The sequence below is a fragment of the Nothobranchius furzeri genome, chromosome 13 (genome assembly GCF_043380555.1).
Source record: "Nothobranchius furzeri strain GRZ-AD chromosome 13, NfurGRZ-RIMD1, whole genome shotgun sequence".
Taxonomy (NCBI): domain Eukaryota; kingdom Metazoa; phylum Chordata; class Actinopteri; order Cyprinodontiformes; family Nothobranchiidae; genus Nothobranchius; species Nothobranchius furzeri.
Window position 1 is genome coordinate 30,141,811 of NC_091753.1, and position 144,179 is coordinate 30,285,989.

The window sequence follows — 144,179 nt, forward strand, 5'->3', positions numbered from 1 at the left end:
AAAACATGCCTGTTTGTAGAAAACATGCGTGTGTTCATGCAGGTGGGGTGGTGTGGTGGTGGTGGTGGTGGTGGTGGTGGGGGGGGGGGGGGGTTGGGGGGGGGCGCTCAAAGGGGGCCTCGCCCGGGGAGTAATTCGATGTAGAACCGCCACTGCATGTGGTAAGCGAAGCCTTTTGCCCAATGCCGTTCCCACCTTATTCCAGTGGAACAACTATGGAGAAGCTAAGGGGAAGCGAACCGGAGTTTGGGAACGTCACCCATGGCCGATCCAGAATCACGCGGCACAGCTGGAAGAGGACATTTCCGCTGCGTCAGGGCGTCCCTTGGCTGTTGACTTGGAGCTTCCACAAGAAGCCCCTATTCCTGTACCAGAAGACCACAACTATGCAGCCAGTTCTTTCCTGGTTCTTGACCGAATCAAATATGAAAACATGGTCAAGGAAATTGAGGAGCTCCGCCAGCAAGTGCAGTCCCTGCAGCTGACACAAACTTTTGGCTTGGAGCGATTTTCTTCATCACCAGAGGATATACAATATTACACAAGGTAACTATTTCTTCACATGATCACATCCCTTGTATGCAGCGATGTGAGCTTGATTCCCACCCAGTTGCTACTATAAATGATCGACAGAGGTTTTTCCTATTCATAATGCTAATATAAAACTATAGATACTTCTAGTGCTAATACTAATAAGACTATCCATAATTATTCTCATTTTTCTGTCTGTCTGTCTGTCTGTCTGTCTGTCCGTCCCTCCCCCCTCCCTCCCTGTCCGTTTATCTGTCTGTGTCAGCTGGACTGGGTAGCTTTCAATATTTCACAATTGTTTTTGCTTTTTAACTAATATGCAAACTGAGAATATTATTATTGAACTTTTCATGCAGATTTTCATCCTATGAACACATGATGGCGTTTTGGAATCTTATCCAAGAGGCAACAACTAGGATAGTGAGGGTTACAGCTGTTAAGAGGGATCTTTCCACCAGGACTTCCACTGAGACTCCTTTGACAAGACCTACTGTAAGTATTACAATTATGCACTATTAGTTAAGGTATGTTGCTTGCTACTCACTAAGCATACTTTCTTTCAGAAATTGTTGCCAATTGATGAGCTCTTCTTTTTTCTGAACTACTTGGCAACTGGGTGTACACAGCGAGAACTCAGCCACAGGTTCAACATCCACCGAGCTACTGTCAGTAGAATACTTGTGACATGGGCCAATTTTCTCTACACTCTCCTTGGGTCTGTCTCCATCTGGACATCCTCTGATGCTGTGAAGGTAAACTGTCCAAAGGATTTTGATGGAGTGTATGAAAATACTCAGGTCATCTTTGATTGCACAGAAATTAAGTGTCAAACACCATCATCTCTTTTACTTCAGAGCGAAGTATTTTCTCCCATTGCACCTTCAAAGCACTTATTGGCATGTCTCCTCATGGTGCTCTTACTTTTGTATCTGCACTGTTTGAGGGTTCCATTAGTGATAAAGAACTATTCCATCATAGTGCCATAATCCCCCTTCTAACATCAGAGATGGACCTCATGGTGGACAAAGGATTCCTCATTGATGAGCTGGTGCCTGGGAACGTTCACCGACCAGCTTTCATGTCCAAGCAGGCACCGATGCCTGAGGTTGATGTTCTCAGGACACAATCTATTGCACGCCTTAGAGTCCATGTGGAGAGGCTCATAACAAGAGTCAAAGAAAACAAGCTTTTTGACACGGTCGTCCCTCTTTCCATTTCAGGAAGCATAAATCAAATATTTACAGTGGCGTGTCTCCTCATAAATTGTATGGTCGTCTAGTTAAAAAATGGATATAAAACCAACTTAAAAAGAAGTCCTACACTGAAAAAGGTTCAGTGGACTTATAAAAGCAACCAGTAGCACACCTTTTATAAGTTTTACGTGTACAAAGTAAAAAAAAAAAAAAAGAATTTCTACTCTTTACTTTGAGTGGAAAGAATCCATGTTAAGTATATGCATGTTTTCACTACCAAAACTACAGGGTAATTTGACAGGATCTTTTTTTGGGGGATAATTTTATGGTCCCAGTCCCAAGGATTGCGTCTCCATTAAAACCATCTCCTTAAAGGACTCAGCTGAAAGCAGCGTCACTAATCGCCACTAAAAAGCGCTCAGAGTTCCAGAGATCAGTAGCAGGGGTGGCTGCTTCCACCACAGCAACAGCTGTTGTGTAGTTACAGAAACGGCTGTTGTTTCTGTAACTACACAACAGCTGTTGTTACAGAAACAACACCAGCCAGGAGTGGCTGGTGTTGTTTGAGTTCATTTTAACTTCTTCGTTTCACTTTTTTAAACTGTTTCTCCACCAACTCTTCTTACATTATAAAGCCTCACGTGTGGCGATGTCTGCTGATTTCACTCTGGTGACATTGTTACGTTTGCTTGTGTAACTGCAGATGCAGTTCTTGTAATTTGTATGATTTTCTGCTATGTAGTACTTTTACTTCAGTAGTTTGTGTAGTCTTTGTATTTGTATCTTTGTAATTTGCGTAGTCCACCACCATTCATTTCTAATCTCAATGTATACCTCTGTAAGTTTGCAGGGTATTTTGTTTTGTGAAATGGGTATGTAGCAGTAGTTTCCTTTGATTTTTGATAATCATAAATGTATAAACAAGAAGTACAGAATGGTGTACAACTGGAAAATGAATTATAAATAAAGTGAATGAATGTTTTCAAAAAGTCCACACTTTATTACCATTGATTAGAGGTGGGAAAAATGATCAATTCTAAGATGCATCGCGATTCAGCCGTGCATGATTCCGCATCGATGCAGCAACATGACATAATGAGATTCTCTCCCTCCCTATGTCTATGTCGGAGGTCGGCAACCCGTGGCTCTGGAGCTCTCTGTGCTTGTAAAATAATGAATGGATATTTAAATAAAATGGTTTATATTTTACTGCATTAATTTTACATCTATAAGCCAATTCTAAATGTAAATATTGTCTGCGTAAACCTTAACAGTTCCAACCCGGTCTTACTGTGAGACCGGGTTGATGCGTCACGCTTGTGCGTAATCATATGCGCTTTCTGAGCTGACGAGGATGTGAGATTCTGGAATTCTCCTCAGCTCCTGGATCTGTCGCCACATTGGAGACAGGAACAAGCGCTATTCAGCTAATCAGGGAGCATTTTCTAAGTGACAAGTCTCGCTTCAGTCGGAGGAATCTTCCTGCATGCGCCCTGGTTCTGCGACGTGCTCCAAGCCCCTCTCCACATCTTCAGCTCACTGTGCGCCTTATGTAGTACACGCTGACAGCGAGTTGCGCTGAGCTCAGTGTCCAGCTCAGATGGGAATCATTTCTTGAGTGATTTAGCTACATCTGCGCGAAACGAATAAAGTGTCAGTTCGTCTGCTTGCGTCGGGGTAATTCTTTCTATTCTTTCTCCGTCAAAATAAACGGTCAAATACGGGAACTATCCGGTCAACACAACACAAGCCCTGCTTTTGACTGTTCTGTTTTCTTGTGAAAATTGTTGCAAAGAGATAAAATTTAACTTGATTAACACCAGAGCCAGGCGCACTGCGCCGTTATCTCCGTCACTGTAAATGAGGGAAAAACAAATTGATCGGATCCTTTTCTGACCTTCTCCACCAACAAAGTTTAATTACAACAATCAAACGTGACAGAGCCTGGATTTGTATTCTGAACAGTCTAAACATGTTTTAAAAAGAAACGTATGACAAAAGTGGCATCTGCTCAGTAAAACCACCAACAGGGTGACAAATATCAAATAAAATAATAAAAATCAAATCAAATATCTGGACACTCTCTCCAGTCCGGAGGTCGACGCTCTCTCCAGTCCAGAGGTCGACGCTCTCTCGGTCGACGCTCTTTCCAGTCCAGAGGTCGACGCTCTCTCCAGTCTAGAGGTCGACGCTCTCTCGGTCGACGCTCTTTCCAGTCCAGAGGTCGACGCTCTTTCCAGTCCAGAGGTCGACGCTCCCTCGTGTCCAGAGGTCGACGACTCCTCCAGTCCAACGTCTCTGCCGTCTCCAGTCCCGTGGTCGACGCCGTCTCCAGTCCAGAGGCCGCCGCCTCCAGCCCAGAGGCCGCCGACGCCGCCTCCAGTCCAGAAGTTGACGACGGCGCTTCCAGTCCTGTGGTCGACGCCTCTTCCAGTCCTGTGGTCGACACCTCTTCCAGTCCTGTGGTCAACTTCTCTTCCAGTCCTGTGGTCGACGCCTACTCGTGTTCTGAAGTCGACGCCTCACCCCCTCCAGAGGTCAACGCCTCATCCACTCCAGAGGTCGACGCTCTCTCCAGTCCAGAGGTCGATATTCTCTCCAGTCCAGAGGTCGACACTCTCTCCAGTCCGGAGGTTGACGCTCTCTCCAGTCCGGAGGTCGACGCTCTCTCCAGTCCGGAGGTCGACGCTCTCTCGGTCAACGCTCTTTCCAGTCCAGAGGTCGACGCTCTTTCCAGTCCAGAGGTCGACACTCCCTCGTGTCCAGAGGTCGACGACCCCTCGAGTCCAGTGTCTCTGCCGTCTCCAGTCCTGTGGTCGATGCAGTCTCCAGTCCAGAGGCCGCCGCCACCGCCTCCAGCCCAGAGGCCGCCAACGCCGCCTCCAGTCCAGAAGTCGACGACGGCGCCTCCAGTCCAGAAGTCAAGGACATCTCCTCCGGCGTCTCTGCCTCCGGTCACCGCCAGTCCTGCCCTCATCAGGCGCGGAACCCCAAAAGTCCACCCTCGTATCCTTCTCTTTCCCAGATGCAGGCCTCCTAGAGCTCGTCGTCGCCTCCTCCTCTGCCCCACATGCAGGCCCCCAAGAGCCCATCATCACTGTCTCCTCCTCTGTCCCAGACGCAGGTCTCCTAGAGCTCGTCGTCGCCTCCTCCTCTGCCCCAGACGCAGGCCCCCAAGAGCCCGTCGTCACCGCCTCCTCCTCTGCCACAGACGCAGGCCCCTAGAGCCCGTCGTCACCGCCTCCTCCTCTGTCACAGACGCAGGCCCCCAAGAGCCCATCGTCACCATCTCCTCCTCTGTCCCAGACGCAGGTCTCCTAGAGCTCGTCGTCGCCTCCTCCTCTGCCCCAGACGCAGGCCCCCAAGAGCCCGTCGTCACCGCCTCCTCCTCTGCCACAGACGCAGGCCCCCAAGAGCCCGTCGTCACCGCCTCCTCCTCTGCCACAGACGCAGGCCCCCAAGAGCCCGTCGTCACCACATCCTCTGCCACAGAAGCAGGCCCCCAAGAGCCCGTCGTCACCGCCTCCTCTGCCACAGAAGCAGGCCCCCAAGAGCCCGTCGTCGCCTCTTCTGCCCCAGGCGCAGGCCCCCGGACTCTACTGGTCCCTGCCTCCCCTTCATCGGGCCCTCGGTCCCTCTCGGCCCTCCATCCGGGTCCCCCTCCTCCCGCCCTGCTCTATGTTCCTGTGGGCGTCTGGAATCCGCCCTTTGAGGGAGTAGGGGTGGGGTGGGGGTGGGTCACACCCTGTCCTGTCTGCCCTTATGGTTTAGTCTTGTGTCTCTGTTAATTTCTCCCACCTGCCTCTCGTTTTCCAATCACCCAAGTTCCCAACCCTCTTGTATTTAAACCCCTTCAGTTCTTTGTCTCGTGTTGGATCATTGTTTCTGTGTCAGTGTGTTTAGTATTAAAGCCTTTAAACCGTTCCTGCTTGTCTGCCTGCCTGCCTTTGCACCCGCGTGTGGATCCTGCCTCAGCTTCACTCAGCGGCACGCGTCTGACACATTCAATTTTAAATGACCACCATGTTTAGCTGAAGAGCTAAACATGGTAAACAGGCTCTTGTCATTCAAGAGCCTGTGGATTGGTTTTGTACACTGTGTGGAGAATCAAATATATTCCAAACATTTGTCAATGTAGACATCAAAGTAAAAACTATACTTTCATTTTGATTGTATTAGTGATACTGACATCTCTGTAGATCCTCTGGATGAACATGTCATCTTGTGTTGAGACCACAAAGTCACACGAGTTCATCCCTGTTATTAGCGGTTGACCCTGCACCTGCCAGTAATAGGAATGAGTTTGTTTCAGCTGTACTGTGCCACTGATTGCCTTGAGATAAGGACAGTCCACATAACTATGTACATTTGGACACTTGATCTCAACCAGCCCAAACTGCGGCAGCACCCCAAAAAATAGGCTGCTGGTCAGAATTCAGCTTTGGTCAGAAATCAGAATTTTTTGGGGGTCAGTGAATGTTTTATTGCCAAACAGCAATAAAACAACAGCTTATTATAATTTATCTCTTTTTTTTTGCAGTCCTAAAATGCACCGTCGATAAGTGGGGATTCATGTTAATGGTAAATGGCCTGTATTTGATTTAGCAATTTCTACAGTCCTGGACACCCCCCCCAGGCACTTTATTTTTGTAGACTGCAGTATCCTGCCTTTCGAGAGCTTTGGTTTCATTTTAGTTTTACTTGTATTTTCAGGCTGTTTCTGTAAAAATCCCTCTGATGTTATTAGCTGAGACTTGATGTTCTGGAGCTGAACTATTGAGGAGCTATGCACTACCGAAGTCTCACCTCTGGGGAATTAGATTTCAGTTCTGCTGACGTTTTCAAAGAAAATACAGATGAAAGGACTTGACACGGCTTTCCCCCAATTCAATACCTCCATGGTATTCTTTGATATAAAATGATTTTTGGGTTGTATGCCTTTTTCTCAGAAATGTGCAGGACCTCAGTCTGAGGTAAGCTCTATGTGTTATGGTTTGTGCTGTTGGCTTATATTGTTGTGTTTCTGTAACACAACTTGGACCTTTAGAGGGTCATTTTATCAGCAGTGTGCACCTTGAGAGCAAATTTATAAAGGTTACGTTTCCTTTGGGATTTGTTCACATTTTATGTCAGCCGTTATCTTTCTTGTAATCCCCCCCCCCCCCCCCCCCCCCCACACACACACACACACACACACGTAATACTGGAGGTAGGGTGCTCAGTTTGAAGAGCAATGAAATGAAAACTAGTCAAATAAAAAAAAAGGTCAAAAAGTGTCCATTAGGAGGCGCTGTTCCCCTGCAAATCAACTCTTCTTCCTGCTTCAGATGTTCCCTTCTGTCTGTAATTGAATTCATTTAGCCGTCTTCGGTGATTGATGGTGGTAATGAATTCACACACACACACACACACACACACACACACACACACACACACACACACACACACACACACACACACACACACACACACACACACACACACACACACACACACACACACACACAGAGTTTGGATGAATTTTAATGTACCTCCAGCATGGCACATCCCAAGCTCATCCGTAATCTTTCCTTCATTTCACAAACTCAACGCTGTCACTTTAAAATGTGCACAGGCACACACACACACACACACACACACACACACACACACACACACACACACACACACACTTACACACACACACACACACACACACACACACACACACACACACACACACACTCCTTTGGTCGTCTGTGCGTTTTACACATTTGTGATGATAACTTTGGTTTTTAACACACACCACTATTGGTAATTGCTTTGCTCCGGCGTCCTGTGGAGCCATTTGCATGTGTGTTGACGTGCTGATCACTGAGCAGTTTGAGATGTGTGTTTTTCCCTTTTTCCTCTCAGTGTTTTTCAGAGTTCATGACTGACACATGGGGGCCCGAGTTCCAGGAACTGAAAGGGGGTCTGATCTCTGGAAAACATCCTTGGCACAATACAAGATAAGATCAATGACAGAATAGACTTCGTAGACATCACAGAGGAAGACAAGTGTATGTGAAATAAATATATAAGGTTAAATTTTCTGTTAATTATTGTGATAAAAAAATTATTGTGATAAAAAAAGGGACAATAATTATTTTCAACTGGTTTCAATGGAAGACCCAGACTAAACATAAACTGTCAGTCTGTTATTGAGTACCTTTATCTTTGCGGTCCAATATTCAGGATCCACGCTTTAGGATTAACATGCCTGTTGTAGAAGCAGTCCCCCTTTCATCTGCAGCTGCTGTAAAGCGTGTGTGGTGTTTACTTCCAGAAACGGCTGATATTTCAACTACATTCTTCATTCTGCTCTCAAACTGTAGTGTGTGCTGCGGACTGAGACAAAACCCACAAACCGTTCACTGATGTGGATTGCAGTCATGAGTTTGGAAAGTTTACTTGCTAAGTTGCAAACATCAAACCATGTTCTGCTGGTTAGACCATTAGTAAACGATATCCAAGACTCCAAATCTCTGCGGACACACAACTACCTTACATCTGCTTTTCATTCCCTTTTCACAGCAAAAATAAAATGGTGATCTTGAATACATGTAAATGTGCCTGCTATACTGGGAGAAACACTAAAACACATTTTGACAAGGATGATTAAACTTCTGGTTGAAAACTGGATCTTGACTACATTGTGGGATAGATTTGGGATAATATCGTATTTAAGATATTTGCTACTTGAACAAAGCTGATTTAAACTGATAGCTGATTAACTGGCTTCAGCAGAACTTGATACCATGCCAGTAAAGTGAAGCAAACATTTGAATAAAGAGTGTTCAAAAGAGAAAGCCACCAAAACACGTCAACATGGAAAACCTGCGGGTAGAACAGTAAGAGCTCGGGATTTGGAAACTTTGTGTTTTATTGAGCAGCAGCACCAGATAAATGAACTAATAAAGCAAAAATAAAATATTTACTGTTTTACATCCTGACACAGTTAAGGACAGTCAAGCCAGTTTGAGACCTGAGGTTTTGTGCAAATGTATGCATACATAAAATGATCTATGCCAGATTGTGCTGCTGATGTATGAATCGTATTAAAGACGTGAGGGAACGTCTTGGTATTGGAGAAAAAAGCAGAGGAAGAGTTACTTGTACAGTAGTGTGGCTGCAGCAGCATTGTCTTTACACTGAGAAAGATTGAAGAAATGCTAAACATATAGAAAAATACTATTTAAACATATATGCAGCCAGATAAGAACTGGGTGAATCAACAAAAGTCAACACTTATGAAAATATCAAAGATGTATTTTTAGTTTATAATCAGGGAATCGCCTCATTTGTTTACATTGATGGGGTGGGACTTGAAATTTGTTCTGCAACCAGCCACTAGGGGGTGCTGGTTCTGGCTTCAACTTCCAGGCTCCAGTAGGACTGCTTGCAAAAATATAATCAATAGTTCAAAGAGAATACTGAAATCCTTTGACTACTTGAAGGCAAAACAGACACCTCCATAAACCTAGGAACAAAGTGATAAATGCACATATTTCCAAGAAGAAAGGGGGATTTTTCACCTGTTTGCTTCAATATTTATTATTCGTTATCAAACTGAATACTTTTAGAGAGTCATAACTTAAGGTACTTAACCATCAAAGGGCTTAGAAACATAATCAATTCAGCCGTGATGCTAGAAAATTAAAGTTTTGCTTGTGGGTAGATGTGAGGGGAGGAAAACGTTGAAGGTGAAAGCATCTTTGTGAGAAATGGGAAGGAAAGCCTGATCAAAGTTTCAGGGTATCAGCGGTTGATAAAAAGAAAATGAATTCAGAGATACAGTTTTTCTTTTTTTATTAAGCATATATTTATTTGTGTCTTTGTGAGAGAAAATGCCAGTGTCACCAAGGAGCTGTTAGGCACGGTTGATGCTGTCTTCAGGAAACACCAATATCACAGACGGGTAAGTAGACACATTAGGATGGGGGGAAAAAAACAAAAACATTCCCAAGCACAAAAACAGCTTCTGTGAAATAAGTGGAGCTGAAAGGCTGTCTGTAATGTTTGGTTAGGAACTTCAACAGGAGAAAAGAGTTGGTGAAACACTCTTAAGACCAACTTCAAAGATGAAAAGTATAACACTGATTTTTTTTGGTTTATTCTCTGTTTTTTCCTCTATTCTGTTATCCCTTTTTTTCCTGCTCAATCACTTGTTCAACCTCATTTTCCCCACACGCTCACATCCCATCAGTACGTTTCTTGATTATGTGCTCATCGCCGATCCACACGTAGGGTTTTTTTTTATTTATTTTTTGTCCAAACTATGTAAATGGAGGTTGTTTGATCACAGTCCTGCTTCCATCAAATCCATCGCTGCTGGATAATTCCCCTGACCCATTTCCGGTGGATTTGTGCTGGCTCATCTCCTCTGAAGCCTGACATTCTCCATTCCAGACAGATCAAAGTGTTTCCTGGATCAATCCTAATATTGTTACCATGGCTTCTTTGCCATGTGACTGGCAGTTGGCGTCCTTGTGTCTCTGTCACGGTTGTTTCCGGCTGCAGGAATGGTGATTGTCAGCTGCCTCTGAAATCAACATGGACCTGCAGGCCTTTGATGCAATACACGACAAAATAAATAAATAAATAAAAAATTCTCTATGATTGCAACATCTGCAAAGTATTCAGAGACTTTTGTCTCTTATGTGGTAAAGACTTATGTGCTAATAGTGACAATGACATGATATAAAACACATTTATTGTCATAAGTTTGTTTTAAGGTTTGAATAATGAATTTAGTTCCACAAACAGATAATTTTAAGTTCACTTATTTGAACACACCAAGTGTTTCATTAACCCTTTGATGCATGAGTTACGAAATCTTCCACCATGATTTTTTAACAATTTTTTTCATTCATCTTTAGGTGTGAAACAAATTTCAACAAATATTTTTTGTAAAATTTTATAATTTACAAATAATGTATTACATGTCCACCTCAGTGGACAGCGTGCATTCTGAACATGAAATATGTTGGCTTGACTTACTGAAGTCCAAATGGAGGGGCTCAAATGCAATAAAGTCTTCAACAGCTGTGCTTAATAGCAAAAACAAATAACTATTTTGAGTACCTGTCCACTGTAGTGACCAGTGACAGCTGGAGAAAAATATTTTTGGTGGGGCTGTGCTATTTTTTATTTTTAAACAAACTTGTGCTTTCTGAGCTTTGTGCACAACTTCACTATTTCCTGAATTAAGCACAGCTCTTTTATTTCCTGTCTTACATCATTGAGATTAACATGACCATAAATGGTAAATAGGCAATGCAAGAGGCAAGTAACAAAAACATTTTGTTTAATTTCAACATTTGAGTGAACACGAAAAATTATGAGCAGGTCACTGTTACAGTAATGGTAGTAAACATCACTTAGACAAAATGCCAGAAATTTACACTGTTAAATATTTCTGGAGTGTTGTGCCAAGGTCAACTTTATACAAAGATCAAGTGGATGCATTTGTGTGTGTGATACCTCATTTGTACAGAAATTTTGCCCTTCTGTCCTTCTGAGTGGCAAAGCTCTCTATTAGCTTTTTATTGAAGTCAGGAATGTTTGTGACAAGCTTTTTTTTCCCCATGGAGAGCATGGCAAGAGCATTCAGCCCATCCTGTGTCATGGTGTTCCTCAAGGAAAGTCTTAATCCTCTTTAAAGTAGAAAAGCACCTTTCTGATTCGGCTGTGGTCATGGGTGTGGTGACAAGAATCTTCTTTTGTATGGCTCAGGATGGTGTGAAAAACCTGTCATATGATAAATAAAAAACAACAGATAAGTACATAGGAAACACATTCATAGGAAATAATGTCATCAGTATCCTCTTACAAATGTCATATTTCCCAGTTTTGGGACAATAAAACATTTCTGATTCTCAATCAGATGTTTTTACATTTGAGGTAAAAACATCTAATTGAGAATCAGAAATGTTTAATTGTCCCAAAAAGCTGGGAAATTTGTTTGCTGCAGCAGAAGTGTAACAAGTAAAATGGAATCAGATTGATGTATGTACAAATTTACATGAAATACACATTTACGTGATTAAATATGTATAATAAGTATGTGTGTTGAAATTAGTTTTTACAGTTATTGCACATTAAACATGTTATTAAACAAATGTCCCGGTTTGTGGGACAACCAAGGATTTCTGATTCTGATTGTCTTGTTCACAGAAATGTAATGTACAGCTTACCTCTGCACCCAGCTGCTGTTGTTCCCTGCATGGCTACGTTAGCTCTGCTGCCTAGCATGGCTAGCTTCACCGTGTTGTTGTCCATGTGTGCCCGGGATGACTCGTGTTTCTTCACCTTCTCAGAAAAATGTTTCATGTCTGTAACTCCTGACTCATCCATGCCTTATCTGTCCCAGCCGTTTTGAATAACAAACACGGAAAGCAAAATAACGCATTAGCGTGATTGCATCCAGCTAGCCAAGCCTTCCTGGTGTACCAATTTCGGGAGAAGCCTAGTGTGTACAGTTTACCTCTCTCCTTCTCCTGCTGGCTTATACGTCGGGCTGATCTGGTCCAAGCTCTTTGACATTAAGTTTTTCCACCATAGTTCTCCTCTCGAACGGATACTGGAGAAGAGACCGAACTGAATTCAGTGGCCGCTGAGATCCGGTATCCATGCTGGTTGTAGTCACTGGCGGCGTCCATGTTACATCTGCGTCACGACCAAAAACGACTCTGCCGAGTTCTACCGAACACCAACGAATCCTTTGGCGGTAGCTCCTTCGCCCATCATGCTACTGAAACGTTCTGAAACAACGTTGACGCTGATTGGATACATTCCCATTCCTACCCTTTGATATTCTTGTCAGCAATTGGACAGCTGGTCTCGTCCTGTTTGGGCGATTGAAAAACAGCACACAGCCTCCACCGCTCGGCAGAGACCGGCAGAGACCAATATAGATATATATATATATATATATGATTTATTTTTGTTACAAAACACACAATTACCTTAGAATATGTGATTATTGTTAATTTTATTTGTTTTTTTAAATAAAAATTAAAAACACGGAAAAACTGGGAGGGCGGCGCCCTATCGCCCTCTACTGGCCAGCCGCCACTGGTAGTGACCATTATGCATCAAAGGGTTAATGGTGATTTCTACCGTTAGCTCAGCTGCTGCTGCCGGGTCAAACCGCTGTGTAACAGTTTTGGTGTTAGACTTTCGTACAATCTTAAATAAAGACAGATTGACTTGTTGTTCTACTTTGTCACTCTATTCATGAAATCTAGACAAGCAATAAGATCGTGCTTTGCATTTCAACTCAGCTCCTTCTTTACCAATGGTAAAGGCAAAACTTCCAATTTACTAGTCCGTCTATCTTCCAATCATCACCTGTGGCTACAAGATCTGGCTCATGGTCAATAGAACAAGATCTCAGATACAAATGGCTGAAATGAACTTCTTCCACACAACGTTTAAACTCAACTTTAGAGATGATGTGAGTTGGACTGCCATCCAGAGGGAGCTAAATGGTAAATCACGTGTATTTGTATAGCACCTTCTTAGGGTTCTACTAACCCCAAGGCGCTTCACAACACAGGGAAAATGCAATGGCTTGCTCCTCTTATCCATTTCTTCCCTGTTCAAAATCAGCTCTGTCAAGACTTTGCTAAGATATCTACGTATCGCAACCATAGGCAATAGGGGTGTATATTGGTGAAATGATGGCGATACGATGCGTATCACGATACAGGGCAGATGATACAATAAATCACAATATATTACAATACATTCAGTCAGATGATATTAGCGATTTTTAGACTGCATTTATTGTATGAAAATTCAATGAACAGTCCAAACTGATACTTACATGTTTAACACAAGGTAACTGAACCATAACAGAGGGATTTACATTTCAATGGTGGAAACAAAACCCAGTGTACACTGCTGTCAACAAGCGGTCGGCGTCTGAATTTCACCAAAAGAAAAGAAAATACACAAATGTTTGTAATGTAAATTTTTCCAAAAATTAGAAACACAGCTTTTGAATCACAATATATTATAGGAGGGGAAAAAAATCACGATATATTGCCATATCGATATTTTCTTACATCCCTAATAGGCAGTGAGGGATTTCACTGATCAGCACCAAAAGGTAACATTATAACATGTTTCATTCTGTCAAAGCTGGTGCTCTGTAGGAGAAGACAAAATGGTGTAAATTATGGCATTTATATTTTTTGTTTTTGTGAAGCGCCTCTCTTTTTTTGCATTTAAACATTTGCCCTGATTTAAAGATTTTTTAAAAACCTTCTACGAGGTTTTCAGACATCAAAGAGTCCAGTTTAAAGCAGGGCATCATGCAGTGATTTGTATGTTTTTAATCATAAACTCATGCCGCTGTCCAAAACACTAGTAGGAATGAAGTTACAAACAGAAATGGTTTGGAAAGGGAAAATACTAAAAACATATTGGCTGAAAGTATTTTTGACGGGCTTTGATGAGTTGAGTCTGAAATGAACTTTCATCTACGTTCAAAGGAGTTTGAAGTAAAACTAAACTTATATAGTCTTTGGATCTTTTTGATAATCTCTGTTTGTGTTTAATTTGCCTTTCTTCCTATGACTTTTTAAAAGATGCAAATAAAAGTAAGGAGACTCAGAAGGGTCACAGAGAGGGAACATTTTTTTTCCATCATACATTAAAGAGTTCTGAAAAGGATTTTCAAAAGTGGGTCTCCCTTCAGATTTCGCATTGTGGAATGAAAGTGCTTCATTTTCGCTCAGCTGCCCTTGCATTCTCTTTTCTTCGATTTCACCTCTCTTTCCGTCTAGCGCTAAAATCCGCACCATTTTTCTTTTTCCCACCATTCCAGCAACTTCATTCTTCTCCCTGTATAATAGTGGATTCTCCATGGTGGATTTGCGCTGGGCTATTTCGGGGTTCTGCACTGGCTCCTGCATGCACTGCTGTAATCCAATTGTGACAGTGTTAATTTTTAAAGCTTTATTATTGAAAATACTGAGACCTAATTTTCTCATCCTGTCACTGTTGACGGCCGCCATAATCGTCTAATTCAAGTTATTCCAGACCATTAAGTCACACACACGGATTGGTCAGGGCTACCAAGGCTGGAGTGTAGAAGTGAGCATCCACCTCGGACGTAGAGTTCTGTGCTGGCACTCTCTTTGTCTGATTTTAACAGGAACTCTGGTATTTCTCCAAATGCGTGAAGACGTTTTTATGAGTGAACGCAGAAACCGCTGCTGTTTTGTGCTGTTGCCCCAGCTACTGCGTGTGTGAAGGTTGTGTTGCACAGTAATTGTACTTTATAGAGATTATGTTCTTTTCTGAGACAAATCTGTGAATAGAAATGCAAACGCACAACAAGCACCAGCGCCTGGACTCACAAACACAACTCTTATGGTTTGTTTGGTTGCCAGGAAACTTAGCTTGAGCCTTTTAACGTGAGTTTTAATAAAGAAGTGTGTGTGTGTCCCATAGCCCTGTCTGGTTTACTTGACGAGGGCAGTTACTTAACTCTGGAAAGCTGGGGCTGTTATCGGTGATTGCCTCTCAGTCGTTGACAAAGGCCGGATGAATTTTTAAGCAGCAAGGCTGAGACAGGTCAAACTGAGACAAACAGTTAGCTTGAAAAACATTTGTGTTTTGAATCACCCAAACACAAAGAAGCAGGATACCATTTTGGTGAGTTTGGTTTAATTTCGTCACGCTCAAGCCTGTTTTAAACTCTGTTCTTTGTGCTTTATGAGTGAAAACCTCAGGTCTAAGATGATTCACTAGACCTAAAGTGATTATGCAGGAATCAGAGAGACAGCCCTGGTAAGTTCTTTTATTCTAAATCAAAATCTCAGGCCATCTGAAAAGCAAATGTTTCATGTTTTTAGTTAGTTTTTGAGAGATTTGTGCACGCTGTCGCTCCAGCGTTGTGGAGATGAGCAATATCACCCCTGGTCTATTACTGAGGCACTTAAAACTTATTTGTTTAATGTTGTTTGCCTTTTAATTTTTGGTTTCCATGAACAAAGTTTGGTTTGCTTCCAAAGTGATACCTCACAAGAATATCATTCAGTGCTTGAACTGGAACTTCAGTCTTTATATGACTGAGCTGGTAAATTGGAAAATTCAGATTTTCAAGAAAATAGAACCGACTCGTTTTTAGACATTTTATTTTTAGTAAAAAAAGAAAAACGAAATCTGCAAAAACAGCACAACTTATAAAAAGGTAATATTGTTGAATATGATTTAAAATTTTAGTTGTTTTGAGTAAAAACAAAAGTTCCTCGGCTAGATTCCTTATATTCTTTTCCTTCAATTTTTTTGCACCGTATTTTAATTTAATCTATAGTTTATTTTCACAATTTCAGAGTCTGTTTTGTGATTTTTTAGAGACAAAAATGACAAAAAGTGTACCAATCATGTGCTAATCAATTCATGCGGCCCTAAGATTTCGCCAACTCTTCTTATTCCTGCAAACTTTGCACTTCTTGTACAATTTATACACCGAAAAATCTGCCTTTATTTGTCTTCTTTAACCCAGTTTGTGTCTAAGTCTCATCACATACAATTTTTTGTAAACTTCTTTAGAGTGCAGACAGAAGGAGCTTCCCTAATATCCAAAACGCTCCCATAATTAGGCTTTTTGTTTCAAAACTGAAAATCGATGGCTTTTCATAACTTTGCTAAAATATCTAAAACTCATACATGTCGATATACATGACGACCAGACATTCATGTCACTTGTGCTTCATGTATTTTCCCCAGATTTTCTACATTTTAAGACATGAGCTTCAAGGATAAACTATTACGTTACAGCCAGATACCATAACAACATAATAACCAATACTTTCTACGTCACCCTTCATACACTCATGGCAAATTTTTATAACAATGGTGAGAAATAAATATCTTGAACACATCTCACCTTCACTCAAACTCAATTCTGGGTGGATATTGAGTTTCAGATGTTTATTGTGAACCATGGACGTAGTCCTGAGAGGAGACAGGGGAGACATGTCCCCCCCCCCCACTTGTTCCAAAGGCAATTTTTGTCTCCTGCACATTTTACCATCCAAAAACAATACTACGCTATATTAAATAGATATGGGTTGAGCGCTAGGACCAAGCAGAAAACAACCCCTTGTGTTGAAGCCTGTTTCTCGTCCATAAGCTCATCTATTGGCTCTGCTGATACTTGCTAGCATGTGAATGACTGTACCTGCCACCTGTGGACTTGACAGTTTTGCATTCCTGACATTGCATAAAAGCGCCTCTAGGCTGTAGTTTTATACATATTTTTTGTAAAATGTCAGTAAAGACACCCCCCCCCCCTTCATGCCGGTGTTGCCCCCCACACTCTTTAAGTCAAAACCACGTCCGTGTTCTGAACTGAACTGTGTCTCACAGTCACATCCAAACCGTCAATCAGCAGGAAAACAAATACAAAAGTCAGGATGCACATGCACTTGAGGAAAAGTCACTCCTCTCATAGAGAACACATGAGCTAATGGCACGTTGACTGTTCTGCCTGTTTATTACAGTTACAGACCGTTTACAGGGATGAAAACAAATGGTAGCTAAAATAAAGCGTCACTTTGAGATCACACAGCACAATAATAGCTCCAGCAAAGCACTGAATTGTAGCGTCAGTTTGGCCCCTCATCCAATCAATTTGTCACATAAATGTTTGATCACGCTGAACAGAAAACGGAGTGCCTGCTGTTCTCCACTGCCCCCTTTAAGTGTCTCGCTGAAAAGAAAACGCGTCCTCTCACACCTCTCAGACTTCAGATGTGCTTCTAATTGCAGTGCAGGCTAATTGAACAAATCCTACTTTCATCCTGAAGTGTTTTTTTCTCCATCATCTATCTGGTTTCTTTTTTTCTCTTGACAATGGCTGACATATCAGAGTTTTGACATGCCTTGGCACCCTGCTGGGTGTTCCTGAGGCCTATACACCCGTCACCGAAAACCATTGAGCCGGGTGAAAATGAAGGACCTTTGCTCGCTGTTCGACGCGGGCCTGTTTGGATTTAGTAAAAAGAACCACCAACAAAAAGCGGTCCGCTGCTGGGATCCAGCATGACCATTATGACAAGACGCCCCGCTGTAAAAGAGATTCTGAAGGTTACTAAAGGATTACTCAAGCTGGGGACATCCGGTTTTTGTCGTGTAGCACACAGAAATGTGGTGGGATTTATTATCTGAGCGAGCCTTCTGCACAAAAAGCACACGGGCTTAAACGTCTCCCATGTCTGACCTTGTGTCTGCTGATTGATTGGCAGGTCTGAGCTGTAACCATGGAAACGAGGATGGAGGTAGCACCGCTGGAAAGCGGGATGAACACTGAGGATTATCAAAAATTAAGGAGCCTTTTCATTGTGAGTAGTATTATTAGTCAGTGGATTCACCAGCTAATTTGATTTCAAAGAGAAAACTGAATTTAAACGTGTTGCCCTGGACATCTGAGGCCCTGTGAGAAATTCTGCAGGGACGAGATAACAATCTGCAGCAAGCTGTGGAGAATTTCACAACCCAGTTCATTGTCCATGCAGGACTCCTCTGGTGCGTCTCGCTGCTTGTCCAGAACCAAATTCATCGATCTGGCTTGCGCAGCAGTCGGCCGTGGGTCCAGGGTGGAATTCGGTCTGATGTTCGACGGAACGGTTGTCGCTCAGAATCCTCCCGGCCACCTCCCGTGCAGCAACCACAAGAAGGAGGAAGGGAGTGTGAACTGGAGAGAGCTGTGCTCCTTTCTCCTCCTGGAGCTTTCTGATAAAACGAAGAAGCACAGATTCATCTCTGCGCCTCGCTGGAAACCGCCGCGCACCTTAACGTGTCCTCATCGGGACGCCGTTCAAAGGGTGAATGCTCCTTTCAGAGACCCATTAGGAGAAGAGTTTGTTACTGTGCTCTGAACATACTGACCACATTAAATATTTAATCCAATGTGACATGTCATCCCAAAACACCAAGGGGAGATTTTAAAACTCTGCTGACTTGGAGGGAAAGCCGCATTATTAAACATAGCGCTGGGAAATGTTGAAAAGTATTAGGTTCTGGCTCATCAAAATGGTCCACCTCTTTGGAGATAAATGGCTGAGGACTGCTGTAACATCTATCAATTAATATGCAAATGCAGCAGCCGAAATAAAGCTCCTACCGCTGTGGATGGAGCGAAGGCTCGCCATTTTAATCTTTCTATCCTGAGAATGTCAGAATGTTGTGTCAGTTGTTTTCCACGGCTGGAGGCTTTTGACCTCTTAAGTCTGCAGACTGTCTTAACACTATCACTTAAGAAAAATACATTAGACTCCATGATTTTATTACAAATATTCTCCGGAAATAATTTAGATTGGCAGCTTATTTAGATTAGTACTCATTAGTGTGTCTTACCTTGTTGTTTCAGTTCTGTAGGTGAAAATGTCTGGTTCTGGGTTCATGATACTCTCCCAGCCCGACGCAACAGGAACAAGGATGAGCCGGGTCTTTACCTCAGGACTTGGTAACGACTGGAAGAGGATGATATTGTGAAAATGTCTTCATCTACTTTTAAAATTTGTTTCCCCCCCAACGACTGAGATTTTTTCTTTATAACTTTAGCACAGTTTTTACTCTATCTTGCTATTTTATGTGGTTTTGGTACAAAAGAGGATCATTGATTCCTAAAATGACATTGAAGTCAGTGACACGTTCACAAGCGCAGTAAGGAAACTTAGCAATGAATGCTATTTAAATTGTCTCAATTTGCATTTTGTTACAAGCAAACCTGCTGGAAAGACACAATTCTCTCCGATATTTTTAGCTGGATCGATAAAATGGCCCCAATGATAATGTTAATAGGCAAAACTAACAGTAGTAAAGCTTTTAGGTCAATAAATAACCCCTCTGTGATATTCCCTCTTCCCGTTCTACTTTGTTGGTGTTGTTGCACGTTTTCCTAACACTTTTAGCTACACTGCAAACACTGATTTTCAAGAAAGTAAAAAACTAAAGCAAACAAACTTGTTTTTAGATATTTTATCCTTTTTGGTGTATAAATAAAAAAGTTTAAAATCTTATTTTTTACCATTTATATAAAAACGTTCTTATCTGCAAAAGTAGCGTTACTCTGCCAATGTGGTGAGCAAAAGTGCATTAGCTGAAACTCTTAAAACTAGCCCCAAAAAAGGTTAGATTCATTTGCTATTTTAAAGGTTCTATAAAGCAAATTTAGCTCACAACATTGTCAGATTTTTTTTACTCAAAACCAGAAACTTTTGATCACATTTAGGAATACTTATCTTTTTCAAGTAACGCTATTTTTCTTGATAACTGTTTTTATTTTGGACAAAAAAAGGATGAAATGTCCAGTAATGAGGCTTTTAAAAAACTTTCTTAGAAGTGTTTTTACAGTGTATCTGGTTAGCATCAACGTCTTGCATCAAAAGGCCCTCGGTTTGCACGGTGGCGCAGCTGTTACCACTCTTGCCTCGCAGCAAGAAGGTTGCAGGTTAAAAACTCAGCTGCAGCCTTTCTGCGTGGAGTTGCATGCTTTCCCTATGCATGAGTGGGTTTCCTCTCTGGAACTCTGGTTTCCCCCACAGATCACAACATGGTCTATACGTTAACAATTGTACATTGCTTTGGAAATAAATAAACAAATGCTGCCAAATAAATAAACATAAACATGGGTTTGAATCCTAACTTGGGCCTGAGTGCCCCTATGCACGCATGCTATGTAAGCTGGTGACAATGAATATGTCCTCAGTGTCCAGTTTTTACTTCAACTCTGACTCAGTGACAGCTGGGCGTAAGCACCAGCTCCACTGTGATACTGAATAATGGATGAGTGTTTATTTCCCTTGTACTGGATTAAAAATCACCTTTTAAAGCAACAAATCTTTAATTAAATATTCACCAAACTGCAGAGCTGTTGGCCAAATCCACTTTAAAACCCTACATCTGTCTGGTCAACCAATGGGTAGAGCATATCTTAGTCCCTACATCTTATTGCAGTACTAAATGAACATAACAAGAAACAAAAAACTAAACCCCCCAAAAAAATTCAAAATAATATGGAGATGTTTGATGAAAAGGAAAAACATAATAACACTGCATTATCACTGCCTTAATATTTTTAGAATTATATTTTCATTATTAATTTACATCAAACTAAAGCCCTTGTTGCGCCAAATCAAAAATGCAAAAGGAGGACATTTTCATTGCATTTTTCTTGGTGAGGAAGTTAAAGGGTTAAGTAGCTCAAGACACTTCTCTGTCTTAAAGCAGATCAAATCACTTTGAAGAGACATCTGGGATGCTTTTGGGATTACAATAAGCAAATGACAAACTCAAAAATTATCTTGATTTGATAAATGGAGAAAAAAAGTGTATCCCACACTCTACCTGCTCTGTTTTCATGGGAAATTAGAATAAATGCATGACAAGACAAGCTAATAGACCTTTCAGACGAGTGAGGAAAAAGACAAAAAGTGCAGCTTAAGAACTCTGCTCTGAGCAGTGGTAACACACCTTACCTCATTAGACTCACTGTCTCTTATCCATGAGATGAAGTTCATTGTAGCCTTTTATTTAGCAGATTTGCTCTCGCAGTTCATCCTATAAAATTCAGCAATTCGTTAATTCTGCATTGTTTTATTGGCTACGATGTAGAATGTGGACCACTCCGTTTTATTTTTCTGCACTGGGTAAAAGGAATATTTAGAGGGGAGATCATGTTTAATGGGTTTATTCTAGACCAGTTTTATCACTGTTGAGTAGCCGGCAAGAGGAGGAGTACACAATATACTAAATATTTAAAATTCTATTCTAAAAAGCCTCATTGTAACTAATTAACTTCACACTCTAGTGTAAAAGATGCATTGGTTTATTAGAGCTGTTGTGCCGGCTGCTGCGTAGTCGGTGTGAATTAGGAATAATGTCATTTGGTCTGGTTCATTTGTTTTTCTGTCCTGCTTAAGTGCCGTTTTGCTCTGATCTCTGCAGGTGTTGTACATTCAGAATTCTGCTCAGTATCTGAGTGTGAGTAAAGGAGGATTGGTGGTGCTGCGAGACAGAGGGGACATGTCCATTGTCCGCACGCATCGCCTGCAGAACAAAACTGTCTCACCCAAAGTCCTCTGGGTCACAGATGTGGTGTATCTACAAAACACGCAAAAGGTTTTCTGATTTGTCATTTCTGTACAACTGCATATGATGGCCCACCTTTAATGAGTTATCAGGACAAGTATCAGATCTAATTATCAAGGAGTTTATACAACTTGCTAGTTATTAAACAGATTTCTGAAAGAAATGCTGAATACGTTTACTAAGTTTTTTCTTAATTAAGCTTTCTTCAGTTTGGAACATAATTAACATTTTATCCAATTCCAAAACAAAGTGCTGTTTTTTACTCTTAGTTTCTTGTGAACTTCTTTATTTCAGATAGCCGTGTCTTTTACTTGTAGAGAGGTGTGTTTTTACGACATACTGCCGAAACAGGACTTCAACTGCAAATATAAACTTAAGGTAACATCATGGCTGCCTTTCAATACTTGTAAAAAGATACTTGGTCATACTCAAATGCATTTCTGTGTAGAAAGGTATAACTAAATTCCCATTGTAGTTACCTTCCTGAATGGGTTTACATATGAAATGACTGATAGAACAAATACTAGCCTGAATACAACCAAGGCCAAAGCGGATTACTGCTGTTTTAAATCAGCATTCAAAGCTGTTCACTCCATCCATCCATCCATCCATCCATCCATCCATCCATCCATCCATCCATCCATGATAAATGATAAATGACCCGCACTTGTATAGCACCTCTCAGAGTAAGGACTCCAAAGCGCTTTACACTACAGTGTATCATTCATCCATTCACACACAATCACACACTGATGGTGATGAACTACAATGTAGCCACAGCTGCCCTGGGGCACACTGACAGAGGCGAGGCTGCCGAGCACAGGCGCCACAGATCCCTCCGACCACCACCAGCAGGCAAGGTGGGTTAAGTGTCTTGCCCAAGGATACAACAGCAGAATTCTCTGTCCGGAGCCAGGATCGAACCTGCAACCTTCCGATTACTGGACAACCCGCTCAACCTGTTGAGCTACTGCTGACCCCATCCATCCATCCATTCATTCTCTTTCTCTTATCCGTAGCTGGGTCGCAAGGGGCAACGGCCTAAGTCGAAAAGTCCTGACTTTCCTATACCCAGCCACTTGGGCCAGCTCTTCCTGGGGAACCCCAAGGCATTTCCTGGCCAGGCGAGCGACATAGTTCCTCCATCGTGTCCTGAATCTCCCTTTAGGTTTCCTCCTGGTTGGACGTGCCCAGAAAACCTCACCAATGAGGCGTCCCGGAGGCATCCTGACTAAATGCCAAAGCTACCTCAACTGGCTCCTCTTGATGTGGAGGAGCAGCAGATCTTCTCCAAGCCCCTCCTGGATAACCAAGCTTCTCACCCTATCTCTAAGGGAGAGCCCAAACACCCTGCGGAGAAAACCTGCAATCTCGTTCTTTCCGTCACTACCCAAAGCTCATGACCATAGGTGAGGGTAGGAACGTAGATCGACTGGTAAATTGAGGCGTCACATATATTTTTTACTAGTTAAGCAAAAGGAAATGTGCAGCTTTCTTTATTTTTTAAACTTGCCAGAGACTTTACATTGATACCATGTTTGATTTCCTGCGTGGTCCGGTCTGAACTGCTTGGAAGCGTAATGAGCAAAAAATAGACCTAAAGTGCAAATTTAGTTGAGTTCCACAACACTCAAATTTTGGAACAGTTCCAACACTGCTGTAAACAAACCTGTTGACTGTGATGGTGGCTAGCTGCGTAGTGTGCCATGCAAACATCACGGGATGGATACGCATCCGGTGGAAAGCCGGGATCACATGTAGAATGCTGTGGTTATCTTATATATAAAGTCACCCACTAAATGGAGGATATCTGGTGCATCCAAGGATCAAATCCACCAGAAAATTCAGCTGCAATAACAATGTAATGCAACACTGATATCCACTGAGGTTTTCAACGTTGAAAGTGTTTTGAGTAGGTAGAAATCCATCCCTGCTGTCAGATGTAAACATCTGAAACTTTGCCCTCACTTCTTTAGGGTCTGAGGTTTGTCCCATGGTGTCTGGACTACTGGGTGGATCCAACTAATCCTGACCAGGCCATTCTCACCATAGGAGACATTGGAGGACAGGTATAGACGTACAGAGAGAAAAGGCGATAAGGAGCTCTGTCACAACCACCATTTTCCTGCCTTATCTGAGCGTGTTCACAGATCCATGACTAAACTAAGGATTTCTGTGTTTTCCCAGGTCAGTGCTTTAAATTTTACTTCTGCTCAGATCTCCTTGTTTGAGAGACACTATGTGAGGACAGCGTCTGGCTCAGAAGATATCGTCCTGTGGGATGAACTGGTCAAAGGAAAACACTACTGCTGTTATGTCACAACGCACCAGGCACACACGCCTGACTGGGTCAGAAAAGGTAGACATACGAGTACATCGATGTAAACAGCTACAAACATCTTGTTTTAGTTTGTCTTTGATAATAAACACAGTTCAGATTTTTGAAGTGAGCTTTTTAAAATGGTTATGAACAATTATCATATAACCAGTTGCAGCTCTGAAGAGCTAACGGGCTAATCGTAGAAACGGTGGACTACTGTCATCCTAAAACAACTCTAACCCCATTATCATCATAGCACATAATAAAAGATATAACTTTATACACGTTGCACAGCTGTACATTTCATTTTACATAGCTTCTTTGCAAAAAAAAAAAACCCTTCTGTAGCTGAAATGAGCTGTGGAGCTACTTAGCTGTCTAACCACTGTTATTTGTCTGATTTTCATAATATTTCTGCTAGAAAAAAACACAACTAAAATTTGTGCCTTTATTTAGTTTATCTATGAACAGCGCCAAACAGAAATTAGTTAAAGATACACACCTAACCGTAACAGGTAAGCTATGAAGTATTAATCTATTTTTAACAGAAATCCAATTTCAAATGATTAAAATTATTTCTTTGACATTTTATCATTTAAATCTTTGTCAATTTGCATTTTATTTGTATTTGTACATTTGTAGTAGATGGGATTCCTTATTGTAATGTCCACAAATGGTCAGTTTCCACCTACAGATGACCTACAGGTCATCGGTCATCTACAGACGTGATTCAATCCTATGAGGTGGATTTTATATTCTAGCTGCCAACAAGCCACACGATCCTGAACTGCTTGTTGACATCCTGGAAACATAACACTGACATCCTGTTCTTTCCAAGGTCGCTCACAGAGCAGCCTTTTATCTAAACTCCTCGCTTCAAAGATGAAAGAAGATAGATTTTTAAAATTAGATATGAACTTCTGAAATTTACAAGCTAGATAATCATTAAATAAATGTTTGTTTATTGCTGTGTATAATAATTATAAAATAATGAAATGTTTCATTAATCAGTGCTCAATGATTGTTTTAGCATGTTTACCTGATAAGGTCATAACATTTGCACTCACACAAGTACAAGTAAGGTAAAGTTAAGTCCATGACACATAATTAACCTTTTAGCCAGATCAGAGCCTCCGGATCAAAGAAGGCGTGTTTCTGAGATTCTTGGTAACATCCAAACTTGTCAACTTTTGGTAGGCTACACAATCAGAACATCATAACATTAAAACCAGATCACGCTGGTGATTCTTGAGTTCTAGAGAAGCTTCAGGCCAGGCCACCTGAAGCAAAAACCTCTTTATCCCACCAAAGCTTTTGACACTTCGTCAAAAACCTTTTTCGCACCTGTGAAGCTGATACAACAAAAATAGTTCCTGCAGAATAAGCTGATTTGTTCAACTCCTTAAGAGTTATTCCTGAGATGCAAACTAGTTCCAACTGTTGTTACCTGGAGATGACTCTGGACTGACCTGGTCGCACTGTAAGTTAGTCTACAGATTTCGGTACCGGGGTCTCCAACCCCCCCCCCCCCCCCCATCTCGGATCCAAAAGGGCGTCTACACTTGGGTACGTAGAACACAGTGAGATTGTGTCTGGATGTGGTTTTTGATAATAATCAACCTCATATCTTTGTTTTCCTTTTGTTTATTTCATTCAAAATAAAAACAAATAAAACATATAAACAATAAGAAATACATAACAAAAAATCAAATTTGAACAAAAAGGAGCAGAATGAAGAAAAACATCTTATAATTTCTGCCCCCTTTTCCAGTAGAAATAATCAATTTATTTATAATTACCATTCGTCAGACACACATACAGATTCATTTAAATTCCGGTGTGATCATGATCATTGATTTAATTTACATATTCATAATTATTTACTACACCCAATTTGGTAAATTTTTTGAATATATTAAATGACAGAGTTTTTTTTAAATTTCCCTTTTAAGGTTATTCCATAATTTAACACCATTTACAGATATATTCCATTCCTTAAGTTTAGTTCTAAATCTGGGGTTTTGTAAACACATCAGTTTCTTTCAGCATGTAATTACTACTTCTCTTTTCAAATATCCCCTGAATATTTGTTGGCAGAGTACCTAAATTGGCTTTATACATGGTTTGTATGATTTTCCAGTCTTTTAGATCATGAAATTTCAGTAATTTGTATTTAATAAACAACGGGTTCGATGGATCTCTACAGCCACCATAACTGATGATTCTCAAAGCTCTTTTCTGTCAAATAAATAAGGGTTGTGTATAGTTTTTGTATGTTGCTCCCCAGATTTCTACACAATAAGTCAAGTAGGGAACAATCAGTGAATTGTTCAATGCCAACAAACCAGAATCAGTCAGTAAAAACTTGACTGTATGTAATACTCCTAAGGATTTGGCAATTTTACCTTTTATGTAACTAATATAGGATTTCCATGACAAGTCTTCATCAATAAGAATTCTAAGAAATTTAGTTTCTTTTACTCTTTGACTTGCAATCCCATCTATTTCCAATGACACAAACAAACACATAACAAACCAAATTTTTTTACATCCAGAACTTCTGGAAGTTCTGACCAACATCGTATTCACACATAGGTTCTAGACATCACCTTTAGTTCCATCCACTCACAGTAAACAATAGTTTAACCAATTTGTCAAGTTTTAATCGTTTGTAAAATAAATTCTTACTTTTTTAAACCTGACTGTTTCCTGAATCAAAACTGAGTGTGTACAATCCCCTAATGAATAAAGAATCCTATAATCTTCTGATTAAACACAATAAAGACCAGGCAAGGTGATATTCTATATTTATATAGTAAGTAGAGTTAATATATATAATGAGCTAAAGTACCCAGTTTATGCAACCCTACATTATGAACACAACAGTTTATCTGTGAAGTTATTAGAATTTGTTGTTGGCTAACAGCGGTTTTTCATTCTTGTTGTAATTGACATCAGAGTTGGACAAGATTAATTTTTAAATCCCGTTAAAACTTGTAAAAAACTTCACTGGAGGATGTGGAATTATTGGCTGCCCAGTTAGTATGTGAACATGTCTCATTACGGGCATTTTAATGGTTTGTTTTAAAACTAGTTAAGATTGAATTGAACAAATATTCTTTTGTCATGCCATAAACCAATCATAGTGATTTAAACATAAAATCATACACAGGAACATTATGAAATAACATATCAATTTCAAAATTGATTTTTCAAGTCTCCTAGTTAGACGCTTCAGGTCTGTGCAGAGAACAATAAGCTGCAATCTTTCATTATGTCCAAATCCAAAAGTCAGCTAATAATGCGTACCTGTGATCCACAAAAAGCTCTCTAAAATATCTAGTCATTTGTGTTTTCACTCTGCATCTCATCATCTCCACCACAACAGCTACAGCCCACCCATATACAGTAGCTGCTGAAGGGTTGGTTAATAATAATGGCTGGCTGAATTTGTAAAAGTTCAGTCATAAAGACGCCTATTATATCATATTTTTATAGAAAACTACAACAAGCCCTGTAATCCATATGGCCATCTGTATTTACACTGACATGCATTATGCTTCCTGCAGTACCTCTCCTAACCAGAGGCCATGCTAAAAACAGCTGCAGGAATAGCAACAGAAGAAGAGTTTACGGGAACAGCCGCTTTTCAATAGACACACCGTAGCAGCAATTTAGGATAAGAATGCCGTGGTAGCATGGTGATGCAGGAATGTTGCATCATTTGAGCCTGAGTGAAGATCACACCTTCGACCAACAAAGGGTGATATCATGATCACTTGTCGGGTGTCTGCCGAGAGTCGACCCGCAACAATATTTAAAATGCAAATAAACACAGAGTCAGTTTTACTTTTAAAAACAGTATCCGTTGAGACCAAGCCCCCACAATGCGGCTCAGAAATTGGTCTCAACCCGGAAGTACCAAAAATTGCAGTTCCACCCTCATCCGCTGGGGGCTGGTGCCAGAAGCGAGCAAATCCTCATTGACTCCAATGTTAAAAATACCAATTTCACAGCAGAAATAAACACGTTTACAGTCTGGTACCAAAACATGTTTTTTGGTTAAATTATCTAGTTTACACTCATGACAACTCTGAGCGCTGCCCGGGCTGATGGCTGGGTCTCCCGGCAGCTCGGCGCATCTCTGTCTGATCATGGCTCCTGTCTGCTGCGCGGGCTGATGGCTTGTGAAGCTCTGGGATGGAAACCTTTCCACCCGGTTCTCCCCAGCGGCAGCTCTGCGCATCTCAGATCGCAGCGGCGCTTATCTGCTGTGCGGCTGCCGGCTTGTGGAGCTTTCGGGAGACCTCTGTGTTCCACCCGGTTTTACCCAGCGGTCAGCCCGGCGTATCTCTGACTCAGAAGCTCTGGTGTTGTGCACAGTTAACTCCGGTTGTAGCTAGGTTGTTACCTCCATTAGCTTAGCTCCTACCTCCGCATTAGCTTTGGGTTAGCTTCAGGTTAGCTCGTAGCTAGTTCGACCGGGTGTCGTCAGTCGATCCCAGCCTTACAGCCCCACCCTCAGCTCCACCTCTCTTCCCTTTTATGGAATTGTCTGGGCTTGTCAGAACCTGTGACATGGTCAAAATGGCGGTGGTGGCCACCTCCCATTTTAGTACAAAAACTTATTATTGGAGCCTATGGAAACCCATTGTCCATATATGTATGCCGATGGTTGAGACGGCAAACTTGAGTGATGCTGGGATCCGGGAGGCATTATAGCTGAAGAACAGATCATTTATGGGGACTGTGCAATGGCAACTCCAAGAGGTGGCCAGGGGTGGCCATGGCCACTTCTAGAAAATTGCTGGCCCTCCAGGGAAAAGCCAGTGTTAACAAATCATATTAATAGTCAGTCAAATCATATATTGATCTTATTTATTTAATACATAATTGTAAAACTAAATAAAAATATTACAATTAATGAGTAAAGAAATATTCAGAATAAAAAAACATGTTTCTGCTGCTCACCATTTTAAAAACATTTTTATCTCCATAGCTTTTTTAACACAGCAACAGGTGAATTAACCTAAAAAACTACATTTTTAAATTAAATAATGGATAACAGTTTAAATAACTGAAATGTATATTTCTGAAATGATTGTGTTTGTAAAATTCAAGTTAAATGTTTTGGATACCTACTGTTATTTTAATAAAAATGAATAAAGGTGCAATGCAGTACATCGCCACAGGCTAAATTCTCCCAGCGTTACCACAAGGACCAATTTGGTGTGCCACCCCAAAAGTTTCTTTGGCCCCATCTGGCCACCCCTAACAAAATTTTCTGGAGGCGCCCCTGGGACTGTGAAAGACAGCCACCTTTTTGAGCGACCTATGAAAAACGTATGGAGCAGGACTTCGGTCAGTATCAAAACATGCCCATGGCAGCAGCTGACACCCCCTTTATACCGCCAATGCAATATCTATTATGAGAAACACATGGTTGCACCACAATACCGCCACATGCTGCCCAGTTACGAATGACCAAAGGTTCCCAGATGCAGCCTTAGCTTTGCTGCAAAGTGGTGCCATTGTTTTTTTAAACAGGCCATTCATGCACATATGTAACATAACTTATTTGGTGATTAAAGTGATTTTCTAAGTAGTACTGTTGTTGTTTGGATACATTTGTACTGTATTATCACCCAGCCTTAATCTGCATTCAAAAAATAATTCAGACCAACAGAAACTCTAATAAGAAATGGCTGAGATGACTGATAACCTGCAGTCTGGGTGTCAGAGAGGCTGAGCACACACCCACACATGTCTCACCTTGACACTTGGCATATGAGCCACCTTATGCAACGCCATGTAAAAACGCCCGGGTGGGTCCCAGTCACTTACTGTATGCACACTCCGTCACTCACTCCACTTCACAGCCGGATTTCTTCCACTGTTGATGAAACGTCACAGGCGTGAGGTCTGGCCCACTGTGATTCTCCTCTTCAGCTCGGTGCGTGCAACAAAGAGGATGCTTAGTTTTATCTCAATTGCATCATCTGAACCAAGCTTCTCTGAAGAGTAATTGGGCTGTTTGATAATGATTCAGCAGAGACTGCGCTTTGAGACCGGCTTGGCTGAAAAAGGAGGCGCTTAATGAAGGAAAAACAAGAATGATGTGCTCACACTGTAAACAGAACTCAGCAAATTAGGAAACAATTGAATTAAAGGAAAGAAGGAAACAGAGGAGACAAAACAAAATGTTTGCATGTGAAACGGTGAGTGTATGTTAGCGGTTCGTGTGTGGGGAAAGGTTTTGTAATGTGGGTACAAAAACGGAGGAAGTCTGTGAGAGTGCATATGTGTGTTTGCATACCTCAGGGGTGCTGGTGGTATTCTTTTGAAGTTTCCTAGCCTTCAGAATGAGTGGGCTGTGTACCATTAGACATGGCTGGTTATCCAGACTTTCAAACCTTGGGGCTTGAGGGCCACCAGAGAGGCGGGGGATGGGGATGGGGTGGTGGACGAGGTGGGGAGGCTGGTGGAACACGAAGGGGAAAATGAGAGGAAGTTAGCTGGAATGTGGAAGGACACGAGGCTGCAAGGACAAGGAAGGAAAGGTGGAAGGAGTTTATTTACTAAACATGAAAACCAGCACTAAGGATGGACATGTAGGTTACTCAGCAGAACCAGAGGCTTTCTTTCATGTGGAAATCCCATGCCAATTCCATTTCAACCTTTAACTTCCTGATAAATGTGGGAGATTTACTGCCGCACCAGCGAAAGCAGGCAGATGTTTCGTATTTGTGTCTGCATCACAGATTGATATGTGCGTGTGTCGCTGTAGGAGAGAAAGTCTCATCGCTGACTGTCTGAAAACCCACTGATCTTCTGATTTATAGAGAAGAAAAGAAGTGATGTATGAAGTGCAATCAGACATAATTATTTGCCCCAGCTATTCGGTGAATCTTTGACCTTAGACTGTCACATGCCATCTCACACCGAGCCCATATTTGTGCAGCCTCTGAAAGCTAAGCGGCTTCTAATAAAGACACGTGGCATCCAATTTAACTCTTCTCATTCGGCGTGTTAATTGAGATAGATGGGGATGCGAGATCTATTACATTTTTTGCAATACCAGTAAGCAAATGAAATCAGCCTAATTCCATGCTGTGCCGAGTACCTGTGAATTGGTTGGTTTACCCTACAGCAGCTCTGTGGTCATTGCACATTTAGAGCAACCATTTCAGAAAAAGGCTACATGTCCTTCTTTCGTTTTGATGCATCAGCAATGAGAGGGGTCTAATTTGAAGAAATGAAAGAAAATGAACATTGTGGCATCGTCAGAGCATGCAATGGGGCAGATAATAATTGAGTCATTCTGCCAATGATTTTTGCGTTTTTTTTTCTTCACTTCTTCTAAAAGAAGTCAAGTATGTATGAAAACGCTGCCATAATTAAACCAAAGGTTGGTTTTTAAAAAGTGTTGGAGGATTTTCAAAACAAGAAATATACAAAAGTTTTAGTCCCACGTTGTGGTGTGTGCATCAACATGGCAAAACTACACACCACACATGAACCAGTTTCACTCATGAACATTTCAGGGTTAGAGGGGAGATCTTGCAAAACTCCTCAAGATCAAATGTGACTTTGATGTAAAGAAACAACAGAAAAGAACAAAACCAAATGTAGAAGATAATCATAATAGCATTCACCTTACAGACGCTGAGAAGAATGAAGTGATTGATGTTGCAAAATACTGTGAAAACAAAAGATCTACTAATAATGAGGATCTGGACATGATCATGGTAAAAACTATGATTGAAACTGTTATTGAACATCTGCAATTTGTGATTTTCATTGGGAGTATTCCCTGATGCAATGAAAATATACTGGACAATTCATTTCCATAGGCTCCAATAATAAGTTTTTGTACTAAAATGGGAGGTGGCCACCACCGCCATTTTGACCGTGACACAGGTTCCGTCAAGCCCAGACAATTCCACAAATGGGAAGAGAGGGGAGCTGAGGGTGGGGCTGTAAGGCTGGGATCAACTGACGACACCCAGTCGAACTAGCTACAAGCTAATCTGAAGCTAACCCAATGCTAACACGGATGGGAGCTAAGCTAACGGAAGTATCAACCTAGCTACAATTGGAGTTAACTGTGCACAACACCAGAGCTTCTGAGTCACAGATACGCCGGGCTGACCGCTGGGTAAAACCGGGTGGAACACAGAGGTCTCCCAAGAGCTTCATAAGCCGGCAGCTGAGCAGCAGACAAGCGCCACTTGTTTTCACTTCACTTCACTGCTCTGTAGTGACTTTTTATGCCTGTCATCAACTAGTCGCTGTCACGTGATAATTACTGACAAGATGCAGTCCTCGGAAAAGACAGCAGGTGATGAGCCCCTGCGCGTCGGGAGGCGGAGGCGACGCGCTGTACCAGAGCGTCGGTACTGACACCCGCCGTAAAACGGACATTTAACCAAATTGAGACCTTTCCCCTCTTGCAATTTAACATTCCCCTCACCCCCATCCTAACCTTAATCAGCTTGCGCATGCAAAGCTCTGATCGTTGACGCGCTCCAGACATCTGCGTCCTGAGCACAGCCACAGTAACATTATCAAATCAGGTGTCACCACCTCAAAAACAAATTTAACACACGATTGTTCATGTCGGCTCATTTCCTTTTATGTTTTCTGTCTTTTTTTCTTTTATTTGTACCTGGTGCGTTTTGCAGTTGTGGAGCGGGGTGCATCACCTGTTTTGTCCTCCGGTGACGCACCTCACTGATGCGGCCGGCGTGCAGCGCACTCTCCGCTGTTTTTGCAGTCGGTGAATCTTTTAGAACTGCAGTTCATAGGTAACTCATAAGGTGAATATACATGAAGCCAGGTAGCAGTTTTTCTTTAGGACTGAGAGGAGATGCAGGAAGATAATAAACAGACAGGACAGAAAAATAGTCAGATAAAAACAAAGTTTTTGTACCTGGTGGTTGCAACAAACAGACACCATTGAAGGTAATCAGAAGTGAGGAACAGAAAATGAAATAATTATTTTAATGTTTAGAGCAGCAGGAACTCTGAGAGACTGCAGGCGCATCAGTGAGTTTGCGGCTGCTGCGCAGGGGGAGGGGGGAGACGGCTGAAGCAGGATGCAGAAACTACCGTTGTTAGAAGAGATGTTTAAGGTAGAAAATGTGGGCGCAATTTTAATTGTCAAAAACTCCAGCGAACCAACCTAATTACCGGTTATTTTCTATTTTCATCGACATAAAAAAGCTTTCAATGTTATTGACCATTCTAGGTTACTACAAAAATTGCATCGCAATGGAATCAGAAGTGTGGCGCTTCAATGGATGAGGAGTTACTTAGAAAATAGAAAACCGTTAGTTCAGATAGATAACATTAAATCACAATTGTGGGACATTAGTCACGGTGTCCCTCAGGGGTCAGCTCTCGGCCGAAAACTTTTTTTATTGTACAGTATATAAATAATCTCACGAATGTATCTCTGTAACTTGGGGGCTTATTATTTGCGGATGATACAACTTTGTTTCACTCAGGGTTTAAAATTGATAATAAATGGGCAAGTTAATGAAAATCACAATCTGGTTTGTTATAAATAGGTTGTCACTCAATCTTAAGAAGACAAATTTTTGCTGTTTGATGACAGCGGTACCAATGCATTGTTGAAAATGGATGGTATGGAGCTAAGGTGGGTAAAGAAATCAAATTTTGGCAGTTATGTTTGATGAAAGTTTTTCATGGAAAGCACATATTATACACATTAAGGGTAAAATTGCCAGGGCCATAGTAATGTGCTTAAATTTTACAATTTGGTGGAGTTTAAAATGTTGCAAACAATGTATACAGCTTGTAAAAATATCTTGCCCATAAATGTTCAGTCATTGTTTGTAGGAAGAGAAAGCAGCTTTGACCTAAAAGGAGCATATGTTTAAAAAAATAAATAAAAATTAGAACCAAAGTCAAGGAGTTTAGCATTGGTGTCCAAGAAGTAAAATAATGGAACAATTTCAGCAAGGAAACCAAAGCCTCTAAGTCACTTAGTATATTCAAAAGTATATTCAAGATGTATTAAATTAAAAGTTTATCATAATTATAGCAATACATTTTAAGGGAAATTTGAGATTTATTCTTTTTTTAACATGACATTAGCTTGTTACATTAGCTTGTTAAAGAGAGAAAATAAAGTTGATAGGTTGATAAAATGTATTCATGATGTTGTTTTATGGTTGATTTGGCTGATGTTTATTTAAAGTTCTTTGTTAATAATTAATCTGATGATATTTTTGCTTTTGTAAAAAAAAGGGGCAGAGCTTCATAAGATGCCTTCTGTCTTTTTGTTTTCCCTTGCTCCACTATGCATGCTAATGTCACCTTGCTTTCTTATTGGCTACACATCACCTTCAAGAGCCAGAACGCTCGTTTGCCTTCGACATCGGAAAAGACGATCCAACATGTTAAAGGAGCAATAGCAATAGCAATTGCCCAGGGCAGCAATAGGCTCAACAGGTTGAGCGGGTAGTCCAGTAATCGGAAGGTTGCAGGTTCGATCCCAGCTCCGGACAGAGAATTCTGCTGTTGTGTCCTTGGGCAAGACACTTAACCCATCTTGCCTGCTGATGGTGGTCGGAGGGACCGGTGGCGCCTGTGCTTGGCAGCCTTGCCTCTGTCAGTGCGCCCCAGAGCAGCTGTGGCTACATCGTAGCTCATCCCCACCAGTGTGTGAACGTGTGTGTGAATGGATGAATGATACACTGTAGTGTAAAGTGCTTTGGAGTCCTTACTCACTTGTGAGGTGCCCAGGAAGCATCTGGACCAGTTGCCTGAGCCACCTCAACAGACTCCTCTCAATGTGGAGGAGCAGCGGGTCTACTTCGAGCCCCTCTCGGTAGACCGAACTTCTCATCCTATGTCTAAGGAAGAGCCCAATTTAAATATCAGACAAATATTGGGTAAATATGAAATAAAGTGCTCAAATTATGATTTCATTTATTTACAAGAAAAAGCTGTCCAAATAAAATCCAACATGGCCCCATGTGAAAAAGTAAATGTCCTCTAAACCTACTGTAACATGCTTGGCAGTAACAGCAACAATCAAGTGTTTGTGAGAACTATGAACTTTACACACCCAAACTCTTTGGGATCATCAATCAATGTTTGGTAAATTTGAGAAAGGCCTTTTATTTTAATTTACTATTTTTTTTGTCTCATAGTGGAAGTATCTAACAGATAACATTTTTGTGGTTCTGACTTACAGTTTTGCTCTTCAGCTGTATTAGAATTAGTCTAATTTGTGACTGTTCCTGGTCTCCTACAGTGCGTTACCTGGGCTCTGTGCAAGCCTTCCTATCATGTAGCCTGACACCACAATGCAGCATGGCAATAGGCTGGAGGGAAAATGGCAGCAGGACTCTGAGAGTTACTTCCTTTGCCACTAAAAGCGGTGTTTGGGATGTGGATTACCACTTTGGACTCGGTCTGATAGGTAGGACAATATTTATATTCTAAGGCTATATGTCCTGTTTCTTGATAGATATGACACAAAGATGGGAGAAAAATAATTTTCCATCAGTCTCACCGACAAATCACAAACCTTTGATAAGAAAATCATGGTTTTCAAAAGATGTATCCTCAGTATCCTCAATAACGAGTGCTCTGTATGAATGTTTTCTAAATAATAAATGGGCTGCATAAGTGCCTGATTGAAAAAGTCCAAATATACCAGTTACTGTCAAATTATAATTTCTCCATCCTGTCTTAGCTGACTGAGCCCTGAGCTCCACTGTTCATCAGATCATCCAGGTTTTAGATATTAACGTTAAGAACTGTGATTTTTATGGACTCACTTAAAATAATCATGACTGCATATTTATTTTAGCTATGCTGGTTTACTGATGCATTTGAATACCAATAAAAAAATCTGAATTTCAACCGTCCAATAGAAAAAAAAAAGACTGTCAGAAAATCTAGTTAAGTAACAGAATGTTTTCTTAGGGGCATTTTTAGAGTTTGTAGCAAAGCAAAAAGTCAAGGAAATAAAAATATTTGATTTCTAACTAATTAAACTTACTTAAAGAAGAAGTTGTTAAAGATTTTTAAAAATATATAAAAATGTCAGTTTGAAGTTTGCATGCATGTTTTTTTTCTCCAAACACTCGCAGACCTGGTAATTTTTGTGTGTGTGACTCTTTTCTGGTCCTGTGATTTATTGGAGACCTGTGCAGGGAGCACTCTGCCTTGGATAAGCACCAGCGCCCCCTTGACCCTGACCAGGTTAAAGCAGTAACAGAAAATGAATGAATGATTGTTCTGTTTGGTCCATTATGCTGTCGTGTCTTGCACCTTAGGGCCACTGCGGTCCTCAATCAATCACAATTAAACCCACAAAACTGTCAAATGCCTCATCAAACACTGAATAATTGGAAACACAGTTGTGCGTGAGCTACAAGATTTTTGGGAGAAAGTAATGACGACTAATGTGAGACATTATTTCTGCTTCTAGCCTCAGCAGGTGTGGATCATCAGGTCTTGCTCTGGAACCCTTGTGTGACATCCAAGCCAGTCTTTGCTCTCTTTGGACACTCAGGCCCTGTCATTACAGTTACGTTTATCCAAACCAAGCCGCAAGTGTTCAGCTACTCCAAAGACAAGGTGGGAGTGTGTCAGTGCCTGCCAGTGGTGCCCCCAGAAAGCTTTCATGGGGAGGGGGGGGGGGGGGAGTGAAAATTTTAGGGTAGCACACCAAATTGGTCTCTGTTTGGTAAACAGCCTGCATTTGTATAGCGCCTTCCTAGGATTCTACAACCCCCAAGACCCAACAGCCCAACCCCCTAACAGTAGCATTCTTTGGTCGGAGCCGGGATCAAACCTGCAACTTTCTTATTACTGGGCAACCCGCTCCACCTCCTGTGCTACTGTTGTCCCTGTAGCTATGCATTGCATCACCCCATTAGGGTAAAATTCCTGGGAGCACAATTTTTTAACAAGTACTTTGTCAGAATGTTTAACCTCCAGCAAAATGACAAAGCACATCAGACTTCCTTTCATCACTGGCAACGAGCAAAGAGGTAAATGTGTAAAACAACAACGTTTATGAATAGTGAAAGTTTTGTAACCGCTTGTTACAAGTCAGCAAATGTATTTTGTAGAAGAAAACATCACGTCTAATATGGCGTCGCCCACAGACTTAGACCTGCGCCAATGTATTGTAGACCCGATTTTTGAGGTCAGATTTTTTGAAGCCGCCAACATTTTTCAATGACTGGGGATTTAAATAATTTTCAATAACATTTTGGTAGATATTTTCAGATATTAAAACCAAAACTACTCATTGTCACTTTAAATAAATAATTTATTAAATTTGATGAAAATAAATGTTGGCTGCTGCCCCCATGGCCCATATATTTTTTTGTTTAACATGTATGTCTTCACTAAAAATACATAATTGTGGTTTATTAACTCATTCGCTGCCAGTCGTTTCCTGATCGGTAAAGCCCTTTGCTGCCAGCGTTTCTCACCGTTTCTCACCATTTTTACTGTTTTTTTAAGAGTCACAGTACATTGCGCGCTAGGATGATGTCGACGCCAAAACTACCAAAACAACCAAAACAACCAAAACAAAAGGTAGACTCCCCTCTTACATCAGGAAGAATCTGCACGTTTTGAGCTTTATCTGTTGTTTCATAATCTGTTGTTGAAATGTGATCGGCAGAAGCTTTTCCGGTTCGTCCCTCACTTTTTTTACAGCAGTGGTCCAAAACGATCTCCTAACACATGGATTTTCTGCTTCCTGATCATGTGACGTGTGACATACATGGATGAAGATCGGCTTTAGAGCTGAGATGTTTGTTCTCACGGTGCGGGGGCTCTTCCGATGCCCACACAATAAAAAAATGCAAATGACTACTTTAGTCGTCATTGGCAGTGAATGAGTTAATGGAGGTGGTCTTCCATAGGGGGACAATTGGGGTGGCCAACAATTTTTCAGGGCTGGCCCTGGCCCCCCCTGGCTACCCCTTGCGGGCACCACTGGCATCTGTGTGTGCAGTCTTCTGATGAAATAAACTAAAATGTCTAGGATTAATTTGAAATTCTTGTAGTAATTAACTTAAATGAAGGAGGTTATGGTTTCCACTATTTTTATATCAAAATACCACGTTTCCTTTGAGCGCAATCCTCATACTGATGCAGAGAGGATATTGTTGCCGAGCTTCCTTTTGCAGCATTCTGCATGTTTGCCCCGTCTTTGGTTTTTTCCAAAGAGAATAAATATTTTAGAGGTGATTTATGCTCCATCTGCCCTATGCTCAGACAACATCTGCCAAATCAACAACCTCCAAATGTTTTACCTCGGTTTCTCTGGAGGGCTTCCCGAAACAGAAACAGTCATCTGATTTCATACCTTCTAGAAATATGGCAGAGTTTCTCTGACTCGACTATTCCTGGAATCACAGAGACTGACTAATGATGCAGAAATAGAAATAGTCATGGTGCCTTTATAGTGCGGCTGCTCTAAAACCTAACAAAGTCAGCTATTCTATCACAAGTCCAGGTGTTGAGTCTCTGGGACGTGTCCAGCCTGCAGTGTGTTCAACGTATGACAGGCATTTTCCCGAAGACACGGGAGGATACACACGTGAATCTGCTCTTCCAAGAGGAGCATCAGCGACTTCTGCTTACATTTGACAGCCAGCTTCTCCTGCTGGAGACTGTGAAGGGAGAGGGGAGGACCAGCAGCCATAAATACCCCGTCACCTGTGTGTTGTACAACAGTCTGCTCAAGCAGGTGTGGATAGTGTAGAAAATGATACAGATTTGAGAAAAACTTTAAGAAAGTGTCAAAAATACAAAAATGTGGGAACAATAAAGCAGCAAATTATCGATGTTTGACATCCAGTCTCTTCCACTTCTCTCCCTGCAGGTAGTCAGCAGTGACTCTGGCTCCACTGTAATCAGCTGGGTTTCTGACACGGGCCAAATGGTCAAACGGTTCGACCATTGCCATGGCAACACAGCAATCTCCACCATGGACCTGGATGCTACACAGACTCGGCTGTTTACTGCAGGTGCTGATGGACAGGTCAAAGTGAGTGAACTCACACAGACTAATAGTCAAGCGATCTAAACCAGCCGTAGCATTGCAGGTCGGTGTAGCCACGCTCCATTGTAGCCTCAGCAGGTTCTACCATCGACACAAACAATTATGGGTTGGGCCGATCACAGCGTCTGTAGAGGGACCGTGGGCGGAAATAACACCAGAGATCCAACAGAAAAATGGTGCTCGACTGACACGGCTTTGGCATTAACTTCTGACTATGCTGTCTTAGACAATTCTTTGAGTCAAAAGCAGATAGAGGTACTTGAGTTCCGTATATAAAAATGGACAAGTTTATTCTCCTTCTTCTTTGATGGTGTATAGTGGACTGCCTTATTGACTGATTTCCATTTTGATAGATAAATAAGATAATGATAAAAGATGATAAACATAGGTTAAATTACAAAAATATGTTGGTGTCAAAATAGACATTGCAGCCAAGCGAAAGCGTTTAGTCTCAGCCAACAGCACCAATGGTTCAAGACTTTTGCACCCTTAATTTTCATTTTTAAATGCGAAGTTAAACTTGTTCCAGTCATGGATGATGACATATTTTCAAATCTGGCTTTGGATTTCAAAGCACAAATCAAAACTATTCCTTTCATCCACTGGACCTCTTCCATATTGCAGCTTTCCAGTGGTCTACAAATAAATGTTACTTCATCTTACTTTTTTACATTTTTACTTTTTGGGACACTCGCTATTTAATTAATGTGCAAACAACACTGATCTGAGATCTAATCCAAGAAGCAAAATAAAACAATTGCAAACAAGATCATCTTCTTGTTTTCCTTTTGGTTTCAAAACCAACCTATTTTAACACAAGATGTTCTGAGACATGCTGCAGAGACATTGTCACCACATAATGACTCCAGACCTAAAAAACAAAGAGAATAATTATGCATTTTGCAATTAATCAATATAATCAACCACATCAGCTCTGACCCCACGAGCTCTCGTGTGAGGGTGCAGCCATGAGTGCTCCTGCGCATGAGTGAGCAGAGGCAGGAATACTCACACCGCCATTTGAAACAACTCCACATGTCATCTTCAGCAGAAGAAGCTGCCCCCCCCCCCCTCCCCTTTGGGCCAATTAGCAATAAAAAGCATCATCCAATTTTCATTAACTCTGAACCCATGGTGCAGCAGTTAATACCATTCAGAATTTGAAATTTTGACCTTTTAATTACAGTGTTCCCATTGAGCCAATCAGTGTTTCTTTGTTAAATGCCATAAACACTGGCACAATCTGCGTCATCATGCAAAGTTGTTGTGAGACAATGAGAGATATAGCAACTGAGCCGTCTCAGTGGATGCATGCACCGTGGAATCGTAGCACCAAGCTCACTTGTTTCATTTTAATCTGCCATCTAATCATGCAAACGTGTTTTTTAAGATAGAACTGATGCCGTAAATGAGTCAAATCGTTAGGTTATGCATATAACCACTGAAGGAGAGGAACGAGGTACATTGAAGGTGTTATGGGAAATCATGCCCTCGAGTGGCCTGGCTGAAGAAAACATCTAATCATGTCTGTAAAGGCAAATGAGGATGGCATCAGGTTGTGGTCCCACCCACCACTTATAATGCCTAGTGTCGCCCTCATTTTACAGTTCGATAGCTGCTCTTCACCGAGCTAGGCTGCAAAGGGGGCAGCCATACGTTTGACCTCGTTCCTCTCCAGGGAACAGTGGTTATTTACATAACCTAATGTTCCCTTTCATTCGATTCACGGTGCAATGAAGGTTCTATGGGACCTATATATATATATAAACCCTTCTCCTGTCTCCGATCCATATGTTTTTATTTATTTATTGTCTCTCTTTTTTAAACATCATGTAGGTGTGAGGCCTTAATCCAACTGGAAAATTTCAGGGGCCAGCCGAGCCACTAGACGAAAACTTGCCTCTCTCCTCGAAATATCCGGCGTTTTAAAACTTTTTCAACTTGGAAGAATCTCTCGGTCGAAAGGTTTACTTTCTGCAACTCGGCTTCATAAAATGACCCTTCAATTTTTTCCCCATCAAAATCTTTGAGTTTATAAACCGGTGGCGATCGATGAAGACACTCATCCACTGTGAACAGCTCGTGTGTGAAACTCTGCTCATAATTTTTATCAAAAACACAACGTCTCACAACGTCACCCCTTTTAAATTTCATTTTCTTTGCAGGCTTCAGTGAGGTGGCTCCGTAAAGGTTGCGAAACACCTGTCTTTGATTTTCCATGTTTACTTCAGAGGGGGCCATTTTGATAGAAGAGTGGTAGCTATGGTTACAAGATTGTACTAAATCTCGAATCACATCTATGTAGCAATGGGTGTTTTTGGCAATATCTCTACATTCTATCCTGTTAAATCTCTCCACAACGCTGGCCTTTACGCTGCTGACTGTGGCAAAGTGCACAATTTCGTGTTTCTTCATGAGGGCTTCAAATTTCTTATTAAAAAATTCTTTACCAGCATCCGTCTGCAGTTTTTTAAGGATACCACTGCCTTTCAAAACTGAATCAAAAGCTTCTGTAACATCTTTCCCTGATTTGTTTTTCAGGGCTCATACATAGGCTTTCTTTGAAAATGCATCTATGACGGTTAATAGGTAATTAAAACCGTCGTTTCATTTTGACAAGGCCTGCATGTCGCATAAGTCAGCTTGAAACTGCTTTAGTGACCCTGAGACAAAACTTTACTTCTCGGAAAATGAACTCTCACAGGTTTGTGGAGTGTGTAAGCATCTTGTTCTGAGAGAAAATCACAAGCCTTATCCGATGAAACTTTCTCTCCAATCTCTTGTTGTAAACCAGTTCTAAACCTTTCCACACCTCCGTAACTACCCTGATGTTTTGGTGAAAAATAAACCTTTTTCATTGCCTCCTCCATCTCTGATGGATGCTTGAAAAAAATGATACATGTTCATATTCTCATTATATCTTTTTTATTTCATAAATTGTACACAATAAAGCTAGTCAGATATAAGGAATGAAATCTAATTGTACTGCAAAAAACAATCTAGTCAAATATAACAAATATAAAATCTAATCGTACTGCAGAAAACAGCCGCCAAATATAATGATTATAATAATAAAGAAAAAACAAGTTGCAGAAGAGATAGGTACCCCCCACAGTTCACTCCTCCACCACCACAGCCAGTGCATCCAGGTCAGCTTTGGTCAGGCGATCGTACACCGGAAAAATGTCTTTGTGAATGGGCATCACAGCCCTGGAGCCATGCAGCTGCATCACAGCCATGATGAACAGGATCTCAGCGTCCAGCTGGAAGCCATGCAGACTGAGAAAACTTTGAAGAGCCTGAATCAGCTTAGGTGTTCAAACCCTGCGAACGATGTCCATAAAGTGAAAATCGTAAAATAATTCATTTTCAGCTACGTAAAGACATTCATGTTGCCGCTGACTGGGGTGATCAATCTTGCATTCGTGGCAGATTGTAGGTAGGAGAGCTTTGATTGCCATGCTGACCAAGTCAAGAAGCCCCATCTTCACTCGGTCCACCTTTGTCTTCTGAAAACACCCAGTCAGACAGACGCTGAGGATCCTCACCGGTGCTCTGGATGTCGATGGTCTGCTGCTGTTGCACACCGTCCTCCTCCCGAGCAGGTTGAGGCAAAACCGGCGGCGGGTCAGGGACTGATGTCACTGAAGGATGCGCAATATCAGGACTCGCCGGAGTCTCATCGATCCAGGGTCTGAATGGTACGTTAGCAGAGACGGTCTCCGGAACCTCCATGATTGTTGGGAGTCGTGGGTAGTTATCCTCCGGAAAGCATGGTGGTGGTGGCGATGACGTGGGCCGCGGACTGCCATTGCATCTCGGTGGTGATGAAGCTGCTAACACCCAGCTCGGTTGGGGAGAAAAGCTGTCCGGTGTCCATAGTTCATCAAGGGTTGAAACCCATCATGCTGATGCGTTAGATCGTCTGGGATGAAATGGTTTCTAACTGAAAGCTCTTTATAACTAGTGCTGGGTGGGGGGGCGTGGTTTGATGATGTGACCGCCACCCCTTCTCCTCCTCTTGAGGCGGGGCTTAGAATTCCAGCTTTTTTCGCAGCGTCAGAATGTCTTTCCAGCAGCGGCTGGTACGAAAAAGTGAAGTGATACGATCCCCCACTTCTTCTATTTTCTCACACCAGGCCCCAAAAGGTACAACCTGTAAAAGGCGGTAAATACCGCATTCAGCATGCACATTTTCCAGCACTAAAAAGAGCTCAAATCCTCTCTCACGGACCGAGGCCTTGAACATCCACTGCCCATACGCATCCTCCAGCCCCTACCATGAAGCGCTGAAAGCTATCACTGCTTTCTGGATTTCATCCAACAATGGAAGAGCTTGCAGCTTGCTGCGTTTTACAGCCGGACGAGGTCTCTCACGATCATCTTTGTACACCCTGCGTGGAACTGCGAGGTTAAGCACTGCTCAGTCGTTGTTGGAGAGATCCGCTGAATGCGCTAAATATGGCTTGAGAGGTTCGTCCTCAGCCGCATCATGGATTAGACACAGCTCCTTAGTGTCATAGCTGAACCGGTACCCAAAACTACCGGTATAGCCGTAAGGTTCCAGCGGCCATATTTGCTCCAAGGACTCTTTACCGCCAAAAGGAGGAAGCTGCACTCTACACATGTAGAATGTAGATTTGCGGGGAGCACCCCCCCCCCCCCCCCCCCCCCTGCACGCAGCTGATGGATCACTATGGATTTTTCACAGAGCAAGGTCTGTGATAGCGGCGATGGTGTGTCCACGCTCTCCTCTTTCACCTCCTTCTCCTCCTCTTGGGTAGAAGTTGAAGCATCATTTGTAGACACTTTATCCATCCCCTCTTGGCTCTCCTCTTTCACCTAATGGGTAGAAGTTGCAACATTGGCTGTAGGCACTTGCTTCACCATTTTCTTAGAGGTATTTCTTCGGCCTTTCACCATTCTGATACGATCTCAGTCTGTCTACTGAAATGGATCTGAGCTTTTAAAAAGGCAAGCAGCGTTGGAGGGAGGGATGTGGGGTCTCACGTATGAAAGGGAGGGGCTGTGAGGCTAACACAAACCAGTCGTCGATTCGTTTCTTGACATATGGGTTGCAGATTGAATACATCAAAGCAAATCATCATTATGCATTTTCACTATAGGGGACTTCATGCGTCATTACACAACAGTCATCAATTCATTTCTTGACATATAGGGTAATCAAAGACCATATCACAAAAGGGGACTACTAACAATACACCTATCAAGTTTGATTTATGGTGAGGCAGGGGGAAAGGGCATAAGGGTCAAAGAACAATAGACCTGTCAAAAACCTTGACAAAAGGTGGTTCCTTATACTCTCTCTGGCATCATGGATGCCACCGGAGAAGAGTTGTTGTTCTACAGCAGAATGGGAAAAACAGCTTTTCTTGCTTCCACAGAGGCCGATTGCAGACAGGAGTTCATTTGAAAATTGAGATGTTGTCCACCAGCGGAGCAGGCTGATGGAGCTTTATGAGGCAAGTTGAGAAGCATTGTTGAAACACATTGCACCCCCACATGTTCAAGTGCAAAAATAAGTCTTTATTACATTTTTGTGCAAGTTTATGGAGACAGTGCAACTCTCGCCCACTGGAGGTGGTAAACAAAGTCTCTTTGGACTGGGGGGTAGAACCATAGCTAAACCGGGCTGTTTCAACCATTGAGAACCAAGCTTTGGTAGTCCAACAAGGTGTAAAACCTGAACAAGACTGGTCCTGAGATCAGGACGACTGAGGCATCTTCTTACAGCTCACAGAGCATTTTTTCGAGCCCCCAGGAGGGCCTTTACCCCATGCGGATTGTTGAGGAGGGAAAGACAGGGTCCGAGCTGGATCCAAGCCCATTGCTGCTGCTGGCGAGGCTGTTCTCTGAGGTGGAAGAGAGGAGATTCTGTCAGACCCAGGCACTGTGTGCCTCCCCTCTTGCTTGGGGATGATGGAGCATAGTGCTTCAGTCTGTTTCTGCTGGGCCACGAACTTTGTCTTAAAGGGGCGTTATGGAAGTTTGACAGCCAAAACATGTATAGAAATAATACATTTGTTCTTAATACATTCTCCTGCAATGCCCTGGTCCTGTAGAATGAGCCCTGGCATTTTTTCTGTGATTGCCTGTTTTTCTGTAAAATCACAGAAAAAGAGAGCTGCTCGGGTCGAGCAGGCTGCTTCATGCGCGTTCATGCTCAGGCATAGCCCTCCGAACCGTTCTTTGAACGTTGTTTCAGCTGTCATCAAGAATATAAACGTTACAGATACAGGAGACATCACTGGTGGTTTAGCTTGTCTAGTAAGACTTCAGGAATCATGCTGAAGACCTGGGTTCGATTCTGTATGTGAACATAATTGTTTTAGAGTTTCATTTTTACATTAATGATATATATTTTTACAGTAAGATGCCCAAATTTTATATGAGACTCGCCAAACGGCATTTAATTCACAGGTAAAAAATATGTGGGTTCAACTTTCATTTTGGAACAATTTTACAAGCAAGGGAAGGGAATTATCTGAGCATGCAGGAGGACTGACCCATCATAAACCTTTGTCGGCTGTGCTGAAGAGAAAGGTACAGAACCAAATTATTTAATTAATTAGCTGCGCGTTCTCCTGTCCTCTGTCCTCCAGGCCACACACACACACACACACACACACACACACACACACACACACACACACACACACACACACACACACACACACACACACACACACACACACACACACACACACACACACACACACACACACAAGGGACTGTCTCAGCTGTTATTTTTGTTAAGGAGTGTGCACATACAGCATGCGCGCCTCGTGCACAAGACTCCTATTGAAGCTGCCGTTATGCTTTTGGCCTGAGAGGGAAATCGCGAGCATAAAAATTCAAAACTCCGTAAAGTCCCTTTAATAGCAGCTGTAACGTCACCAAATGGACTGATTTTGAGATCCCACAGTTCATATGCACGGCCAGAGCAAATAACCCTGGCTACACACGTTCTGCTGTATTTTACCCTGACAGGAGATGGAATGTCTGCATGCAGGCTCTTTAATCAGATGACTTCATCAGCTGAACTGAAGATTCATCAGATAATGAAAGATGACAGTAGCATTCTTTTCCCCAAGGTTCTGCACAGAGCTCTGTTAGATAAACTTTTATTCCCAGAAGAAAAGAAGATTTCATAACTAAAGTAACCATTTTATAATTCAAAATAATCATTGAAGAAAAGAAGATCATATAACTAAGGCCTTTTAATTAATAATCACTAAATATTGCCATGTATAATTATAAATGATGAAATGTTTCATTAATCTTTTTCAATGATACTAAGTATGTTTACTTTAATTGTAAAATAAATTATTATTTGTTTGCAAACCTGAATGGTTCTTGAATCCTAAACGAAATGATGACAGTCCCTGAATAAACAAAGAGTCTTAGAATCTTCTGCCTAATCATCTTAAAGACCAAGCAGGTGATATTCTATAATTAATAGTGATAGGTAATTTTTCATTCATCCCATATTACCTTAAAGGATGACACACACACAGAGAGAGAAGATTATTATTATCCGTAATGTCCATGAATCGTCATCGGAAGAGCTGGGCGGAAACCCAGCCCCCACTCTGCTCCAGCCTTCAGCTCACCAGCTCTGCCTACCTGCATTCTCCACCAAAATGTTAGGTAATTGAACGTGGGAAATATTTAATCTCCATAACCCTGGAACCTGAAATAAACACTCTTGACAACAAGGATGACATTTTACCCTGAGTCCCCAAAATAAAGGAGAGTTAACGCAGGGAAAAACCTCCTCCGAGGCTTTTCCCACGTCACTCCCAATGTGTTCTCAGTTTGCCAGGGGTTTTATTTAGCAAAGGATGGAGAAGGCGGGGCCTTCTCAGGTTACAGAGGTACAGAGGTTTGGTTGGAATCAACATCCTTACAGAGGTTTGGTTGGAATCAACATCCTTGACTGCAAACGAGCTTCTCTGCTCAACCTTTCATGAACAGCCACAGTTGGCAAACACAGAGATTCATGAAGTGTTAATAACACAAATTGGGCATCTTTTAGGCCTCAAAAAGGTACAATTATAAAAATACCCCACAAATAGGTTATCACAGCTATGGGTCACAAGTAATGACAATAAAAATAAATACAGTGATCCCTCGTTTATCGCGGTAGATGCGTTCCAGACCTGGCCGTGATAGGTGAAAATCCGCGAAGTAGGGACACCATATTTACAGTATTTATTTAACAGGTACGTATTCAGTATTCAGACTTTTAAAACCCTCCCTTTACATAGAAAACATTTTTACTTGTTTTTTTTATAGTTTTATTACAAAAAGTGCATTTTATGATGAAATTGATGAAGAAAAACAGGAATTTCTTGATATTTTGCATAGAAAAATACCGCGAATCTGTGAAAAATACCGCTAATCGGCGAATTTCCCTTGAATACAGCTCCAAAGAAAAAATCTGCGAAGTTGTGAATCCGTGATAAACAAACCGCGAAGTAGCGAGGGATCACTGTAGCTCTGAAGCAATTTATTTAATCCAGTTTACCCTCTTATTGACTTCATTACACTGCAAAATCCAGAAGGGGCACAAGAAACAAACTCAAAAACTTCAGGAGCACAGGGGGCAACAACCAACGCCGATGAACGACAATGAACCAACAACCACAGAAGACAAGCCCGGGGCCTAAATACACAGAGGGCAGTGAATCAGGGAAACAGGATCCAGGTATGAGGGGAGTGTGGGCTGACAGGAGGCAGGAGGGACTATGTGGGGCAGAAACACAATATTTTAAATGAGATACTAACTTAATCTAAACATACAGAAGACTAAAAATAAGTGAACTAATAAACCTAAAACTAGAGGCACTAGATCTTTAACTGGGGAAACTAAATGAACAAGAACCAAAGAAGAGGGAATCTAATACTGGGGAGACAATCAATAAATGAGATGGAACAATTAAATATGAAGTTGTAGTAACTGGGGGAACATGGGGGAAACCTGTAAGGGGCTGGGGACCTCAGGGGCACAGAACATGACAGCGATTGGTAGTTTTGAAGCATGGGGGAAGAGCTGAAGACGCGGGCGGAAAAGGCCTAAGCGCGGTAAATCTTCTCAAGTTGAGGAGCTGAGAAGCGGCATGGCTTGGAGGGTAGATTAGTTTGTCCACTTATTCCATTATTGCAAGTTGGGGCCAGATTAGCTACAAGAGAGGGTTCCATCGGAGGGAGGTTAACCAATCCTGCCTTCTCGACACCATCAAGGTCCGAGAACTGACCGTAACCCAGGACCGTGGTACAGGTGGATGGTGGCTTAGCCCAGCATGCCGTGAGCTCAGCCACAAAATCCAGGTACAGCGGCAGAAGGTTCCTAACCTCTTCTGGTTCCGAGGGGAGGTAAAACCCGGTAAAATAGGACCTCTTTTGTGCAGGTGGAGGAGCGGGTCAGTCTACTTCAAGCCTCCTTGTAGAAACTTCACATGGCATTCGAGCGTGGAACTAGCGACAAAACTCGCACGCCTCTGTGTCCACAAGAGCTCTCCTGGCATGGATAATTCCTAAACAAACCGGGCATGCCTCGTGTAGGTCCTTCTTGTGAAGAGAAAATCCACAGCCCTGAGGACAGGGACATGAAGCGTGTGTCTGTGAAGTGGCGTCTAACACGGTGCTCATGGCGAGACACACAGCGGAGCAGCACACCTGACAGCAAGAAGGCAAAGAAGCTGAAGAACCATGAAAGATGGCGCTCGGTGGGCAAAAACACTAGCCAGAAGGCAGTAGTTAGCAGAGGTGTGACCAAGTCACTGCTTAGTAAGTCACAAGTCTTTTCAGTCAAGTTTTGAGTCAAGTCCAAGCCAAAGACAACCAAGTCCAAGTCGAGTCCAAAGTCAATGTTGTGGAAGTCCAAGTCTGTAACTTTGAATTTTGAAGTCATATTCAAGTCATCTGTCAAACTTCAATTTAATGACAATGATAATAGATAATTTCCACAATTAAAGCTTCTTAAAGCTTCATTTGTTTGCTCAAACAAGCAGAAAGTGCAACCAAAATTGATTATAAACAAAGTGCTGCTGCATTTAGTAGTACAAGATCACACCCAGAATGATTTAGGACTGTTGTCCACGTCGTGCCACTTTTGTGCTAAAATGTCAAATATGCTTAAGTCATCATCAATTCAACAGATGTAAGTCGATTCAAGTTGCAAGTCATTGGCGTTCAAGTCTGAGTCAAGTCATAAGTCTTTATAGATTTTATCAAGTGAAGTCAGAAGTCATTAATATAATGACTCAAGTCTGACTCGAGTCCAAGTCATGTGACTCGAGTCCACACCTCTGGTAGTTAGTCAAGCCAGTGAGCGGTTTAGCTATTTTTCAACAGCGCAGCTAGTTTTAGGCATGATGAAGAGGGTAAGAACTGTCAAATGAGGCAATATAAGTGGTAGGCGGGGCCACCACCACCTGGTGTCATGCTCATCTGCCTTTTCAGGTGTGATTAGATGTCTCTTCAGCCAGGCCACCGAAAAGGTGGTCTTCAGCCAGGCCACCATCGTACAGAGTGAATCGACTGAAAGGGAACAGACTTTAATAGGTTGAAAACACATTGGGACCCCACTGAAGAAGCTGGTAGATGAGGAAAAGCTGCACGTCCCTGCTAGGACTGCTGCACTTATGACCCAGATAAGAAGAAACATCAAATGAGTTAATAGAATAAATGGCTGTTGGTCATCAGTGTGTGTGTTGTTCAGGTGTGGGACTTCAACGGTCACTGCCTTCTCAGGATGAATGCTGGAATGGGTGGAGCTGCATCCATCTCACAGGTCCTGTTGCTGAGGAGTAGAGTACTGGTGATGGGCTGGAAAAGGTATGAGCTGGGAATTTCAGTTGCTCATTAATGTTATAGAGAACACTGAAATGTTACATATGCAGAAATTTGCCTAAATTTTATGCATGAAAATTTCGGTTTATCTCAATGTTTGATGTTGTTTAGGATCCAATTTAAACTAATTCTTTGGTAAGTTTGTGGGTAAAATGAGATGCTTTTTAAAAATCAAAGGTTGTCCTCACATAGATAGAAATGGAGAAGTGTGTGTGTGTGTGTGTGTGTGTGTGTGTGTGTGCTTCTGTCTGTCCTTTCCTGCTGTGTCTGCCTGCCAACAACTCAGAGCCAACCAGACATCTGGACCCTAACAAGTCAGAACGCTCCGGGGCGCTCACATTCGCTTTACCGTCACCACCTCAGATTTGTGCAAATGTGTGTGCATCTCCTTTGTGTAACCACATCACATCTGCTCTTCATTATCATCATCATTTCACACAGTGAACCGAGCTCAGCGGCATGCTGTCATCAAGTTATACAACTTCCCCTCTCTCTCTCTCTCTCTCTCTCTCTCTCTCACGCACACACACACACACACACACACACACACACACACACACACACACACACACACACACACACACACACACACACACACACACACACACACACACACACACACACACACACACACACACACCTTCCTCAATCCTTAACTGTTTCTAACTGTAACCCAGGTTTAACGTTTTTTTTTATTGTAGTTCAAAGGAAGGCCCGATTTAGGTCCCTACCTCATGAGTAACACACACACACACACACACACACACACACACACACACACACACACACACACACACACACACACACACACACACACACACACACACACACACAGATGACATTGGGTACAAAAAACCAAGGCGACAGAACAGCAGCAGTAAAAGGAAGTAGTGTCATCATGACTTTCATCACTCACATCATCTACTGCTTTTTCACATAAACACATCTCTCAGTTTAAGACACACGGCCATGTGTCACACGGCAGCTGACTCAAAGTCCCGTTTTCCTTAGCTGTCCAAGCAATCTCACACAGGTTGAAATATCCACATCCCGCTGACGGACGGCTGGAAGCCACGCAGCACATCATTGTTTGATTTTGTGTATTTACACAACAGCCAAATGCAAAAGTGCTGTGATGACAAAAAGAAAACATTTGCATTTGTGCTGAAATCTGTCCTGAGATGGCGAACATTAAAAGTTTTGCATATTCATTTTTTTCCTGTTGAATAAAGGATCGTGAGTTTGTTACTGGCCATCATGACTGTTCTAGATTTCAGTACAAAAGGACCTATGATGGTTCTAACTTGGACTGATTCAACAAAGAAATGTAACTTCTGTCCATCAAATTTACTCCAAATGAAACACAATGCAAACCTTGTATGTACTGCTGCTGTTGCCGTACTTTTCCTCCTTCCTCTTCACATTTCCTTTAGTTACTGCTGCAAATAACGCACAGCAAGGCAGCTTTATTTTTATAGCACATGTCACACACAGAGGCACTTCAATGTTCTTTCCATTAGCAAGAATATCAGCACAGCATGGCAGCACAACTAAAATACACACAATTAATTTCAGATTTAAGAATAAAAAAAAGATAAAGTGAGAGGGGGAGCAGTTACAGTGCAGAAGGTGCCACATAAGAAACAGTTATTCAAAGGATGATGAATAAATTTAACAGTTGAGCTGGGGCACATTTGAGGTCATCAGGAAGCTGATTCCATCTGTGCAGCATCGTAGCTAGAAGCAGCTTCACCCTGTTTTGTTCTGACTCGGAGTTCTACCAGCTGATTGTTCCCAAAGGATCTCAGAACCCTGCTGGGTATGGAGGTCCAACGCGTATTTTGGCCCCAGGTCAATGAGTGATTTATAAACTAGTGGAAGCACTTTGAAATCAATTATCTTGTTTACTGGTAACTTGTAAGTAGAAAAGGTACCCCTAAGCCTACAACTGCACTTCCATCTTGACTTTTTACCAACGCTACAGCAGTTTGTTCATCTGTGTTCAGCTTAATGCTGCTACAGCTGTTGCTGCTGACATTCAGGAGTGCAGTACTAACACAGAAATTATTGCAAAAGCAGGGTTATGTGTAAAGTCTGTAAACAATTATTGCTTCAAATTTTGTAGTCAGCTTTCTGAATTATCTCAGTTTGGAGAATCAGACTAGATCTGGGCCAGAGCCTGAAATACGATTTTCCCCATACATTTAGACAATACAAAGCAGAGCAAATAATCTGTACATATTAAAGGGAACATACTATGAATTTTTTATAGTTATAATAGTTCTATGATCAAAACAAAACATGTTTATGGAATTATTTGCACTAAATCCCTTTCATATAGGGCAATATCTGCAGCTTGACATTTTCAGTGCCTTCCAGAATGAGCCATTTCAGGAAAACAAGCTGGCTCTGGCGATGCCCACCTATCATCTGCTCAGGCTGCTATAAGCGAAGAAGCTCGGATTTCTGTGAGGGTCTTGGAGCAAATTTATGTGGGATCTTTATTCATGTTGATTAATTTTGAACACTACTTTAGTATACGGTACTCCCAGATTCCCTGTTCAGTTCATGAATTTGACACAGTGATGGACGGTAGGACCTCCTGTTTCTGTGTTTGTCTCTTTAGTACTTTAACAGCTTTCCACCTACTGCCCAGCTCAGAGTCTGATGTTGAACTCACTGAGTGGAAGGGAGGCGTCCAACATGGTGGCAATGTCCTCTGTGCTGCATTCCAGCCTCCACAAACACTGGTCACAGGTATGTGTGCACACACCGTCGACTAACACTTCTTTAATTAACAAAAAAAAAGAAGAAAAAAAGTTTTTCATCACCTGAATTATTAACTGTCTTCTCACTGGACCTGCACAGAGTTCCTTTGTCCTATCTGTGCACGCCTGCAGGGTAGCGGACTCTTGTCCTCACAGCTCAGAAAAAGAATGAGCAGAGCTCTAGTGAAGGAGGAGGTATAGTAAAACAGACGTAAACAAAGTCCAGAGAACAGGACAAGTTCACTAATGTGTGCACTTGTGATCCTTCACCTAAAGTAATGCTGGAACAATTATGTACAGTAAAAACATAAATACAGGGAAAAAAAGGTAGAAAATATTAGAAAATTCCAATCACAGGGATATCAATCAGGACTTGGATTCAATAACATTAAAAAGGAAAGATTTACATATTTTACAGCAAGAAGAGGCTTAAAACCACAGCAGCACTTATTAAAATATAGAAATGCCTCAAAATTATCTCTTCTCTTCAAATAACTCAATTTCTTCTACTTTTGTGAACTCTTGCAAACTTTTAGGCTTATTTCAATGTTTTTTTTTTTGCCTAATTCTGATGCTTTTTGTATAGGTTTATCAGCTCTCTGACACATTTGTTCCTTTTTCTATATAAGGACCGTCAGTCACCCATCACCGGAAAGCAAATGTTTAGCATATTTTTAAATGAAATCAGGTTCCTCAGTAAATAGGTCTAGAGTTGGCAGCCAAAATGCCCTGAAATGCCAACAAACCCCCTCAGCACTTATTGCTTATAGTGATGGAAATTACGGCTCTTTTTAGAGAGCCGGTTCTTTTGGCTCAGCTCACCAAAAAGAGCCGTCTCTTTCGGCTCCCAAGTGGCTCCTCAGATTTTCTGTTGCATAGAGTACAATTATAACCAAAATAATGCAAAACTATATGTAAAATGATTTACTAATGTAAAAAAATGCAAATATTTGTCATTTCTATGGATTTAATAACTGAACACTTTAAGAAATCTCCACTTTCTGACTGCTGGGGCTCATTTTCTCACCGTCGTCGTCGCACTCTCCTCTCTCTCGCCTTTTTCCTCCTCCTCATTTCCTCTCGTCTCCCTCCACCTGCATGTGCTCTGCTGTGTCTGAGTCTGATCCTCCCTCTTTCCCGCCCCTACTGCTCTGTGTGTGGACAGTCTGGACACGCAGTTACACATGTTGACCAATCGCCTGTAGCTTTCACCAAAGAAAGAGGGGAGGGGGGAGGGGAGGGGACGGCTCCCAATGACGAGCCGGCTCCCGTCGTTCACTTCAAAGAGCCGGCTCTTAGAGCCGGTTCGTTCGCGACCGACACATCACTAATTGCTTACTTAGGATTTTCTGCCTGGAGGATGCAACAGGCAACCCTCCGGTCTCTGGCCCACTGTCATCACCATCAAACTCTTCACAGCCTACACCAAATTTACCTCAGCATGCTCTTTGGTTTCTAAGGCTGTTTCTTTCTTCTTGGGCTCTCATTTTATTCTGTTTTATCACCTCCTCACTATTTTCTGTAACTTTTTGTCTTTTTTGCTTCTAAAACATTTTTAAAGGGAATGAAGTCTTAATTTTTGCTGTGCAATTTGTGTCCTCCAGTAAAGATGTATTCTGTGGTTTACAAAACAGACCAGTTTGTGCTGGTCGAAAGCTAAACTTTGATCAGCTACAGAGATAAGTGATGTGGGACGAAGGTGGAAAGCAGATGAGATGAGAGGTGATTTAGAAGAAAATGGACAACTGGAACATAGATGCAGTTCAAAACAGATTCAGAACTATATTATTTTCTGCTTGCTCAACTTCACGCTCTACTTTCTCCTGTTATTTTAGCCTTTGTCTTCCTAGTTCAGGCTGCTGAATTGATTTTCGTCGATGCACACATGCCCCCCTCACTACGCCCTCTAAGATGTTATTCAAGGGATGTCTATTAGCGCTGTTTTACTGGAAATGGATGAGAATATGTTCAGTTTGGATGCTGATTCTGTTTTATATCTGCTGTGGGGATTAACCATGACTATGACGCAGATGCAGATGATTCAACTTGCAAAAGTCTAATTGCCGCTTGTAAAAATGTGGCAGGATCAAAAACAAAATGAATAACAGAACACAGATGGCGGCCAGGAGCAAAAGTAGAAAAATATTTAAACATTTTCTTTTCTCCTGACTTCTCTATTTTACTACCAGCTGATGCAGGCAGACAGATTGCAGAGAGTGGCAAGAGTTTCTAGTGGGTATTAACAAATGATGAAAAAATCCAGCAAATGTTATAAAGAAGCAGATCTGCACACATCATGTACACAGATGCCCTGTGGATTGTTGCTGCCTACTGGAGCTGCCGTAATGGCCGGCCGCCATCTTTGATGGGTCTTTATTCACCCCTAATTTATTTATTTCTACTGAGGAAGGTGCTTATCCAACTAAAAAACACATTTTATCATGCTGTTTTGCAAAATCAGACTTATAGTATGGTATTAAAGTTAAAATAGAAATATAATTGCATAAAATAAACAAAAAAATAAAATTAAATGTAAAATCCAAACATGTAGGCTAGAAAATTCCAAGAAAAGTCCCAATTGATATGTTTTCAATAGTATGCCGGTTGTTGCAACTGCATGCTGTCGAAAATGGGCATCGTTGCTCACCCTGCATTGACTCCACTTGGGTTTGGAAATCGAGGAGACCCACCCAACATGGCGACAACGTAGTTGCACTTTCCAGCACCCAATGTGGCATCTACATATTCATGGATCTGCATCCCACATGCCGACCTTTTATCTGTTAGCTACGTACAAGCAAAACAAGATGCACTGAGGATCTCTGAAAATCACAGAAACACTTGGATTAGAAAAGCTCAACAGATCTACGTCACACTAAAAATTAGCATTCGGGAATTCACCCATCTTGGCTCTTGACCAGGGAAGGCTGTTGTTGATTTAGCGTCCAGCAGAGAGCAGAGCATGTCTTGGCTATTAGAAGCTAGCCGTTAGCATTAGCAACTCCACAACATGGCAGAACTCCTCCAGGCTTGAGTTTTTTGTGGAGGTAAAACATCAACATTGCCAGGCAAAAGGAGCCAGTGGTAGACGTGTGTTGCTTTTAACCAGTGATGGGAATAACAGCATTTAAGACAGCAAGGTTACTAAAGCTGTTACTGATAAGAAAGTGTGTGCCTTACAGTAATTTGGCAGCACGGTGTGTTGAAGCTGTCAGCTGATCAGGAGCTAAAGGAGCAGATTTTTACATCCAAGCACATCGCAGCCAGTGAGGAATGAGGAAGATGTGATCAAGCTGCAGACTCGAAGACCCACAGATTTGCTGCTGCAGGCGTGAATCTGCTCGGCGGTCTGTGGGTCTGCAGCTCTACCCTTCTTGGCGCGACCAGTGGCGGTTCTACATCGAATTACTCCCCGGGCGAGGCCCCCTTTGAGCGCCCCCCCCCCCCCCAACTGCCCCCCCCCCACCACCACCACCACACCACCCCACCTGCATGAACACACGCATGTTTTCTACAAACAGGCATGTTTTATTAGAACGACTATTGAACATTCATTTTTCTAAGTTGCACATATTTACATTAATTACTATGAAGTTGTCAGAATGTAAAGCACTATACATTATATACTGTATCAAAATATATAGAATCAATTATACAAAAACAAACAATAACTAAATATTAAGAATATATGAACATAATAGATAATAAATATTCTAAATAGCAAAAATATTTCACACATAACAAACTAAAGATAATCACTACAGCACTGCACTTAGAACAGAAAACACAAACTAAAATTAAAACCTAACCTTGATGCAAAGTCATCAATAATGTCATCATATGAAATCTGCTCCCCTACTGAGTGATTGGTACTAATCAGAGCCAGGTTAGTGAGCCGCCCCTGAAACATAGTTGACCTCAGGTATGACTTGATCAAGTTTTGAAAAGCTCCTCTCAGCTTGAGCCACAGTGACTGGCAGAGCAGTCCAAAAGTTGGGGTAGATCTCCAAAAGATCTCATGATCCATAATATTTTACAATTGCCTCTGAAATTGTAATTTAAACTGACATAAAAAACTGTAGACTACCAAAAATGCCAACTTTTACAGAGCAAATCATGTAAAAAATAATCAGTGCAGCCATCTGCAATAAATAAACAGGATAGTTAGTGGTGACTGGGGTGTTTTCTTCTGCTTGTAGAGTTGTTTTATTTATTATTATGTGAACATGATCAACATGTGTTTGTTGTTGTTCAGGCAGGCCACAGGCTGCAGCGAGCATTTAACAAATCCTAGTTTGAATCAGTAAAAAACGATTCAAGGACTTTTTTCAAACCATTTGAATATTCGTTTAAATATTTCAGCCCTATTAGCTCTGTTAGCAATTAGTTGACCGCATTTAACCGTTAAAATCCCAGTTAACTGGTTCAAAAAATTGAAAACATGCATCATGAGAGCTACATACCTTTATCTTTCTGCTCTTTTTTCTTTTTTTCCCCCTGAATCGGGCACCTGTTGGTTTTAGCTTTTTTATGTTCATCTCTTCTGTTTGGCTCTTAACTCAATAAGTTTCCTTTAGTCAGGACTAAACAATTTGACCTTGATAGGGGGGTGACCACAAAATCGTTTTGTTTTTCCTTTTTTTATTCGGCCATTTCACACAATTCAGAGAAACCTGAAAGAATGATAGGCCTGTGTTTATGATATTATGAATGAAATATGGAAGAACGTTAAGATGTGATTGACTTTAGCCATGTTAATACAGTTGATTCAGCCCCTGCACGCTCATTTCATTTGGGAAAGACGCAGAGGTGAATTCCCCCGCCGCACCCCTCCCCTTCCTGTTCTTCATATACACACGGTGCACGTGAACGTTCTCAGTCAGCAGGAGCGCCTGCAGCTGCAGGGGGCGCCAACTTGCTGTTTCCAATCCAGACACTGTCATATGACAGATAATAGAAAACCTCGGTGCGGCGCAGATTTCCTTTTTTTTTTTTACTCCGCGCTTGTGCGCCCCTTTTGTGTCATGAAAAAATGCCGCCCCGGGCAACTGCCCTGTCTGCCCGTGCCTAAAACCGCTACTGGGCGCGACTTTCAGCCGCCAGACGTCAGTTCATTAATTTCTCGTTACGATCTCCCTACTTCATCCAACTGGAACCTGTTCCTGACCGTGTCCTTAGTCCTGCTGTAACACTGACTGTAGGAGTTTTAAGAACTGTCTTTTCCACCCAGCGTCAGCACTTCTGTGTTCGTGTCAGACCCAAGTTAGTAAATTTATGTCCTCGATCAGATTTGTCTGTTATAGTGTCATTTATGAGTGTTTTTATTTATAGATAGGCTGTTATAGATTATGAGCAACAGAAATTCTAATTAAAACGCCCAATTGAGTGCAACTAGAACAATTAGAATACTGTGTAAATTTTTGCAATTATACATTTTAGTTGATTGAGGTCTTGTTACCTATCACACAGTGACATTTGAATTGTTTAGATTAGTGTTTCCTGTTTGTAGTTTTTCCTGTTAAATGCCCTTTTATTTCACATTTTCAATCTTATAATAAACTATTTGACGTACATTTTATTATGTTTAAGTGCATTTAGTCATTCATATTTTAGTATTGTAGCCATTTATAGTGAAATAAGTGAGTTCAATACAAAGAGGATTCCATTTTTCTTACATATTTTTATGAAAAAGTAATGAAATAGTTATTTTTCTTGGTAATTAGTTACTTTAATGATCTTATAACTCAGTAACTAGCTGAGTTACTTTTTGACAAAGTAATTAGTAACTATTTACTTTTTTAAAGTACTGTTCCCAACACTGTTATAAACTAATTTGCCTTGGTTTTCCTTTTATTTATTCATTTTTCTATGCTTCCAAACAGCAGATTAAACGGTATTTAAACATGGCACCATAATGTTCTGCATTTTTCACATCAAACCTAGTGTGGAACCAAGTCATACCGCCAACCAGGTGCATTGCAAGCTTTCAAAAGTGTGGGGCATGTTGTCTGAGCCTAAAATAATTTCATGTTATTCATCTTAGTTTAATTTCCATAATAGCTGAGCAGGTGCGGATTTTAGACGTGTCACGCATGTCTCCGTTTTAAACTGTTCAGAATACAAATCCAGGCTTTGCCTTGTTAGATTGGTGTAACTAAGTTTGTACTGAATGAAACTTTGCATTAAACCGTGGTGAAAAAGTAAGAAAAGGATCCGATTAAACCCCCCCCCCCCCCCCCCCCCTTTACAGTCAGTACAGCGCAGTGCGCATGGCTCTGGGGTTAATCAAATTTAGTTGTTTCTCTTTGCAACAATCTTCACAACAAGGCAAAACTGTCAAATGGCAGGTTACAGATATTTCCATTGGACTGTTTATTTTGACGAAGAAACTCAAGGATGTTGGTTGTTTTGAAACAGTGGCGTGTCCAGGTCTTTTAAAATGGGGTGGCCCAGGTGAGGCACAACTTTGTGCATGGGTGGCACCAATGGTTATGCTATTTTTTGTTTTACCCCCAAGCCTTTTGTGGACAATGAAAAGCCTATTTAAAGGTAAATTAATGTGGTGGCACCTGGGGTGGCCAATCAGATTCCAAGGGTGGCATGTGCTACCCCAGGCCACTCCCTGGACACGCCCCTGTTTTGAAAGAATTACCCCGACGCACACGATGCGCACACAGATGAGCTGACATTTTAATCGTTACGCACATTGCAGAGGGAACTAAATCAACCCAGAAAAGATCCCCATCAGAACATCAGAGCATACTGGACACTGTGCTCAGCACAGCTCACAGCGCACACGGTGGACAGTGAGCTGAAGATCTCGAGGGGTTCGTAACGCAGAGCAGAACCACAGTGATGCGGTAAGATTTCCTCCCACTGAAACGGTCTGGAAACCCTGTCTCTCTGAGGGATGTGCTGCCTGGAAAAATTTTCTCCGATTATGAAACGCATCCAGTCTGAGGCAGAATAGCCTTTTCAGCCCAGAAAGCACCTGTAGAGACATTTGATCACACACAAAGTTTATGTGGAGCAGAAGCGGTCGGGCCACGGCAGGTGAAATGTTCCTAACCTACATGAAGTGAAATTGTTTAATTGTAGCATTAATATGTTACTGGACACGCTGGTAGGCTGCACAGTGGTTAGAGCTGTTGCCTTGCAGCGAGAAGGTCCTGGGTTTGCTTCTCGGCCTGGGATCTTTCTGCATGCAGTTTGCGTGTTCTCCCTGTGCATGCGTGGGTTCTCTCCGGGTACTCCGGCTTCCTCCCACAGTCCAAAAACATGACTGTTAGGTTAATTGGTCTGTCTAAATTGTCCTTAGGTGTGTGTGTGTGTGTGTGTGTGTGTGTGTGTGTGTGTGTGTTTGTTTGTCCTGTGTGTCTCTGTGTTGCCCTGCGATGGACTGGCTCTCTGTCCAGGGTGTACCCCGCCTGAGTGCTCATTGACTGCTGGAGATGGGCACCAATTAAAATAATGCTGATAGCGTGGACTAGAAGACAGGTGATGGTTTACGTATTTAAATGATGATCAGGCTGCTGTAAAATGTAATCTCCATCCACATCCAGACAGAATTATCCTCTATTCTTTCTCTATTTGCTCTGCTCTTGTCTGGGCTGACGTAGCTGACAGTGTGCGCGGCGCGCCTAGCCGCTGTGACGCACATTTCACGCATTTGGAGAGGTAGGCTGGATGCTTTGCTTTTTACTAAGATGGATTTTTTACTTATTTTTTTAAATGACGGAGATTTTGCCCCATGAATAACCGTGAAAAATACCGGCGTGCATGTACCCTTATGAATGAGTCCTACGTGGAGAGGTTCATATTAGAAGTGCAGGTAATGCATGGTGACGGTCCATTTAACGCACGGGTGTAGACTAAATATTAATGAAAAATGAATGAAAATTAAATTGTGAGTTTTTACTTTACATTTTAGAAATAAAAATGACGGGGAAAACATTTATGACATCTTTTTAAACTAATTTGTCTAGCACAACCTGCCTGCTTCACTTAAGTCACTGCTTATCAAGGCCCGTCCAAAATTACCGTGGCCCACCCAAAAATGAAAACCTGGCGCCGCGCCTGTTATAAACCTCTGAAAATTGTTGTTCTTCACTTTATCAAACTCAGCCTTTGTACAGCTAATGTCAAGATGTAAAATTATGAATTCAGTCGAGCTCTTCCCTCCCTCCCTCCCTCCCTCCCTTTCCTGTTCCTCCTTGAAACCCGACAGCCGATGTCGGGTTTAAAGGCCATCTTTCATTTTAAACACATGTTGAAGTGCTTGTATAGTAATATGCCTAAACTTTATATTTTCATTGAATAAAAGGAAGATATTTGAAAATAAAACGAGTTATTAGTGATCCAACTCTGCTTACCTAGATAATCCGGTTTAAAATGGCGCCTCTAGCGGGAAACCGGAAGTGATGCACACGGAAGAAAACATTTCCGATCTACTAAGCAATGGATTCACAGCAGCAGGACGAGGCATCAGAATTTGAACACGAATTTACAGTTATTTATAATACTGAAAGTGCACAGCCTTATGGTTTTGAGCCAGCAGCATGAGGGAATGAGGTAATTTAAATGGCGAAAGAAGAGCTATAGAAACGTGGGAACTTCAAAATGCACACAGACTTGGAAATGCTAACTGGTAAGAGCATGTTTTATTTTTAAAGACATTTCGACAGAAAATGTCCTCTGACAGATTACATCAAATACCTAGCCACATAGCTTCAAAAAATACTAAACTCAAATTAAAAATGGTTAATTTATACAAAGTTTGGGTCCAAGTTCTTCATAGCCCTAGCACCCCTTTGTTAAATTAGCGTTGTTTCATTAGCTGTTATTACATTAGCCTAGCCTGGTAAACCATCCATGTGAAAATATCCTTGATTCAGCAAAAAAGATCTAGGCTGATGACATAATTCATAATTACTCCACAAACCTTTTCATATTGTTTGGGATTCTGGTTGTACAAATGAAACGTTGCAGATCTAATGTCCCAAAAAGTCTCCACCAACTGTGACCTATTGTAGCTTTACTTAATTTAACATTTTAACAATAAGTAACTTATTGTGCTGCATGAATGACAGTAATTGGCCATAATGTAATGTTCTGTGGGATAAAGTTTTCTGTCAAGATTCAGTCATGATCATTCTTATTTCATTTGCTTATGTTTTTTTTTTTTTTTTTTTACTGCATACTAGGTGTCTGTGTGGGCAGTGTGGGCCAATGGACAGCATTATTCACAACTTGTGTTGTCAGGAACTGGAACCATTCAGGGAGCTCTTGTTGATTCTGGACCCACCAGTACCACATCTCCTCTGTGTAACCGGCCATCCTGGATTTGAGGGCGGCTGCTTGAATCCTTTTGTATTGATGCTAGCTTATCAAACATTTAAGGAGCAACATGGACCCCTACATCTGCAGTTCAATGAGTAAGAATATATTGATCCACTAATGTCATAAGTATTAAGTTTAGCAACGGTGCATCACTGTCATCATCCATATTTGACAAAATGCTACTGAAAATAGTCATTAAAAATTTCCTGCTAAAAACAAAAGACAAATCTGTAACATTGCTGACAATTCCACTTCTTCATTTTGCAGACAGTATCATTAAGTTGCTTATAGACGGATGATCCGATGGACACATGGCATCATTGGGCGACACATCCGCAAACCTCTGCCATCTTGTGTGGTGAACGCCATCAGAGCAGCCTTCCCAGATTAAGCTGGACACTACAAAGGCTTCCAGTGGCCTAGTCTGGACTAGTATGGCTCAGAAACGATTACTTTGTACATAATCCAACAGGAACATGTTAGTATTTGCTGCTTGTAATCCACTGACTTGAAACAAACATTAAATGATGTCATTCCTGATCTTGGTCATTGCAAAACATCTTCTGACTGACAAAGTTTTACAAATTGTAAAGTTTTTTTACAACCCCACTCACAGTCTAGCTGTTTGTGTGTAAGTACAACAAAGTGAAATGAGAAAAAAGGTAGGTTAATATATAGTGAAAAAAAACAGTGTGAGTAAAATAATGAGGTCTTTAGTGATGGTATGAATGTTTTATTTTACAAAAGGTTTACATATACAAGTTTATACAAAATGTTAAAACAACTCCTTGTTAAATGAGGGAGTGTAAACACACTAACCTAAATTTAAATATGAAAACTTAAAGCAAAAAAAAAAAAAAAATATTGGCCAACAGCTCAATAAATATAAACAAACTAAACTACAAATGACAAAGATCTACAATCTAGATCAATTACTAAATTTAAAACAGTCACAGCTAAGGAGATCACCAGATTCGGTCTGTGTCTCCCTGAATTGTTCTGCTTAATTACGCCTGAGGTGAAGGCTGATTGCTGATCGTAGCACTGCTGCTGCTAGGTGTGGCTCTTATGGCAAGCAAAATGAGCATTTATTCTGATATCAGGATATCAGCCAGAATTGTCATGAACATGTAAGCCATTTCTGTCCACTAGTTAACTAGTTAGACATGTTTGTGTCAACTAGTTAAATATCGAGGGTGAAAATGTGCCCACTAGTTAACTAGTGACAGCAGAAATGCGCACTAGTTAACTAGTGAACACATTTAGGCTTCAGTAGTTAACTAGTTGACACAAAAACTGCTCACTAGTTAACTAGTAAAAGCAGAAATGCATACCAGTCAGCTACTTGAAGGTATTTGTCTCACTAGTTAACTAGTGACGGTCAAAATGTGCACACTAGTTAACTTGTGGTAGACATAAATGCGCACTAGTTAACTAGTGAACATATTTTGGCTTCACTAGTTAACTAGTTGACACATAAATGGCTCACTAGTTAACTAGTAAAGACCAAAATGCATACCAGTCAGCTAGTTGAAGGTTTTTGTGTCTCACTAGTTAACTAGTGATGGCCAAAATGTGCACACTAGTTAACTTGTGGTAGACATAAATGTGCACTAGTTAACTAGTGAACACATTTTGGCTTCACTAGTTAACTAGTTGTCACATAAATGGCTCACTAGTTAACTAGTAAAGGCCAAAGTGCATACCAGTCAGCTAGTTGAAGGTTTTTTGTGTCTCACTAGTTAACTATTGATGGCCAAAATGTGCACACTAGTTAACTAGTGAAGGCTTAACTCCTAACTAGTTAACTAGTTGGAGTAGGTCAGTGCCACTAGTTAACTAGTGAACCATTAATGGCTCACTAGCTAGCTAGTTGATGGCAGCAGGCTCACTAGTTACCTAGTTGATGCATCCATTGTCCAAACTAGTTAACTAGTGAGGACATAAATGTATACTAGTAAACTAGTTCAAGTCTACATTCACACTAGCTAGCTAGTTGCGCAGAATTCTAATTAGGAGGCGGAGAATTTCTCAAATTAAGACTCTCTATTGGCTCCCTGTGTCAAAATAAAATATGACAACCAATCACAGTGCGGAATTTCGTAAAATCCCACCCCAAACATTTGCATGCGGCACACAAGTTAACATGCTTGCCAGAGGAACCTCAGCTAGTGAACTAGTAGTGGCTTCAGTGTGACACTTACATGTAAACTTGTGAAGGCAGAACTGCTCACTAGTTAACTAGAGAGGGTACAAATGTCCACTAGTTAACTAGTGAGGTGCAAAATAAGTGTCACTAGTTCACTAGTGGGCCCCAAATCGCCCACAAGTTAACTAGTAAGGTGCGGATATGCTCACTAGTTAACTAGTGAGGTGCAGATTTGCTCACTAGTTAACTAGTGCGCCCTAAAGCGCCCACTAGTTAACTAGTAAGGTGCAAAAAAGCATCACTAGTTAACTAGTAAGGTGCAGATATGCTCACTAGTTAACTAGTGGGCCCCAAAATGTCAACAAGTTAACTAGTAGGGTGCGGATTTGCTCACTAGTTAACTAGTGAGACACAGATATGCTCACTAGTTAACTAGTGATGTGCGGATTTGCTCAATAGTTAACTAGTGAGGTGCAGATTTGCTCACTAGTTAACTAGTGTGCCCTAAAGCACCCACTAGTTAACTAGTAAGGTGCAAAAAAGCATCACTAGTTAACTTGTAAAGTGCAGATATGCTCACTAGTTAACTAGTGGGCCCCAAAACGCCAACTAGTTAACTAGTAGGGTGCGGATTTGCTCACTAGTTAACTAGTGAGGCACAGATATGCTCACTAGTTAACTAGTGAAGTGCGGATTTGCTTACTAGCTAACTAGTGATGCGCGGATTTGCTCACTAGTTAACTAGTGAAGTGCGGATTTGCTCACTAGTTAACTAGTGAGGTGCGGATTTGCTCACTAGTTAACTAGTGAGGTGCGGATTTGCTCACTAGTTAACTAGTGAGGTGCGGATTTGCTCACTAGTTAACTAGTGAGGTGCAGATATGCTCACTAGTTAACTAGTGAGGTGCAGATATGCTCACTAGTTAACTAGTGCGCACAAGACGCACACTAGTTGCTGTTTTTTGAGCAATCTAGTTTACTTGTTATGTAAAAATGTGTTCTTACTAGTTAACTAGTGACAAATTTACCTTCACTAGTTAACTAGTTGACATATTTGGCCTTTCTAGTTCACTTGTAATGGGACAGGAAGCACTCACTAGTTAACTAGTGAGCATATCTGCATTATAATTTTTTCTCACTAGCTTATAGAGGGCAAACTGAGCCTTACATGTTAAGTAGTGAACACAAAACACTGTCACTAGTTAACTAGCTGCAGAAAAATGCCCCTAAAACTAGTAAATTTGTGGAATTTGAATAAATACACACTTGGCTGGCATTCTGTGTAACATGTTAACTAGTTCGACCGCTGTACAGCTCACTAGTTAGCTAGTGAGCAAATCCGGCCTTTACATGCAAATGAAGAAATGCAGAACAGCAATGTGATTGGTCCATTTAGGACTGAGAAACAGAGAAAGTATGGCGGACTCTGTTCAGGCTGTTCTAAGAGAAAATTTGATAAACTAAGATCGTTTGAGCACATAAATATGTTTTGACGATATTTGTAGCGAGAAAGTTGTGGTGTATTGCTGTAATCTTTGTTCAGTTAACGTGTGCAGTCTTTAGTTTTCAGTTATTAGTCTGAAAAAGCCTGGAGGCGGAAGGCAGCGGCAGACAGCATGTCTGTTTCTGTTGACAGGAAAGTGCAGAAACTCCGCAGAAATCTCCGTCAGATATATTGTTTCACATTTGTACGGAAGCGACAAGTTTATAATAATAAAAAAGGCTCGATTTTACATACGTTGCTGTAAAGCCTGCCAGCACTCATATATTTTCATAGTGTTTTAAAGTTATAAATTTGCGAACAGATTTAGAACCTGGTGCTGGTGGTCTAGTGACTAACGCGTTTGCCTTCAATGGTGAAGGTCGCGGGTTCGATCCTGGTTCATACACTTTAGTTTTGTACATTATTTCACTTCTTTTCTTTTGCATAATTTTTGTATTTATGTCAACAAGAAACAAAATACGTAACGGATTAGTGGGCAGAGTTACACACACACACACACACACACACACACACACACAAAACATGTAAACAAGTATTTTATGAGTATGAATCTGATTATTGCCGACAGTCGATATTTAAGCATGTGTGTCCCCCTTCCTCAATCCATCCTCGCAAAATAAAATCATCGGCACAGCACAGCAGGCTTTCTCTTGATCCAGAACTAGCACTTCGAAATTGATCATGTCCGCGGCCATCTGCTGCACAATCAGCTGCTCGCATCGCGGGAAACATTGAAAACAGCTTCATGAACTGAGACACAACAGGGTTAACATCGACAAAAAAAAAAATCCACAAATAAATCTAAATAATTAATGCCATTTCCGTCTTTTTCGTTGAAATATACAAATAGCAGATCATAAATCTAGAGCAGAAAAAGCTGCTGCAGGAAGCAGGGTCTGTAGTTATTCATGCACCAATTCATCAATGCGATTATTGATCAAGATCAGGTAAACTGATATTAATGTTGCAACATTTCATTTGATCATCTGAATGATACCATACAACTGAATGACCTGTTGAGTCTCTGCATATTCAGGTATTTACTACGGAAAACAAACAACAGCAGGCAGCAGCAGGACTCCCCATGTTATTTCTCGGGTCGCTGGCCCGCGGTCGTCGGGGCCGCTGCGGTCAGCTCTTAGCCGGGAAGCCCTCGTTCGGCTGCGTGGGCTGCTTCACCGTGGACCAGCTCCCAGCAGCCGCTGGTTGGGAGAAACGCTCTGGCTGCAGCTCCGATCAGACCCTACCAACACCTCGCCACAGACAGCACCGCATTAAAAGCCCACAATTACGACCCGCTCCCCAAAGTTACAGTTCTCAAGCACTGATGAACACATACATAACCCACAACAGCTATGAAATGTGTGTTATTTACGGCAAAAAGGAGATATTTTTCAAGCCGACGTGCCAATGTTAACCGCAGTTGGCTTGGAAATGTGCTGATTTTATTATTTTTGTCAATTAAAATCCCCCTTGTTTGCTCTTACATTTTACGAAAACGCAATATTAATTAAAGCACGCTTTAGTGATCAGCATGTAAAGCAAAGAAGAAATGTGAACATTTCAACCCATTTCGAACTAACCAGTAATATGATTTCTTAACACGGTGCAGCGGCAGCATTTAAAAACCAAAATATAGTTTTTACTCTCCAAAAAAAGGAGAAGACAGTCACGGTGCAGCAACCCATTTTAGTCCATTAATCTCCACAATAAATATCCAGACAGATAATTTCTAAGGCCTCGCTGTAAACTCCAATGTCACCCAGGACCAGTCTTAAAGAGACAACGCGCTTAAAGGGAAAGTGTGTAGATTTCTGGCAATAGGGGGTAGTAAATACCAAAGTCACTGCAAACAAGCTGTATTTTTTGTTCAAGTGAGGACCTTACTAACTAATGCTCATAAAGCCAACAAAACTCTCTGGACTCTAGCTGTAACTCTCAAATTAGGATATGAGATTAATGACTCAGGTTCACGCTCCAATACATTAATTGTTTGAGAAATGCATCTTTTTATGTTGAGTGCCATCCGCCAAATAACACACAAGAAAAGGAAGAAGAAGAGTGTTGTTGCACAGTTTTCAAAGGAGTCAAAAACCACCAGCAAAACCATAAATACAGCTAAATAAACATAGAATCCAACATGGCGTCCTCCAGAGAGTCGGACCCTCGCCTGTGTATTTTATTACTATGAAGGGTACATGAACTGATTAGGAACACAATGTCATAGGGTCAAAGGTCAAGGTTGTGTGAGGTCATATATATATCAAAAATTGCCTGAACGGGTTGAATGATTTTGACCAAATCAGAGGTGATAGCTCCCTATCAAAGGTAGATAAACTGATCAGGTCACAACCTAATAGGGTCAAAGGTAAAGGTCGTGTGAGGCCGTATATATGAAAAATTGGTTTTTGTGTGCAATATCTTCTGAACAGGTTGAAATACTTTGACCAAATCGCAGGTGAGAACTCCCTATCTAAGGTAAATAAACTCATGAGGTACAAAACCTCATAGGGTCAAAGGTCAAGGTTGTGTGAGGCCGTATATATGAAAATTTGGCTTTTGTGTGCAATATCTCCTGAACGGGTTGAAGGATTTTGACAAAATCAGAGGTCATAACTCCCTATCAAAGGTAAATAAACTCATCACATACACAAGTTCATAGGGTCAGAGGTCAGTGTCATGAGAGGTAATATATATGACCAGTCAGGCATATCCCGCGACGCTCTGCATCGATTTGCAGGGCTTTCTTGTTTCTACAGAGTTTATGTAGGGTGCTGCTGGTTTGGGGTGTTATGTCAGCAGGCAGAGTTTAGGAGTCTGACAGCTGTGGGGAAGAAACTGTTTCGGGACCTGGTAGTCTTAGTCCATAGGCTCCTGTAGCGCTTCCCAGAGGGCAGGAGGGTGAAGAGTCCATTCAATGGGTGACTGGAGTCTGATGGTTTTCCCTGCCCTTTTCAGACACCAAGAGAAAAGGAGAGTAACTTTATTTTGTTTGTGTGATTTTATTTTGTTGTGTGACTACTGGTTAAAGTTCCCTGTTCAATTCATTGCTGTTCCCTGTTAAATTTAAAAAAGAAAAAAGTCTAAAGTTTTGTTTTGACTGGAGAGAACTAAAAAAGGTTACACTGTCTTCTGGTACTAGCTCAAAATAACAAGTGGTGATCGCTGCAGAACCACAAAGGCGGAGCTGCACCAGAAGGTGGAGCTGCACCAGAGTCAGCCCCACCCATTCCAGAATCAGCCCCGCCCATTCCATTAGAGTCAGTCTAATTCCTTCCAGTTGTCAGACTTGATAGCATTCTGGAACCAAAGAGGGTGTTGTAGCTAAAAAATGCGAGATTGAGGACGGAGTTGAGAAGTTAATTGAACAGTTTTTGTAAAGGTTCCATATAATTAAAAATCTAACTTTTGGAACTTTTAATCATGTTATATTGTCATTTCCTCATAAGAAACACGCCAAAGCCATTTTTAGCCTCATTCATGCATTTTCCTCCCATCTCAGCTTCAATTTGGTCTCCTCCCCCGAAGCGGGTCTGGTCTTGGTTCTCAAATCTGGATATTCTGTGAATTTTCTGACAAATTATTTCTGAAATGACTTCTACTGAGACACCGCCAATAAACCATACATCCCATCTCAGAGACACACTGGGCAGCACAATTACATGTAACGCCACTTGATTTATAACAGATGTGGTGGTGTAGTGGTTATGGAGTCAGGTTGACATGCTGTTTCGCCTCCCAGTAGTGTAAGTTTTAGGTAGTTTACAACCTCTTTTCTTCATTTCTAGCTACACTTGCCAGTACTATGTTTACAACAATTTACTGGTATACCGTTTAACATATAATGTGTTTATTTATTTATTTATTCGTTTATTTAGCCAGTGTGAGTCCATTTGTGAGCAGAGTTTCAACTAAAATGCTGTTTAGGAACGACCAAATTCAAAGAACTTTTAGCGACATAAATATTTTGCTGAAAATAAACATTACAACTAAAATATGAACAAATTGAATGTGGCTAAATAGACTGTTGATGACCCCACCGAGAATCGAACCAGCATCAGCTGAGGGGAAAGCAAAAACCAACTCAGACGATTTTACCACTAGACTACCAGAGGCCATTCAATAAACTGAAGTGCTGTTAGACACCAGTTTTATTAGACCAGCTGTAGGCAGATATTCGCTAAAAGAAACCTTTTCATTTCGAGATATATTCAGTCTTTGTCATGTAGCAAGTTATATTTATCTTGTTTAATTGGAGCATAGAACATAGCATTAACGACTGTAAACTAGTAACAGCCGTAATTCATGTGGGTCAGGTCAATTTGCGATAAAGTTGAAAACAAAAACGGAAGTCAGTGGGCTAGGCTGAGTTTGCGTGAATGGGCGGGTTGCAGCTCCGCCTTTGTGGTTTTGCAGCAAGCACCCTCTCCAAAATAACCACAGTTTTTTCCCTCAGTGTCATTTGATCTATTTCTTGGGAAGATGGATGGATGGATGGAGATAGCCTTTTTCAATACCAAACTTTCATTACCAAACAAAAATGAACTACAATAAAATTACTGGCACACTAAATTCCAATGGGACTTGAACTCGCCAACTGATCTCCCTTACACGACACCAAACGAGGTGCTTTACTTGATTTGGGAGGGGGGAATAAAAGCAGTAAAACAATAAAACTTTGAACATTACAACACAAAGAGAAAATAAATAATGTTACAGCAATTGCGGAATGCCATCTGCGGGATTCGAACCCGCCGCAACGACCAACCAGTAGGTGTCAAACCATGACTAATGAGTGCAAGCCTTGGCGCTCAGGGACACCCATCAGTATGTGATTGAGAGGCCACAGCACATACGTTTTAGACTGGGTGGGATTCTTATACCCAACAGGAGTCTTCTGCCCGCCTTCTCATTAGAATATGCATAATTTGTGTTTCAGGCACTAGTTAACTAGTGAGCTGCTGCACTGCCACACATGTAAACTGGTGAAATTTCAATTGTTCCACTAGTTAACTAGTGGACAAAAATGGTCAGCTTGTATGTGTTTTTAGATGTAACTAGTTAACTAGTGAGCAAATCCGCACCTCACTAGTTAACTAGTGAGGTGCAGATATGCTCACTAGTTAACTAGTGAGGTACTAGTGAGGTGCAGATATGCTCACTAGTTAACTAGTGAGCATATCTGCACCTCACTAGTTAACTAGTGAGCAAATCCGCACCTCACTAGTTAACTAGTGAGCAAATCTGCACCTCACTAGTTAACTAGTGAGCAAATCCGCACCTCACTAGTTAACTAGTGAGCAAATCCGCACCTCACTAGTTAACTAGTGAGCAAATCCGCACCTCACTAGTTAACTAGTAAGCAAATCCGCACGTCACTAGTTAACTAGTGAGCATATCTGCGCCTCACTAGTTAACTAGTGAGCAAATCCGCACCCTACTAGTTAACTAGTTGGCGTTTTGGGGCCCACTAGTTAACTAGTGAGCATATCTGCACCTTACTAGTTAACTAGTGATGCTTTTTTGCACCTTACTAGTTAACTAGTGGGTGCTTAAGGGTGCACTAGTTAACTAGTGAGCAAATCTGCACCTCACTAGTTAACTAGTGAGCATATCCGCACCTTACTAGTTAACTAGTGGGCGTTTTGGGGCCCACTAGTGAACTAGTGACACTTATTTTGCACCTCACTAGTTAACTAGTGGACATTTGTACCCTCTCTAGTTAACTAGTGAGCAGTTCCGCCTTCACAAGTTTACATGTAAGTGTCACACTGAAGCCACTACTAGTTTACTAGCTGAGGTTCCTCTGGCCAGCATGTTAACTTGTGTGCCGCATGCAAATGTTTGGGGTGGTATTTTGCAAAATTCCACACTGTGATTGGTTGTCATATTTTATTTTAACATAGTGAGCCAATAGAAAGCCTCAATTTGAGAAATTCTCTGCCTCCTAATTAGAATTCTGTGCAACTAGCTAGCTAGTGTGAATGTAGGCTTGAACTAGTTTACTAGTATACATTTATGTCCTCACTAGTTAACTAGTTTGGACGATGGATGCATCAACTAGTTAACTAGTGAGCCTGCTACAATCAACTAGCTAGCTAGTGAGTCATTAATGGTTCACTAGTTAACTAGTGGCACTGCCCTACTCCAACTACTTAACTAGTTAGGAGTTTTGCCTTCACTAGTGAACATGTGGACACTTTGAACTGTCACTAGATAACTAGTGAGACACAAAAACCTTCAACTAGCTGACTGGTATGCATTTTAGCCCTTACTAGTTAACTAGTGAGCCATTTTTGTGTCACCTAGTTAACTAGGAAGCCAAAATGTGTTCACTTGTCAACTAGTGGGCATTTCTTCTGTCACTAGTTAACTGGTGTGCACATTTTGGCCATCACTAGTTAACTAGTGAGACACAAAAACCTTAAACTAGCTGACTGGTATGTATTTTGGCCTTTACTAGTTAACTAGTGAGCCATTTTGTGTCACCTAGTTAACTAGTGAAGCCAAAATGTGTTCACTAGTTAACTAGTGAACATTTCCGTCTCCCACTAGTTAACTGGTGGGCTCATTTTGACCCTGACTAGTTAACTAGTGAGACACAAATACCTTCAACTAGCTGACTGGTATGCATTTTGGCCTTTACTAGTTAACTAATGAGCCATTTTTGTGTCAACTAGTTAACTAGTGAAGGTCAAAATGTGTTCACTAGTTAACTAGCGTGTACAGTTTGACCCTCACTAGTTAACTAGTTGACCTGTTGACAAGATATCAGAATTAATGCACAAGCGGCTGGCCAAATTGGGCAAAGTTAACAAGTGGGATTTTTACATTCAGTAGTCAGCTAGTACGAGTTTTTGTACCTTACTAGTTGACTAGTAAAAACTAAATGTGTTTTAACTAGTTAACTAGTGGACATTGATCTGTCCACTAGTTAACTAGTGAACACACTGAGCAATACTAGTTAACTAGTAAGATATGAAACATTTTAACTAGTTAACTAGAGAGAATTTAGGCCTTACTAGTTAACTAGTTGACATTTAGGCTGTCACTATTTAACTAGTTGACACAAACATGTCTAACTAGTTAACTAGTGGACAGAAATGGCTTACATGTTCATGACAATTCTGGCTGATATCCTGATATCAGAATAAATGCTCATTTGGCTTGCCATAGGCTCTCGCTCTGGTGATGAACTGGCTGGGAGGAGGAGTGGCAGAACTGGGGCTGAATGGCAGGGAAACGGGAGATAACAGCAGCAGCATGACGCCCGGAGGGCTGGAGCAAACTTACAGAGACCGTAACAAGTTCTAAAAATACATTTGGAAATTTTACTTGACTCTGCAAATTATCCCCCACCCAAAAAACTTAGGTAAATACATTGAATTTAAAATCTGCCTGTTTTGAAAACCTTGACTTCCTGATGTACTGCCCAAAAGCCTTGTGCTTTTCTACTCTGTCACACAGAGCTGCCAGGGGTCCAGGATCTGCAGCCCTCATGGTAGTTAGTTACTGAGGAGCTCAGTAGCTGAGGGTTCTGGTTGTAGGTCTCCTGCACCCTGCTGAGTAGTGCTGTGGCATACTCTGTAATCAAAATAATTTAAGAATCAGTTATATTTAAACTGAATATTTACTAAACAAAAAATAAAACATTTACCAGAAGTCTGTTTATCTTTGACTGTCTGCACAGACCATCCACCTTTTTTAAAGTGTGGATAGCGCACTGCATATCTGTCTACATGAGCCTTGGTTCTGGCAATGTCTCTGTTGCCATTGCTGTTATAATGAAGAGCAGCCAGCAGCAATCTGAAATAGAGAAACAGGAGAAAAAAAACATGGTCACAAGTCCACACACACACACACACACACGCTCAATAACACTTGCTTAGTGTACATGCCCAGGTACGAGAACCCTGTATGCTTCGGAGCAAAATTCAGGATCAGGGAGTGGAAAGATTCGAGTGAATATGTCTGACGCTGTGGTGACAGCTGTCTGACATCTTTCACAAACAACAGCTGGCATGCTACTTGTTTCAATTTAACTGCTGCACTTGATTCTGCTGGTCACTGAAATAAGTCACACATAATTATATAACTTCTCCTAGGGTGTGTCCATCAGTTACCTGGAATTAGCCATTGTTTGTTCCGGTCCTGTCCTAACAGTGGAGGGTGGGTGGTTCAGATTCGTCAAATGGATCGTAGCTCTCATCCTGGTCATCTAGGGGCTCATGTGACAATACTGGTGTTGATAAAGGTGTTGAGTGCCACAACACATCACTCTCCTCATACTGGGTCCCCATGTCCCTGGTGGATGGATGTAGGTCAACCTGTGTTTCTGAGAATAGACATTTTTTAATGTAATGATTTTGTGTTAGCCATCACAACGTAGTTTGTGAATCGTCGTCGTCTTCCTCCGCTTATCCGGGTCCGGGTCGCGGGGGCAGCATTCCAACTAGGGAGCTCCAGACCGTCCTCTCCCCAGCCACCTCCACCAGCTCCTCCGGCAGGACCCAAAGGTGTTCCCGGACCAGATTGGAGATGTAACCTCTCCAACATGTCCTGGGTCGACCCGGGGGCCTCGTGCCAGCAGGGCACGCCCAAAACACCTCCCCAGGGAGGCGTCCAGGAGGCATCCTGACCAGATGCCCAAACCACCTCAACTGACTCTTTTCAATCCGGAGGAGCAGTGGTTCTACTCCAAGTCCCTCCCGAATGTCCGAGCTCCTCACCCTATCTCTAAGGCTGAGCCTGGCCACCCTACGGAGGAAACTCATTTTGGCCGCTTGTATCCGCGATCTTGTTCTTTCGGTCATTACCCAAAGCTCATGACCATAGGTGAGGATTGGGATGTAGATCGACCGGTAAATCGAGAGCCCGGCTTTCTGGCTCAGCTCCCTCTTCACCATGACAGATCGGCTCAGCGTCCTCATCACTGCAGACGCTGAACCAATCCGCCTGCCGATCTCCCAGTCCCTCCTACCCTCACTCGTGAACAAGACCCTGAGATACTTAAACTCCTCCACTTGAGGTAGGACCTCTCCCCCGACCCGGAGTTGGCAAGCCACCCTTTTCCGGTCGAGAACCATGGTCTCAGATTTGGAGGTGCTGATCCTCATCCCATCTGCTCCACACTTGGCCGCGAACCTACCCAGCAAGACCTGGATAAAGCTAGGAGGACCACATCATCCACAAAAAGCAGAGACGAGATTCTCCTGCCACCAAACTCGACACATTCCACACCACGGCTGCTCCTAGAAATTCTGTCCATAAAGGTAATGAACAGAACCGGTGACAAAGGGCAGCCCTGGCGGAGTCCAACCCTCACCAGAAACAGGTCCGACTTACTACCGGCTATGCGGACCAAACTCACGCTCCTCTGGTAAAGGGACTGAATGGCCCTTAACAGAAAGCCACCAACCCCATACTCCTGAAGCATCCCCCACAGGGTGCCCCTGAAGGCACGGTAATAAGCCTTCTCCAAATCCACAAAACACATGTGGATTGGTTGGGCAAACTCCCATGCCCCCTCCATCACCCTTGCAAGGGTATAGAGCTGGTCCACAGTTCCACTGTCATGACTCCCATCCTTCACCCTCCTCTGCCTCCTCATTTACTCTTCATTCAGCTCACCTGGTCCCCTCACTAAGCTCCAGCCAAGCCCTGTTTTCCCTAGCAACCTCAGTCAGCATCACAATCAACTTCATTCATCTCACCTGTTCCTGTAATCAGCCTTCATCCACTTCACCTGCTCCTGACTCCTCAGCTCATTACTCACACCTGTTTCCCCTGCTACAAAAGAACCAGCCATCCAGTCATTCACTGCCAGATTATTGAACGTTATTGCTAGTAAATCTTCCAGCCATTCTCCCTGCCTGTTTTCTGCCTCCTGACCCCTGTCTTGCACGCTGCCTGCCATTTCAACCTTCGCCTGTCCTCGACTGTCTCCTGCCTCGCCCTCCTGGTAACTCTGCTGCAAATAAAGACTTTTTTAAAATCTTTTTTTTACTGTGTTTGGCGTCATTACGGGTCTTCTGAGTTCTGTTTTTGACATCCATGGCCAGGACGAAAACCACATTGCTCCTCCTCAATCTGAGATTCAACTATCGATTGGACCCTCCTCTCCAGTACCTTGGAGTAGACCTTTCCAGGGAGGCTGAGGAGTGTAATCCCCCTATAGTTGGAACACACCCTCAGGTCACCCTTCTTAAAGATGGTGCCACTCCACAGGAACTGCCCCCGATGACCACGCAATGTTGCAGAGACGTGTCAACCATGACAGCCCTACAACATCAATAGCCTTGAGATACCCAGGACGAATCTCATCCGCCCCCGGGGCTCCGCCGCTGTGTAGTTGTTTGACTACATCAGCAACTTCTGCCCCTGAGATTGGACAGTCCATCCCCAGGCCTCCCAGCTCTGGTTCCTCCTCGGAATGCACGTAGGTGGGATTGAGGAGCTCCTCAAAGTATTCCTTCCACCGTCCGACTATAGCCTCAGTTGACATCAGCAGCTCCCCATCCCCACTGTAAACAGTGTGAGCGAGTCACTGCCTTCCTCTCCTGAGGCGCTGGACAGTTTGCCAGAACCTCTTTGGAGCAGATCAATAGTCTTTCTCCATGGCCTCACCAAACTCCTCCCACGCCCGAGATTTTGCCTCGGCAACTGCCACTGCTGCACCCCACTTGGCTATCCGGTACCTGTCTGCTGCCTCCGGAGACCCACAGACCAGCCACGCCCTGTAGGCCTCCTTCTTCAGCCTGACGGCTCCCCGAACCTCTGGTGTCCACCAGCGGGTACGGGGGTTGCCACCACGACTGGCACCAGCCATCTTGCGATTACAGCTAGCAACAGCCGCCTCAACAATCGCAGAGTAGAACAAGGCCCACTCTGAGTCAATGTCCCCCACTGCTCTCGGGATGCGGTCAAAGCTCTGCCGGAGGTGGGAGTTGAAGACCGTCTTGACAGGTTCTTCTGCCAGGCGTTCCCAGCAGACCCTCACTATACGTTTGGGTCTGCCAGGTCTACGCGGCATCATCCCCTGCCATCTGATCCAACTCACCACCAGGTGGTGATCAGTTGACAGCTCGGCTCCTCTCTTCACTCGGGTGTCCAAAACATACGGCCGCAGGTCAGATGATACGACTACAAAGTCTATCATCGACCTGCGACCTAGTTTGTGAATCAATAAACAGTTTTATGGAAATCTTGGAAATTTTACTTTAAATTGTGAAGACATTTTGTGCTCTGCATGTTATAGTTTACCTGTAGAACGATAAGGAATGAGCTGTCTGAATCCACACTGTGTTGCACGATTCACTGTGGTAGAGTGTTTCTGACCAGACATGCAGTCATCCATCATGTCACATTGTGTCACAGGAGATGCAGCTGCTTCAGGAGTTTGTTCTGTTGTTTCGACTTGTGACAGATCAGCTATCATCTGCAAAGCAAGCATACAAGTATGTACTTGAATTTAAAGATCAACATTTAGGGCAAAAAAAAAAACATTACAGAACTACTCATCATAAAAGATGAATGTAGAGACATAAAATGTTGTTTAATGCATACAAAATCACAAATGCTTGATTTGGGTCAGAACCTCTCATAATTTTAGGAGTCAGCAGATTGCCATGGGGATGTCAGCCCTGATAAATAGCCCGGCATGAATCTCAAAATAACACCTGGAAACTACACTAAAGTAGGAGAGATATTTGAGTGTTTTCTAAAAAACAAAAACGTACACAAACATTAGCCGAGCCCCTCAAGTGAGCTTAGCTGTACAAAATCACGTTATGAACTGGTGAAGCAGCTGGTTGAAACCAGAGGCAAGCAAGGGTTGTTCGTGGTGCTCAAATGATTATTTTAACCAGAATCACCATGCCAGTTATTTTTCTGCTCACCGTGATTATAGAGAAACTTTATTTGTTACGTAACGACGAGGTGTGGTCAGCTTATCTCTCACTTAACTGGGCAATTATAGCCTAACACGGCTAAATTTAGACATTATTTGTATTTGTACAGTGGTGTGAAAAACTCTTTGCCCCTTCCTGATTTTTTATTCTTTTGCATGTTTGTCACACAAAATGCTTCTGATCATCAAACACATTTAACCATTAGTCAAAGATAACACAAGTAAACACAAAATGCAGTTTTGAAATGATGGTTTTTATTATTTAGGGTCAGAACAAAATCCAAACCTACATTTTAACTAAACTAGTTTACTTGGTTTTACCTCAGCAACTAAAAATGACCGATTTGTTGTTGTCCTCTCGTTTGCCTCTGCATTTACCTCTGGGCACGTCACGTGTCACGTGACTCTAACACCGCACGTTTTTTGGGGGCACTTGCTCTCATCCCTTAATTTAGTATTTTAAACATCTGCTAGTTGTATGGAAACCTGGGAGTATAACCAAAGTGGCTTTTTACATTAGATTATGCTTTTTTTTTGCCATTTTAAAGAACATGAAAGATGGCCTTTTAAGGAGAAACAGGACAGGGAGGGGAAGAAGGAGATGAGGCAAACAAAGTGAGTGCGACGTAGAGAAACCAGACTGGTGTGGAGGTGAGCAAAATGGCTGGAAAAGTGTGGGTGTTGAACTATCTCAATAAGAAAAGTGTGGGTAGTGAACCCCCCCCCCACATCCCCCGCGGGTGCGACGCCCATGCCGCCAACTGAATACAGTAGTGGCACTGTGCCCACCAGTGATAAAAGTCAATTTAAAGTTTTGTTTTGACTCTTACACACTCAGGAGGACACACTCTCTCTCTCTGTCGTGTTGTGTGTGTGTGTGTGTGTTTGTTAGTATATATTTGTTTGTGTTTTCAGTTGCAGCTGGAACATTTGGTTTATTTGGGACTGAGCCTTCTCATTCATATTCAAAGTCTTTGGAAGGTTCTGCTTGACTTCTTTCTCTGTCTCTCTCTTTCTCTTTCTCTTTCTCTTTCTCTCTCTCTCTCTCTCTCTCTCTCTCTCTCTCACACACACACACACACACACACACACACACACACGCACACACACACACATGCGCGCGTGCAGCAGCGGGAGGATCTTGTACACAGGGGTACTGTGTACTTCCTGGAGTCACAACTCTACTTTTTCTCTCCTCTGACTTTCGTCAGATCCTTTAATCCTGCGTGGCTGAGTAACTTCCGAGCAGCCAAACACCAAACTCGTCTGAACTTTGATGACCAAAGTGTTTCAGGAATGGAATTGCTGGGGCAGAAATCAGAATACTTAGACAACAACGGTTTCTCTGTGTGAGCAGTGGATGCGTGGATGGAATGTTTTTAAACAGCATTTCCACATATATGAATGGAATGGTTGGGTTATTGTTTTAGCATCACTAGTTGGTGCTGCATTCAAATCTGAAAAAGAAAATCTGATTATTTTACTTGATATGATGTCAGTTCATATCTGTAGCCCCCTTGGCTATGGTAACCCCAACTGACTCAACAGATCTGGACTGTTGGTGTTTATTTTGGGAGCCCAGAGGAGCTCAGAACCCTTTAGGGGATCCATGCTCCCCTGGCTCCCCTCTAATCTGAACCCTGGTTCTTGTGAAATAGGGGCCAGGTGAAAAAAACAACACATTCAATTAAGTTCTGTGCATAAATCTTTTTTTGTTTTTGGGCAAACTGCTATTTTTGAAGGGGGATATTGAAGCAGCACACATTCTTTAGACTGCAAGCACTCTTTCTTTTTATGGAAATTTAAAAAGCAACAGAAATGAAAATGGAAATTAAACTATGATTTTAGTGTAGTATATATATAAGAAACATTTAAAGCCAAATTTTACATTTACTACATAAAACGTCTTGCAAGTATTGTTTTTATTTTAGAATCGAGTCTCTTGAAGTAAAAAACCAGCTCTGTCACAACCTGTCCTGTCTCCCCACCCTGTTCAGTCCTGTGTCTTTTAATTGCTCCTACCTGCCTCCCAATCACTTTAGATCCCAGCTCCTTGTGTATCTAAACCCTTCCAGAACTGTGTTCCTTGTCCGTTCATTGTTTCCATGTCCTGTGTGTTCCTTATTAAAAACAGCTTAAATGTCTGCCTGTCTGCCTGCCTGTGTTATGTAGCTACGCTTCTCTAAATCTGGTGTAGCGTTATTTAGTTTTATAGCAAAAATGTCTTTCTCTACAAAATAACATAATTCTAGCTCACCTCCTTTCTTGACTAATTGATTTTTGGGGCCAATGATTATTGTCTTTCAGCTCCAATCAACCATGTGCCAACAAAACCTCCCAAACATACGGAGTGTTTAATTTGCGATAAACTTTGCGTTTAGTGTCAGATGTGAAATTAGCCTGCAGCAGACCTCCTCTCGTCAGCTCATGGTAATATTCATTCATTATAAAGTCCCAGATTGGTTCAGTCACATCACATGAATGACATTTTTTTTTTAGATTTTACAGTGTATTCAATAGATCTGCAAATCTTTTTAGAACGAGGTCAGGAGGATTTGTAGCTCATATTCTACAAAAATAGAAAAAAAAAGCCAACTAGTGTTTTTAATGTGTTCCTGTTCTATCCACATTTACCTCTGCAGGGTTATTTTGCCAAACATCCATAGATCATTGCTTTAATCCTTTTCTACAGGAACATTTTTATTGTTTCTGATCCCAGAACCATTATCAGCCAATAAAAAGACACTCTTATTTCTTTTTCTTCTTAACTGCTGCACATTTTCAGCTTTACAATCTATAAAACTGCAGTTGTGTTCATTGTGTTGTTTTTATGAAGGCACCGCACAAGATGCAATTTCTGCAAAATAAGCACTGGAATTTGTGCATAATGCACATTTTTACATTTTCAGAATAACTGAGATGTTTAAAAGTGATGTAGCTCTTTGTTGATGCGCTCATGCTTTTGTGTACACTGAGGCAAAAAAAACTGCAGGTTTTAAAAAGAGTTCAAGAATCCAAAATAATTTTAACCCTCTCAGGCTCAAAATAAGTTTTGATAAAAGGATGAACAACTAAATCCTTCAGGACTACATCTGAGTTAAAAAATGCTCATGAAATACGTATGTGGAGTAACCAGGTAGTTAGGTTTTAACGTAGCAAATCCACCTTCAGAGGGTTAATGTGCCAAATTGCCCTTATGCCCTTTAATTTAATGCATTTGTGTTGTTTTTGTGGCAGTTCTGCATGTGTGTCATCAAATCTGCCGGGGCTGGGCACATCAAGATGCTTTTGCAAGTCAATGAGGGAAATTAAGCCAAATGTGTCTTAAAGCTTAACCTTCTGTGGAAGATGCAGAATCTCTCCATCCCTCTGTCCATCCTCACAGTCACAAACAACATGATAAAAGTCACCTGAAATACAGACGCTAGCCCTGGGCTGCATAAATAATGCAGGGCGACCCACACTCTGATAAACTTTACACACACACACACACACACACACACACACACACACACACACACACACACACACACACACACACACACACACACACACACACACACACACACCTGTCAGAGACATCTGATGAGCTGCCTCCTTCACAAACACACTCCTGTGTACAGATTCTTACAGATTACTTAAGGAGAGTAAATTTGGTGCTTTTCCGTGTTTTGTGGTCGCACCTTCATCCTGCTTGTCGTTTTTCATGTAGGAAGTTTCAATGGAGACATCGTTGTGTGGAACAGCAGCACAGAAAAAGCTTTGCGGAAACTACAGCAACAAGGTGAAAATCATAACTATAAAGTGTCACTCATGCATGCAAAAATATTCAGTCCTCTGCAGTCACTTGGGTTAAATTCACTCTCCTCCATCTTGACAGAAAGATGGAGTCTGCCTCATTCTGCAGCATTTAATCAGTCTCCTGTCATTTTTTCTTTGACTTTATCTCCCAAACTTTTACTCAACTCACACATGGGGAACCACTGCTGGACTTTTTACCGGATCAGAGAACTCCACTTCCATCACCAGATTGGCTTTCCTACCACGACGAACTTTGGATAAAGGTAAATTAATAAAATCTGGAGACATTATAAATTCAATCTCTTGGACACTTGAAATGAAAAACACATTCGAGCCATCTACTATTATCATGTTGGATGGCAATTTCTTGACCCATGACATGCAGAATCAATTGCAGAAACAGGCAAGTGTAAAAAAAAGGTCTTTATTTTAAATGAGGAACTAAAGGAGTAATGGGAACAGAAGACGCTTGCACAGGTAGCAGGATTCCAGAGCGAGTTTCTAAGGAGGGAGACAGAGTGAGTATCAGGTGGAATAATTTGGAGATTTTGTAACAGGGGGGAGCTGTATTTTTGAATTGAATTGAATTACCATTTTCTGGTAGTGGTAATGGACACGGGGAGGGCTTTGGTCAGCTCCGGGTGAGCTGAGGAGATCCAGAAGGCGCAGAAACTGTTTAATCCAGAGATTATGTAGGAGCGGAGGCTGAAGAGGGCAGGTGAGTGGCTGAGGGCGAGCGGCCAGGAGAGGAGGCAGTGTGATCAGGAGTGCAGGAGTCCGAGCTGGTATGGAGATGATGGAGTGTGGAGCATAACCTGGAGGAGAGCAGGAAAGAGTTGTCGGGACTTGCCAGGAGGCAAGTTATCTGGCAAACTACACGAGATCTAGCAAAGAACACAGGATTGAGACAGGTTAGAGGCTAGACCTACCCAAACGGAGTAATCAACCAGCATGGTGTCTTATTCTTCTTCTGTTGTTTAATTGGCGGGTGGCAACCAACTTTCAGGTGCATTTCCGCCACCTACTGAATGGGAGTGTGAGTCGAAGAGGGGAGTATCCTACTTAAAAAAAAAACAACTAAATTCTATCAAGTAATCCACTGTCCCTTAAAAAGTCTATGATTAACTTATACACCACTAGTCCCCCATTTAACAGAATACTCAGCTCAAATTCCTTATATCCTTTAACTTTTAATTTTTCAACCAACAATTTCCTATTACCCACATATTTCCTACAAGTACATAATACATGTTCTACTGTTTCCCTATCAAGTCCACAGTCACACATACCGGTATTATGCCGTCCAAGAATAAAAAGTGTACTGTTCAAAGCTGTATGTCCCAGTCTCATCCTTGTTATCACTGCCTGATTTCTGTTACTCATTTGAATGATTTCCATTCTTCCAACCTTTCCCTTTAATTTGTATAAATGTCTTCCTTTCACGTCCCTTATCCATTGTTCTTGCCATCCATCCAGAATCTGCTGTCTAATAACTGATTTCACCTCTGCAACACTGAATGGAACCTCCATCACAGTATCCAGTTTTGTTGCCTGCTTTGCATAATAATTAGCTATTTCATTACCCTCTACTCCACTGTGAGCTGGAACCCACATAAATCTAACCCAGGGGTCGGCAACCCAAAATGTTGAAAGAGCCATATTGGACCAAAAAAAAAAAAAAAAAAAACAACAAAGAAAAAACAACCAAATATGTCTGGAGCCGCAAAAAATTAAAAGCCTTATATAAGCCTTATAATGAAGGTAACACATGCTGTATGTATCTATATTAGCCTACTATCAAAATGACTAAGTTGGCTACAAATACATAATGAGCCTTCATGATTAAATGTTTATTTTTCCTGTAGCGCATCCTGTAGCGAATGACGCACCACGTGACTACTCTGTTGTACGATGCCGCCTCAAGTTTAACTTCATTACAATATTAATGAATCATGTTTCATTGCTTTGATGAAATGAAAGAAATGCAATAAAGAAATCCGATTTTTGATGTCATTTTTATTTTTGGATTCGAAAAAACAACAAAATGGAACGTGCATAACGTGCCCCTCATCGGGGCAACAAACATTGCAATAAAACGCAGCCTGCATTTATAAAAATGACTCCTTCATGTAGTCACCATCTGTGAATGGTTTTCCATGCTTTATTATCTCCCGGGTTGCAACAAAACTTGCAGCAGTAGTGGAGTTTGGAGATGCAATCCACTTCTTAAATCTATTTTTGCGCTCCTGTAATTTCTCCAGAAGTAATGCAATCACACTTTTTCTCTCACTCCCAACTGGATACTCGGCTGCAAATGTACAGTGGGGCAAGAAAGTATTTAGTCAGCCACCGATTGTGCAAGTTCTCCCACTTAAAATGATGAAAGAGGTCAGTAATTTACATCATAGGTACACTTCAACTGTGAGAGACAGAATGTGAAAAAAAATCCATGAATTCACATGGCAGGATTTTTAAAGAATTTATTTGTAAATCAGGGTGGAAAATAAGTATTTGGTCAATAACAAAAATTCAACTCAATACTTTGTAACATAACCTTTGTTGGCATTAACAGAGGTCAAACGATTACTATAGGTCTTTACCAGGTTTGCACACACAGTAGCTGGTATTTTGGCCCATTCCTCCATGCAGATCTTCTCGAGAGCAGTGATGTTTTGGGGCTGTCACCGAGCAACACGGACTTTCAACTCCCTCCACAGATTTTCTATGGGGTTGAGGTCTGGAGACTGGCTAGGCCACTCCAGGACTTTCAAATGCTTCTGTAGCGTTGTGGTTTTATGCTCTTTTATGAAAGAGGAACCATGCTACGTATTAATTCGGAATATTAATTTTTAATAAATCAATAACCAAATTTTATATTGTTAAGAAGACTCAAAGGTTGTTTTCATCGATAAACTGCCGATAATATCTGAGTGTCTGTGTTTCAGTTCAATGAGGAAACCAGTTTGACGATTAAAAGTTTTAATTCTTCAAATTAAACTAATGATTTTGAAAATTGACACACAGGAAATAACAATCACATTGGCAACTTCGTGGGATAATCTTTAACAGTTGATATGCTGTTCTTGCTCAAATAGACCTTCTGGTGAATTTATGAAGATTGAGAAGGTTGTGAGTTGTGAGAGTGATATGATGTGAGATGGATGCGTGTGTGCATCTGATTTTGCTTCAGGAAGAAACAGGTCTGAGTGAAAAGTGATGGTTTGAATAAACGTAGGTTTAGTTGGAAAAAATGCATCCAAACGCTAAACACCGTGTGCTGTCTCACCGAACTCTTGTGGACCCTCTTTCGGATCCGGGCCGTGGAGGATGTTGTGGTTCATCCAGATGACACTCAACGGCTGACAGGGAAGACGTAGGTGTCGAACGGAACCGGTCCAGAGTTGCCCTCGGTACACGTTGATGGTAAAGCGTTTTGTCGACGCGCTTTCTTAAGTTAATTCACTCAGAAATCAAAAGACTCAGTAATGAGTCTGCGTTAGAAGTCGCGATTCAGCTATTCTACCTGGCGTGGCAGAAACAGCGGGGGGGGGGGGGGGGGGGGATTGAGCCCATGGGCTCCGTTCCCCGTTAGCGGTTGTTCACACGTCCTCTCTCTTTCGTTGTCAAGCACGAACTGCTATCATAAAAACTGAAACTTACCAAAAGCCTTTCTCTTCTCAAAGCAAACATGTGCGTCATCAAATGTGTCTGGAGTTTACTGTGGGAAGATGTGTGTGGGTGTGTGTGAAGGTCAGTACCAAACATTCTCAACATTATCTACTTAAGTGTGGATTCATTAATCCATTATAATTACCCCAAAGCATAAGAACCATTCATTTGATTAAACACATTTATAATGAGCAAATTGATAATGGTTACTTTAACATTAAAATCAAGAAAAAGAAGTTTAAACTTCATGTTTTGATTTGTTATGACTACTTGTCCATGAGAACTCCTTCTTCTGGTACCGCAGGTGGCAGATGTTATGGTTTCCTCCCAGACTCGCTGGCGTTCAGGTCTTAATCTGTGGGTGAAGGTTCTCAATGACCCAGCTTTGACCTCGCTGCGTCCAGCACCACCATTGTGACAGAAAACCCATATTTCCTCACGTTACACTTCTTACGGAGCCACTCCTTTGTTGCCCGGGTGGTGTGTTTGGGATCATTGTTGTGTTGGAAGACCCAGCCACGTTTCATCTTCAAAACTCTCACTGATGGAAGGAGGTTTTGGCTCAAAATCTCACGATACATGGCCCCATTCATTCTGTCCTTAACACGGATCAGTCGTCCTGTCCCCTTAGCAGAAAAACAGCCCCAAAGCATGATGTTCCCACCACCATGCTTCACAGTAGGTATGGTGTTCTTGGGATGCAACTCGGTATTCTTCTTCCTCCAAACACGACAAGTTGAGTTTATACCAAAAAGTTCTACTTTGGTTTCATTTGACCACATGACATTCTCCCAATCCTCTGCTGTATCATCCATGTGCTCTCTGGCAAACTTCAGACGGGCCTGGACATGCACTGGCTTCAGCAGCGGAACACGTCTGGCACTGCAGGATTTGATTCCCTGCCCTCGTAGTGTGTTACTGATGGTGACCTTTGTTACTGTGGTCCCAACTCTCTGCAGGTCATTCACCAGGTCCCCCCGTGTGGTTCTGGGATTCTTGCTCACCGTTCTCATGATCATTTTGACCCCACGGGATGAGATCTTGCGTGGAGCCCCAGATCGAGGGAGATTATCAGTGGTCTTGTATGTCTTCCATTATCTGATAATTGCTCCCACAGTAGATTTTTTCACACCAAGCTGCTTGCCTATTGTAGATTCACTCTTCCCAATCTGGTGCAGGTCTACAATTCTTTTCCTGGTGTCCTTCGAAAGCTCTTTGGTCTTGGCCATAGTGGAGTTTAAAGTCTGACTGTTTCAGGCTGTGGACAGGTGTCTTTTATACAGATAATGAGTTCAAACAGGTGCCATTAATACAGGTAATGAGTGGAGGACAGAAAAGCTTCTTAAAGAAGACGTTACAGGTCTGTGAGAGCCAGAGATTTTTCTTGTTTGAAGTGACCAAATACTTATTTTCCACCCTGATTTACAAATAAATTCTTTAAAAATCCTGCCATGTAAATTCATGGATTTTTTTTCACATTCTGTCTCTCACAGTTGAAGTGTACCTATGATGTAAATTACTGACCTCTGTCATCATTTTAAGTGGGAGAACTTGCACAATCGGTGGCTGACTAAATACTTTTTTGCCCCACTGTAGCATGCCTTCCCTGGAAATGTCTTTCCACATTACTCTTTTTGTTATTTGACAACTTCTCGTTACAGAGCAAACATTCAGGCAATCCTTCCGCATTGGCAATGAATGCAAATGATTCGGTCCAAGAAATGTTGAATCCTCTGTTCTCCTCAGTTATTTTTCTCTTTTTCCCTTTGGGATCCATGGCCCATCACACAGCCGCCGATTTGTTTACAACAGCCACCTGCCTGGCACCCCGCCCGGCTGATAGAAACGTGTGTCGCAGGCTATGACGCAAATCTTCGTTGACAGAAATGTTGAAATTTAATATTTTTTTACACATTTTTACAGCACTGAAAAACATTAAGAATGTTTGTGTCATGTTTGTCCTCCTACAGAAACTATATTAAAACAAAAAATGTATTTCCTTCCGCCATCTTTTTCCATTTTCAAACATTTTTGAAAAAGCTCCAGGGAGCCACTAGAGAGCGCTAAAGAGCCGCATGTGGCTCTAGAGCCACGGATTGCCGACCCCCAATCTAACCTCTGAATTAGTCTTCATCAACCTAAACAAGCACTCAAATATCTCATACAAAATATCTGACCTCTTATCAGCTGACATTTCTTTACTTGACAGCAATACAGACATGGAGTCCGAGCAAATAATACTTTTCCTAACACCATTTTGTTCTATCCTTTGTAAACTAAATGAAATGGCTAACATTTCGACTGTATATACTGACAGATCATTAGATGTTCGACTTTTATGATATTTACTAAATTTCGGAATCCAGAAAGAAAATCCTGTTAAATTTCCTAACTCTCTCGACCCGTCAGTATATATAGGGACGAATGATTGATGAGTGTCATTTAGTCTTTCTTCCACAACATTATCCCAGTTTCCCACACCTTTCCGTATTTTAATTACATTGTGAATATGAAAATCTATCATCACTTTTGGAAATAACCAAAATGGAGTAGGCGAATATAAAAATTTCTTAAGAGCAACCATATGATTTAATTTAAAGGCTTCTGCCAATCTATATGACTTCCAAACCAAACTCTCATACTGTCCATTGAAACATTTCCCTCCTACTGTCATCTCTCCCTTAACCATAGGCACATCCTCTGTACTACCTTGTACACTAGCCCAATAATTTAATTTCAGTAACTTGAATCTAAGAGTCAATGGCATCTCTCCCATTTCCACTTGAAAGGACACTATCGGTGTTGTTTTCATTGCTCCACAACAAATTCTCAAAGCCTGACTTTGAATCACTTCAATCTTCTTCAGTAATGTTTTACTTGCGGAACTATATACAATGCTACCATAATCAATAACCGATCTGATCATTGCTATATATACCCGTTTTAAAGCCTTGGTACTAGCCCCTCAATCATTACCCCTTAAACACCTCATAATATTTATTACCTTTTTACATCTTTCAACTATGTTATTAATATTCTCCTTTCAAATCTACCTTTCATCAAATATTACACCCAAATATCTAAAACAATGAACTTGCTCCAAAGGTTCCCTATATAGTTTAAGCTCAATCTTAACATTTCTTTTCTTTGTAAAGACCATACTTTTTGTTTTGTCCACCAAAAACTTAAATCCCCATTCAAAAAAGCAATCCTCCACTTTAGTTATTGCTTCCTGAATTTTCTTCTGCAAGTATTGAATGTTCCTTCCCCTTTTCCATAATATTCCATCATCTGCAAACAATGCTTTCCCAGCATCATATCCTATCTCTTGAAACGCATCATTGATCATAATAGAAAATAGAACATGACTGATCACACTTCCCTGTGGCGTCCCATTGTCAGCTCTATAACCCTCTGACAATCTATCACCTATTTTTATCTGAATGCATCTATTAAACAAAAAGTCCTTAATCCAATCATATGTTCTTCCCTCGATCCCCAACCAACTTAATCAGCAAGCCGTCCTTCCACACCATGTCATACGCTTTCTCAATATCAAAATAAACTAGAACTAAACTCTCTTTATTGTTTTGTGCTTTCCTAATGTCATTTTCCAAACTCACATGGCGTCCATCGTTCTTCTACCGGTCCTAAACCCATTTTGATATTTCATTAACAAATTCCTACTTTCTAAATAATAATTTAACCTATCCGTAATCATTCTTTCCAGTACTTTACCTATATGAGACGTTAAAGCTATCGGCCTAGAGTTCTCCAGAATACTCGGATCTTTCCCAGGTTTAATTATCGGAATTATCACTGCCTCTTTGCAATTTTTTGGTAATGTTCCTTTTCCCCAGACTTTATTATATAACTCCAACAGTCTTCCCATCATCTTATCCCCTAAATGTTTAAGCATCTCATAATTAATATCATCCTTACCAAATGACGTCACTTTAGTTCTCCCCATCGCTCGCTCTAGTTCAGAAACTGTAAATGGAGCGTCAATTGCCGTCAGTCTCCTCCCACCATCATCCTCAACAATATTGGTCCTTCTGGTTTCTCCTCTTCTCCATCTATCTTCCGACAAATTATCATCACTATTAATTTTTAGAAAAGTTTTTGCCAACATTTCAGCTTTTTCTTTATTGCTAATAGCAACCTCTTCACCTACCTTGAGAACTGGGTATCTAAACTCTCTATAAACCCCCTTCATTTTCCTTATCATACCCCAAACGTCACTTACAGACTTAGTTCTTCCTATTTTATCACAAAACCCTCTCCAGTTTTCCCTCTTAGCTCTCTTAACCACTCTTCTTGCTTCAGCCTGTAATCTTTTATATTTCAACAAACTGTCAAAATTATGAGACTTTCTCAAAACTTTCATACTTTTATTCCTCTCCTTAATTGCCTTTTCACATTGTTCATTCCACCATGGAACATTCTTCTTCTTCATGGTCCCTTTACTTTTAGGAATAGTAACGTCCGCCGCTTCAGTTATCACTCTCCTAAAAATCTGTTCCACCATGTCTATATCCTCTTCCATATCAATCCTTCCATTCTCTTCTTCACACATAAGTCTAAATGTATCCCAATCAGCTATTTTAAATACCCAACAGCCAACACTTTTGTCCAGATAAACTGCCTTACTCCTATAGTTTTGTAAAATTATATAATGATTACTCCCCAGAATACGTTCCCGAACTTCCCAATTAGAGTTTCCCGCTAATGCATTCAACACTATTGTTAGATCTATAGCCGAGGTTTTATCCGTAGTCACGTTCATCCTTGTCCCACTACCATCATTTATACAGACTAAATTCATATCATCCATGAACTCTTCAATGACTTCCCTATTCTGATCCTCCTTAATTCGTCCCCACAAAGAACTATGAGAATTAAAATTCCCACACATTACCACCTGATCATAATTCCCTTCCAGAATTAATTTAAGCTTATTAATATCCAATTTTTTGCATGGATTATAATAATTGACTATAAACAAATTCTTATCATTGACATGCAATTCTATCCCTATATATTCTTCATCAGTTCCTATTTTAATTAGTCTATAATTCAGATTAACATGAATAAAAGTAGCACAACCTCCTCCAATTCCATCTTCCCTATCTCATCTAATGATTGTGTATGGATATAATTTAAATTCTAAGTTTTTATTCAACCAAGTTTCTTGAACACAAATAATATCCGGTTTCTCCAACAATTCATCAATATATCTTTAAATTCTTGTCCATTAGCAATCAAACTCCTAGCATTCCATTGTAAAATCCCAACCATTCACAACCCCAATCCCTCTTGACTGGAACTCGCACTAAGGTTGTTCCTGACCTCCTCCCAAGACAACTCAGTAACGTCCAGATGATGAACAGCTGCTTTCACAATGATTTGTATCCTTTCCGTTTTTGATTTTGTTTCCATTGTTGCATTGAATACTCCTGCAATGAGAGTCATTAATTTCTTAACATCTATCCACACTTTCCCCACCTGTCCAGACCCGTGAGCTGAATCTTGTGGCATCGTGTCATTTATTCTCACTGGAGCCTCTCCCACCAGTTTAATTGCTTCTGCATAAGAAACTTTACTTTGAACTCTTGTACGTTGTACCCGAGTTTCCCTCCTCATCACCAGGCAACCCGCATAAGCCGCACAATGTTCCCCCCTGCAGTTACAACACTTTGGTTTTGTTCTATTTCTGCATTCCTCAAAGTCATGTTCATCTCCACATCTTGGGCATCCCTTTACACACATTTGCCGTATTTCCAAATCTTTGACAGTTGAAGCATCTAATCGGTTTCGGAATGTACTCCCTCACTGTGTATGACATGCAGCCTAAAAACACTCTATGTGGTAGAATGTCACCCTGAAATTCAATCAGCACAGAATCCTTTTCTTTCTTTGATCCATCTCGAAATTCTGTAAATCTCTTAGCAGCTTTCACTTTTGCTCCTTTTAAATTGGCTTTTATTTCCCCAACTGAAACATCCACCAGTATTCCCCAAATCACCCCTCTAGGCCCCATTCCACTCATCCCCACCTTACTCACACTGATTACTTTGTTTTCCCACCTCTCTTATTTTACAGGCCTTCTCTCTCTGATCTTCAGTTTTACAAGCAATCAGCAAATTTCCATCTCTCAAAACTTTAGCCAGTTTTATGTCTCCAACTTGATTTTTTAAGATAGACGTTAGCTTAGCTGGGTTCACCATGTTCACTCCATTTCCCTCACCGAACCTCAATATGATTTTGAACCCTCCTCCTTCTTCATCAGCACTTTCACTCGACACAACCCTTCTTTAATTCCTAGTACTATCATCAGCAGAGTTGTAACTCCTCTTTCCCTTCATCGACTCCCGCCTAAAACTCAACTCTAAATTGCTGTCTTCACTCTCACAGTCCCCCATGTCTCCCCACTCCTTCTCATTCACCAAACAGCCGCGCCTACCCGCCATTGATTTCCGTTCGACCAAGTTCCACCCGGCCGGCGGGAACGTTTCACTGCCACCTCCCGGCACCAACCAGCATGGTGTAGTGTCACACTGCTCCTTAATCCCCTGGGCCTTGATGACAGGATCAGCTGCAGCTGGTAGCTCTCAGACACACCCACCAGCAGACAAGGCTCAGAGAAAACAGGATTACAGGCAGGCAGCTCACCACGGACCATGACAACTATGGACTTTGTAAGTAGCAAGTGAAGTGTATCAGTATTTTATATCTACTAACAACTACAAATACACAATTTGCTCCAAACCAAGAGGGTCATGATCTAAAGGGTTTACTTTTCATGTGCAGTGGGAAACCAAGAAAAAAAACAATCAAAAAATTTAACTAATACAATTAATTTATTAAGCTTGAAAGAATATGAACCATTACTTAATGATGCTTTATCCCAAAAATACTAAAATATACTAAATCTTCTTCCATAGTGTTGATATTTTATGCTCTATTATACAAATAATAAGCATTAATAGCATGTTCTGTGATTTACTAAAATTAAATGCCATCAGTGCATTTCTCTGTTATATTTGTAGGCAAATTAGGCTTGCTTTTAGCACCCCCTAGTGTCCATTTGTAGAACTAAAAGCAAAACCTATCTTCTGACTGTGCATTTGTCTTTTAAACGCCTTAATCTAACAGCTGAAACATCTCCCCAGCCGTCCTTAGCGTCTATAGGAGTGATTGATCACGAAAGTAAACATATCGGCTGTTTTCATGATCTAACAAATGAAGGAAATATGCTGGAAGCAGACTGCAGCACCATGTATCAGCTAATTTATTTCTAAGTCCAGTAGATCTGACCGGTACTCTGAAGTTGCAAGTGGAATATTCTAGCCACTGATTCCCGTGTCGCTGGGTTCCGGGCTCGGCTGGTTTGGGGGTGGGAGGCTGCGGGCGGGCCTGTGGGCTTGCCGTTGATATCTCCCGGGACCCTGCCGGCTGCTGGTTGTGACCCCCCGGGGCGATCCTCTGCGCCTCTTGAGAGGGGGCAGGGGCTTTTTTGGTTACAGTCTCCCTGGGGTCCCTGCACTCTGGGACAGCTCCTGGATCTCTGGGTCTTGGAGGTCCCTCCATCTCCTACACACATTTGAGGGGCCGATCTGTGGCCCTTCACACTCTTTATTGGACGCTCCTATAGAGAAACCTTACATGTACAAGTGCAGGTACGCACACAGGTCCTCTCATACGTATGGAATTGGGCATTTTCAACATGTCTTAAGGCTGTGGTTGGCACTTGATGCACTGTGATTTATTATCGTGTGATTGTTCACCAAAACAATGTTGATTTTATATTTCCTCATCAGGTTGACGCAGTGATAGCTTGCTCTTGTTGTATTGTTGTGTGTCCCCTGCTTTTGGTTTGTTTTTCTCTTTCTGCAGGTCCAGAAGCAGGCTCTTGTTCATCAATGATTGTTTATTTTTGTGGATCCCCCCTTCCTTTTGTCTCTTCCTTTCTCTTTCACCTCTGTCTCCATGTCTGGTCAAAATTATAAAGCATTCAAAAAACAATAACAATAAAGTTTTAAGTGTCAGACAGTGACATTAAAGCAGAAGCTTTGATGCTCCTCCTGAGAGTAAATCTGTAAGGCTTGTCACCAGCATTCAGACATCAATTCTGTTTGCTTTACAGCCAGACAGAACACGAAAAAAAACAACAAAAAAAACAAAGAATATTCTGGCCACGGGGCAATAGGGGCTGGGTTGCCTTTCATTAACCATATAAAGGGTCATTTTAGCACATACTGGCTCTTGAAAATAATTTAAAAATATGGCAAAGTTGCAAAATATCCCTTTAACTCACACTGACTGGTTGTAACTCAGTAGGAAACAATAAGTGATTGGAATTATAACTCTTTGAAGGGAGCTGTTCATCTGAGAGCCGTTTACCTCAAAGACTGTCTATTTTGAATGAAGTATAGTGATCTCCTTGCATTGCAGGAGGAGAGTGACCTGTCCCGCCAATGTCCGTTGGGGGTGGGGGTAGAGGACAGACAGACAAGATGAACAGTTCTCCACAAGGACTCGGCACTCATAGTTTTTGTAAGAGTTGCTGATGCAGAACGAAAGGAAAAGAAAATAGGTGGTGTCAATTCTGCTTTAAAATACTAAATACTAAGTTACTAAACTACCGGCACAGAAAAATGACACAAAAATACCCCCATGCTGTAATTCATGGGGCATCATTAAAAAAATGACATTTTACATCACACAGCTGCTCTCCCTGTCAACATATATTTTAAATTACAACGTACTGCAAAAGAACTAAACGTTAAATGTCCGTGGATGCTTTTGGTGCTGATCAGTGACATCATTAACAAAGGAGTCGCGACATGCTGACATCCTGAAAGGGCTGAATTTGTATGGAGACAGAACAGCTGAGAGTGCCAAGCCATCTTTTCTCCCGGTCAATTTTCCTCTCCCAGAAATGACCCAGAACTACTCTAGTTGAAATAAACAAACAAACAAACAAACAAACAAACAAACAAACAAACAAAATCAATGCAAACATAAATGCAGCTTCACACAAGTTAAAAGGCTAAACACAAATGAGGTTTTAAAAATGTTTCTTTTAAAATCGGAATTTGTTGATAATACAAATGCATTGTGACATTCATTCCAGCAGCACCTGCTTTAAGTCACCATAACCACCCGTCTTGAATTTAAAGTAGAGATCACTTTTGAACTGAGTTCCAAGAATGCCTCTAACTCCATCAGCGCCCTTTTGAACCCCCAAAAATTGATTATTCAGGGTTGCGAATGACCACAGTCACCAATTCTTGTCATGTGTCTTTGCCCATGTATGTCTGATCTCTGAATTGTGTGTACTGAAACTCTAATTTCCCTCTGGGATTAATAAAGTATCTTTGAATTGAATTGAATTGAAAATCCTGTTCATTTTCTGCACAAGTGCTAAATATTTCTGGATTTTCTCTAGTTGGTGCAGATTTGGTGTCCTGTGGTGGTTTGGGTTTGGTCCATTTCTGGAACATCCATCATGGTCAACTGGTGGGACAGTTCTCAGCTCACAACAAGGATTTGGGATCTATTGTCATGGCCGTCAGCCCCTGTGGGAAATATTTAGTCACAGCTGATAATGAAGGAACAATCAAGACTTGGGACATTGAGGTAAGTTGTTTTCTTTTTTTCACCACCCCCTCCAAAGAAAAGGCATCTCTCTTTCTGCCACAGAATTGGTGTGAGAGAAGCAACAGAGATAGTGTTGGGATGAGTTCGGTGAGCCAGAGGGGATGACAGATCAAGATGAGTACTGTAAGAAACAGCGAGGGAAACAAGGGAATCGGATCGGGTGTGTTGTTCAAACTATCAGTCACTCCCAAGACTCGGCAGCCTGCTAAAGCACACTTAAGACAGATAATTATTTAGAAAATGTCTGATTTATTCAGAAACAAGCAATCCCCTCATCCTGTTTTTCACCTCCAAATGTTAGACCTTTGGAAATTAAAGACATTCATTTCATTACATTAGCAGACACTTGTTTGGAAAATGAAAATCTCTTGAAAGTTTCTGATTTTCCAGCTTGGATTCCAAAGACTGTGGTTGTGTCATTGGTGTGAACCAGAGCTGCATCACTGTCATGCTCCTAATCGCTGAAAAAGAACATCCTCTCAGGCATTATTGCCACAATATTCATAATTCAGCCCTGTGTCACTCTTTGTAAGTGGGGATGAATTCAGATGGTTATGTTTCATTTGGCTTCCAGTTTAATTTATGGAGATTTATATATGTATGTGATGGAGTTGAAGAAGTTGGAAAAAGTCAGTAGTCTGGGAGAAATCCTGTCCTGTGGCTGTCTGGAGCCTGCTTTTGAATTAGGTGGATGACTGGATGGGTTTCGATGGGCTTCACAATTTAGGGCAAAGGTTTCCCCTAAAACAATATTTTCCTCTTAGATTCAAACAGGTGGGAGTGAGTGCATCAGTGGGACTAGACATATCTATAATTTCTGTAGTATCTCGGGTGCTTTTCAAGATCATAAAAGCTTCAAAAGTAGATATGGAAGGAAAAAAAGTCTAACAATGCTGCTCAAATAATGTGCATAATTTGTCAACAGGAGATAAATACTGCTAAATCAAAGCTCCATAAGGGAAATCGGACAACAGAATTATCTAAGGAAAATAAAACTGAGTACGTTAAATTGAACAACAGATTCTTCTAAGGAAAATAAAACTCATCAGTCACACAGAGACAGTGAATGATCAAAAATAAAACAACTGATGGTGTTCTTAGATAGACACAACCCTAAAGGTGTTTGAAAAGATGATAATCGCTTCAGGAAGGGGAAAGACGTTCTAAACAAAAGAAGTAATTCATAATTTACAAAGGTGTACTTTGTATAAAATGGAAACAAAGAAATGAACGAGAAAGAACCCTAATTAGTTTAAAGGTCAGTCAGAGGAGTATAACTAAGTGTGATTATGCACGACTAAAGCATTTATGTTCACAAAACAACAAGAAATAAACAAAAATAAAAGACTGACAAACGTAAAAACTACTAGATGCATATGTAATCAGGTGATTCTCAAAACAATGTGACCATCAAGGAACATCTGTCAGGTCATCATACTACTGATCAAATCTAAGGGTCATTTAGGGCAAGGGCCATCTTATAATACTTGTCTAGCAATAACAAAACAATGATGAAGTCAAGGGCGACAGCTGCTTTCTCTATGTTGAATTAAGAATGTAATATAAAGGTAGGAGCTGATCTGCTCAAAAGTAGAGGCAAAATAAAGATTTACCAAAAATAACAGAAAATATTCACTAACCTACACAGAATGAGTTCAATAATTAATTACATAAGCAGTTAATTTAGAAACGACATAGATTGGCTAACACAAGGTAGAGGTATGTACATAATTTGTCCTCTAATTTCCCTCTGGGATTAATAAAGTTTGATTGATTGATTGATAACTTCTATACTCTTCATATTTAGTACAGAACTAGATTCTGATCATAAATCAATGCTACTGAAGTCATGGACATTAAATCAAGGTTTAGGTAACTTCAGTCATAAACAGGGAAATTTCTTTAGGAGATTATTTGTCAGGAAGGTCTCAAGGTTATAAATGGGCTTGACTCATGGTTCGAGTGTTCGTCTTGGCCCTCAAGATGTCTAATGTCATAAAATAATGTAAAAAAAGGAAAACCCTATGGTAACTCAAAAATCCGTCCATCTACAATAGATTGTGAAGATATTGGGTAATCTCTAATGGTAGTGATATAGTGACTGTACTTAAGAATCTGCTCGAGGGAGCGAACCAAGTCATTCATAGATGATAATTTAAGAGGGCACAATCAGTACTCATGAAAGCCTAGGACATCACACATTATCCCTTATGTCCTAATGATAAGGTAAGTCAGAATAAAAAAATAAAAAACATTTATCACCACTCCTAAATTTGACATTTCAATACTGGTCACTTAATCTTCTGTCAGGGGTCACACTCTGCTTAACGTTGTCTTGTTTCTTCTCACAATCAAGTTTTTTTTATTGGTATTTAACAGACGCACAATCATCAGATAGTTAGCAGATGGTCAAGAGGAATCTTGAGGAAGCTAATTATTTTACTTGAAGAAGGACGCCTGATCCCTCCTGTCTGAATAGGTCAGCGGGGCTCAGCAATCTCCTTTGTTTGGGTTTGGGTAAGGAAGCAGTGGGATTTTCATTTTCAGGGCATGCGGCCCTGAGAAGTGGCATAATTACACTCAGTCACGTTAAAAGATAAAAAAAACAATTAAATTTACTACGAAACAGCCAAATCACTCAGTAAGCTAAATGACATCTCTCAGCTAAATCCTATTTATAAATAAATTTAGATTTGTAACGAAGATTTTTAAACTTTATCATGTTTTATGAAATCCAAGTTATGAAATGTAGGCAACATCATACTGCCTGTCCTACAATGAATGAAATGTGGTTAAGTACAAAATTTACCATTTGTTGTGTTCAGCAATAAATCTTTTCATTAATTGGTTTAAATTTGACCAGTATTGAGGGTTGAAACTACATCTTGGGGTTGTATGAACTAGTCGACTAGTCGACTTCACTGCTCTGTAGTGACTTTTTATGCCTTTCAGCGACTAGTCGCTGTCACGTGATAATGAGCGACAAGATGCAGTCCTTGGAAAAGACAGCAGGTGACGAGCCCCTGCGCATCGGGAGGCGATGCGCTGTGCCAGAGCATCGGTACTGACACCCACCATAAAACGAACATTTAACCAAATTGTGACCTTTTCCCTCTTGCAATTTAACCTTCCCCTCACCCCCATCCTAACCTTAACCAGCTTGCGCATGCAAAGCTCTGATCGTTGACGCGCTCCAGACATCTGCGTCCTGAGCACGGCCACAGTAACATCAAATTAGTTGTCGCCACCTCAAAAACAAATTTAACGCGATCTTTCATGTCGACTCATTTCCTTTTATGTTTTCTGTCTTTTATTTGTGCCTGATGCGTTTCGCTGCTGTGGAGCGGGGCGCATCACCTGATTTGTCCTCCAATAACTTCACCTCACTGATGCGGTCGGCGAGCAGTGCGCACTCCGCTGTTTTTGCTGTCGGTAGATCAATTAGAACTGCAGTTCAAAGGTAACTCATAAGGTGAATATACATGAAGCCAGGTAGCAGTTTTTCTTTAGGATTGAGAGGAGATGCAGGAAGATAATAAACAGACAGGACAGAAAAATAGTCAAATAAAAACAAGCTAGTTTTTGCACCTGGTGGTTGCAACAAACAGACACCACTGAAGGTAATCAGAAGTGAGGAACAGAAAATGAAATAATTATTTTAATGTTTAGACCAGCAGGAACTCTGAGAGGCTGCAGGCGCACTGTGCATGGGGAGGGGGGAGAGAGCTGAAGTGGAGCAGTATGGATGCAGAAACTACCGCTGTTAAAAGAGATGTGTTTAACTTTGAAAATGTGGGCGCAATTTTAATTGTCAAAAACCCCAGCGAACAGCCCCCCCCCCCGGCCGCTTCAGGTGTATGGCGTCATCAACGACTAGTCAAAGTCCACTCGATTTTCATAGCTTGACAGTCGACTTTAAAAAAAATTCAGTTGTTCAGCCCCTAATTTCTACTAATTCAAAAGTGCACAAGGTTGAACCGCCGAGTCAACATTAGCCTAATCTCAGCTGGTCCCAAAACATGGGCAAATGTTTACATTCCAGAGAGGACGGGTGAACACAATCAACCGTTCAGTAGCTTCATACTAAATTTCAAGGTGTGCAAACCCCATTTTTAAATTAAAACAGCAACTTATTTATGTTTGCACATTTTCTTCCAGCAATTTCCCAAAACCTTTCTGTTTTCTGCTTCAGCTTCTTGGCTGATAGAATATCGTCTTACTTGAGACCAAGGTCTGTTATAATATGTTTGTTTTCTGATACGACCTTGCTGTTTAACCCAGACACAGATGAATGTGAAATTCTGTGTCAAAGCATTTAAAAGTTCCCAGGCTGTGAATACATGAAAAATTAACCCAGTTTAAACTATTTAAAGGTAAATTCCCTACAGCAGCTTTAATCTGCCATCTCATTAAATTCTGTTCCAGACAGATTCTACTTCCAGACGGTTTCTCCCCTCGTTCTGATCACAAAGCCCACTAATCGAAGATCTGAACAAGTTCCTGCATTGGACAGACGCCAGGAGATTCAGATAATGACAACCGATTTTTTTAGAGTGTTCAAAATGCAGTTTTGAATTCAACAGGTACTGCACACCAGATTATATTCACCCGGGTGCGATTGTCATCCGCTGAACTCCCTTGTCTTGGTTTTAAGCATCAGAAACAAAGATAAAAAAAAATGGAAAATAAACAAGAAAATAAGGAGATAAAATGCAATTTGACAATAGTCACTAGTTTTGTAATGTCGTAGTTTTGTTGGTCTGTAATTACTGTTAAATCACACAGTCAATTTCCCAGGCCAAGGGTTGCAACTAAAAACCTACATACTTAGCTATTAATTGGGCTCCCTTTGTATTACCATTTACTGATAAACACTCAATTTCTCGAACCGGGGGGTTTCATTAAAACCCTTCACTTCCATCCACTAAAGTGACACAGTTTATAGTTCAATTTATATTAATCACCAGAATACCAGGAACTAAATATTTGGTTTGTGCTTAACCTTTTGATACATGAATTCTGAAATCTGGAACCATGATTATTTAATAATGTCTTTCATTTATCTTTGGGTGTGAATGAAACAAATTTCAACAAATATTGTTTGTAACGTTTAATAACTTGCAATTAATTTTACTACATGTCCACCTCTATGGACAGTGTGAATTCTGAACATGGAATATGTTGACTGGACTTACTGAAGTCCACACGGAGGGTCTCAATGCAATAAAGTACTCAACAGCTGTGCTTAATAGCAAAAACAAATAAGTAAATCACAATTTTGAGAACCTGTTCAAATTATATTTTTCATCTTTATTTCCTAGTTATAACCATCAGGCCACAATTGACCTTGGTGGCTTAGACTAAGAGAACAGCTGCGGTTTATTTTGATTTCTTAGGCAAGCTTTGCCTCCTCTCTGTTTCACATTTTCAACCCTTTTTCTCACCACCGCTCTGTGCTTCCTCGTAAGCATAATACATTTGTGACATGTCGGCGGTTATCAAAATCACGTTTTCCATCACCCTCTGACAATTTTCAGACCAGTTCCACATTTCCTGGATCTACATGTCATCCATATTCACTCAAAAATGAAAAAAGGTATTTTGTGTGTTCTTATTTACCCCATACATAGACACCACACAGTCTCTTCTTCGGCATGAGATCAGATTTAGGCTCACGAATCTGCCCTCCAACTGTGTCTCTAAACACAGCGGGGCTCGCTTATCAGCCAATCAGTTTAAAAGTCTGACCACCAACTTGAAACGTGTGCAAATAATTTGCCATATCCTTCTTTCTACACAAATAAGCAAGTCCAGACACTCTCATCAATTTGAACAACACTTAAAGCAGACAACATCTAAGACAACAAACAACAACACAGATAACTGTAGAGTTGCGTTTCTATTCAAGGCAAAAACGCCCAAAGGCCAGGCCAAAACAGAGTTGCATTTATATTTCCGGTCAAACGCTCAAAAACAAATTTAACCTCTTAGTTACCGCACCGGTCCATTCATTTAACGTTCATTTCACATCTATAACTTCATCACACCAGAGTTACGTTTATATTTCGGCAAAAACACTCAAAAGCCCAAGCCAACACAGCATCTCCGGAATCTGTTTATCTTTCTCTCTGCTCTCACCAAAACAGCATTCCAGGAATCTGCTTTGCGTTTATATTTTATGGCTAAAACGCTCAAAAACCCAATTTAACCTCTGGTCACCTAGGATTTTCTCTCGGTACCACAAAACAAAGCGACAAACAACAAACAACAAGCTTGTCTCACCGAATCTCTCCACTCGGACTTGAGTAGTTCGTGGATCCGCATCCCTCCTAACGACGTCAAGACCCTCACACTAACCCCCAGTGAAAGCACAGCGCCGGAGAAGATCTAGGTTGTCGACAGTTTCCAGCGTCAGCTCCTGGCGCTGTGAGGTGATGGGACCTCGACTTTCGAAGGACCAAATAATGTAATGGATTTTATCAATATGTTTATCACTAACCCATTTCCTGTAGTGAAGAGAGAAGGAGACAATGAACAACAAGTCAAACAGTTATAACTGTGGCAAGATGCTCTAAGCATAATGCACTGAACATCCAGTCACAGAGTTTATTTATAGAGAGAGAGAGATTGTGTGTGTATGTGGGAAGTCAAGAATGTGTGTGTGTGTGTGTTTGTGTGTGTGTGTGTGTGTGTGTGTGTGTGTGTGTGTGTGTGTGTGTGTGTGTGTGTGTGTGTGGCTTGTGTGGATTTGTCTGAATGAGTGAGCATGCAGAGAGGCATAGAGCAATACATTTACATTCAGTTGATTGAGTCCATGATCAAGAATTAATAAACATAAGTTTTTCCATAACATAGATAAATTCATAAAAATAAAGATTAGAAGATTAAAACAGTTTAAAAAATAACAGGAAAATAAAACACTTTAGGAACAATGAAGCAAGTTAACAAAATTACAACCAACAGCAATGTAAACTGACAAGATCAGTCAAGCATACAGGCAACAACACCAGTGATTCCAAAGATTAGAATAGAATCGAGTCATGCTTCGTGTCGTTGTGCACAAGATAGAGATAATACCATTTCCAGAGACCATCAGCCTACACATACATCTGTACATTAGATAGTGAAGGGTAGTGGTACAGGTGGGAATACCAGCGTACATGAATAACTGGCTGGCACTGCTTCAGCGAGGTACTCAGCAGCAGCCTCAACCCATCATTGTATGCCACCTGAAGTTTGTAGAGACTTCTTCTCATGTAGTTCCTCCACAGATATGCAGTGTACATAGGCGTGCAAAATGCTTTGAAAAGTGTCAGCTTGACAGAAATGGGACATCTAGAAAATTTCCGAATGAGCAAATTAGCTTGTGTATACTGCAAGCAGGATTGTATAAATGTCTCAATCATTCGACAGGTCAGCAGAGATGTAGTGTCCCAAATATTTAACTTCATCCCGGACCTGAATAATAGTGTCAGATAAGTAGAAATCTGGGAAAATTAGTTTATCATCCTCTTTAGTCCTCACAATCATGATGGTACTTTTCATTGCATTGTATTTTATGTCAAAGTCCTGACCATATTGCGAGCAAATCCTTAACAATAGTTGCAGACCAGCACTTCATGGACAAAAGATTACCAGATCATCTGCTTACATCAAAGGATTCAATTCAATTTGATTCAATTCAATTCAATTTTATTTATATAGCACCAAATCATGACAAGAGTCATCTCAAGGTAGCCTAGTGAACTAGACCAAATTCTTGCTTTGCAAAGAATGGTCTAGGCATGCTCCATTGGAACCTCAGCAGCTCCTACCAGGACTCTGGCTAGCCAATCACAGCTCTCTAGAGGGGTTTCAAACACATAAAGAGCTGTGATTGGTCCATAATGGTGGGCCAATCTTAGTGCTCTATCTGCTTAGTGAACAAATCACAGAGCTTTATCTGCTTTGTGGGCCAATCAGGGCACTCTATATGCCTGGTGGGTGGGATGATGCAACAGAGTGAAACAAGAGTATGTCACATTCATTGTCCAGTGGAATGCGGAGATCATTTGAAAGACAACGGTAGAACCCGCCCCACAACCGAGAGCCGTCAATGGAGCGTGGCCAGACTAAATAATACATTTATTTAGTCTGGCTTGCCAGGCTAATCTCAAGGCACTTCACGTAATAAACATTCCATTTCAGGTGAGTTCATTAAGCCAATCAGAAAAAAATGTTTCCTATATAAGGAACCCAGCAAATTGCATCAAGTCACAGACTACTGTCAGTGACTTTACAGCAATCCTCATATTAAGCAAGCATATAGTGACAGTGGAGAGGAAAACTCCCTTTTAACAGGAAGAAACCTCCAGAGGATCCTGGCTCAGTATAAGCAGCCATCCTCCACGACTCACTGGGGATCGAGAAGACAGAACACACACACACACATGCACGCACGCACGCACACATGCACACACACACACACACACACACACACACACACACACACACACACACACACACACACACACACACACCAAGCAATGTGTCTATGGTTACATTGTGATTGCTTAGTAAATATTCTATTTGGCGAGGGATAAACTTTATTGTATTTATCCTAGTGAATCTATTGTTAAATGGGTAAACTAGCAGTAGCACATCCAACGTCAAGGAAAGCAAAAAGTTATTATCAGGAGAGGAAGAAAGTTTAAGTGGTTAGCAGCAGTGTGCTAGACGATGGCCCCCTCCATGAGGCCACCACAGCTCAGCAGAACATCACTGTAGCTTCTTCTGGGGAGAAAAACACTTAGAGAAAAAACAAAGTTAACAGCTGAAATAGCAGAAAATAATACAGTTAAAGAGCAGACTGTAGAAGAAAGTAGTAGAGTGTGAAAAGTGTTCAGTGTATCCTCCAGCAGTCTAAGCCTATAGCAGCATAACTACAGAGATAACTCTGGATAACCTAGCCTTTTTAGATGGAGGCATGTTGGAGGCAGGGCAAGGGAGAGCCGTTTTTAACGACTGTACACTCCACCTCCCTCTACTCCCCCACTTGTCCAGATCTAGGCTAACATCAGATTTTAACCATAGGCCCTATCAAATAAAAAGTTTTAAAGCCTATTCTTAAAAGTAGACAAGGTGTCTGCCTCACGGACTAAAGCTGGGAGCTGGTTCCACAGGAAAGGAGCCTGATTACTAAAAGATCTGCCTCCCATCCTAATTTTAGATATTCTGGGAACCACCAGTAAACCTGCAGTCTGAGAGCGAAGTGCTCGGTTAGGAACGTATGGAACAATCAGATCACTGATGTATGATGGAGCTTGATTATTAAGAGCTTTATATGTGAGAAGAAGGATCTTAAAATCTATTCTGAATTTAACAGGTAGCCAATGTAGGGAAGCTAAGACAGGAGAGATGTGATCTCTCTTTTTAATTCTCATCAGAACTCTAGCTGCAGCATTTTGGACAAGCTGAAGACTTTTAACTACATTCCATGGACTTCCTAGGAGTAATGAATTACAGTAATCCAGACTGGATGTAATAAATGCATGAACTAGTTTTTCAGCATCACTCCTTGAAAGGATGCTTCTAATCTTAGCAATATTCCGAAGGTGGAAAAAGGAAATCCTACAACCCTGATTAACCTTGGATTTGAATGACATGTCCTGGTCAAAAATAACACCTAGGTTCCCAACTTTGTTCTCTGAGACTAATTTAATGCCATTCAGGTCAGGTGATTGACTAAGCAATTTCCTTTTCTGGATCTCTGGTCCAAAGATGAGAACTTCCGTCTTGTCTTGATTTAAAAGCAAAAAGTTTAGAGTCATCCAATTTTTTATGTCCTCAAAACAAACCTGTAATCTACCTAACCAATTAGGTTCATCAGGGTTAATGGATAAATATAACTGAGTATCATCAGCACAACAGTGAAAGTTTATCCCATGCTGTCTAATGATTTTACCAATTGGGAGCATATATATAGTAAAAAGAATTGTTCCAAGCACTGAACCCTGTGGTACTCCACAAGTAACCCTGGAGTATGAAGAAGATTTGTCATGTACATTTACAAAATGAAATCTGTCAGACAGGTAGGATTTAAACCAGCCTAGCGCTGTTCCTTTGATCCCTACAACATGTTCAAATCTTTCTAAAATAACATTGTGATCAACTGTGTCAAAGGCAGCACTGAGATCTAACAAGACTAGAACAGACACAAGATTCTTATCTGAGGCCATGAGAATGTCATTTGTAACTCTCACTAATGCAGTTTCAGTGCTGTGATACTCTCTAAAACCAGACTGAAATTCCTCAAACAGATCATTAGTGTTTAAATGCTCACATACTTGGATGGCCACTATTTTCTCCAGGACTTTGGATAAAAATGGAAGGTTAGATATTGGTTTATAATTCATTGGGTCATCTGGATCCAGAGAAGGCTTCTTAAGTGAAGGTTTGATTACAGCAACCTTAAAATTCTGTGGTACATATCCATTTACTAAGGATAGATTGATTATATCTAGAATGGGGGCAATAACCAAAGGAAATGCATCTTTAAATAATTTGGTTGGGATTGGATCTAAAATGCAAGTGGAAGGTTTAGATGAAGCTAATATTTTTGATAACTCTGAAAGCTCAACTGGATCAAAATGGTTCAAACACAGATGAGGTTCTACAGTTACCTCTGAGGCTGCCTCACTTACTGAGGAAGAAGAAATCGCATTAGGGAGGATGCTTAAGATTTTGTTTCTAATAGAATTATTTTTACTTGTAAAAAATCCCATGAAGTCATTGCTGCTGAGGGCTAAGGGAATAGATGGCTCAGAGCTATGATTCTGTGTAAGTTTGGCAACTGTACTGAAAAGAAATTTAGGATTATTCTTATTCTCCTCAATTAACCCTGAGAAATAAGCAGTTCTAGTTTGTCAAAGCTTATTTTTATTAAGCACAAGACTATTTTTCCAGGATAGCTAGGCCTCCTTCTGGTGCGTAGAGCGCCATGTTCTCTCCAATCTTCTAGTTTTGTTTTAAAGCTCGTAAATGAGGATTAAACCAGGGAGCCAAATTCCTGTCCCTAATAACCTTTTTTAAAGGGGCAACACCATCTAATGTCACATGTAAATAGGAAGTAACATTATGAACTAAGGCATCAATTTGTGAGGGGCTAGAAATGAAAATATTGCCCTCTGCTACATTCCTCTGAGATGCAGAGGACAGTAAAGATGGAACAGTTGATTTAAAAGATGCAACAGCGTTGTCAGATAGAGACAGACTATGGTGAAATTTACTTTCATGTCTCGAGAACTCAGTTATAAAAAACTCAAAGGTTATCAGAAAGTGGTCCGAGAGGATTGGATTATGTGGTTTGTTATTTCCTCACACTCTATGCCATAAGTCAGCACAAGGTCCAATGTATGATGGCAGGAGTGGTTGGAGCTATGTATTCTTTGAGGAAAACCAACTGAGTCTAGGATATTACTAAAGGCTACATTGAGGCTATCATTTTCAATGTCCACATGAATGTTAAAATCCCCCACTATAATGACCTTATCAGTATTTAGCACCAAATCAGACAAAAAATCAGAGATCTGATCCAAAAACTCTGAGTAAGGGCCTGGTGGACGAAATAAAACTACAAACAAGAGTGGTTTTACAGTTTTGCAATCTGGATTAGGAAAACTAAGAATAAGATATTCGAACGAACTGTAGCTAGTAATTGGTAAGGGATCGATTAATAAGTCAGAATGAAAAGTGGTTGATACTCCTCCTCCTCGCCCTGTACTTCAAGCAATATGATGATTTAAATAATTAAAAGGAGTCGACTCGTTTAAACTAACATAGTCCTCTTGCTGCAGCCAGGATTCTGTGAGGGAGAGCAAAGAGATCTGATTATCACAAATCAAGTCATTAACTAACAAAGTCTTAGAAAAAATAGATCTAATGTTCAATAACCCACATTTAATTTTTTTAATTTTCTGCTCAGTTGAATTTGTTCTAACATTTATGAGATTTCCATGATTTGCTTTATTAAGCCTGATATTTAATCAGTGTGATTTTGGCCGTGGGCAGGACACTTTCTCTATGGGGAAGTGGGTGGGTAACAGTACTGAAGCTGCGGGGGGGTGGGGGTGGGGGGTGGGGGGGTGGGGGGGGCGTCTCTTCGCATCAGACCAGGTTTTCCCCCAAAAGATTTCCAATTGTCAATGTAGCCCACGTTGTTTTCAGGACACCACCTAGACAGCCAGCGGTTGAAGGACAGCATGTGGCTAAACATGTCGTCACTGGTCCGATCAGGCAGGGGGCCAGAGAAAATTATGGAGTCTGACATTGTTTTGGCAAACTTACACACAGAAGCAACATTAATTTTAGTGACCTCCGATTGGCGTAACCAGGTGTTGTTTCCGCCAGCGTGAATAACAGTCTTACTGTATTTACGCTTATCCTTAGTCAGCAGTTTCAGATAAGATTTACTGTCGCCCGCTCTGGCCCCAGGTAAACATTTAACTATGGTTGCTGGAGTCTCTAATGCCACGTTTCTGACTATGGAGCTGCCAATGATCAGAGTCGGCTTGTCAGTGGGTGCGTCACTGAGCGGGAAAAATCTGTTAGAAACGTGGACGGGTTGGTGGTGGCCCACGGGCTGAGTTCTATGCTTCCTGCGTACCGTCACCCAGCCGGCCTGAGGTCCCGGCTGCTCGGATTCTGCTGGAGGGTTGCTACGGGGTGGTTCTGAGCTAGTTAGCCCCGCACTAGCTAAGTAGCTACGGCTGTTTACGGGCTTTTCAACAGCGCGGAGACGGGCCTCCAATTCCGACACCCTCGCCTCCAAATCTACAAAAATGCTACATTTGTTACACGTACCATTATCACTAAAGGAGGCAGAGGAGTAACTAAACATCTGAACAAGAGATAGGAGATGGAGAAGCAGAGACAGAAGTAGCCATAGCCGTGCTGAGGCTACGCTAACTGGATGAGCAAACTGTTCAACACCAAATAAACTGCGTGCAAACTCAAACGGTTCCCTAAAAGCTAAGTGGAACAACAGAGATTGTGTGTTTTAGTGTGCTTATGTGCTACAATAACTCAGAGATATCCTACTACAGAGAAATTAAATCAGTTTTAGCAAGCCACAAACACCAAACAGCTACACATAGTGCAACACTGAAAACAGGAAACAGGAAACGCCTTACCGCCAGGGAGAGCATCCAAGACAACATTCCCAACCTGGCAGCCAGTCCTGCATTCACTCAGCATCCTAGACAGGTCATCCATGCACACATTAAAAAGATAAGGAGACAGATGACTGCCTTGCCGTACACCATTACGAACAGTAAAAGGAAGGGACACTGAATTCCCCCATTTGACAACCATGGACTGGTGGCTGTACCAATATACTAAAATCTTCACCAGATATTTAAGTACAGTCCTGTCAAGCAGTTTTAAAAACATCTTTTCGTGATTAACGCGATCAAGTGCTTTAGAAGCATCAATGAAACATGTAAATATGGTCATGTTGTGCCTGCTATACAGATCCAGAATTTCCTTTAAGGCAAAAATACACATGTCTGTACCCAGATTTGATTTAAATCCAAATTGGTGATCCGATGTAAAAACAAACTCTTCAAGTCTCGTCGAAATAGCCCTCTCCCGGACCTTAGACAGAGTACTGGCCAAAGCAATGGGTCGGTAGTTATCTTTACTGTTTATTCTGCCAGTTTTATTCTTTATAATAGGTACCAAGACGACTGACAGCAAAGACTGTGGTAAAATACCGTGAATTAAAAACCCTGTAAAACAAATGGCCAACAGCGGGTAAAGTTTCCTGCTCGCAAACTTTAAATGCTCTGCTGATATCCTATCATGCCCCCATGACTTATTATCCTTCAGCTTCATCACAATGTTCTTCTTGTACTGAAATAGATACATCCCTGTTGTCTCTACCTTGTCAATTTCAGGCGGATTACTCTTGACACAAATAAACAAATCATAAAAATGCTTATGCCATAACTGACTAATTTCCTCAGATCCAAAAGCCCCATCAACATTTGATGGTAGGGGTGTCCTACAAGTATTTATCCTTCTAATTTCTCTCCAAAATTCTGTAGGACTGTGGTTGTTTAGTTTGTTTGCTAATGAAGAATTTCTAAGCATATCATCATTCCTATCGATGTAACACAGGGCATGTTTCACCTTTGCATTAGTGTATCTTTTACATTCAAAGACTGGGCCCCTTTTTGTTTTCCCTGAGTCAGCCCACTGTCTATATGCCCTTCTGGCTTCTGCATAAAGCACTTCTACATGATCAGTCCAACCAGGCTTAGCTTAATGCTTACTATTTTTATGAAGTGGCCTACTCGAGGTAACAAGAGATTCTACAATTGCCTCATAGAAGAGGAGGCACAGCTCTCTACCATGCTGCACATTCCCACAGTTTTGTTTTGATTATTCTCATTCACAATGTGTTGTATCTGAAGGAGGGCGTGGCTTTCTGAGGGATGTTGTTAAATACTCAGAAACGTGTCAAATTTTGATTTGCCAAGCTTGGCCAAAACTCACAACATTGCAGGTTAATAAAACAATAATTACTTCCCGAGTAATTCAGCTTCCAGCTGACTCCCGATTCGGCCAAATCGGGAAAGAAGCCTCTTTTGAAACAAACTCCATTGACCTCCAGTCAAAACCCTTTTTATGACGCTGCAAGTGATTACAGACACAACAGCTCTTTTCAGAGCTACTTCAACTCTCATACTTCCACCTAGGACGCAAACAAGCATTCCAGCTCCTGTTGTGACTTGGAGACATCTCAAGACTGGACGGGTCGTATTGGAGTTAATCTACGGCTTCGGATACCTTGAGGTCACCTGACTTCTGACAGCCCTGGATCTGCACTGGGGGTCTCTACAAGGGTAGTAGACACAACAGATTGCGTCTGATGAGGTTTTTTTTTATCAATAACCAACTCTCTAGTTTATAACAAACAACAAATTGTTCATGGCCCCTGAACAACCAAAGAACCCTAGAATCTTCTGATTAAACATTCAAAGATCAATCAGGTTGATATTTCATATTTATATGGAATCATCACATCTTATTAGTCATGATAAAAAAAATGTATTCCACTACAGTAGTTCTAGAAACACAGGGTTTTTTATGTTGTTTTCAGTGATTGAAGGTTACAATAATAACTTAGGGCCGTTGTGTGTTTATGTGTAATCGTGTTATTATTTTTCTTCTTTTTCTGTAAGTGCTGCTATCACAGGTGAATTTCCTCACTGTGGGATCAATAAAATCTATTCTATTCTATTCTATTTCTAGTAGTTCAGTCTTGAATGAGACTCAAGACAATTTACTTAAGAAATAACTCTTCACCTTCCTAGATGTCTTAGGTTATACCAAATCAAATTTGTTGCAGTTCTCTTTTCCAATCACTATCAAAATAAATGATGTTGCTAATAATATAAATTCAAAGCATATTTTCATTGTTATTTATAAATATTAATAATAAAAATTGTCCTCGACAGTACCTGAGAAATGCCTTTTCCCTCTCTTTTAGTTTTACTGTCTGAAGCCAGACCAGGAATGTAATGAAGATCTTCCTAAACTTCTGCACAGTTTCTGCCCCCACTTTGATCACGTGACTCATTTAGAGATATGTAAACATGGCGACAAGCTGCTCCTCCTCTCATCGTCTTCAGACTGCAACGTGGCACTGAGCTACCTATCTGGGGAGACCGTTGGTTTGTTCGGACAGGTAAACAAACACTCAGCACATTTAAATCAAACCCTAAATTATGACACATCTTTAAGTCAGTTTATCTCATTTGGCTATATTATTGTTCTCAGCACCGCACTAGTAGCAGCTTTGGATCCTCCTAGTCCAGTTGTGCAGGCTAGTTCAAATAAAGCCCAATCTCTGTTTCTGCAGCATGCTGGTGTGTGGTACCATCCACGCTGAGGAAATGTGTGTGAAATTTATTGTCATGCCACGATTAGGCGTTTGTGTCAAAGGAGGGACTTTATGAAGTTAGCCCGGGGCATCAGCTGCTCAGTGTTGCCTTATTTCAGCTTGCCTCAGGCCCACACACACAGTGAAACAAATTAACTCAGATAAACTCTCCCCATTCAAAAGAAAAAAGCAGAAATGGGCATCTACACATAGAGCACAAGTAAAATTTAACATGACAGAAGAATATCTGAATATATGTTGCTGGTATGCTGAATATTTAATGCCATATTTATCCTCTTCATTCTTCACATTATTTCTGTCTATGCCATTGAGATAATTCACTTACTGTCTATTGTTTACTGAGAGAGGAGCTCTGCTAATGAGAGTTTACATCCATATTCAACATCTCAGGTTTATCAACGGGCGCACAGTTAATTATGAATATGTTTTGTAGCAGAGACAATAGTACAGACAGAGACAGTAATTCATATTAAAGAGATTTCCACTATAATTGAATTTGTCTGTTAATTCTAATTAAAGCTGCAAGGGCAAATTTGAAAAATAAATTAGCTTGAAACATTGTTTATGCCTCTTAACAATCTATAGTGTAGCTATAAATATATTGTGGAAATTTTAAAAAGTGGTTCTCTCGCGTTTGTCTTAAATCTTCTGACAATAACACATTTTGGACCAAAAGCAACTATTAAACCATCCTCTTAGGTGTGTTCTTGCTGTGTCTTTCTAAATCCATGCTTTCATTCTTTTAAAACACAGAAACAGTTTTGTTTACCTGTTTGTAGCTACAGTTTCACCGACGGCTGCCGGCTTCTTCAGGCTGACGCTGATGGTGGCGCGTCACTTCCTTCTCCGTTTATCTGCGGGCAGCAGAGGACGTTGTCACCCTCTACTGCCCGCTCTCCCCTCTCCGACGATGCAGTCCCATGCGTGGTCCAGAGTGTAAACTCCGTCGTCCCAGTTCATGGTCCCACATCCACGTCTCCGACGGAGTTTACACGCTGGACCACGCATGGGACTGCATCGTCGGAGAGGGGAGAGCGGGCAGTAGAGGGCGACAACGTCCTCTGCTGCATGCAGATAAACGGAGAAGGAAGTGACGCGCCACCATCAGCGTCAGCCTGAAGAAGCCGGCAGCCGTCGGCGAAACTGTAGCTACAAACAGGTAAACAAAACTGTTTCTGTGTTTAAAAAAGAACAAAAGCATGGATTAAACCATCCTGTTGTCAGTCTGACCGAACAGCCACACGTCCCCAGGGTCCTCCACTCATTACGCACTCGTGTCTAGCAACACAACACCACTGGTGTGAGAGGCTCATTAATATCAGAGAAGGAGAAACAGCCAGCTGCTACCACTTCAAGTTTAAGACAAACTACCAGAGTCCCAAAAAGAAAAACACCATTTGAAGTCATGGATAACAAAAGATGTTTGGACTTGGAAAACGGCGACTGGTGTTTAGCCAGGGGCGCAGATAGGAAATTCAAACTGGGGGGACAAAGTTCCAATGTACCCTCCCCCCCCCCACACACACACACATATACACACACACACACACACACACACACACACACACACACACACACTCACACGCACATACACATACACATACACAAACTATTGCAAGCGCCTTAACTAGAGCTCAGTCAGTTTGTGTAATTTCCTCCAACGGTTTACGTAAAAACTAACTTTTATATACGTGTTTGAAGCCATTGTGCAGTGGAACGCTGGCAACAAAGCTCTGCCTGATCAACACTATAAATGATAAATGATCCACACTTGTATAGCGCCTCTCAGAGTAAGGACTCCAAAGCGCTTTACACTACAGTGTATCATTCATCCATTCACACACACATTCACACACTGATGGTGGTGAGCTACGATGTAGCCACAGCTGCCCTGGGGTGCACTGACAGAGGCGCTCCACTATTTAATTCAGTCATTTGTTATTCTTCCAATCGATTACTAACCAAAACCTCATGTTTTATGCAAAACATTAAATGATTTTCAGCATACCAATCTTTACAGAAAACATAAAAGCCCTAAAAAACTGCACATAAAATATATTTAAAAAGTGACATTCACTTATCACTTAGATCAGTAGTTCCCAAACTTTTCAGCCTGACCAACAAATGTTCCTTCATATTTTTATGTTATTTAGAAATTTTCATTATATTTGGAAAGTTTTTATTTATATATAAATACATGTATATAAATCTCTTTTTGAATTTAATATTTTACTTTTTTTATGATTATGTGGCACACTTGACTTTCATATAAAACGCATCAGCATCTACCCCTTTTTCACTGCTTTTTTTACATTGTCGCTACGTCTGTCACGTTTGCGGTGTTTTTACCATCATTTCTACATCCATCACGTCCCAGAGAAGGTTAAACAAACATCAAACCCAACATTTGGAGCTTGTAAACTCCACACACCTCTCGTGCAGCACCAGCTGTCTGATGCTGCAGCAGCGCCAATCTTCCCGGCTGGATGAGTGAATTTCTTCATCAGAGTCAATATTCTGCTTCATAATCAGAGTCAGTCATTACCAGACAAAGTGATCAGTCAACAAAGACCAGACCTGCCGGCAATTATACGTTTTATCTCGTATTTGTGCTCTTCATGTTGCGTGCATCTCCTCCTCTCCCCGACTGGGAGCCTCTAGGCGGGAGGCGATTTTCAAACTCTAAAAACTCCCAAACTTTGCCCAGCCTGAATGTTACACATCTCCGCTATCTTCTGGTGTAAAGTAGTAACTTCATGAGGGATCATATTTGTAGATGAGACTTGTTAAAGTCAGCAATGAGGCTTTGGCACTTATAACGATTAAGTCCCAACACTGACAACAACGTACTGAAACTAGAACCAACGTGCATAAACAGACAGATCGGTCCCGCCTACTTACACTGTTGGTCTTTTTTAAATACGCAATAATCGTTGCTTGCCTCTTTCGCTTCATCCTGCATCCTAGCAGCAACCACTTTGGTGCCTCTGGAGTCTGTGTTTGTATACGACATGCTGCATTCAATGTAATTGGAAAAAGGAGCTTCAAGCACTTAACCTCCGATTTTGTTTTCTTTCTGGCCTTAGTTGGGGGGGACGAATCAGGGTCGATCTGAATCTGGGGGAGACAGATCCCCCCGTCCCCCACCCTATCTGCGCGCCTGTGTTTAGCACCTCGTTTTTTCTGGCATCTTGGGTTTCCGGTTCCGGTGTTGGTACCAGATCGGCTCAAGGTACTGCGTCTGCAAAATACGTCACAAAAGATGATTTGCTGAACGTAAGACTTATGGAAGTTACGATACTCCGTTTGTAAAAGTTACCTTAGCACGTTGACAATGAAGATTTTGATTGGTCAGAACAAATTTACAGTTGTAGTCTTTGCGGTTGTAGTCCTGTAGTCCAAGAATCAAGACTTTTCAGAGAAAATATGTTGGAATTTCCAAAGGAAATGTAAAATAAAAGCAACGATATCAACTGATAAACAGTGACCCTCAAAAGCTCTTGATTTTGATGAAATGGGGCAAAATAAAATATAAGATCTTTATTGAAAAGACACCAAGCAACATTTTAAATGAATGAATGAATTTATTTACGTAACAACTAAGGAAATATACAGACAAATTCCACATTAATGCAAACAGATATGGCTTCACATATAAGAACTGTTGGTTTTATGTAGTTTCAAATTCTTTAAAAACAAAGATAATATAGTGTTTTATCAACAATTACAATTCTAAAGAAAACATTTAGGTGGTGACAAACAAGAATTTTTTTCAACAAAACTGCTGATGTCTTTCCAAAACTTAAGGGTGAAAGCCCAGTGGATTTGCTGTAATGTGACATCATCAGCAGGCGCAGGACCCCGAGCCGATCTGGTACCGACACCGGCACAAGCGTTTCAGGGAAGATACCTGAGGGCAGGGGTGAATGTTTTATATCCGTGTTTGCATTCAAACCCTAGCTTGTTTTGCAGATTCACTATAACAGCTAGCTTCATAGTTCATGTCTGATTCCTTTCACTGTCTCACTGTTGACCATTTTGTTTTATTTTTCTTTACAGAGGGACTGTTGGAGCATAGGAAGACTGTACCCTCTACAAGACACAGACATGAACCACAGCAACCACACAGAGAAAGAAGATGTCACACCCAAAGTACCACAAAATAATGTTGAGCCAGGGAACAGAGCCAGGGCAGTCGCAAGAAGTGGAAATATTTTGTGAGGCTGTGATACAGACGAAAGTGAACAAAAGTAAAGAACACGTTTCCAGGCCAGGAGTCAAATCTGGATTGATGAAGGCTGTTGTGATGAATTTTTGGACTGAAAAGGAAAAAGTGTCACACATTTTTCTTTAGAGAAGAATCATTTGCAAAATGTTATGGCATACTTGCAATAAGCAAAAGGGCATTGTCTGTTAGCCAAGCAGTAACAGTAGTTAGTAAAAAAGCACAAAATTTGAAACTTTTCATGTTTCTTATGCCTTTAGTGTGTTACAGGTGTTAACTATAAGTGCCTTCCGGAGTCAGATCAAGTTTTATTGTCACTGTTACTTTTCTCCTATGTATGTTTTATTGTCGCATTTGCATGGGATTTTGTTTCTGACTCCACACTTATGTCCTGCTTTTATCTTGTCCTTCGTGTGCACTGGTCTTTTTCTAACTGTTATGCATGGTTTTGTCGGTGTGTTTATATTGTGTTTTTTCATTGCTGCTAATATTTTTTTTCTGTTATGCCTTTTATGTAAAGAAGAGTTTCACTGGTTTTGATTGTTGTCTTTCTAGATTTCTGTTGTTTTTGTTTTGGTTGTTCTTTTTTCTCTGTAGTTGTTAGTTTATTTCCGTTGTTTATTGCCCATGCTGGGTACCTGCAGGTCTTTAAAGCATTTGTATATATTGGTGCTCTTGTTTATAGTCTCGTTTGTCTGTTACTATGTTTGCTCGGTGGTATAATGTTCTGATCACTGACATTTTATGTATAGTAGGGTGTTCTGATGTCTATAATAAAAATTGGTCTGTGTGTGTTGGTTTCTTGAATGTGTTTATGTTCAGTGTTGGGAGTAACGCCGTTTAAGTATAACGGCGTTTCTAACGGCGTTCTTTTATAGGTAACGGAATAATCTAATTAATTACTTTTCCCGCCGTTGCAACGCCGTTACCGTTACTGGGGACGGAACGTTGTGCGTTACTATGTGCTTGTCGAACGTTGAGCAGCAGTGTGAGGCTTTCTGACCGCCACACTTCAGCTGCAGCCAGGGAGAGAGAGGTGTCGGTAACGCGCTTACAAACACGATGATGATTGGCCGGGTGGGCGGAGACCCTCACGGTCTCAGACGCTGCATTCTGTAGACACAACGGGAATAACTCCGTTTAAAATAACCGCGTTAATAAAAATATTTCTTTCTGTAACGAGCAAACTAATTAATTACGTCTTCTTTTATCAAAACGTCGTTTCTGTTACTGATAAGAAAATGCGTGCAGCAGCGAATCTGCGGGTCTGCAGCCGTGCCCTTAGTGTGACAGCGGGACGTCCCGAAGGTCCGCTCACCTGTTCACCGCTCAGACGTCCTGATCTTCTGCCTTCCTAGATCATCCAGCTGTAACCTGTTTCTGATCATGTCTTTAGTCCCGCTGTAACACTGATGCATCAGTCTCAGACGGCATGGAGCTCAGGTGTTATTAGAACTACCTGTGTGTCTTTACCACCCAGCTTCAGCTCTTCTGTGGTTGGGTCTGACCCAAGTTAGTAAATGTAAGTCCTCCATCAGGCTTGTGCCTCTTCTAGTGTCATTTTAAAGGATATTTATTTATTTATTTAACCGTTACTAGATTAGCAGCAACAGAAATGCTACTAAAAACACAATTATGTGAAGCTGTAAAAATTAGAATGCTGTGCAAAATTACATTTATTTCTGTAATTTAACTAGACTGAGAGACCATTTAAAGGCTCTGGAACTTTTACAGGTGTTTCTATTTGCAATTTTAAATTTTAGCTGATTGGGTTTTTGTTAAATATCACACAGTGACCTTTTAATAGTATAGATAAGTGTAATGTTCCTATTAGTAGTTCCTCCTGTTAAGTGCTTATTTGTTTAAATTATTCAGGTTAATAAAAAACATTTGGACATACATTTTATTATGTTCAGTCATTAGTCATTTATATGTTACTATTGTAGTAATTCTTGCATTCTTTAATGACAAAAGTAACTAAGTAGTTACTTTTGTTGGTAATTAGTTACTTTTATGATCTTGTAACTCAGTTAGTAACTGAGTTACTTTTTTGACAAAGTAATCAGTAACTATAACTAATTACTTTTTTAAAGTAACGTTCCCAACACTGTTTATGTTTAGGGTCCCATCTTTTTGTCTGACGATTTTCATGTCCATGAAGGTTATGCTGTTTTCAGTTTTATACTCGTATGTAAATTTTTTTGTTGTTTGTGTCATCGATATTGTTCAAGTGTTCTGTTAGTGTCTCTGTTTGTCCTTTTGGTATGATCTCCAGAATGTTATCCACGTAGCGTTTCCATAATTTTATTTAGCAGTTTGGAGGGGCTGTAGCTATGGAATTTTGTTTTAAATCCTTCATTAAAGACTCACAAAGGGTTACCAATGGTGAAGCCTTCTAGTTGTTTGTATATTGTTCTGTCATGTATGAAGTTTGTGGGGTTCTGCTTCTGAGTTCCTGTTCTGCTGCCCTTGGATAAACGGAGAAGGAAATGATGCCACCATTGGAGGCTAGCTCTGATGAAGACTTCAGGAGTGGTTGAAACTGTCAGCAAGGTAAATAAACCTTTCCTGTGTTAACAAAAAAACTAAAAATGCAATCAGAAGAAACACACAGAAGGAATATAGATGTTTAGCTTACTTGTCGAGCAGAAAACCGGCAACAAAGGGGTCGTTGGGGAGCCCAACCTTTGCTTTTAGTGCACGCCATCAAGAGTCTCCTAAAAAATCTCTGGTCTTATTTCTCACTTCGGAGGCCTTTCTCTTCTTTTCATTGACTTCAAAGACACTTTTTTTTCTCTTGCGACTGTCAGCTATTTTCAAAATAACCCTGTGAGAACGGCAATGAATGATGGCGTGTCGCTCTACACATAAACAGAATGCACATGCGCAGGAAGTGAAAACTGATGGGCTCGACACATGGGGGCGAGACTGCCTCTCCTTCATTCATTTTCAAGGAGACAGACACGACGATGTGATAATCACTGGTCTCTCTCCTGCTAAGCAACATACGAAAAAAGTGCATGTGAAATTTTGCGCTCGTGCATGTGTCGCACACAGGCGAGCCAGCGATGCAATCCCAGAAAGTTGAGAAAATTTCAACTTTTCATCGCTGTCTCTCGGACGAGGACTTATCAGCAGAGGTTTTATTGACTGACTAATAAGCGGACTTGATGCTTCTTGAAAGTTTAATGCTTGCCTTGTCACATTCTCTTCCATCTGATGGCCAGTCAGAACCACGGAAGACTCGCTATTCGCCCTGGACATGACACTGGCTTTTCTGGCTGGCTGCTGCTGGATGTTGCCTCCCGTGTATCAGATTTTTAAAGCGTTAGCAAAAAATGTCGCTGATCGCAGTCATTTGTCGCCTCCCGCATGTCGAGCCCACAACCTAGGAACGAGCACATTCAACGACGGCCTGGCGTGAATGCTTCACCAGAACGATTGACAATTAAGTGGACTAATGGTTCAGATGATCCACCCGAAAGCAAAAGATCCTCCGCTATATCTTAAATAAGGGTTAGGGTTAACTAATAGACTGAAAAAAGTTATGTTGTGAACAAAGATCATGAACCTCAGTCTATCGTGACTAAAAGCCATCCATCAGTTTCCTGCTAGTGTTTGGTTTCTGGAGTCAAGTTTAAAATGATCCATTTTGAAAAGTTCCTGTTTGTGATGTCACAATAAGCAAAATTACCATAGAACCCCCCTCACTTTGACACTGGAGGAGCAGCAGCTGTACTCCGAGCCTCTCCTGGATAACCAAACACCTCACCGCATAGTATCCAATCATGGGATAAGGGGGTGTGGCTAGCTCTAGCTTTCTTAAAGTGACAGATTCCCCGAAATGACTCACTCTGGAAGGTACTGAAACTGTCAAGAATAACCTGCTGAAATAATTTCATGTGAGAGCGATTTTGAGCAAATAATTTCATAAAACTGTTTTGTATAAACCATGGAACTAATACAACTATTGTAAAGTTATGATATGTCCCCTTTAAAACCCAACTATTTTACATGTATTTAAATAAGAATTCATGGAGACACTTTAAGGCTCAAGCTCAGGTCTTTGAGGGCCATCGTTTAGCATATTTTAGCTGCCTTCCTGCTCCAACAGACGTAATTCAGTAGTTTAAATGCATCCTATGCTAGCACAAGTTCTGCTGTGGGACCAAACCTAGTCACATGTCCTGGTTGCTCTCTTGTTCAAATGAAGGAAGGAATGTTAATATTCATGCCAAGTAAATCTTAAAATTTCAGTAGCTAAAAACAGCTCTTAATGGATCTTGTTTGCTGGTAAGAGAATGGACCACTGGATTAATCAAGGGTAGATGGAGGTTGCGGCAACAATTTTCTCCAAAAGGAAAAGGATGAAACAATCCAACAGATTTTATTGTTCAGATACTTTAAGGGTTTCATTATAATTTTATTATTGTATAAGAAATGAGAGTGATCATGTCATATGAATCCAAACCAGAGTAGTTTTACAAGGATAATGAAAATGATAGATGTGGAACGAGAGAGGAAAGTAGGGCATCTCTGTAAGCCCAAGGACAAGTGAAAGTACCCAATACTTTAGAGGAAGAATCAACTTCTGAAACACATGAAAGTGTTTTGTGTGTGTGTGTGTGTGTGTGTGTGTGTGTGTGTGTGTGTGTGTGTGTGTGTGTGTGTGTGTGTGTGTGTGTAATCAATAGTGGCCATTGTAATCTGTATGTGTGTGTACTGAGCACATCCCAAAAAGTTTGTGTGGATGTTTTAAGAGTGGAAGTGCCAATTGGCAGGTCCTGGTTTGGCTTCCAGCCAGCAACTGGGTATGAAGTGAGGAGAGAGAATGGTTTCACTCTATCTACAACTCTGTGTGTGTGTGTGTGTGTGGGTGGGGGGGACTCTAAATCGCCTCAGTACATCAGCGCAGCCCCCCCCCCCCCCCCCCACACACACACACACCCTGCATGTTTAGGTTTGCAGGAGTCATGGATATTGATGGGTCTGGGCGCTCAGTCTAATCTCTGCGGCAACACAAAGCACTCTGACATTCACCAGAGAAATAAGACACACGCCGCTGTGTGACAGACACTCTCAGAGCCAAGAGCAGGATTTACTCTTTGTGTTTGTACACAGCTATAAAAATCACCAGAAATTCTAACAAACTGGATTAAAAGAGCAAAAGAGGGCGAAGACGTCTAATAAGGCAAAGCAGTGGGTGAAATTTAAATTGTCATTAAATTTAGCAGCATCTGCACTCACGAGCTTACGCACATGTGTGGGAGACGGAGAAGCAATTACAAGCAAGCAGGTTGATTTTGATTTTAATTGGAGCCCTCGCTGAGAGTTCCACCTGTTATTGTCGACAGCCAGCAAACATAAATGTGGGCCTGTCAGTTCTGCAGAACTTCTTCACTCAGCCTAATCGAAATTCCCGTGGCCTAATCATCACACCCCCCCAAAGCTCTAATAATAAATTGGATGAACAGTTTTAGTGCAAGGTCGTTAAAGGCAGTACTTAGTAAAATGCATTTTAGGAGTTATGCACATGTCACTGTGACTTTTCACACTTCAGCTACTATTCTAAAGCTTATTCCTGTAAATAGAAACATGCCTGTGAGCTCAAAAGTATCTTTGCACACAAACAGGCTGGTAAACTGGAGCCGGGCCCTTGTCGATACATCCCAGAGCCCCTTAATCAAGTGATGATGGAGCCTAATGATGGAGCTACAGGTCATTATCATCTGTTCACTGCACATAGGCTTACACACACATACATCTTGGCCAGATAATCAGAGAGATGAACACTGCTAAATATGATGCAACCCCCCCCCCACACACACACACACACATTTTCTTGTTCCTCATCTGCAATTCAAGCTGAGTCCAGCGTGCAAATGATGTGAGCCCAGACAATCCCAATTAATTTTATTCACCGTGTGTAAAATACAAGGCCACTCCTCAGAGGCGCTCCGTTGAAAAAGTGGAGTTAAATTACGACGATGCCGGCCTGCCGCTGCACACACACCTTACCCACTCTGAGCACACGCCACTGTTAGCATTTCAAATTGAGTTACAGGCTAAACAAGCAAAGTGGTGTACAAGTGTTAACTCATGTTTATTGCAGGTCCAGCCTTGTTTGTTTTCTGTTTTATTTTTCAATGTTTCGAGGGCATCTGCGTGTGTGAGTGAGGGTATTTGTGTTGGATTCTTTGTCTTAATGTGAAAACAAAGTTTCTGAGCGTGTGTTTGCATGTGTGTAAGAGAAGAGTGTGTGAAGATACCTAGGTACACCTTCTCTGGTCTCCTTCTGCAGAGGTTTGTCTTTGGGAGTGTGTGTGTGTGTGTGTGTGGGGGGGGGGCACTCATTATGTAAATCAGAGAGCTATTAAGGGAGCTGGCTTTGCTTCCTCTTCTTTCTTGTGAAGATGAATCAGAACCAAGCCAGTGAAGGAGGGAGGAGAGGAAATGAACTCTGTAGGGAAAGTGGCTCTCTTGGTGCAGACAGTGTGTGAGAGTGTGAGAGTGAGAGAGTGTGTTCTGATGCTCATTTTAAAAAGCAAGTTCACTGATAAATTGTTTTTTACTTGTTATTTCAGAAATGTGATCGGTCATTCTGAGTTTAACGTACAGGCTTAAAATGAAACTAGTCTACCTGTATTTCCTGATTTAGCCGCCAATAGAAAACGATAAAATGCTCAGATTACAAAAGCCAGTCAGATTTACGTCACACTGTAGATTAGCATTCATGAACTCACCATTCTTGACTCGCTAAAAAGAAGGCCTTGTTGATTTAGCATCCAGGAGAGAGTAGAGCGAATCTCAGCTAGTAGAAGCTAACAGTTAGCATTAGCAACTCCAGAACATGGCAGAATTTCTTCAGGCTTGTTTTATTTGTGTAGGATAAACATCATGTTACAAAGCAAATTAAGTCAGTGGTAGAGTTGAGTTGCTATTAGCCAATCAGGAGAGATGTCACAATGTCAGGAAGTAATCCTCCTATTTTCTGCCCTAATGCTCTGTTTGTACTTTTTCATCGTGTTTTACCTTTTTTACTGCTTTGCTCCTGTGCAGCCCTCATGTCATTTTGAATTGCTCGTCTATAAATAAACACGATATTCTTCCTATTGTCATGTTTTGGGGGATTCTTCTGGCCCAAGACATACAGAATCAGAAAAGCGAGACACCTGGGTGAGTAAAATGTAAAAAAAATAATATGTATGTATATATATACATATATATATATATATATATATATATGTATGTATATATATACATATATATATATATATATATATATATATATATATATATATATATATATATGAGGGTTTATTTAAATAAGGGAGCACCATCCAAAATGGAGGAGAAGATCTCAGCAATCTGCCGGCCCGAAAGAGAGGGTCCAGAAACAGACAGGAGTCAGTGACTGCTGGCAGGTGAAGGAGATGAATAAACTGCTTACAGTTCCGGTGGGGGAGAACAAGTTCCTGAGGGAAGGGAGGTCAGGTCAGAGTGTGGTAAACAGGTTTTTAGGAAAACTTCGATTGAACTCGGCAGCAGGACGGGGCAGGTGAGCGGTGGAGAGCGGGTCGGTTGGGTTTGAGGAGCGAGGAGTGGTCCGGGCTGAGATCTGAGGAAGTATGGTGGAGTGGTGAGCGTAGAGGCTTGTGTTCTGGAGGCAAAGGGAAATAGAAACAAACATCAGAGACTCAGGACAACAAGAAACTAGTACTTGAGATGTAGGGTTAATTAGGCAAGTGCTACTCAGGTTGAGTTGTGTACCCAAGGTGAGTAATCATCCGGCAAGGTGAAGGTGTCTCACTCCTCCCTTTTTACCCAGCCAGGTTGATGGTGGATCAGCAACAGCTGCCTGCTCCTTGGCACTGCCCACCTGTAATTAAGGACTCACAAGTAGTTTTTTAATTGTCATCCACAACCCTCAGACCATGACAACTATAGGGATCGACTGAAAAGGCATTCATTTATACTAGAGACCACTGCAAATGTGTAAAAAAAAATTTTTTTTAAACCAAGTGTTCTCAGTGTTTAAATTCATATTTTCAATTTCTTAAAGTGTCAAATCAAGTGAAACACTCATTGCCTGGTCCTTGTGCACATGAATCTTCATGATCACGCCACAGTCCAACATCGGGACTCCTCTGCATCATATCCAAGTCCATTTTTACAAACTAATTTGTAAAACTAATGCATGGCTACTTCACAATATAATCTCTTGTATATTGCCTTCAGAGAGTTAGTTTAACCTACTGGTAATTTGAGCTCATAATTGAGGTTACGGTTCTTATAATCTCTGCAGCATAATGCATGTGTATGTATGAACATGACTGTAATTGGCCACGAGCAACCAGAACTCTTAAAATGGCCTCATCTGTTTCAGTGGGACATACATCTCTGTTTATACACTGTATGTTTAAAATAGCTTCATTTGTATGTATGGGTTTGTTTTGCAGGTGAATTAGTCTGTATGCAAGTAGCAGGCCAGCCCTGATTGCAGCATAATTATCATAAATCACATTTACATTTGTCACATCATTTAGTTCTCATCTTAGCATTGCCTGGTTAAGCGCAGTTCCCTCTGCAAGTGAGATTTATTGTTATAAAGATTAATAACAGGAAGACATGCGCTCACACGTGTCTCCTGCACACGTCTCGAGAGGTCTCATCATGACCCAGCTGTGAGAACACTTTGGATGCAGCATCAGGTTTTTTCTGCCATCGTGGATTCTCATCGGTGTGATTACCAGCTAATTTACTGACTCCTATAACACGAGTTAGATGAAATGTGCAAAGACATCCAAAAGACAACTTCTACTGGATTAAATCCTGAATGATCTAACTGTAAAACTTTTCCTACACAGTTTAGCTTGCTAGTAATTCATCAGGTACTGCGCACTAACACGTGTGCGAGCTTGAATCCTGCAGGGCTGTCAGAAGAACAGCTGCACTTCAGAAACTTATTGAATTAGAAAGAGACAGAGTGAACCGTGATATAGTAAAATGTGCTCTAAGAGAGAAGAAAAGCTGCAGAAGGCGCTAGACCATTATTATATGAGCTAAAACTAAATCTATTGGGAGGTGTATGGGCAAAAACAGCGATCAAACATGATCCCTAAGTAAATTCAGCCTGACAAATAAAGATGAAAAATGGAAGGAAGGCACTGCACATGGATCATTTGTTTTGCAGTGTTTGCAGCTGTTGAGTTAGGCACCTGTCAGAGGTGGAAAACAAACAGCTCTCGCTGCCTTTTCCAGTCTGACCTCGGTGACGAGGTGATTGGCAACTGTCTTGATTGTTTTCCATTTTTGATGAATCTTTCAAGGATGATGGGCCTCGGAATTGCTCAGGAATGCCCTTATTACCCTTCACAGATGGATGTGCAGCATTTGGTTCCTCCCCTAAATTTATGCAGATAAATTACATCCCTGACATTGTGTCAACACAAACCAGAATGCTTCAGAAGGCTTGCTATTACAGAGCAGCTCTCGCATGCTGATCAGTCAAGGGCGTTTAGTCATCAGCATATATTTGGTACAAATTGGGTTGTTATTGTCTTCTTATATATCCACAACATTAAAATGACAATAGGTTTTATCTTTAATCTCTGTCTAAAGTGCATAGTGCATGAGTCTAGCATCTTTGGGGGACGCCATATTAGATGTCATGTTTCCTTCTGGCCGGCTCGAGGTCCTGCGCCTGTCGATGACGTCACACTATGACTGGCTGGATGTACGAATTATGGAAGTTACATTACCACGGTTGAAAAAATTTAAGTAGAAAAAACCCCCCCACACATTTAAAAAGAAAATTGCTAAACTCTCCAAAACTTATTTGAAAGAGTAGAATTGAAAAAGAGATGCAATATGTTTTGGCTGAGCGGCATTGCTGTAGTACGATAACGTCATCGGCAAGCACCGGTACCCGAGTAGATCCGGAAACTACAGCGTCAGAAAACAAGCCTCGGCATTGCATTCTCTCGATGCAATTTACTAGAGGACCATCAACGTCTGAAAAGTCTTCTGCTCCACAGATAATAACATTTACCGTAATCTTCTTTTAAACTAGCGACAGTCACTGCGATATGGTGTAAAACTACCCAGAAAAGTATGCACTGCCCCCTAGCGGCATGACACTACACACTGCCACTTTAAAACTTTTATTACCACGACTGTTCGAACAAAATTGAGTTCAGTAATTAGAATAGCGATTTCTGAAGGTTTCCAGTGCAGCTACTGGCCAAAATGCAAACATGTACCAACGAACTTAGAAGATGTGTGTAAAAAACATAAATGAAGTCATTTTCTGCAAGCCATCTGAACTGCTACGATTGAGTCTGCCTGATCTAGGGTCGGCTACTTTCCCCTGAAATAAGGAACTGTTTTGCATTTGAAATCATAGAAAAAACTACACGTTGCCTATAAAGAAAATAAGCAATGCACTTTGTGTCACATTCATTTGTAGATGATGAATAATGATGCTGTTTGTACATTTCACCTTATTCCAAACCTTCCATCCCATAGTCACAGGCTGTATGACCTACAACAAATGAGAAAGGATGCCCAAGTCACTATATGCTAAACTGCAAAAATACTGAAGGACATTTTATTTTCATCATTTTTCTTGGTTAAAATGTAGTTTTTAGATGAGGGGGTCCCTCGAAAATCATGACTCAGACATATCACCAACACACCACCTCGTCCAGTTAGAATTCCTTATTACAATTCATGGCACTTTTTTTATTTTTTGTTTTTTGCCTGGAAATGTTTTGAAGAATGGATTTTTCCAAAGATGTGGTAAATAATACAAACCAAAATCCACAACAAAACTACAGCAACAGGTGAATAATGAGGATCAGACAGGATCCTTTTGTAAAAAGGTGATGAAGGACATTAAAGGAAGACTTTGCAGTTTTGGCTTGCTTTTATGTGCTGCCCCCCTTGAGTCCGTTATTAATTCATTGGTGTAAAACTTAAAATGAAACGTATCTCCTTGCTGTGCATTTCTCTTTTTAACACCTCAATCTAACTGTGGTCACAATCTAAAACATGCAGGAAATGTGCCGGAAGCTGACTGCAGCTCCAGACTTTTCAGCTCCACTTTAACAGGGACCAGACCAGCTACTCTGAAGTTGCAAATGTGGCATTCTGGCCACAGGGGGCAGTGGGGGTCAGACTGACATTTCATTAACCCTGTTAAGGGTCATTTTAGCACATACTGGCTCAAGAAAATGATTTAAAAATGTGAAAAAGTTGCATAGTGTGCCTTTAACGTGTGTTTAGTGTGTTTATAACTCACCATGGAAACGAGTCATTGCTCACTTACTGAAAATGGCTACTTCCCATTAACACAGTATGAATGGGGATCATTGTAGTTTCAAGTGCTATAAAGACAAAATGTATGGTCTGTAATACAAATGACTCAAACATCTCTATTTGTGTTTCATTCTCCGGTCTCTTAAAGCAGGGTGACTTGTTTGTCCTTGACGTTTCCTGCTGACAGTCGACACTTTCCTCCTGAGCTTTTTTTTAAAGAAACATCTGACCCTCGTTTATTATTATTTTTTTCTTAGTATCGGGAGACACCAGGTGAACACTTCTGACCACCACCATTATCTGTCATTAATTTTACTTAAAAGACAAGCTACCCAAGTGCACTAGTCTAATGTCTTCTGGAGCGCTTCTGTTGTTTCAAATGGTTTTAATTGCCTTGGAAATTTGAGGAAACAATTAGCTAATCTAATCACGTAGGCAAAGTACCTACTAATGAAGCAGGCAATAAGGTGATTAAATCACGTGTGCTGATGACGGCTAACGCTACAGATGCACATCAGCTGTGAAATGATTCAGGAGAAACTCTTTTGTGTGACTTTTAACAGAAGAATAAACAATTGTATCAGTTTCATGGTAAATAAGCAACAGTTTAGGGCCTACCTTGTATTTTTCATTTACGTCCGGTTGTTAGTTGAGGTATATTATAAATGTTGTAGTCTTCCACCCAGACTCCTGTCTGTTTTTATTCTTGTTTTTGTGTTCATCACATCACATCACATTCATGGGGATGCTGCCTGAATGCATTTTTAATTGCATTATGATCACTGCTGCTCTTGTAAAGCTGAAAATGGCTGGATGTTACATCTTTTATGAGAGGAAGGGAGTCAAGGGAAGAGACGGTAATTTTTTGCACCATTTTACACACATTTCACCTCAGTCCAGCGTGTTACATACAGGAAGTGCAGCATAATGAAAGACCATTATTCAAATTAGGCTAATGTGCTGTCGTATCGTTCCCTCAAGACAAGTGTGTGTGTGTGCACGCGCGTGTGTGTGTGTGTGTGTGTGTGTGTAGGTGTGGTCAGTGTCTCCATCCATGTATCAGATTTATTATGGCAAATTAGAGCAGAGCTGTTCTAGAAAGACAGGAACACAAAACACAAGACTGAGATGAAAGCCATTCATCACTGCACAACAAACTCAGTCCAACGGATTTCTCTCTCTATGTGTAGACATTCTTTTTTTATTACACGAGTGTGTATCTGGACTAAACAAGTCAGAGAACATTTGACTTGAAGCAAGAGAATGCGTGCTATCAGAATGCCAACCAGCGGTTTTAAGGAGTCTTAATGGTGAGAAAGCGTAGGTCAATAAATCCACTTTGACAGTGCGCCGCTTCCCTCGGCTATAGGCTTGCCTCTGATCAGTGGCTACACACTCACTCTGCTTGTAAACAGCGATGCCCTTAAAATTCAGAGAAGACCAAAAAAAGAGAGAAACCGACCAAAGAAAAAATCAAAAGAAGCTGAAGGAAATAAAAGAAAACAATGAGAGGTAGGAAATGGGCAAGCGTGTGAAGAACAGAGGAGAAGATGAAAAGAACTGAGAGGTCAGAGTCAGTAGATGAAAAGGACAAGAGGATAGAATATATAGAGAATAGGTGAAACACAGAAGTAAAGAAAATGTGAGAGGACACATGTTAGACAGAGATTGGCAAAAGAGAAACTGAGATGAAGAGGATGACTGGAGACAATGGAGAGGTGAAGAAAAGGTTGAGGCAGTGAGATGAGTTGATCTGCAGGTTGAATGACTTCTTCGAAAAGGTCTTTTTGCTTTAAAAACATCTCCATTGTAAATAATCACTTTAAACTGGTGTTGAAATGTTTCAGAACTCCTAAGAAATCTTTGAATCAGACAAAGGCAACTCGAGTAACTACGAAATATAGTTTTCACCTGAAAATCCAACCTGTGAAAAAGTTAATGCATCTCTATTTAAATAGTGAAACAACTGTGACCACATTAGTCTCACCAGCCACACCCAGACCTGGGGTCTCATTTATGAAACTTTGCGTAGAATCCTTACTAAAACCGTACTTGTGATCTATAAAACATGCAGTACGCACAGCTTCACGCAATCTCTGCTTTATAAATCACACTCTACCTAGAAATGTGCTCAGGTGTTTCTGGACCACATCCCGCCCTCAACACGCCCACTTTCTGCCATAAATGGTTGATGCAAAGTGCCTTGTGGATCTCATGTATATACTGTACATAAGCCGGCTTGTTGCAACATTTCACTATTAACGATGGTGACCGCAGATCAAGAAAGCGCAATTTCACCAAAGCAGAAATTGAGGTCTTTGAGGGTGAGGTGGAGGAATGAAAGGAAGAGCTTTTGCAAAACAAATAAGAGAAAATCCACAGAGTGGCACAACGTTGCTGAAGCCGTCAATGCTGTGAGTTCTTCAGAGAGATCTGTGGCGGTTATGAAAAAAAAAGGTCTGATCTGAAGGTGGAGGCAAAAAAAAAAAGATGTTTTGCCACCGCCAGTGTGTGGCACCTCTGATCTCCCACTGCTTGCTGTCAGGATCTAAGCAGTACTCGGACCGGCAAGCGTGCGTGGAGAAGGAGGGAGACACTGACTGTGCAGAGGAGACTGGTAACGTTGAAGCCTTTTATTAATACAGATCAAATGTGATTTCTAGGATTTAAAAAAATCACTTTAATGGATCCCGTCCAACTACATGAAACAGGCTATAACGATCTCAAAGTAGATACATGTTATATGTAAAGGAATTCATGAGCAAAAATCTCCAGGAAATCTAAATCACTGCAGGCCTCACTCAGTAAGCTAAGAGCTCCTGATTCAACAAAAAGACAGAGACAAGTAAGAAGAGGCCACGCCCTCTTAGGAAGAGCTCAAATCAAGACCGTCCCTTATCTAAAAAACACATAATGGGCATTTTCATATTTTAAAAAGATCCCCATGGCTTCTGGAAAAATGTTCAGTGAACTGATGATTCTAAAACGAAACTTTCTGGAGTGTGCCCATCCTACCTGGTATAAAACTAACACTGCATTTAGAAATCATTCCAATCACCAAACATGGTAGTGGTTGTGTGATGGTCTGGGGCAGCTTTGCGGCTTCAAGACCACTTGTAGCGAATGAAATCTTGAATTCTACTCTTCAATAGAAAATCCTGGAGAATTGCAATTCATCTCCCTCTCTTCTTCCCAGTCTATATAAGCCCTGTCTTGTCTCTGTGTGGTTGTCGGTCCATTGTATTTCTGTCAGTGTTTGTTCGTGCTCTGTCTGAGCTTTTCGTCTCTAGGTCTTCGTGCTCTTAGTGAGCTTCTTGTCTCTAGGTTTTTTGGTGCTCTAAGAGAGCTTTGGTTGTCCTGTGCTCCAGGACTTTTGGACTTTGGCTCGCTGCCTTGGATTTATTTTTGTTCTTTTATCCTGCAAATAAAAGGATTTTTACTTTGAACCAACTTTTGCCTCTTGTCGTCTGGGTAATCTGCATATTTTGGTCCTAAACATCCCCATGACGTGATAATCACAGCACTTTGTTGTTGGGTGGCTTGTTGAAAACACCCTTGGTATCTAGTTTGGACTATTTTAACATGGGCTTTTCTTTGAATCAAGAGCAGATAGAAGCACTTCTATCTGCATCTTCTTTGACAGTATGGAGGACTGCCTCATTGACTGGCATCTGTAGTGGTGAGTAAGTCACAATGTTTGCCATCCAATGAAACATATTCTCACTCCCAATGCGTCGGAAACAAACGCTCGGTCAGTGACCCTCTGGGTCAGACCCGACGCTGCAAGTGCCTTTTTTTTTTGCCACAACTGGAAGCAAAGGGTTTTTTCCGACTGCAAATCCCAAAGCAGTGTCAAATTGATGCAATGGGATGTCCTCTGGTGCTGCACCGAACATGCACATTTCACCGAATCTGAGCCTTAATCCCCTTGTTACTTCTAATGTTCCCGTGGCACTCAATCCTAACAATTCTCGCCTTGCTATTTGGAACCTCCCCTTCGCCTCGGCCCCACACCAACACATTCTTAATCCGAACGCGTGGGACAAACATGCTTGGTCACTGTGAGGGAAAATTTTGAGGTTGCATGAGGGTTAGGATTTGGATAGGGTGAAATGATCTGATTCGGTGCACATCCCATCGCATCAATTGTACGCTGTCCCTTTTCGTCCAGCTTCGTCCAGGGGCCATAAACAAGGACCCTGTTGAGTACCACTGATCTAGACGCTTTACAGAATGCATTATTAAAAAAATAACCTGGCATTATAAAAAACACACTTCTGAAATCCCAGATCATGATCTACTTAACTATTTTTGTAAGATAAATAAAAACACTTCGATTATCTTTTTAATTCTTAAGTAGGTGAAAGGTCTACATGTAGGTAGGTTAGTTTGGGGGCTCTTGCTGTGCAACATTCAGGGTAAAAATGGGTATCATGAGGCTACAAAAATGGAGTTAATTCATCAGAGAGATGGTAGCAACGTTAAGAATGATTAAATAATCAACATGACATTCTGAGAACAAAGAATGCAGCAGTGAGTTTAGAAACGTAAACAAGTGCTGGATGTTGAGAGAAGATAACCAAGGTAGATGACCAGATTTCTTTCCAAGGGAAAGAAAAATAAAACCTCCACAACTTTCAGCCAAGTGAAGATAAAATTTCTAGGGGATGGGAGATCATTACTCAATTCCATCTTTAAGAGAAGAGTCCAAGAGGTCCTCTGAGATTGTGAATCCTTCAGAATCAAGCTAGCTAAACAGGCTTTGCCAAAATCATAACAGACAGGTTCTGCACTTGTTCTGAAATGCTATACAAGTGCGGACCATTTGTCGTTTATCATTTGTTATTGCTCAAAATATGAAAAATTAGGGAGTGTCAAGTGTTAGAGCTACTGTGGTGGTGGAACATGTGGTATGAGCATTGCCATTTTCTCCAGAGGTAGATAAGCATATTGTAATACGGTGTCATTCTCCTGTTCCGGTATTTTTTGATAGCTGTGGCTAAGCATGAAATATGTAACTCATTGATAACAGCTAGCATTTCAATCATTCAAATGCAAAAAGACACTTACTTCCATAGACACAAATGTGTGGCTACTAGGTTAGTACCCTGTACAGTTTAGTGAGGCAGCAGGGTTGTTTGCACTAAAAATGGCAGAGTACATAACAGAAGAAGTGGGTGTCTTTTGGGGCTGCTGCGTCCCTGCACCTTGCATCGGAAGCTTACAGCAGTGCTTGTCGTAATATAGTCCCAAGTCTTAATTGGCTCCTGTAATTTCTTTGTGTTTCTTAATATTTTCATTTGTAGTCATTATGATAATTGAGGTCACCAAGAAATACTAGGATCACTATAGAATAATGTAATGACTTTTCCACCCAGAATGCTAGCTGTGTTCACTTACACTATTTATGCTAAACTAAAGCTAACAGAATACTGCCAGATTAGGAGAATGGCTAGGCTGACAACAAAATGCTTTTTCCTACTTATCTAACTTTTGCCACAGACTAAATTTCACCTAAAGAAGTGGTTTACTCATTTAGTCAATACATTTGAAGTGGTCTATAGTACGGATGACTGTCTTGTAAGTCATACTCAGGGGGCAAAATATCAGGAAGTTCTCTGCTGTTTCCTGGACGCTAAACCAACAGCAGCCTTCCTCATTGTGAGCCAAACTGGATGACTCCATGAATGTTAAGTGATAGTGTGACGTAGATCTGTCAGGCTTTAAAATCCTAGATTTTCACTGTCTATTTTCTATCAGAAGCTAATGCAGGAGATAGGTGTAGGAGACTATTTTCATGTTCAACCTGCATGAAAATTCTAATTTAGAACCAAAAAACAAATCCTTTTACACCCAGATTTCACAATTTCTCTCAGGTACAAAGAACGGTTGCTACAACACCTCACATCCACCACATCACATCTTATTATTCATATCTTGTCATGTATAAATTATTAGTTTAGGAAAAGAATTAAATTCATTTTATAAACTATATACCTGACTCTGTCTGAATTAATACGAAGTGTGTTTATGGTCCCTAAAGAAGCAAAGAACCCTAGAATCTTCTGATTAAACATTCAAGGACTTGTGCACGGTTTTCCATTGGGTCACGGTGAGGTCTTTAAAGCAGAAGGATAAAGTGCTCTAACATACATCATAAAGCTCCGTGTTGCATTTTATGGAGTCTGTGTGCACCAGGAGACCACATTGTCTTTTTCTGGATGCTTAATCCATTTGAACCTCTATAGTGTGGAAACCTATAGAATAATGCCTTTGAAAAGCAAGAAAGGCCCAACTGAATACAATGAAGTGCACATTTTAAAATGCGTAAGGCTCTGCAAGACACAACCAATCACCTTTTGTTTGCTGGAACCAGGGTGTGACAGTGTTGTCTCATCATTGTGCCTCATGCCTGATATCCCCTAATAATCTCCCTCTGTTTCCCATTCAGTCGATAACTAGAAACGTATGCGTCATGAAACTATTCCAGTTGTGTTTGACATGTGCATTGATGGTGATAAGAGGAAGGAGCATCAATGTGATGGACACCAGTCACAAATTTGCAGCGTTCACAGATTTTAGCTGGAATTTGAATCTTTTATGTGACTGAAATATTGAAGCCCTCCACCTGCCTGCAGCGTAGATTTTCTCCCCTCCTGTTCAAGGTTTTTTTTTTAAATCCTGGACAGGCCTTCAAATCTATTTTTCTTTATTTAACTTTGACTTTCTTTCCCTCTGTTCCTTTTATCTCCTCTCCCTCCTCCTCCTTCGTGCTTTTATTCCATCCATATCCTGTCCATCACTGCTGCCTTCCATTACTTAAGTAATCTCCCTCTTTAATGTGTCCTGTCTTTCTCTCTCATCTTCCATCCATCATTTCAATCAACTCTCTTGCTGCAGCTTGTTTCACCCTCTCCGTTTCTGTCCTCACCTCTACCTGATCCCTCCTCCCTCTCCATGCATCTGTTGCCTATTCTACACCCACTCCCCCCTTCTCTCTCTCCATCTCTCCGTTGCTCCCCTCTCTCGCTGTCTGGTCTTCCATGAAATTAAAGCGCTCTAAGCTCCTGTTTAATCAGAGCCTGTTTGGTGAAGTGCTGTGATGACAAAAACCTGTCTGTCCCAAATTCTGCCTATGTGTATTCACGTGTGCACTTTACTGTCTATATCCACGTGCTCATGAGTTTATTTCTGGATAAGAACTGATAAAAAGATGTATGCTTTTTTACTCTCTGGTTGTCTCTTTTGCTTGTAAGAACGTGTTGCCACAGATTTCTGTTTAGATGGCCAATAATCCAGAAATAATCAGTATTCCAGCAGTGTTGCCTGATGCAGAGGGATAAAATCAGGGATGTTTGCCAGCTGGGTGGAATAAATGAACACACATTAACAATGCTAATTAAATACAATATCACATCACAAAACAGTAAAGACTTTGGTGTTTGACATGGAGGAGGTGGGAAAAAGGGAGATGCTGTAGCTGGAGTGGGTGAAATAAATGACTTTACTGATAATGCACTGCACTCCTGCAAACCGATCTAAGCTACTGTGGTTCATTCTGTCCTATAAAAAGCAAATTCTACCTAAATTAAAAGAAAATAGATGCTGCTTTTGAGGTGATGAGTGCTGTTTAGCAAGCAGGTTTAGCATGGAGGTTTGGAGATAAAGAAAAACAATAAAGAAAAAAGATTTACAAATAGTAAGAAACAGTGTAGCAATTAAATATTGTAAATAATTTAGCTGGAAGGGTATTAAACAATAAAAAGCACTTGTTTCTTTTTGCTATGTCTGTAATTGCGGAAAATGTTAGATTTGCAGATCAACACCAGCAAATCTGAGGCCGTGTTTCTCCTCACTTTGGGTTCACAAATGAGAGAAGGATGACGCACGATGTGGCCCGGCCAATTAGGGAAGCTTCTGTGGTCATGTGCATGCTAAAATGAGCTCTTGCGGTGAAGATGGAGGAGCTAAGCCAGAAGGCGAGGGTCCTCCACCTCTTGTCATGAGCAATGACCCTTTGGTCATTTCAAATTGAATACAGTTTACTAAAATGAGTTATCTCAACAGGGTGGTTGGACAAATGGGATGGAGTTGCAGTAAAGGATGTGGTCAAGATGCTTACAAGATTCTTCCCAGGCCATACCTAAGACATACTGGAGGGATTATTTATCCAGGCTGACCTGGGAAGCATTTGGAGCCCACAGAGGAGATCGCAGGAGTTCCTCCAACTCCAGCTCCTCCTGGGGAGACCCAAAATGTGTGATTCAATAGTTATTCAGATGAGAATCAGAATGTATGAACTTGGACTTTTTTCTTCCTTCTTATGTGGGAAGGTATCCCATTAGTAGGACTGTTGGTAGCTCTGTCGCCTTGCAGCAAGAAGGTTGCTAGTTCAAACCCTGGCTACGGTCTTTCTGCAAGGAGTTTACATGTTCTAACCATGTGTTGGTTTTTTTCAGGTACTCCAGTTTCCTCCCACTGGTCAAAAACATTAAATGCAAACGAAACCGTCAGCAAGGTAAAGAAAAACCTTATCTTTGTTTAAAAAAGAACCAAAAATGGAATTCGTTACTTATGTCTCAATTTAAAAAAAATATTTTACTCCTTAAAATCTTCATGTACTGTATACTCAGCATTTCTTCTTATTTTTTATCTTTTGAATCTTTTAAGTGTTTCCATTTAATGTTTTCTTGTTTATTCTTTATTTTTTACTCTCCTTTGTTGCTCCTGTAATGAATGTTATTGCTGCTGTGACACCAAGCTTTCCCCACTGAGGGACAATTAAGGGATTTTCTATTTTATCTATATTTCTATTCTTCTATCTGTAATCTTTCCTGTTTTAAAGGTTTAATTTATTTTCCCAAGCCAACAACAAAGAAAAAAAAAGTAATTCTCTCAAATGAAAATGCAATATCTCACTTATTAACTTTTATGCTTTGGAGCAGAAAAGGTTAATACAACCAAAATAATTCAATCCCAGTTTTCTCCACTCTGATTTCCTGTGATGCTCACCTGTCCCAGTCAGACCTGCAGCTGTGGGGTTGGGCTCTGAGCTGAGGAAGGTGAGTAATATTTGCTCACACAGGTTTGTGCTACTGGACATGGAGAGCATCTGGACCACGCAGTTGTGTCGGGGAGGGGGATAAAAGCGGCAGCAGCCACAGAGTCATAGTGACTTGAGCGCGTCACTAAACTGGAGTTAAATCATCTCGGTCTGGAAGTTGGCCGGTGTGCTTTCTATATCATCAGCAAAGAGATTACTGAGCTGTTAAAATCTATTTCTGGGCTTCAAAGTCAGCTAACTGCTGAGGAAACTCGGCGTTGAGTAAGAGGAGTGTTTTCAGCTTGTCCGAGGCAGAGGAGGTAACGCTGCAGACGCTGATGCTAGTAGCATGGATGCTAATGATTATAAAGACATACCAGTTTTTCTCCTTGAAGCATCAACATGTTCCATCTTGTTGAAACACCCCTCCTTCTACCAATCTTTCTCTTCCTGGACATTTTGGGATGATGTGTGGACAGCTATTTTCACTTGTTAATTAAACACGGAGTGGATACACTGCGACCTAATGGCGAGTCATTGCACTGGGAACACAATCGCCATGCATTATGGGAAATGTAGTTTATAGTCAATGTGCAATTTGAAGTGGCATAGACTTATTTTAAGACACTTGGGTCTCTTGAAGGCCACATAAATTGATGTGGCGGGCCACATCTGGCCCGCGGGCCTTGTGTCTGACACATGTGATCTAGGCTATAAAAACATGCAGTTTAGATTAAGGTGAAAATGTGTTGTTTTTACCATTAATGTCTGGAAATACTGCAATGGACAGGCACTCTGTCCAGGGTGTGCCCCACCTGACTGCCCATTGACCGCTGGAGATAGGCAACCAGCCCCCCCAATGATTACAAAACTTTCACCATTAATAAAAGTTGTTTTACACATTTACCTCTTCGCTCTTTGCCAGTGATGAAAGGGCGTCTGGTGTTCTTGTTATTCTGCTGGACGTTGCGCTCACAGGGAATTTTGACCCTAATGGCCATCCGTTGGTGAGGTCTTACTTGAACACAAAAGTAATGCTTGCTTGCTATCATTTAGGTATGTACTGCCCCCCCCCCCCCCATTCCCAGGGAAAATACACACTGTCACTTTAAAACTGTAATAGGGTTAGCAAAACAAACATGGACCAAATGAATGAGTATGGACATACAAGGACGTGTGATGTGTAACTGTTTGCTATTCAAGAGGACAGGAGGACTGCGAGGTTGGTTTTGAGCTGATGGGTAAGCTGCCTCCTGCTTTAAACTAAAGCGATCTCTGCTGTTGACTCAGCTCAGGTAATGAGCTTTAAATGTAAGTTTTCTGCACATCACAGTCCTTGTTTAATTTATGTTTAAATGAGAGTGACCAAATTCCAGGTTGTATTTTGTTTTCTCATATGTAGACTCATGTCAGATATGAACGAACACTGACTACATGCCGTGTTTCCTCATGTTGAAAAAGCATAGAGATAAAGACACATAAGACCAGACATAGCTGATCTGAATTTGGTTTTCTTTTCCTTGTGCAAACATAGTGTTTTTTTCTCCCCATTTCTAAATGTGTTTACCACATGCACCAATGCACTGTAGGTTTGCAACCGAGCTGTTGCATGCTCGTTTAGTTAAACTAATTGCTAATCATATATCACGGGCAGACACCATTCCCAGAAGCATCTACAGAATGTGTGAGCATCGTGATCACATCGCTCCCTATCTTCCATGACAAATCACAAGTGCACTTTGTGCGGTTGTGACCATGTTCTACCTTTAACCTTGAGATGGCAGTAGAGGAGCATCTCAGTGTTATGCATGAGCATGTATGCAAATGTGTGTGCGCGTGTATTTACACTCAACAAAAATATAAACACAACACCTTTGTTTCTGCTCTGATTTTTCATGAGATGGACTTAAAGATCTAAAATTCATTCCAGATACACAATATTACCATTTCTCTCAAACATTGTTCACAAATCAGTCTAAATGTGTGATAGTGAGCACTTCTGCTTTGCTGAGATAATCCATCCCACCTCACAGGTGTACCACATCAAGATGCTGATCCGACATCATGAGTAGTGCACAGGTGTACCTTATACTGCCCAAAATAAAAGGCCACCCTGGAATGTGCAGTTTTGCCTCACAGCAAAATGCCAAAGATGCGACAAGCATTGAGGGAGCATGCAATTGGCATGCTGACAGCAGGAATGCCAACCAGATCTGTTGCGCGTGCATTGAATGTTCATTTCTCCACCATAAGCCGTCTCCAAAGGCGTTTCAGAGAATATGGCAGTACATCCAACTGGCCTCACAACCGCAGACGATGTGTAACCACACCAGCCCAGGACCTCCACATCCAGCAGGTTCACCTCCAAGATCATCTGAGACCAGCCACTCAGACAGCTGCTGAAACAATTGGTTTGCAGAACCAAACAATTTCTGCACAAACTGTCAGAAACCATCTCAGGGAAGCTCAACTGCATGCTCGTCGTCCTCGCCGGGGTCTTGACCTGACTCCAGCTCGTTGCGTAACAGACTTGACTGGGCAAATGCTCACATTTGATGGTGTCTGTCACACTGGAGAGGTGTTCTCTTCACGGATGAATCTCAATTTACATTGTTCAGGGCAGATGGCAGACAGCGAGAGTGGTGTTGTGTGGGTGAGTGCTTTGCTGATGTCAATGTTGTGGATCGAGTGGCCCATGGTGGTGGTGGGGTTATGGTATGGGCAGGCATCTGTTATGGACAAAGAACACAGGTGCATTTTATTGATGGTATTTTGAATGCACAGAGATACCGTGATGAGATCCTGAGGCCCATTGTTGTGCTGTACATCCATGAACATCGCCTCATGTTTTAGCAAGATAATGCACGACCCTATGTTGCAAGGATCTGTACACAAAGCTGAAAATGTACCAGTTCTTGCATGGCCAGCATACTAACCGGACATGTCACCCGTTGAGCATGTTTGGGATGTGCTTGACCGTCGTATATGACAGTGTGTACCAGTTCCCACTAATATCCAACAACTTTGCACAGCCATTGAAGAGGAGTGGACCAACTTTCCACAGGCCACAAATGACAATCTGATAAACTCTATGCGAAGAAGATGTGTTGCACTGCAAGAGGCAATTGGTGGTCACACCAGATACTGACCGGTTCGGAGTCCCCAGACCCCAATAAAGCAAAAAGCTGCACATTCCAGGGTGGCCTTTTATTGTGGGCAGTATAAGGTATACCTGTGCACTACTCATGATGTCAGATCAACATCTTGATGCGGCATACCTGTGAGGTGGGATGGATTATCTCAGCAAAGCACAGGTGCTCACTATCACACATTTAGACTGATTTGTGAACATTGTTTGAGAGAAATGTAATATTGTGTATCTGGAATGAATTTTAGATCTTTAAGTCCATCTCATGAAAAATCGGAGCAGAAACAAAGGTGTTGTGTTTATATTTTTGTTGAGTGTATAAAATTGTGTTTGTTTGAATAGGGAGAAAAAGAGGCTTAGCAGGACTGATCAGGAAGAAAGTTTGGTGCCCCCTTCCCTAACACACACACACACACACACACACACACACACACACACACACACACACACACACACACACACACACACGGTTTGTTTAGTTGGCATGGGGTAAAATTTGCCACCGTTTGTCTCTATAATCCATGCAGAAATAAAACGGGATGATGTGATACAGTATTGACTTGTTCCCATGTCATTAAATGTCCTGTATGACCCATATTTCCATGCAGCAGTGGTATTTTAAAAGTGGTCATGCATAATTTTATTCTAAAGCAGCTTTAAACAGACTTGCGGTCGAACCTTCTATCATAATTAATCACTATCTGTGTGGTTTAATCGTTTCTTCCTACAGTACATTTGTGTCATTGTTCCTCTAAGTCTTCCCTCCTTGTCACTTTTTACTTAACAGCTGTCATCCGAAAGCTTTTGATCATTTTATCATTTGTTTTTCTATGTTGTCGTGTCTTGCTTTTGTCTTCCAGACTAGAGTTAACTCTTCTTTTACTACTTCACTTTCTTTCAACGTCTCCGCCCATTTCTTTTATTACATCACGTGATCGTCAGAATACCTGCCTGCCACCAGCGAAATTTAAGGCCTCGTTCGCTGTCATCAGATGCTCATCTGAGCCCTGCCTGATGTGTGATCTCTAAATTCGGCACATTTTAAGCACGCGGCTGTGCCGAGCAGCCGTGACACGAAGCCATCAGCTGGAGCTACTCCACATGATGGAGAGCCACTCACGCACACTCCTCTCTTTCCTCACCCCTCCTGCACTGTCATCTCTCTCACCAATCCATCTCTCTCCCCTTCTGCACTCCACCTCTCAATTTCTCACTTGGCCTTTGCATCCAGCCCTCTGGCCTCTCTCCGCTTCACCACAGCTCTCATTACCTCTCTGTCTCTTTCTCAATGACACGCAATGACCAGCCATCAGTCCCTGACACCTTGATATCCTCCACGCTCCCTTCGTGCCCTTCTCTCTTTCACTCATTCTGCAGTTCTTCATCTCTTGCTCAGAACCCTTCTCCCCTGGTTCTTCCTTCTAATTTCCCATCTGTCCCTCATGCAGTCATCTGATCACTGTGTGTTGCTTAGACTGCAATAGTAAATGACAGAAGTCCTCATTTTGATGTCTCTTTCTTCTCGGGTACTGAATGAGATCTGTTATGTAGACATGAACAGCTTGATGTATTCATGTTCATGACTTGCTCTGTGTGTCCATTTGCTCTCACACTTAAACTTTGAAGAACACTGTTATAATTCCCCAGATTCATGGAGCAAAGGTCAAGGAAGGACATCAAGAGTATGGTGTGTATACTGGACTTTTCTCACTATGTCAAGGACCTGAAGCAGTTCTACTTCCCTGTTTTGCATCCCTCTGTGGCCCATGGTGGTGACACAAAATCTCATGTTAATCTGATGGAGTGTCGGCTATTCTCCCTGCTCACACTCAGCTGGAGTCCTGGGACTCACACTGCTTTTGCACTTCCAAATGGCCAGACCACAGTCTTTGAACATCCTGGGTCTCCAAAAGGATGTGCCCTGGGCCTTTCTGTTTACACTACTCACGTTTGATTTCCCTGCAAATTATTCTGGACATTTAATTGTCAAGTTTGCAGATGACACTGCTGTTCTTGGATTGGTGTCTGCAGAATTACGTGTCTGTTTCAGAGGCCATGCTAGAACTTTTTGTTATCCGTCATTTTCACCAACAGGGTAAAAAGATAGAAAAACAGTCTTGATCATTTTTTGTCCCATCACTTTCATTGATAAATCCGCCCGAATGTGCTTTTTTGCACCAGGTTCTGCTGCAGTGGACTGTGAGACATGCTCCAAGCCCCGCTCCACAGCACTTGAGCACGCTGTCAATGGCGATACATGTTGAGAATGGTGTCCATGTGTGAGGTAATGCTCAGATGTTCTGATGGGATTTTTTTTTTACTTTATGTGCCTAGCTTTTAAAATGTAGCTCACCTGCATTAGTCGGGGGTGTAAATTGCAATCTGTCAAATGACCGATAGCCTTCAGATTTTTGTCACCATTAAAAACAGTCAAATACAGAAAATATCCGGTTAACGTGACCCTTAAGAAGGAGATGAAGGGGCTTGGTGACAATCTCTGATTTCTAAATGATGAAACAATGTCATTAACGACATCCGTAGATTTTGTAGAAATTTGGTGTACGATTAGATTTGTAATTTAAAATCTATGTTTGGCTGTTTCAATTTTGGTGTAGGGTTTGGTAAATTGAGTGCTTTAAGAGCTATATATATATATATATATATATATATATATATATATATATATATATATATATATATATATATATATATATTAACTCTACTTATGACCAATAATACATAAATATAGAATATCACCCTGCCTGGTTTTTATTGTGTTTTAATCAGAAGATTCTAGGATTCTTTATTTATTAGGGGATTGTACACACTTCGTTTTGATTCAGAAAACAGTCAGGGTTATAAAAGTAAGAATTTATTTTACAAACAATTAAAACATGACAAGTTAACTAAGCATTTACTGTGATGGATGGAACTAGATGTGATATATGAAACCTATGTGTGAATGCAATATTAGTCAGAACTTCCGTATCTAGGAAAGGTGAGTTCTGGATGCAAAAGAATTTGGTTTGCATTAAGCTTATTGAGTTGATTATTATCAAAACCACATCAGACGCAATCTCACTGTGTTCTATGTACCCAAGTGGAGACGCCCTTTTGGATCCGAGATGCCAGGGGAGATCGGAGACCCCAGGTACCGAAGTCCGTAGATTGACTGCATAACGACCAGGTCAGTCCAGAGTCATCTCCAGGTAACGACAGTTGGAACTAGTTTTCGTCTCAGGAATAACTCTTAAGGAGATGAACAAATCAGCTTGTTCTGCAGGAACTATTTAGTTGTATCAGCTTCGCAGGTGCAAAAAAGGTTTTGACGATGTGTCAAAAGGTTTGGTGGTTAAAGAGTTGTTGCTCCAGGTGGCCGGTCTGGAGCTTTCTCTAGAACTCAGGGAAAACCCGAGTAATCTGGTTTTCATGTTCTCATGTTATGATTGTGTAGCCAACCAGAGGTTGAGAAGTTTGAGGATTATTACCAAGAATCTCAGAAACACACCTTCTTTGATACCGGAGACTCTGATCTGGGTGTCATGGGCTTAACTTTACCTTACTTTGTACTTGTGTGAGTGCAAATGGTTATGACCTTGTCAAGTAAACATGCTGAAACATATATCATTTGAGCACAGATTAATGAAACATTTCATTATTTTGTAATCATTATAAGTAGCAAAGAAAAACATTTATTAAATGATTATCTAGCTAGTAAATTTTAGAAGTTCATATTGAATTTTAAATCTTCTTTCTTCTGTGAAGCAAGGAGTCTTAGATAAAAGGGTGCTTTGTGAGGGACCTTGGAAAGAACAGGATGACAATGTTATGATCCCAGGATGTCGACAAGCAGTGCAGGATCTTGTGGCTTGTTGGCAGATAGAATATAAAATCCACCTCATAGGATGGAATTAGGTCTGTAGATGACCGATGACCCATAGGTCAATCTGTAGGTGAAAACTGACCATGTGTGGACATTACATTGGGGTAGCATTGAAATTTACCTAAACGAAAAAGAAGCACAGCCTAAAAGAAGAGACAAACATTCCCATGAGATAGCACCATGACTCATCAAGTATCAGGTTCTGCTTTCTGAATCTTTCCCGCAGACGAGATCCCACACCAACAAAAACAGCACAATGTTTTCACTTTTTATTACATTTGACCTTGCTTTTGAGTTTTGTCTGCATGAAAGGATTTAATGAATAATGTCCCTCATTTCCCTCCATAATTTTTACACACAAGGATGGATGATTTGTTTTGGTGAACAGATTTTGATCTCTGTTGTTTTCAGAGTTAATTTTCCATAATCAAACTTCAACAGTAAGGCTGCATTAAAATAAGGCTCAGAAATAATTCCAGCAGTATCATTATTACAGTAATTCTTTAATCATGTTACTAAATTATTTCTTTGTTTCCACTAAAGGCCCTTCTCTGAGCGTATTTAGCTTACTTACCAAGCGAACAATGACTGCTTTCCAAATGAAATGTCACAGTAAATGAGTGTGACTGTGTGGTTTATTAGAGCTCTGTTAGACTGCGTACAGGCTGCCTCAGGCCTTTTAACCCTGTTGTGCAACATCTGGACCTGGGGGACTTGGCTCCAGATGACTCAATACCTGCAAAATTGATTAAAAGCGGTGTGCAAAGAAGCCACTTTTGCTGTTTTTTTTTGTACAAATGAAATATGTTTTTACACAGATTTATGAGAATTTTGAGAAGTTTGTGTTTGCTTGTTTTTATTCTCATCTGATCAAGTGACTTAAGAGCTTGATTCCAGCCCTTAGCAAAAAGTACTCTTGAAGGTCCTTTTATCAAGTATCAAGTTTGCTTGAGTATGGGTATACTATAGCAAGTATACTATTGACCAAAGAGTACTAGAAAATATACCATTTTAATTCTTCTTTGTAGTACATTGGAACTTTAAGTACTGTAAAAAGTACACAATAAAGAATATAGCAAGTGCATTCACCCATATACTACTATATACTACTTATAGATCTAGATATAAATCAAGATAAACAAGTTATCTTTATTCATGCAGCAGAAAAAAGTCAAAAGTATACCAGAGTACAAGTATAAGCTTTGGTATTCAGGTGTAAGTGTGCAGATGCTCAGAGGTGTGACCAAGTCACTGCTTTGCAAGTCACAAGTAAGTCACAAGTCTTTCCAGTCAAGTCTCGAGTCAAGTCCAAGTCAAAGACAACCAAGTCCAAGTCGAGTCCAAAGTCAATGATGTGGAAGTCCAAGTCAAGTCAAGTCCAAGTCCTTAAATTTGAACTTTCAAGTCATAATCAAGTCATCTGTCCAACTTCAACTTAAAGACAATGATAATAAATAAATCCCAGAAATAAAGCTTCGTAAAGCTTCATTTATTTGCTCAAACAAGCAGAAAGTGCAACTGAAACTGATTATAAACAAAGTGCTGCAGCATTTATCAGAACAAGATCACACCCAGAACAAAGAATGATTCATGATTTTTGTCCATGTCGTGCCACTTCTGTGCTAAAATATCAAATATGCTCAAGTCATCATTAGGTCAACAGATGCAAGTCGATTCAAGTCGCAAGTT

General features: G+C 41.2%; 1 protein-coding gene across 1 annotated transcript; it reads left to right on the top strand.

The window, feature by feature from the left end:
• Nucleotides 1–18,025: 18,025 nt before the first annotated feature.
• Nucleotides 18,026–115,889, top strand: LOC107380634 (cilia- and flagella-associated protein 337). The gene is made up of 19 exons (XM_054743309.2): nucleotides 18,026–18,106; nucleotides 18,281–18,589; nucleotides 21,714–21,887; nucleotides 22,152–22,235; nucleotides 23,834–23,926; nucleotides 24,045–24,216; nucleotides 35,465–35,632; nucleotides 36,650–36,798; nucleotides 38,699–38,932; nucleotides 39,068–39,232; nucleotides 49,995–50,110; nucleotides 51,855–51,976; nucleotides 52,148–52,217; nucleotides 52,752–52,882; nucleotides 81,506–81,577; nucleotides 81,801–81,857; nucleotides 94,715–94,905; nucleotides 110,459–110,656; nucleotides 114,932–115,889. The coding sequence occupies exons 1-19, from the start codon at nucleotides 18,026–18,028 to the stop codon at nucleotides 115,091–115,093; spliced, it is 2,748 nt and encodes a 915-aa protein (XP_054599284.1). The 3' UTR covers nucleotides 115,094–115,889.
• Nucleotides 115,890–144,179: the final 28,290 nt, after the last annotated feature.

Bases quoted from the DNA above. Each gene is read 5' to 3' on its own strand.
- LOC107380634 (XM_054743309.2), top strand. From the start codon at position 18,026: ATGGAAACGAGGATGGAGGTAGCACCGCTGGAAAGCGGGATGAACACT. The intron at 51,977-52,147 runs GTCAATGAGTGA...ATGCTGCTACAG, and splicing joins AACGCGTATTTTGGCCCCAG to CTGTTGCTGCTGACATTCAG. The intron at 81,858-94,714 runs GTAAATTAATAA...GATTTTCTCTAG, and splicing joins ACGACGAACTTTGGATAAAG to TTGGTGCAGATTTGGTGTCC.